General features: G+C 42.1%; 2 protein-coding genes across 2 annotated transcripts; one reads left to right on the top strand and one right to left on the bottom strand.

Annotated features, from left to right (window-relative positions):
- Window positions 1–11,574: 11,574 nt before the first annotated feature.
- On the top strand, window positions 11,575–49,160 carry LOC126413079 (myrosinase 1-like). Its single transcript, XM_050082976.1, has 11 exons — window positions 11,575–11,758; window positions 17,797–17,930; window positions 21,885–22,019; window positions 22,246–22,368; window positions 26,183–26,366; window positions 28,574–28,668; window positions 32,048–32,195; window positions 34,551–34,699; window positions 36,576–36,713; window positions 45,474–45,580; window positions 49,016–49,160. The coding sequence occupies exons 1-11, from the start codon at window positions 11,575–11,577 to the stop codon at window positions 49,158–49,160; spliced, it is 1,542 nt and encodes a 513-aa protein (XP_049938933.1).
- A 22,248-nt stretch (window positions 49,161–71,408) lies between these two features.
- On the bottom strand, window positions 71,409–140,043 carry LOC126413078 (TNF receptor-associated factor 3). The gene is made up of 11 exons (XM_050082975.1): window positions 139,960–140,043; window positions 139,353–139,445; window positions 120,750–120,806; window positions 120,510–120,641; window positions 120,167–120,176; window positions 116,527–116,671; window positions 110,147–110,309; window positions 99,173–99,356; window positions 93,122–93,237; window positions 82,600–82,755; window positions 71,409–71,636 (listed from the first exon to the last, which is right to left on the bottom strand). Exons 1-11 carry the CDS (start codon window positions 140,041–140,043, stop codon window positions 71,493–71,495), a joined length of 1,284 nt encoding a protein of 427 aa, XP_049938932.1. The 3' UTR covers window positions 71,409–71,492.
- Between the last annotated feature and the right edge of the window lie 4,136 nt (window positions 140,044–144,179).

Here is a 144,179-nt window from a genome sequence, read left to right as displayed (position 1 = left end):
TCTGATCGAATTTATCTCCTCTCCCACTCAGTCCATCTCCTTCTTTCCCCTCTCTGTCCAATACCTCTTCCCCTCTCTCACACTGCCCATTTCCTCCTGCCACCCTCTTCCCATGTCGATTTTTCCCTGCTTTCTGCACCCATCTCTCTGTCCTTTTCTTCCACACAACTTATTCTTTGTACGTCTTCTCCTTGCTCATTATGAATAGATTGTCATCGAAGGAAAGTCGAGAAAGTAGGCTGATATTCCCACACAAGACACCCATAGTTCAGGGCAGCCTATATGGGAGGGGCTGGAATAGAGGTTTTTTCCCATATCTTCTCTCCTGCTAGAGGTAGAAAATTATAAACCCAACAGTTTCGATATTTTTGCCGTTTGATGTTTGTATGCCAAATGTCATAGTAATCAGTTCAGGGGCTTAACTGCAGATTCTGGACATACATACACACACACATACATACATGCTGCTTTATTAATTTATTAAATGTTGACTAATTGTAAACTTCCTAGATGGTTTCTCTGCAAGGAGTTCTCTTGTTTTCTCAGTGCATGTAGTACTGGTGCCATTAACAAAAATAAGTTTTTCCCCACGACTAACACTTCTGGCAATGTCAGGAACAGTATTGATCGTTATGCACTAACCTGTGGAGATGTTAAATTAATGTAGTTGTTTCTGAAATGTGTTTCTCTAATAATTTAACTTTATTTATGATTTGTGTTATCTTTACCCTTCGTATCTTCGCTGTAGCTATGATCAGAACCAGTTATTACCTATGTCTCTTACTTGTAATTATTCTAGCTTAGGTAGCAAAATCTTACCATGAACAGTATCAAAAGCCTTAGAGAGATTCCAGAATACACCTGTGATGCATGCATCTGTCGAGAGCATCAATTACCACGTTTTTGAATTCCGTTATGGCCGATTATGAATTCTTACCACTTCAGGATCCAAACTGTGATTCACCCAGAAAGTAGTGTTTATTAACGTGATTCATTTAACTGTTCTTCCTAACTGATTCAGCTATTTTTGAAAAAGATGAAAGTGAGGATTATGGGCCAGTAGTTTTCTATGTCTTCAGCATCTCTGTTCTTTAGCAGAAGCATAGCACTTGCAGGTTTCGCAGACTTTAAAAATATGCCCAAAGCTGATTACTCATTTATTATGTTTTTAAGGGGCTTGTACACTATGTAGGCATTGGTTTAAGACACGTATTATTACTTCTTGCAAGCCTAACGAACTTTAATTTTTACGTTTGGAACAGTTTTATGCACTTATTACTCTGTGGTTGTTAATTAGGTCATTGTATTCAATACGTAATAATTTACTGGTTTTATATTGATTTTCAGGAATTTTTGTTGTAAAAACACTGGTTCACAAAGTTCACTACGTGGTGTGGATCAGTTATTACACTATCCACCTCCTTTATCAGTAAGATGTTATGCTTTCCTTTGTCCTTCCTTGTTTCATGTTTGCTTTCATTTTCTGTGTTGTATATTTTTTGTTATTAAGTGACGCTTTTGTTGCAACTAGCTTCCTCCTATTAATCGTTTAGTACCTATTGGTACAGCCGGGAAGCGCTTGTACGCTAACTAATAGGTCATAGAGGAAGGACTGGGGAAAAATACTCAACATCCTTTGCTACCAAGTACTCTAAAACTATGTGCTCTAAAACTATTTCTTGTAGCTGTAGTAAAAGTATAGAATGACAAAGTACCTCTACATCATCTGTATCAGTATTCTTTTGTGTGGCATCTATTTCCAAGGCATATATGTCCAAATGTATCACGAAAATACCTTGTCTATCCTCATATATTTCTGACAAAGTGAAATTGACCATGTAGTATTCTTATTTAACTTTGTACCTAAACGCTTCACGAAATGTCGTTTCTATTGTATCTGAGAAAAGGAGAACTTGAGCTCGAAATGACACGAAAACGCCTATACATATGACCTCTATGTTTCAAAATCAGTTAAAATAAATAAATAATTTCTATTAGTATGCTATTCGGAAGATACACTCTTTCAAAATATAAACTGATTAAAAAAACATTCTCACTACCTAATGAGTGTGAGCTTCGAATCACGTTGAGTAGAGAATCAAAGATTAAATGTTATGAAACTGTAAATATATTATTAGTTTCATATCGTATTAAGGTCTCCTTAATTTTCGTGTGTGTGTGTGTGTGTGTGTGTGTGTGTGTGTGTGTATACTGTAATGTTAACGTTCTTTCATATGGATAGTGCAAGTGATATACTTACGTAACCACAGGCTCATTAAAGAGTCGCCAAATTCACCTGAAATCTCATAACTGTATTCTAGTTAACGTTTACCAAAAATAGTTAAAAACCTTAAGCTGTATCCTAAAGAAACTTTCATGTGAAACTCTGTATTACTCAGTGCAGTGAACAGAGCTACAGTGCGTGACGTTGCAGTACATATCTTGCAATTCTGACACACAAAACTAATAGAGTACAAATCCTGCACAAAATTACAAACTAAACTGTCAAAGAATAAATTACCAAAACGCTTCTGTTAAAATTCCCGGAAAATCTGCATACACAAACGGGCTACGTAAAATTCCGAACAGCGAATAACGCACACGCATGCATCTAACACAGCGCTCTCAGAGTCTGACAAGTGAAATGAGGTCTGAACTAAACTCTAACTGAACTCACCATGATGATAATATGTAATGCAGTGCTTGGCTGTAAATAATCTTTTTGTGTCCTGGTAGTGATATTAAACTAGCCCTAACAAATTTCGTGGCTTACTTTGTGGCAATTGGAACTCGGCACTGCTCGAAAGTGGTGAATGTTGGACTGGAGTACAGCAGAAAACCAGCTAAAGGAAACCTCGTCCAAATGCAGTGCAAGGAAAAGCAACTACGCTAAGCCCATTGTAATGTCTCTTGCAGCGGTCTCTCCGCGATATTTTCAGAAATTTTATAAATTATATAACTCAGTACATATCTCGAAATATCACTTCTTATCTTACCGATTATCAATGCAAAGTAGTTTCAAGCCCAATTATTCCTTGGAGCGTCCATTTACTCCATGGAAAAGCTTCTCTGCTATCTATGTTTTCTCTTATGGAAAGAGGGATTCGGATCTTGCCGATTAGTCGTGAAAGAAGGAGGATGTATATGTATGTATTGTTGAGCTAGTCGCCATCTTGATGAGATTCTGTATGAGAAGGAATTTAATACATGAACTAAACTAAAGTAAGTTGGTTCGCGTATTATTTAACCGATTATTATTGATAGTGTCTGCTTGCTACGCTGTGTTGCACGGGATCAGGGGGAACGTCTGATTTACACTGGACGAATCTGCCGTTTTGTATGCTCAAGATATCCAGTTACTTCAAATAAACAGGCTAACACGGTCTTACCAGCAGATCTCCGGTCTTCACCATGTGATCACCGAAAGTTAATAATTATTACAAATGTTTCCAGGAGATCGACTGACAATTTTCGTCGCACCGAGACTTCGAAATTGCTTCACTGCCATATGGAATTTAAGTTAAGCTCAATTTAATCAGGATAGAACAGTATTGAACTGTGTGAATGTGATAAGCCTGCTTAACATACGCATGTTTTTACTATCCTGATCAGTGAAGCTAAATCAGGCCGGTGTGAGAGAGGTTTTTAAATTTTAGATTCCACAAAAAATATTAAACCATCATTCTTTAATCTTTAAGTAGCTTTGTTCCATTTAATGTGGTGAAGTGACATTTGACTACAAAATAAAACTCTATTAACTGGGCGGTGCAAGAAACTAAACCTACTTAATCATGTGTTAGACATTAGAATCAAAAACTGTATTATGAAATAGATGAAACTGGTTTTTAACGATTACAACAATTTATCTTGAAATTCACTCCCTATTAAAAAAAATGTAATGGCGAATCTATGACTCTTGGTAAGACGTGTGAGCAGATAATTTTATTTATTCTCGTCTCAACAGTCAAATGAACGGATCTGAATCAATAAAGGGGAATAGTGCTGAGAATTGGCCTTCCTCAAGCTCTCGTAAATTAAGCGCAAACAAGCAATCCAGCGGCAACATTATCTGGATATCTTCACGCTTCTAAAATCTGTCTTTACAAAACCATATTTCCAAAAACCTACATTCTCTGCTCTGCATGTCTGTGTTCTGCTGGTAATTTTCCCAAACCGCTGAACAGCGTGAGCGACACGGGACTGTGTCACTTAATACACGCGACTATTACACTGAGCAGACCACGTGCCTGCACTCAGAACCTCTGGGGTGTAACGATATCGACTATGAAAGAGATCTGTCTGAATAAAATCCAGTGCAGAAGCATGATGTATGACTCATCCTAAGTCAAATCACTGTCATCGACTACCAAAAATAACCTAGAGGTTTTACTTCATCTTGTGTGTGTATTGTGTATTGAACTGTGGACCTAGAAACGAAGAAGAGGCTTCTTCCCTGCCGAAGCCCGCAATGGTACACAACCCCACAACAGGCCACAGCAGTCCACCTACCCCACCACCGTCCCACACCGAACCCAGGGTTATTGTGCGGTTCTGCACGTAGTGGAACCCCCGGGAACGTCAGATACCAGACGAGTGTAACACAAATGTTTGCTTGGTAGAGAAATTATGGTGTACACGTACGTGCAGATAGTGTTTCTGCAGCAATTGCTGACAAAGTCTAACTGAGGTGCAATAAGAAGAACCAGCCCGCATTCGCCGAGGCAGATGGAAAACCGCCTTAAAAACCATCCACAGGCTGGCCGGCACACCGGACCTCGACACGAATCCGCCGGGCGGATTCATGCCGGGGACCGGCACGTCTTCCCGCTCAGGAAGCAGCGCCGCTTACATTAGCTTACTAAAACAGTTTTACTGTCATTTAAGACCAAAATAAAAGCTAAACGAAAGGAAGAATGGTGAAAAATGCCCATATGTGGACATTTGCTAACTATAATTCTCCTGCTGGATAATATACCTCAGGACATGTCTCCGTTTTGCACTTTGCAGTTTTCTTCAGTTTTGTCGAAGCACTGTGCAGAAGGTGGTCGTTACTTTGTTCCTGAAACCTGTCCCTTTCCTAGAAGGCAGGACTCAGCGGCAGCGCGGTGCGTTGCTGCTGAGTATAAAATTATACTCACCTGTGGTAAACCTCATCTCACACGCATGCCTCCTTGAAGTTACTGAAATGCGTTTCTCAGCCGGAAAAAGCTAAAGAAAAAATCCTGTATCCTCGTAACCCGAAGTGGCACTAAAAATTGTGTTTTCGGTGGAAGGAATAGGTAAATGACAGTATTTATGAGCGTAAAATTTCATTCTATTATGGTAAGCTTGACTACACCAGTCACTGCCATCATTAGTCTAAGCTGTACAAAGTCTGAAAACTCCACACACACATCATTCATAACTGCAGCCAGTTTACAGTATTTATTACTTACCATTCACCGAAAGTTTAAAACAGACTGTTTCTTTCAGAACAGCTCGCTCAAAAGTTACTACAATCGGTCTCACCAACAAATGTTAACGTTCGCTAGCAATCAACACGCTACGATGAAGTTAGTCATTTAAAATGTCATCAGAAGTTCTGAGTTTCACACCGTGCGTTCAGTTGAACTCTTTTCCACATTTTACGGCATTTATCAAACGTTTTGATGCCGAAATAACACAATATTAACAATTTTTATTGGAGCACATTCCTCACGAGACCAGGTACTTCAATGTACAGTATAAAGGCTTAACATACAACATTATTTCACGTTCACACCTTCATTCACGCTCACAACTAAGCACAATTATAATAGCAATTAATAAACAGTTAGAGAATTAAACAAACAGAACTGCAAATAAAAATGACAGTATTTTGACTGCAGCTCAAACAGTGTCCGTCAGATAGTGAGCTCTACGAGAAAGCATAGAAACTGCGTACACTTGGTGATCTGATGCCACCTGTCCTGTGCGTAGCTCATACTGCACTTCTGTTCACGATCTCCATGTTCTCTATGTAAGACGTTACTCCTCAAGTCCAAAGGTAATTCAGAATCTGAGGGCGAACTACCAAGTTTCTGCTGTTCTCAGGCTATCTCAGTCAGTTTCATAACAGCAGCTAACGCGTGCAATTCCGGTTTTCGACATACACTCCTGGAAATTGAAATAAGAACACCGTGAATTCATTGTCCCAGGAAGGGGAAACTTTATTGACACATTACTGGGGTCAGATACATCACATGATCACACTGACAGAACCACAGGCACATAGACACAGGCAACAGAGCATGCACAATGTCGGCACTAGTGCAGTGTATATCCACCTTTCGCAGCAATGCAGGCTGCTATTCTCCCATGGAGACGATCGTAGAGATGCTGGATGTAGTCCTGTGGAACGGCTTGCCATGCCATTTCCACCTGGCGCCTCAGTTGGATCAGCGTTCGTGCTGGACGTGCAGACCGCGTGAGACGACGCTTCATCCAGTCCCAAACATGTTCAATGGGGGACAGATCCGGAGATCTTGCTGGCCAGGGTAGTTGACTTACACCTTCTAGAGCACGTTGGGTGGCACGGGATACATGCGGACGTGCATTGTCCTGTTGGAACAGCACATTCCCTTGCCGGTCTAGGAATGGTAGAACGATGGGTTCGATGACGGTTTGGATGTACCGTGCACTATTCAGTGTCCCCTCGACGATCACCAGTGGTGTACGGCCAGTGTAGGAGATCGCTCCCCACACCATGATGCCGGGTGTTGGCCCTGTGTGCTTTGGTCGTATGCAGTCCTGATTGTGGCGCTCACCTGCACGGCGCCAAACACGCGTACGACCATCATTGGCACCAAGGCAGAAGCGACTCTCATCGCTGAAGACGACACGTCTCCATTCGTCCCTCCATTCACGCCTGTCGCGACACCACTGGAGGCGGGCTGCACGATGTTGGGGCGTGAGCGGAAGACGGCCTAACGGTGTGCGGGACCGTAGCCCAGCTTCATGGAGACGGTTGCGAATGGTCCTCGCCGATACCCCAGGAGCAACAGTGTCCCTAATTTGCTGGGAAGTGGCGGTGCGGTCCCCTACGGCACTGCGTAGGATCCTACGGTCTTGGCGTGCATCCGTGCGTCGCTGCGGTCCGGTCCCAGGTCGACGGGCACGTGCACCTTCCGCCGACCACTAGCGACAACATCGATGTACTGTGGAGACCTCACGCCCCACGTGTTGAGCAATTCGGCGGTACGTCCACCCGGCCTCCCGCATGCCCACTATACGCCCTCGCTCAAAGTCCGTCAAATGCACATACGGTTCACGTCCACGCTGTCGCGGCATGCTACCAGTGTTAAAGACTGCAATGGAGCTCCGTATGCCACGGCAAACTGGCTGACACTGACGGCGGCGGTGCACAAATGCTGCGCAGCTAGCGCCATTCGACGGCCAACACCGCGGTTCCTGGTGTGTCCGCTGTGCCGTGCGTGTGATCATTGCTTGTACAGCCCTCTCGCAGTGTCCGGAGCAAGTATGGTGGGTCTGACACACCGGTGTCAATGTGTTCTTTTTTCCATTTCCAGGAGTGTATATTGTCTAATTAAAAACGTCCAGATGCCTGTTAGTTGACAGTAATGTGGGGTGTGTCCATCTTTCACCCATAAGACAGCTTCAACTCTGCTGGGGACACTTACAATGAGGAGTGTGACTGTCTGTGGAAGTCCATACTTCCACAAGAGCCGATGGTCCGCAGCTCGTGGTCTCGAGGTCGCGTTGTCGCTTCCCGAGCACGGTGTCCCGGATTCCATTCCCGGCGGAGTCACGAATTTTCCCTGTCTCGAGTTGACTGGGTGTTTGTGTTGTTCTCGTCATTTCTCATTCATGAAAGTGGCGAGACTGGGCTGAGCAAAGGTTGGGAATTTGTACGGGAGCTTATAACCACGCAGTTGAGCGCTCCACAAACCAAAAATCGTCATCATCATCATCATCATCAAGAGCCGAGACGAGGCAATGTAGTGATCTTGAAGGCTGGGTTCTGGAGGGAAGTCGACGTTCTAACTCATATCATTCTGTTGAGTTCTGGACAGGCTAGTTCATTTCAAAATGATTCTATTCACAAGTGATGACCTCAAAAATGCCGCTTTATGTGTGAGTGCATGGTCATGCCGATACAAACCGTCACTGGCTTGTAGCTCTTGCTGCGCTGTACGCAATACACAATGGTATAAAATGTGTTCATACCAGCACACATACAGCGTTTCCGTAAAGGCAGTAAAGGGACCGTACCACACCTACCAAAAATACTCCCGTACCGTAACACCATGTCTTCCGTAGTCCTGTTCCATCGGATTGCCACAGACATCACTCTCAATCATTTGTTTCCAGTCATCTACTGACCAGTGACGTCGCTCTTGACACCATCTCAAGTGTCACTTAGCAATGACTGAAGAATTGTGTTACTTACGAGGGGCTGCTTGACCACTGGGCCCCTTTTCTATACCTCCAAACACAAAGTCATTATGTTAGCTGGGATACTGGTAGTCGTATGGAATTCACGAGTGATTCCTTCTTCTGACTGCATACGATTTTTTACGTACACCCTTTGCAGTGCTGAACTTTCCCTGACGGTCAGTACATAAAATCAGCCTGATCTGGGTTTCGTTGTGGTTGATCCTTCTCGTTTCCATTTAGCAATCAGATCACCAACTATTGTGCAGCTTTAGAAGGTGGAAGTATCCCTGATGGATTTCTTACTCAGGTGACATCCAACGACTAGTCCACGTGAAACGTCCCCTTAGAAAAATTATAAATCTCTTACATTATTTGATTTTCAAACAGCTGAGCAAAACTGAACGTACTCAGACATTACTCTCTTTACTTATTCTGATCAACACTAAACTGGTACACAATATTTTTAGCGCAACGCAATCTGACTTCCAAAAATCTCTACAAAAGAATGGCCCTGACTAACATTAACCTATACGTTTCACAAATCACTTACCTCACAAAAATCTTCGTTACTCGAACTACTGCAATTCAGCGAGCGCCACTACTGCCAGCTAAATAAAAGATTCAAACTACTGAAGGCACTAACTACTGATAGGCATAGTTAGCAAATGAAAGATTTTGATAGAGAACAAACAATGTATTTACCTTAATAGTGTTCAAAAGTGATAATATATGTATATATCAGTCTATGATATCCAATATTACAAATTTACTCTTTCTGATGGACACACGTCCAGATCGTCCGCTCTCAAAATTCCGCCATCTCTCTCCCCACATCCACCACTGCTGGCGGCTCACCTCCAACTGCGCAACACTACGCGCTGTTAACAGCCAGCTGCCCAAAACTACAATAGCAAACAACAATGCCACCCAGCCACAGACTGCACACAGCATAGCCAGTGATTTTCATATAGAGCGCTACATGGTGTTACCAACATAAAAACCTAAAGAGCCTACTTACATAGCCCCCATGCTCCCCACAAAAAATTTTACAAAATGTTTTGGGCAGTGGCCAATACAGATTTGAAAAAATTTCATAATTACAGTAACAAAGAAATCAAATGCACACACTTATTCATACAATGTTGGTCAAAAGCTAAAATTTTCTCACAGTCCATAAAGACAGTCCTGATCTTTCATCACAGTAAATTGCAGTGTTTTTTTTTTTTTTTTCCCTCAGAGTCTGATCAGTAGAAGAAAATGCACAAATGCACACGGAAGTAGTCGAGTTCCATGCTGTCTTGAAGAAGTAGTGTTGTCCTTCCAACGGAAAGATAATGCTGACTCTTGACATGCAGACAGGTAATGGGCCACAACAGAGCAAACCAACCGCAGAGTCAGTCGAAGTTTTGACGAATATTTGTAGGTAGGTCATCATAGAGCAGACCCACTGTAGTCCTGGTAGAGATTATGGTATTGGTGGGCCACCAGAGGTGCAGACCCACTGCAGTCCTTGTAGAGACGGCCAGCAGCCATCTGTTGCGACTGTGCAGGTGCGCAATCACCATCGAAGAGTCTTGCGGACAATATCGCAAGTCTATAAACCAGCACTTGTGCACTCACAAAGTTTTTGGAATTGTCCTTAGAACTAGCAATTTTGTTAGTCAGTCCCTTGCTGAATTATCAACACACGTCCAAACACTAACAGTCCTCTTTTTTTTCAGATATTGTGCATATACTATGACCAACAGAAATATGTGCAGTGAAATGAATGCTTACAAGTTACTTAATTTGATGAAGTGGTGTCAATTACAACTATCCAGAGCGACCTTAGGTGGAATGACCTTATAAAAAAATAATAGGAAAAGCAGACGCCTGTCTGACGTTCATAGGAAGATTCTTAAGGAAGATTCTCATCCACGAACGGAGTGGTTGATAAGGCTCTTATTCGAGCGATTTTGAGTACTGTTCATCGGTATGGGATCCTTACCGGGTAGGATTAATAGAAGAGATAGAGAAGATACAACGAAGAGTGGTGCTTTCCGTTCGTCACAGGATCGTTTAGTCGACGCGAGAGCGATGCGGGGATTCTCAACAAACTCCACTGCTGACGTTACAAGGGAAGCTTAGTGCATCACGGAGAGGTTTGCTGTTGACATTTCTAGACCGTATTTTTCAGGAAGAGTCGGACAACGCATTACTCCTCCCATATATATCTCGCGTAATGACCAAGACGAGAAAATTTGAGAAATTGGAGGCAATATAGAAGCTTACCGACAATAATTCATCCCATGCCCCATTCTCGAGTGGAGCAGGGTGTGTGTGTGTGTGTGTGTGTGTGTGTGTGTGTGTGTGTGTGTGTGTGTGCGTGTGTGTGTGTGTGTGGGAGCCGGCCAGAGTGGCCGAGCGGTTCTAGGCGCTACAGTCTGGAACCACACGACCGCTGCGATCACAGGTTCGAATCCTGCCTCGGGCGTGGATGTGTGTGATGTCATTTGGTTAGTTAGGTTTAAGTAGTTCTAAGTTCTAGGGGACTGATGACCTCAGAAATTGAGTCCCATAGTGCTCAGAGCTAATTTTTGTGTGTGTGTGTGTGAGTGGCAGGGGGGGAAATCAGTTTTTTGTGCCAGAAGTACCGTTCGCCATGCACTTAGGTTTGATTGCGGAGTATTGATGTACGTGAACGGTGACTGTCATCTTATAGCAGTGATTTAATGTAGATAGCTTTTGAAGATTGTAGCCATCGTCACTTTGCACCAGGAAGAAACCTGCGCGTTACGAAAGCATCATGTGAGGACGGAGCCTCGATGAGGTAAGCTGCAGATGAGGACGAGACCTTTACAACAGCCATTCTCGTTGTGCCAAACCGAGTAAATCCCTCGTCACGCGATGTGGCCCTGTAGTATTTTCACCTTCGGTGAGCACACACGATTATCCGAGATTGTACGGATGTTAATCGCGGATCATCTCGTAACTGGTCCGGAACGACGAGGTCGGCTTAAAGTGTAGTGTGTAACTTACGGAGGATCTGGGTTAGCCGTTCGTGGCGGCGGCAAGCTTTGTCGGGCTTTCGGGGGGATCACGAGGGTCGATGTTGGGCTGTGCGCAGAAGATAAGCATCGCTATATAGCGGACGGTGCGCAGACGACGGCATGTCCCGCCATGTCCCGCCGCCAAGAGGTGCTACTGGCTGTCGTGGCCGCTCTGTCCGTGCTCCTGGGAGCGCCGGCGGGGGCTGCGCCGACGACCGCCGGCTCCGGGAACGCCGTGAACCAGTTCCCGGAGGGCTTCCTCTTTGGCGCCTCCTCCGCAGCTTATCAGATTGAGGGCGGTTGGAACGCTGACGGTAGGTCTGCCTTCATCATCCTATATATCATCATCGTTTTATACTGATTATGCCTTTCAGCGTTCAGTCTGGAGCATAGTCCCCATTATAAAATTCCTCCATGATCCCCTATTCAGTGCTAACATTGGTGCCTCTTCTGATGGTAAGCCTATTACTTCAAAATCATTCTTAACCGAATCCAGGTACCTTTTCGTTGGTCTACCCCGACTCCTCCTACCCTCTACTGCTGAACCTACGAGTCTCTTGGGTAACTTTGCTTTTCCCATGCGTGTAACATGACCCCACCATCTAAGCCTGTTCGCCCTGACTGCTACATCTATAGAGTTCATTCCCAGTTTTTCTTTGATTTCCTCATTGTGGACACCCTCCTGCCATAGTTCCCATCTACTAGTACCTGCAATCATCCTAGCTACTTTCATATCCGTAACCTCAACCTTATTGAAAGGGTAACCTGAATCCACCCAGCTTTCGCTCCCATACAACAAAGTTGGTCGAAAGATTGAACGGTGCAGGGATAACTTAGTCTTGGTACTGACTTCCTTCTTGCAGAGGAGAGTAGATCGTAGCTGAGCGCTCACTGCATTAGCTTTACTACATCTCGCTTCCAGTTCTTGCACTATGTTGCCATCCTGTGAGAATATGCATCCTAAGTACTTGAAACGGTCCACCTGTTCTGTGTTCCTCCTATCTGGCACTCAATCGTTTATATTTCTTTCCCACTGACATTACTTTCGTTTTGGAGATGCTAATCGTCATACCATAGTCCTTACATTTCTGATCTAGCTCTGAAATATTACTTTGCAAACTTTCAATCGAATCTGCCGTCACAACTAAGTCATCCGCATATGCGAGACTGCTATTATGTGTTCACATATCTTAATCTCACCCAGCCAGTCTATTGTTTTCAACATATGATCCATAAATAATATGAACAACAGTGGAGACAGGTTGCAGCCTCGTCTTACCCCTGAAACTACTCTGAACCATGAACTCAATTTACCGTCAACTCTACCTACTGCCTGACTATCTATGTAAAGACCTTTAATTGCTTGCAAAAGTTTGCCTCCTATTCCATAGTCTCGTAGAACAGACAATAACGTCCTCCTAGGAAACCGGTCATATGCCTTTTCTAGATCTATACAGCATAGATACAATTCCCTGTTCCACTCGTAACACTTCTCCATTATTTGCCGTAAGCTAAAGATCTGCTCCTGACAACCTCTAAGAGGCCTAAACCCACACTGATTTTCATCCAATTTGTCCTCAACTACTACTCGCACTTTTCTTTCAACAATACCTGAGAAGATTTTACCTACAACGCCGATTAAAGAGATACCTCTGTAGTTGTTACAATCTTTTCTGTTTCCATGTTTAAAGATTGGTGTGATTACTGCCCTCGTCCAGTCTGATGGAACCTGTCACGACTCCCACGCCATTTCAATTCTCCTGTGTAGCCGTTTAAGACCCGACATTCCACTGTATTTGAGGAGTTCCGACTTAATTTCATCCACCCCAGCCGCTTTATTGCACTGCAATCTATTGACCATTTTCTCCACTTCCTCAAATGTGATCCTATTTCCATCATCATTCCTATACCATTGTACATCGAAATCTGAAACATTACTGATCGTATTTTCACCTTCATTGAGCAACTCTTCAAAATATTCCCTCCACCTGCTCAAGGCATTAACAGTATTCACCAGCAGTTTTCCTGAGCTGTCCAAAATACTTGTCATTTCCTTCCTACCTTCCTTTCGAATACTGCTAATTACACTCCACAATGGTTTTCCAGCAGCTTGACCCAAAGTCTCCGACCTGTTTCCAAAGTCTTCCCAAGATTTCTTCTTGGATGCTGCAATTATCTGTTTGGCTTTGTTTCTTTCTTCAACATAACTTTCTCTGTCTACCTGAGTTCTAGTATGTAGACATTTTTGATACGCCTTCTTTTTCCTTTTACAGGCTGCCTTTGTGTCATTCCACCAAGCTGTTTGCTTCATCCTACCTTTACACACTACTGTTCCAAGATATTCTTTAGCCACTTCTTGTACTGTGTCCCTATACCTTGTCCATTCCTTCTCCGATGACTGTAATTGACTACATTCAACTAACTGGTACCTTTCTGAGATCACTGTTACGTACTTGTGCCTGATTTCCTTATCCTGAAGTTTCTCGACTCTTACTCTCCTACATATGGACCTGACCTCCTGCACTTTCGGCCTCACAGTACCAATTTCACTGCAGATTAAATAGTGATCAGTGTCATCAAAGAATCCCCTGAATACACATGTGTCCCTCACAGCCTTCCTGAATTCTTGATCTGTTATTATATAGTCAATGACAAATCGGGTTCCCCTGCCTTCCCAAGTATACCGGTGAATGTTCTTATGTTTAAAAAAATGAGTTTGTGATTACTAAGCCCATAATGGCACAGAAATCAAAGAGTTGTTTCCCATTTCTGTTGGCCTCCATATCCTCTCCAAATTTGCCCATAACCTTTTCATACCCTTCTGTTCGATTTCCAATCCTGGAATTAAAATCACCCATATATCGCCAATTTTCGCCATACAGAATCACTAATTCTGTCTTTAGTGACCTTAATCTATCTTCAATCTTCATACTAATTATGATAGCGAGTGACTTGGATACTGAGAGAAAGTGATAGTGGGTGATTACAATTAAAGGGCAGTCACTCACCGAGGTCCATTGTGGGCTGTAATTACAATATGGCAATGAAACTTGTAGATATCCTATTGCTTTAATGCAGAACAGATTTACTCTGGAAACAAAAACTAGTTCCAGATTTTCTCAACAGTTGCAAATCTGGGGCTGTACACTGTTTGTATGACGGCATGACGACGACCCTGTCATTTGACAATCCATAACGTTAGTTAACATTATGGCTATCAAGAAGAGAGAATGTGCACTGTTCGTGAAACTGTTTTATGTGAACGACAGTGAATATAGTGCTGCATTGGCAGAGTATCACCGATGAGAGATATGGGGAGAGGCACAAGTCATTAAATGGTTGACAATGACATTCGAAAACATGGTGAGCTTGGTGGGTTACCTGGAAGTGAAAGGCGTCCTATCGCGGTTGAAGTTATTGACGTGGTAACTGTTGGTATAACTGACCATGCAGCACTTGCTCCGAGCAGTGCTATTGCTCGTGTAGTGTCAAGAGGATTGCTCGGGAAGTTTGGTGGTCCATTTTACACCAGTACCCGTACAAGTTCCAGACACTGCTGCAACAGAAACCTCATCATCTTCCGCAACGTTTATTCTTTCGCATGGAAATACTGACGTGATGTGGCCTGGCGATATTATACGGAGTGACGAAGGCCCATTTTAACTAAAGAGTGCAGTGAACACACGGAACTGCCGAACGTGGGTTACTTTCAAGCCGCCCACGTATTGTGCACGAAGAGCTATTGAACTCGCTTTATGCACTCGCTGCATGTGACTGTGTGGTGCGGTGTGGATTCACAAGTACGTTTTCTTGGTTCATTTTTCTTCCAAGAAAATACACCCAGAGGACCTGTCAGGTGTACTGTGACGTGGGCACAGTTCTGACACGTCCTTACTGCATGACTTCTGCTTTGAAAGAATGCAACTATATTCCAGTCACCAGTTTTCTCCTCCGAATGCGAAAATATTTTGTTGACCCCGACCGACCTAGGGAGGAACGATCATCAAGATAAAATAAGGGAAATCGGAGCTCGTAGGGGAAGATATAGGTGTTCATTCTTTCCGCGCGCTGTACGAGTTTGGAATAATAGAAAATTGTGAAGGTGGTTCGATCAACCCTCTTCCAGGCACTTAAATGTGATTTGCCGAGTATCCATGCAGATGTACATGTAGGTATATAGATTTAAATGTAGAAGCAGTTGCTGGAATTCCCTATTAAATGTAGTTAATGAAAGTACCCATTTCCACTATCAATGTTTGCTGATGAAAACACTACATACAAGGAAAGATATGTAATCATCATGGGCAACAAAATGAATTTATGAATGCATTAATTTTGGCACAGAACGTATTAAAAATTAGTTCTTGTCGTCTGATGCAAACAAACTTCCTGAAAAGATTGATGCGTTTATCACTTTTTTCGAGTTTTATTACACCTGACGCTAGAAATTTATTCATACGTTGTGTATTACTTATAGTAAAAGTCCGCGAATCCTTTTATGTATTGGGTGTAACACAATAATGTGTCTAAAAGTTGTCTGTAGCAGTATTTCACAATAGTAATGCGTCATATAAACGTATATAACTCGAATAAGACGAATATGTCAAAGGCTGTACATAAAGCGCTTCCAAATTGCTCTCTCCTTCGCAGTATGTTTTGCAGAAGTAAATCAAATACTTTTTAACTTAACAACAGCCATTAGAGTCCATGTTCAGCAACAGAGCACAATAGAGAAGGACACCTTGCAATCCAGAATCGTTGCAGTATTTCTCGTGTAAACCATCTTGTTTCGTCTGTCTCTTATTCAGCTTCTGCTCATAATGGAAGACATGAAACGTGTCAGTCACTGACCAGTGCATTGTGCAATGGAAGATGTCTACGCGACGTAATCAAGCCCATTCAAATTCCTTTCTCACCTTCCAGAATCATTCTCGTAACATACGCGTTCTATTTACAATAATACGAAAGACCCCCAATTACACCGTATCAGTTATCCCCGACAGCCACGTCGTTCGGAGCCTTTCACTATTGTGCAGACCCTCTGTTTCAATCGTCGTGTTCTAATGTTTAGCCCTTCTTGAGATAGCTTTTGTCTTGTATATAAGTTATGTCCTGAGAAAAGCAGTGACCATCTTTTATCGCCTAGTGTTAGCATATCGTTCGCTGATTTTCAGATTCACGGTTTCACCGAGATATTTAAAGCTGTTAGCTGTATCTGTATTAATACGCACTATCTTCAGGTGATGATCAGTTGATTAAATGTTTCTAATTTTTTTTAAAGGTCCCTTCTTTTCTACTTGCTCTCTTAGAATATCTACCTGCTCTGTAGGCCTGATAGTGTTATCAGAAGCACTCTTGATATTGCTTCTGAATCAGACAGTGCATACGTGATTGTGTAGCCGTTACCTGTCCAGCACTTTTTCCCTTTTGCGGCTGACCTTTTCCAAAATACAAGCGGAAGGGAACCGGTCAGCCCGTCTGATCTATGTTTTAAGATCAAACTCTGTGGAGAGCTAGTACTTAATTTTACGTTACACAAGTCTCATTATCTCCTACCCGATAACTTCTGTTGCTTTGACGTCCTTTGTGAATTCTATAAGTCTGTAGACTAGCCTTGAATTGTACGCTGTTATGATGACTACAAAGCCTACTACATCTTAGCAAAGGTAGTTTTCCAATGCACCAAATATCTAATTACATTTTACTGGAAACTGTACTTTTTACACTTACTGAATGAGGTAAATGGATGTAGCATACTGTAACGAAACGTAGACATTTCTCATAGGTGCTTGAAATTACTTACTGCTAACAGTTACTTGTTAAATTGTTATTACGACCATAGAGCTTTTAAGCATTTAAAACTATTTCAATTCCAGCAAAATGAAACTGATTGATTACCACCAGGTAGTACCGATGGCGAAATCACTATTGATGATCTTGCTAACATGTATGTGATATATTTTTTGATAACAGTGTAGTCCAATAATAGTTCTAAACTGTGCTTTTTTTGTTTTTCGATTTTTCTGATAGGTGTTGTATTGTCTCTGACTATGCAGGTAGGTTTTAATATACTCTTCGAAATGTTAGCAAGGGAGTAAAGTGAAATGTAAAAAAAATCCGTGATCTCTACTGGTCACATCGTGTATCGTCGAATATCATGTCCTTCATGGAACCTTGTTTGGTGTTAGGTGTAATAAATACTTTCGCTGCCTGAAGCCTTTGGATATGTTAATATTAAATTAAGAAAGGTATTTCAATTCGTCATTCACTATTGCAACTGGTGTCTTATGTAGTTGATACTGTCCAAAGTTTCAGGGGCATTTGAACTGAAGTGCTTTTGCATTGTTTACAGGGAAGGGCGAAAGCATATGGGACAGGCTGCTTCACACTTTCCCAAATCTAACAACTGACGGCAGAAATGGAGACGTTGCTGCCGACTCCTATCACAAGTACAAGGAAGATGTGGAGGCCTTAGCCAGCATAGGGGTGAGTATCATACTCTAATCAATTTTCATTGCTGCCGTGAGACTGTAACTTGCGAAGCAGCCCGCGGAAGTTTCAACAACCAATATCGACGGAGCATGGTGGAGTGGAGGACGCGGACCGTACATTTGTCACTTTACGAGTTTTATAACACTTTAAAATAGGAATTTATTCATACATATTGCATTCCTTATAGTGAAAATCCGCCAATCCGTTTCTTTATTGAGTTTAACACAATCAGCTTGTGGAAGTTCCATTTTAGTTCGTGTACAATTGCCACGGAAAATGTCTCTTGTGAAGGACAAAACTAACACACGAACATGAAGCGAGCTCCCACGTTTATAATACAAAACCTGCGATTTTTGTGGAAATGCACATATGCACCAATTGTACACTCAGTGTCTATGAGCTTTGCCAACAAATGTCGTGTCTTCGCACCTGTTTACTGTGAAATGGTAAGGGTGGCATCAAACACCCCGCGCAATGTGCTCTTCAAGCCCCTCTCCTTTGTACTGCGTCCTTTTCTGCGAACGAAGGAAACTCTAGCCTCCTGCTGTGAAGGCACCGCCGCTACCTTGCCAATATACCGATACGACTGTATAGCACTGAGAGGTTTGGTAGGGGGAATTCATTCTATCCTATACTACGTTAGTGGGAAGTGTGATGTTGCCAGAGAAATAACATAATGGTTCAAGGCCATGACAGAAGAATTTTAATTCTACAAAAACATCTGTCAACTACTTACTACTGTCTGACTACTGTAGTGTTGTAGAGGAACAGCTAAGGTAATGCAGATCCCTATTGAGCCATTTACTCTGCGACACTGATCCATGTTGGGTGAGGATCTGGACCCCTAGAACCGCTCTGTCCGAATTGCACATCAAGTTGACCCTTGGAAACGAGTGCAAAGTAAAACGGCATTCGTCAGTTAAAATGAAGCTGCTGGATTCGTAATTGCATGCTTGAGGAATAGCTCTCGAAACGGATTCCAATCTTGGAGAGGGGAGAAAAGAAAATGTCGTTGGCAGCATTTGGCAGAGAAGAGGTGATGAGGTTCTGGCACCATTTAGTTATACTCTTTTAGCTAATGACACGGATTCAAATCCAGGCATCCTTGCAGTGCCTAATGGAGAATGTCATCTGGGACTGTTGAACGTGATTCGTCTACTGCCCTCTTTGAGCTTTTAGATCAGAACAGTTCATGTACCGACACCGTATTTCACCGTCTTCCTTCTCACATAGTCATCTAAAATACAACAAGAAATTTAAATATATGCACAGTTACAAAATTCACTCTTAGTTATAGCTGAATCGCGAAACGATCCACAAGAGCTGCCAACTAGAACCGCGTCCAGTAGTAAACTTTAGTACTACACAAACCACAGGTATTTTCTAAACATGAGACGACGTGTTAAGTAAACTTTCCGTGGACGTGTCCATTCAGTCTCTCTAGAAATATGAGCTGCTGGAGGCTTACTCACAACAAATAGCTCAGAAAATGTCTTTAACGGTGCATCAAAGGGTAGAGGAGCAGGTCCTTTCCACCCTGTGTGATTCACAACACCTATATTAAAAACGGATGAGTTAAAATTGGAAAATTTGAGCAACAACGACAGTGCCGTCACAGCACTGGTTGGCCTGATGGGGAAAGTTGCTGTTTGGTTCTTCAGAACTGTTATTCATTCCTAATGTGCCCACCAGCTGACAGCAGGGCTATCCGAAACAGAAACTGGGGATGTACCTTAGCTGTAAAATCAGTACCGCATGCCTTGCACAGAAAACGACTGTAGTCTTCGTGGATAAGATACTAACATTGTATCAGACGAAACGTGAAAGTTTTTGTGGGCGTTCCTCAACAAATTATTTTCAATGAAGTTTCACGTTCTAATATGATTTAACAGGTCGAACGCCGGAGGCATCCTTGTCAACTGCTACACTAAATACGTATCCTGACCAAATGAGCATCTAGTAAACTCATCTGACCAAATACTTGTCACTTTTGTACGTCCGTCTTTATAGAAGATAGTGGCTGGGACATCGACTAGACAGTTTGACGCAAATAGCAGTATATTTTTAGCCGTAAATTTTGAAATCTTTCTTAAGCTACCAGATTCGATGTTACATTACAATGTCATCAAGCCCGCTAACAAATCCAATTGCGTGTACTCATTGTAGAAGCCACAATAAGATAAACAGTGTCCGCAAATCTCTGACATGAACCGCATGACCATGTCGTTTATATCAGTTTTCTGCGAGGATCGGTTATCTTATTACGATTCCTACAACAACCACACGCAATTAGATTTTCCGATTTATTGTAATCAAGGGGACTGCTGACGACGTTATGTAACTTCGAAACGGATTGCTTAATGAAGAGGTGAAAATTTACGTATGAAAGCGTACTGCTGTTTACTTCAGATATTTGCCATTCACTTATTAGAGCCCATTGGGCCTTGGGAGGTCATGTGTAGTTTCACCGTTAAGTCAAGTTAGTGAAGAGATCGGTATATGCTAGTCGGTTACACGGAATCAGTGCACTAAGATTAGTAGACGCGTAAACATCACACAACAGCTGTCATGTTAGGACGTGGTTATGACCACAGTGTGAATAAAGTAGTGATGGTGTTTGGTTTGTGGGAAGTTCTACTGCATGGTCATCAGTGCCCGTAGACATTCCCAATCTGAACACACTCCAATCTAGCCACTTCCATGAAAGATGACGACAATACACGCACCCAGTCCCCGGGCAGTGAAAATCCCCAACCCGGCCGAGAATAGAACCCAAGACCCCATAAACCACAGGTGGCAACGCTGACCATTAGACCACGAGCTGCGTAAGAATAAAGTGGTCTTACTTGTTGATGTATCAGTGCTGACTCCTTAATGTGTCCACCAGGAATGTGTGCCACTGTCTTGCATATAACAGGGCGTATTAACAGTGACGTAAGAAGATCCTAACCACCAGATACCGGTGATGAACATCGCCCAATATCAATGAGAGTCGTTTTCTCACCCGACAACAGTTTCTGCCATCAGTGATTGTACATCCTCCTCTACCAGTTTCCCAGCGTGCAATGCGGAGGGAACTGCATGACGTGAAATTAATAGTAGATTACCTCGCGAATGGCGAATGCTCACAGTGTCCTTACAATAATACATCTCAACACGCAGACATTGGGCAGTAGTTGATCGGTGGCGTGTAGTAAGACCCGACGAGTCATAATCTTGCGTCTGTGTGAGTAGTGCAGGGCGTCGTTTGCACCGACGGCCCAGTAAGGCGTTTAACTCGCAATGTGTGGAGGGTGCGGTTCGTGCTGGAGGTGGTTCAGTGATGTTTTCAGGGTGTCTTTCGTACCATATCTTGGATCCCCTCATTCAGGTTAGCGTGCAAGCCAACAAAGGTGCTTATTTGAACGTTCTCAGAGACGAATTGTTGCCCTGTCTTGTACAACTTCATGCTGGGTATTCTGTCGAGCTTGCATCTCCCAAGATGACAGCAGTCCTGTTCATAGGGCTGCACACGTGCGTTTCTGGTTTACAAAGCCCTCAGGCTTCATGTAGCACGTCGACTGGTCCGCCGAATCACACTTAGTCCACTAGAAAATGTCTGGTACTGTTCGTAACAGCGAGTGAAACTTAGAAATTATATCCCAGCAATTTTGTTGCTGTACGGTGTCTAATCACCACAGACTGACTTCAGCTGCATGTGGATACTTCATGAAATTAGATGAACTAAATGTATTAGTTGGGCTATAGGCACTGTTACGCGGTATTATCTGCTGAGAATGACAGTAACTTGTTCGGTATGCTTATTTCTACGTTTCAGTTCAATACTCAAGAGGCCATAAACCAGAAAAAAGTACACAATTTATAGGATGTTTCCGACGTAAGTGTGTTTGTCTTCAACCTCGTAAAGATAAAGGCGGTAGCTTAAGAAGTATTTTGTTGTTGTCTTAGGCGAACTTCTACCGATTCTCCATCTCCTGGCCGAGGATCCTGCCAACAGGTGACACCAACGTTATCAACCAGGCTGGAATTGACTACTACAACAACTTGATCAACGCCCTCTTAGAGAAGGGCATACAACCGCTGGTAAGGCGAAAGCTATAAAAATAACCTCCTGTTGATATAGAATAGATAGTAGCATACTTGTTGGAGTATGTTTCGAAGCCCAAAATTTACGCTATCTTGAAAAATTTTACAATTTTTCTCTTGTATATTTTTTTATTCCCGTTGCCCATATGTATTATACGTAACTGAATACGCAGTTGTGCGCATTGAGACGTTCAAAACAGTATTAAATTACATTTACTTCCAGGTCACCATATACCACTGGGATCTACCATTTGAGCTACAGAAACTGGGTGGATGGACGAATCCAAGAATCGCAGAATACTACGTCCAGTACGCGAAAGTTCTCTTCGAAAACTTCGGTGACAGGGTACGTTGACAATCGAAATCGTAGATACTATGTATTTTTAATACTCTCACTACTTTTTGTTGGCTTATCCATTAAGAGCGCTCTAATCTTCAGCATTCTTCTGTAACGCCGTATTCCAAAATCTTTTGTCATCTTCTTTTTTGTAATGATTATCGTGGAAATTTCACTTCCGTATGGCGCTACGCTCCAGTGCAACACTTTCGTAAGGTTGTTCGCTACATTTAAATTTAGATTCTACACTTCTGTTTTTCTGAACAACATTTCTAAAATTCGCCAGTGTATGCTCCGTACTTCAAGATTTTTAAATTGTTTGTCAGTTAATTTTCGGCGCAGGATTTTGTGCACGATTTGGTACCTGGATTATCTCTCAGAAATGATCAATGGGATTTATGTCAGACGATTTGGGTGGCCAAAGCATTCACTCGAATTGTTCAGAACGTTCTTCAAACCAATCACGAACATTGTACCCTAGTGACATGGCGCACTGTCGTCCATAGAAAATCCATCGTTATTTAGGAACAAGACATACATGAATGGCTGCAAATGGTCTCCAGATAGCCGAAAATAACCATTTACTGCCAATGATTGGTTACTTTTCACCAGCCTGTTCACACCATTATGGAGCCACTACCAGCGTACACAGTGTCTTGTTGACAATTTGATTCCATGGCTTCATGGGGTCCGTGCCACACTCGAATCCTACCATCAGCTCTTAACAACTAAAATTGGAGCTCATCTGACTAGGCCACGGTTTTTCAATTGTCTACCGTCCAACCGAGATGGTCAAGAGCTCAGGAGAGGCGCTGCAGGCGATGTTGCGCTATTAGTAACGGCACTCGCGTCGGTCGTCTGCTGCCATAGCCCGTTAATGCCAAATGCCGCTGCGCTGTCCTAACGGATACGTTCGCCCTACGTCCCACGTCGATATCTGCTGTTATTTCAGGCAGTGCCGCTAGTCTGTTAGCACTGACAACTGTACGCAATCGTCGCTGCTCTAGGTCTTTAAGTAATGTCGTCAGTCTCTGCATTGTAGGTTTTGAGAGGTATTGCCCGAAATTTGGTATTCTCGTTGCGATATTGACACTAGAGATCACGGGGTATTGAATTCCCTCACGATTTCAGAAATGGAATGTCCTAAGCGTACAACTCCAACTACCACTCCTCGTTTGAAGCCTGTTAATTCCCGGCGTGAGGCCGTAATCACGTCGGGCACCTTTTCGCATGAATCACCTGAGTACAAATGACGGCTCCACGAATGCACTTTTCTTTTATCCTCACGTACGCGTTACTATCGCCATCCACATATGTGGATACCACTATCGCATGGCTTTTGGCTACTCATTGCAATATTATAATATTTTTATGTTTTCCTGGCTGTCTGATTTTTAAAGTCCAACATTGCGACGCTGTATAGGCAGCTCGGGAAGACCGGAGCAAATTCCTTTTCGAAATTTTTTAAATTATTTTGGTTAGATTTATTCCGTTTAAAACTGTTTAGTCTTATAACAAGATATCAAAGTACAACTTGGTATATATACTTCTAACTCAACGTTTCACTTAAGTCCGCAAAATAATTTTGTATACGCTCAAGCCGAATGTCTAAACGTGTTCAGGACACGAGAAACAGAAATTTATTCGGCCGTTTTGCTGTCATCAGGGATTTCATAGCTCCTTCAGCATTTATTAAATGAACGCAACAGTCTTAGTTTGCACAGCACCCCTCCACCATACTTAGTAAGTTTATCGTTTATTCCATTTGGGGCACAGCTCTTGCGATTTTTTAAAGTTTGCAGAAGCTGGTCAACCTCGTCTGTGGTTGAAATCTGGTTTCGGAGGACGGAGCGGATCAGGTTATATTTGTGGAAAGGGGCCAAAATCAGTTCCTGTCAGTTGCACAAAACACACAAACTTTATTTTCCTAAAAAATTTAATCACACATGCCCTTAAAAGGATTTAAAAACAATACGGCTGATGGCCCGAACACAAGTTATTAAAGTTGCCTTAAGGAATACACGCGGCTGAAGGCCTTAGTTACAAAAATTTTACATAAACACTCGGCCGAAGGCCACACACTATACATAGAGGAACTGGGGCTTAAGGCCTGCATAACAAGGATTAGCAAGCAAAATTCCCCTTTTTTCCTTTAAAAAAATTAGTTCAAACAAGAATATTAAAAGTTTTACCTTAAGCCCGCTGAAGGCCTTATTTTAAATTTAAAACAAACTAAATTAATAGGCGGCTGAAGGCCTCGCACAGTACTTGAGACAAAAATCACAATCTAAAAATAACAAAACAATGGTGCTCAGAAGTGTTCCAAGGGTCAGTCTGAGGAGGTAACTCTCGCGTAAGGTTAAGTGAGATAGGTAGCCAAGAATAAGATTATGTAATCAGATGGCAACCCGACCCAGGGACGGCTGAAGGACCGACCAACAACATAATCAATTCACTTCCGCCGACCAACGGCACGGCAATGGAAAATAACAGCCGAGGGCGAAGATACCAGCAGCACTACGTCTTCAAAATTGGCGTCTAAAAACAGCCAAGGCACAATAACCACTCAAAAATATATAAACAAACACCAAAGGCTGTCGAACTACACGCCGTGCCGGACAGCATCAACACGGCGAAGAAACACACACTCGCTACTCTGTCCCAACCGACCGACTGCCTACTCCAGAACGCAGACAGCATTAACATAACTGCTCAGTCGAAGTCACACAAGCTAGACACAGTTCCATGAAAACACTTTCACAAGAACTCGAACAATCCCAAAAGCAATCACTGTGGAACAACAAGGACGAGTCACAAGTCGACACATACAGAGAACCCATAAGCAGTTGGCTACCAAATACACGCCGTCCGATGAGACGACGGACCGAACGACCAACCAACGGTCGTTCCCGCTCCAGTCTCCTTCCGTCGGTCAGTACATGTGTGTTGCCAGCGGTCGTCGAATACTGACTGTCCGCACCTCACTGGCGCTGCGTCCCAACTGAACTCCGACAGACCACGACCCGGAAATACTAGCGGTCGCTCCAGAGATAGTACGACAGTGCAAAATGGTTCTGAGCACTATGGGACTTAACATATGAGGTCATCAGTCCCCTAGAACTTAGAACTACTTAAACCTAACTAAGGACATCACACACATCCATGCGCGAGGTAGGATTCGAACCTGCGACCGTAGCGCTTGCGCGGTTCCAGACAAACGCGCCTAGAACCGCTCGGCCACTCCGGCCGGATCGACAGTGCACTTATCGATAAGCGCTGCTGCTACCACTCACGGGCAAGCAGACGAGCAACTTAGTGACGCCAGTAAATCGAATAAGAAACGAGACGGCAGTACTGGAAGGACAAAATGTTAAACAATAACGGTACTAACAGGAGCCGTGCACTGTTCAGTGGTTACTGAATCACCTAAAATGTTCTTAACTGAATTTTTCCCGGAAAAAAGTGTGTTGCATTATATTTTCAACAGCAGTTCTACGTAAAAGTATAAACGATTTTAGAGGAATTTTCTTTGTGGAGATTGCAGCCTCAATGACCACAGTCTGCTGGATCCACACCTAGTCGACAGTGCCAGCCTGCCATTGATATATTGGTGGCGAGACAGTTGTGCACATAGTTTTTAATTTTCGAATGTGGTTGCATATTTGAACTACTTCAAATTGATATTTATTATTTCGTTTACAAATATATAGGGACCGACGACCTCAGTGTTTGGTCCCCTCTCCCAAATCAACCGACCACCCAACGAATGTACAGTTAGGAGATTCGATGGAACTGTGGGAGACACGAACGCTTTTGTCACCAGGTGAAGCTGTGGATCACGATAAACGAACCGGACATGTTCACCAAGGGCTACGCGACATGGGGCCAGCAGGCGCCCAGCGTGAACGCGTCGGGCATCGGCGACTACCAGGCCGGCCACACCGTGCTGCTGGCGCACGCCGGCGCCTGGCACCTCTACGACGAGCACTTCCGGCCCACACAGAAAGGTGAGCGGCCTGTCCCGTGTGACTACTGATAATGGCGCGCTCCTAAAGGGGCGCTTACATGGGCTTCATCTTATAGCCACGTTTGACCTCAGTAGTGTTGCTGTCAACATTTATCCAACATTGCTGCCTGCGTTGATGATGGAGCAGGCGGCCGAGGTGTTGTCCACAGTGGTTGGGAAATATTTCTTCTGATGAAAAGAAGATTGTTTTTAAGCCAAAATCGCTGAATAAAACTTTTATTTCATGATGACCGATTTCAACAGAAGCTTGCTGTCATCATCTGACATTTGAAAATTTAAAGTCCATAGATATCCATCCACTCACGATGTGTACTCCCAATATGTGGTTTACATGGATGCACTTTAAATTTCGGAATACCAGATAGTGACAGCAACTATCTATGGACATAGGTAATTGTGAAATAAAAGTACTGGGTGTCGCAGAACTCTTTTCCTGGTTGTAAACATTCATAAGATATAAAATATGACACACAGACAAATACTTTTTGTCTCGAATTGCATGTGACATACTCAAGTCTTTGTGTAGATGCATACCTGATGTTACTTTGTTTGTTCCAGGGCCCAGCGGAATCGGTCGCCATTTACAAACAACATCTACTCAAACCAGGAGGTATCTCAGTATGTCCTCTGGTATCACGAGGCACAGTTACCAAAACCACTCCAGAGAAAATTCCTGGCGTCGTACCATAGATAGCCACCAGGTGTTAATAGCATCAAGGTGTCGTCTGCGAAGTTTAAGGAAACTGGGGGTGTCTGCGATCTCCCTAGAACATGCAGGCCTGGACCTAGGACGCAGCAAAATTCAGTGAGAGACACATTCGTGAGAAATCGCAAGAAGTTAGGCTGGAATTTTCTCCGGACTGTTTCTGGTGATTTTGTCTCCTGATACCAGCGCACACATTGGAATTTCTCCTGGTGTGTGTCCATGTTGTTTTCAAATGGTGTCTGAATCGGCTGTTGTTACACCACTGGGCACTGTAACAATCTAAATAACAATAATTATGTATGTAGAAAAAACGGGAATATCTTACATGCAATTCAAGATAAAAAGTATTCAGCTGTTTGCCATATTTTATGCCTTATGATTGTTTGTCACTAGGAAAAGACTTCAGGGCCAGCCGTATTTTCCAGCGACATTGGCTTCAAAACAATTTCTTTTTCATCAGTTCAACACATCGCTCCCTGCACGTAACACGTGTAACCTACACATTTCGTGTGGACACGCCATATCTACCTCCATCCTTTTATTGTCTTGCAGTCATCAGCCTTGCGACTGGTTTGATGCGGACCACTGCAAATCTAGCACTAACATCCAACGTCCTCAATTATTTATCAGATATATTCGAGTATTTGTCTTTCCCTGTAGCTTTTACCCTCTACAGCAGGCATTGGCAATCTTTGGTAACCTGTGAGCGAGATTCACATGCTCAAGCTTGTGGACCGCCACGTTATGTGACGCAACAGCAACGCTCCTAGCGCAAAAAGCGGGAACTACAGTCCCCGTGACGACGTTAACGTTTGTGGGGTAACGCAGCCATATGAATGGTGCCTCTTTCCCGAAATGCCACGGCAATAGGTTATGCCTCAAAAGACACTTTCATTTTATGTTCACCCCGTCGTTAGATGTTTATACTTGTGTACGCGTCGTGAAATTGTTTATTTATTTAATATGTATTACAATAACTGCTTTAAACACGTATATCATCTTCACCGAATTCAGTAATTCAGTCAAGATCGCATACTCAGTGATAAAACAAAGCAGTAGGCTTTACCAGAAATATCGACCCTCAGACAATGTATCTAATAGTGCATTTTAAATACGACAGTATGCCATCTTAGGCACTGAATAACACATAAAACACTTGATAATGGCACTTCACTGAATTCAGTAATTCAGTCAAGATCGCATACTCAGTGATAAAACAAAGCAGTAGGCTTTACCAGAAATATCGACCCTCAGACAATGTATCTAATAGTGCATTTTAAATACGACAGTATGCCATCTTAGGCACTGAATAACGCATAAAACACTTGATAATGGCACTTTGAAGCCGGAATCATGATCGTGTACATGCAACACTGCAAATAAACAACAGTCTAATGGCGGCACTGACTTTAAAGAAATATATTATGACTGTGGCACATCATTATGAAGAAAAGAAAAAATATTTAATGGGGCTGTTTCAGGCAAAATCGGCATCACGCTGAACATTGATTGGTCGGAGCCCGCCACGGATTCTGCTGACGACGCAGAGGCGGCCGAAAGGTCACTACAATTTACGGTAAGCCCCCGTCTGTGGCATCGGAAACCGCTTCTTCTTATTTCTCCTTCATTATTCTTACGTTTGTTTATGCTGAATGTTAATATAGTGTCGGATTCCGTCGAGTTCAGCTACGACGTATCATCGCCTCTCTCAGTACCATATAGCAATAGGGATAGAAATGTTAAGTATAAGGTCTATGTAAAACAGTGTCACTCAACATGAAAAAAGAGGATTGTAATATATGTAAAAGTTGGACAACAAATCGGATATGTAGATACACTTAGGTTTCCTGTACATATCAGAACCTAGAAGCATATGCTTGTGAGTTGTTTCTGCTGACTACTTCTCTTGTGCCTGTAACCGCCCACAGATTCCCTATAGGAAACTTTCACCTACTTATAAGAAAACAAGATGCATAATTGGGCTACCTGTTGAACAAGTACAAAAATTAATAGTTTGTGAAGATTACAATGAATTTTTTTGAAAGATACAGACAGGAAAATTAACTGAAATCATTATTTTTGTGGTTCACTCCAATTTATGTAGTTAATATTCCAAACTGTACGCAGCAAGATAGCTGGACCCTGACTGAAACATATTTTTATATGTAGCACCCTGGTGACACAGTTAATGTCTATCCAGAAGTTAACAGACTATCTGATAATGACATACAAGTAATGGAAATTAATGATACAGGTTACACCCATGAGAACAGGCTACAAATTTTGAAGAGATATTTAAAAGAGGTGGTATGGAAAGAGCTACAGGTATAAATAGATATTAAGGTCAAATTCAATCCATTGTAAATTTGTGCCAAAATTTGAAAGCAGCTTTGCTAGACAGTTAACCAGAAAAACAAATAAGCTGTGGGTAACTAAGGGAATTAAAATGTCATGTAAGAGGAAGAGGGAAATTTACATGAAGGCTAGAATAAGGCAAGATGTGACATTACTGGCATGTTACAAAAAATTCTGTTAGATAATTGGGAAAGCCTTAAAATGTGCAGAAGTTTGCACATCCTACCAGAGATTAATACTGCAGGTAACAAGATTAGAACTGTGTGGGATATTGTCAAGTGGGAGACAGTCAATCGATGAAAAATGTACCACATCAATTTAATTAAATGACAATCTTGTGACTGACATTTCACGTGTTGCAAGTACTTTTAACAGCCGTTTTAGAAATGAGCAGGTTAAAAGTTTCACTTCAAATTGCAAGAAAATATACTACAGATGTCAATCCAAAAAACGTAAAGTAACTACAAGAAGCACCACCATCCTTCACTGAAACCAGTAGTATTATAAAATTTCTATAGAAATAGAGGCTCATATGGTGTTGATGGAATTTCAAGCAAAATTCTGAAAAGTTCTCCTGACTTAACAAGTAATGTCCTCAGTAAAATAAGTAAGATATCACATGGGTAGGGAATTTCACCCTCCAAATATTAAAAGCCTTAAATAATAAAATATCACCGGTTGGTATTTTTTAGTATCTTTCCAAAGCATTTGGTAGCGTAGACCATGCCCCACTCATAGAAAACTTAACATTTTGAGTCTTTGCACTCAACTGGTTTGAATCACACTTAACAAACCGAATGCAAAAATTGTGCTATGTAATTCAGAGAATGCTCGAGAAGGACAAGTAACTCGGGAGAAATCACAGAAGGAGTCTCACAGGATTAAATTTTAGGCCCACTCCAGTACCCTATATATGTGAATGACTTTCCCCTTGACGTTCAAGAAACGGAAACGGTACTGTTTGCAGGCAATACTAGTGTGATAATAAACCGCATTAGAGAGGAGGTAACAGAAGAGTTTGTTAACGAGGTGTCACAAAGAATTATTAACAAGTGGTTCTCTGAAAATGGACTACCCCTAAATTTTGAAGAAAGGCACTATATTCAGATCTGTTCAACAAACAGTATCAAACCGGCAATTGATATAGCACATGAACAGGGTCAGTAAATAGTGTAAAACGCTCCAAATTTTTAGGTGCACATATTGATGTGAACTGTAACTGGAAAAAGCGTATTACCAGGTTACTCACCCAATAAGTTCATCTACTTCTGCTCTTCATAGATTGCTTATCTTGTAAATGAACGAACCAACCTCCTGACGTATTTTCCTTATTTATGATCAATAATATCTTATGGCATAATTGTCTGGGACAACTCATAAATCAGAAAGAAGCTATTGACTGCACCAAAGGAGAAGAAAAAAGTTATGTTTATCTACAGTCGTTATGTAGTATCACTTAAAGGAGTCAGGCTTTTTAACTGCATCGTTACCATACATATATATTCATTAATGTAATTCGTTGAAAATAATCTATCTCAAGACGAGAAGAATAGTGAAAACAATACCTATGACACTAGGCGACAAACGACCTTATTACCGATTGTTAAATTTGTCAATGGTCCAGAAAAGAGTTCAATATCATGCAAAATTTATTTTGATCGTTTGCCTAATAGCATATAAAATCTAACATATAGGAAAGCGAGTTATGATCTAAGCTAAAACCATTTATCGTGGACTACTTCTTTTATTCCACGCACGAATATCTATTTAAAAAGTAGTATCCAGAAAAGAACTAATGTATGGGTATGAGTAGGACTAGAAAGTAATGTCTTCATTAATCCTAAAACTAATCATGTACCATGTACATCTGTAATCTATCTTAGTTCATATCATTTCGATAGAGAATCATTCAGATGATCTGTGGGACATCAAACTATATAATAACCTCTCTTTTTTGAGAGATCTTTAGGTACATCATTGAATGCATGCTATGTTTCACATTTCTTCTACACCCACCTGCTGCTCATTTAGAACTGTTCTATCACTAGCAGAGACAGAAATAATAACTATTATTCAATTTTTACCTCTTTTTATCACGATTATCTCTATTAGCCAAATATTATTTTCATTTGTTCGTATGTTTATTTATTTCTGTATATATGCCTGTATGTCTTTGAATATTCTTATAGTACCTTAAAATGAAACAGTATATCAGAACAGGACTATTTTTCTGCGCATCTGACCCCTCTGTCTATCTGTTAAAACTCTTTTGTTCTCAAGAACAGATTGCGGTACCACTGTGAAATTTTTGTCAGATACTAAGGGCCCTTGAAGATGTGGCAGCGTTAAGCTTCTGAATCAATATTATCAAAAGAAATGACTATTTATATTACATATTTTGATACACATTAACTCATCAAAGCCTGTAAGGTACTTCCTGATGACCCTACAGTCATGGAATCGAGTCGTTCGAGCACCAAATACAGGCTCATTATCAGAGATAGCACATAGCGTTAAACCAGGAACCTCAACGCTTCATTGATAGCTGAATATGTGCTAGAGGCACGTCGTGTACTAAGATACTATTCTGTACATTTCAGGGCGGCCTGTTTGCACACCCTATTTTCTCGTCGGAAGGAGACTACCCTTCAGTGGTGCGGCTGCGAGTGGATGCCAACAGCAAGGCCGAGGGCAGAGGGGTGTCCAGGCTGCCTTCCTTCACCGCTAGCGAAGTCGAGTACATCAGAGGTGGGCTTACCTGATAACTACTTCATCAACTGTTGCACTCGCTTCCTTAGTAATAAATATTGAACTGAGGTAAAAAGCGCAGGGAGACACTTCTACACAAGGAGTCTGTACTCCATGGATCTCCTAGAAATCTCAGGCGCATTTTTTCTGTCATTTCGGTAGATATACTTTATTTGATTTATGTAATATGGAGATGGATTTATTCGCTCTGTTTCATAAGACGTTCACTAACAACAGCAAACGTAGATTTGTCTCTCGCAGCAAACAAAAATTTATGTGGGGGTGGTATTTTATATGTCCATTCACTTGAACAATCACATAGCAGCGTAGTGCTTTATGTGGTTTACTGTATGTGTTCACTGCGACAGCAACGACTGGGAAGCAAGCGTTGCTTCAAAGCGATAAAGAGACCGTATGGCGAATGCCGGCACGCGAGCCAGGGCAGACTGCATTCAGTAACAGTTTATCGACATATTTTGTCTTTAGGATATGCATTTAAGTTTTCATGGTTCTTATTTTCGTTTTCATCAAATATTAACAAGGAAAGTTTCAAAATCCTGTCAGCCATAAACAGTACTGATACTGCCTACAACATATTTCCATAGAGACAACAAACACTTCTTCGCGGATCTGCCTTCACTTCTGGAAAATCGCTGAAGCAATGTCGACACCACTGTAGAATGTGCGACCACGTAGTGTGTCTTCCGTCATTGGGAACAGCTGGTGGGAGATTTCATTCGAAAAGCTGTGGCGGCGACCTAAAGTGGAGTAGTGGGGTGGAAATGACACAGTAAATGACAATGGGATAATGTTAGTGGATATGTGTGAGACATTGTCCTTGAAGATGTTAAATGGTTTCTTTGCCCGCAAGCAGAAGTATCAATAATAGACTATTACTCAATATAAAAATTCCAGAGATGCAGAATGTGGCCCGACCACTTCCTTTTACGTACATCATGGTAGTAACATCCAAGGGCCAAAGTAAATTAAAGAGCGAAATATTCCCACCAGGGCTGTGGACACAATGACATACAACTTAGACAGCTTGAAACAAGAGTCTGTACAATTTATTTACAAATTATGGTTGTCAAAAAACTCAGGCACTTAGAAGAAGGAACGGCGGAGCATAAGTATCAAGGAATTAAAAAATGCATATGTGAAGCGGCATTTAATTTCTGGGGAGGCAAGAAGTAGAAAGAAAGTGGCGACCATAATAGTGGACTCACAGCGTTGAAGCAAACCTAAAAAAGATGTTCTACAACAAATGGTTGAGATCATGGGACAAACACGATAGTTAGAATGAACAGAGAAGTAAAAAACGACCTCTGCAAAAGGAAAAATGAAATATGTGAGGGAAAATGGGAAATACGAGGTAGCTGGTCAATGAATGGCGGACGGGACACAAAAGTGTCAACGTGGCGGCAGCATGGAATATGGTTCCAGGGCTAAGGAAAAAAGTGAAACAAAGAACAAAACTGCCGGTTATGTCTGGTAAAGTGGAAGAAGCATTTTATAGGCTTTCTAGCCTAAGAAAGGACGGTGAAGAGGCAGAGAAAATAAGTACGAAAAATGTACAGAAGGCGGCTACACAAATTAAAATTAGGATATCACCATGGCCTCGAAATTTACCAGTAGAATTAGTGAGGAATGCCCCACGTATTCTGTGTGAACATATAAGCAAGATGAATGTATATGGCATAGGGAGGAAATTTAAGCAAGCATATCTAAGCCCCATATATAAACATGAAAGCAAGAAAGCATATTTACCACACTGCGAGATTAAAGTGACACCATTTGCAGTCATATCGGTAAACAACAGTTGTGCACCACATCTTCAAGTCCGAACTACATCACCTCGTCTGGTATCTACTATCTCTCACAACATATCTAAAAATTAACTGTCAAAAAATGTGATAAACCGCACACTGGAGCTCATGATTTCAGTATAGCTTGTCTTTAGCTATACATCATTGAAATGCCTTTAGAATTTTGCCAGCAGAATTCATATCAACTTTACACAACAATAATTGATATAATAGTATCTCTCTACTGACAATACAGTCATTAGACACGTTTCAGTTCATCGAATACACAAGCATTAACAGAGGTCAGCATTATGTCTACTGAAATTGGCTATTTGGATTGCATAATGTGGAGATACAGTCAGTCAAAACAAATGCTTCTTATCACACGTCTCGTGCAACGCCCATAGTCAGAAGAAAACACCAGTTGGTTTCCAGTTACAAACAAAATGAGTATTAAACTGAAAATATGTTTCAGATATCTTCACAACGGTGCATAGTGAATGCAGGTGAAGAAACTAAACTTGTGGTATGAACTGTTGTTATTTTACAGGAACATCTGACTTTTTCGGGCTGAATCACTACACAAGCTGGTACGTGGCTGACGGAGTCGAGGGCACAGTTCCCTCCAAGACGTATGACTCAGGAACCATCACCACCCCCATGACAGAGTATCCACTAACGTATTCTGCTTGGCTCAGGGTAAGTAGGTGACACCATAACTCCTGTAGAGATTCGGTTTAAACATGGTCAACATACACTCTCTCATGATATATCTTTCGATTATTTTTATAACTAGGTCGTGTTTTTCCATGTAAAATATAGTTGAAGTACTTAGATAATCGCTTGGGGAAGTATAAATCTGAAACTGTCAGGTCCCCGATATCCCGTTTATATGAGGTGTTTAAAAATGTTTCGCATATTGTCACTAGACGCGGTACTGGTCAAAACTAGAAGATAAGTTCCTATTGAGGTATGGAGCGTTTTATTTGTGATGAGTGTTGTGCAGTATTCAGGGGTGTAGACCGTCTGTTTGCAGTTCATTGGACATATCTCAAAGGTTGTAATTTTCAGGACACTGATGTTGTTGTTGATTGAAGTCACGGCAGTACAACGATTTGCTACATCACTCAGCTGAGATTGTGCTGCCGTGCTCTGCATTAGGAGAACAAGATTAGTGATCCCGTGCAGTGTGAACAAACTGCACTGTTATCATTTCTATTGATACTTTCTATCCCACGAGGGCAATAGCAGACATCGTAATCTGTTATGAGTGATCCTCATTTTCTACGGATCGCGCGACAGTACCTCGTCGTAACGTTACGTGGATGTATCCCCTCCCTGTTCAATGGACCTGAAGCCGTTGAATTTCTTGCTAGGGAGATACTTAAAGATATTGATGTGCTCTCAACCCATAGACGATGTGTAAAAGTTACAAGAGCAAGTGATCAATGCATGTGACGCAATCCGAATGGAACGAGGTGTTTAAGAGTGGGTGATTTACTGCGAAAAATTGCTGAACGATGTGCCAAGATGCAGCACTGCGTATCTAATTCTACGAACAGACAGATGGGAAAGAGAGGACAAATTAGTCCACGCCAGACATCCCACGGGAGGAACTTGTCCTCTAGTTTTGGACAACATACTACCTTGTTTAGGAATATGGGACACTTTTTAAAATTACCTTACATGTAACATGAGCAGTTCTGATGTTATCACAGTTACCTGATACACCCCCCAAAGTGAAAGTTTGTCTGCGGATGCTTCTCCGTCCAGTATAGCTTGTTGTGCTTTGCGAGTCAAGACTTGTTTACCTGACTTAATATACTTTTCGTTCACAAATAATCGAATGTCTTCCTACGGAGAGTTTCTGAAGCATCTTCTGAACATCTTCCGAACTAAATATGCATAATGCTTACTTTTTACATTATGCGCCCAATTTATCACCAGTAGATCATTTAGCATCTCCATTTCATAACAAATTAGTGTATTTGTGCTATTAACTTCGAGCTTTCCCTCCAAGTAGCAAAATGAAATGTCTTTTTACCAGTTAGCATACAAAACGAAAACCCTGGACGTATTTTAAATTAAACAAACGTTACTAACGTTCTAGATCTTTATTCTTTATATTTACATATCTTAATACAGTCCCAGCTTGGCCCCAACCGATTTCCATCTGTTTCCTAAACTTAAAGAACCTTCGCGTACTTCACTTTAATAGTGACCAAGAGCTACAAGAAGAGGTAAGATTGTGGTTCTGCCAAAAAAGTCAAACATTCTACAATGACGGTATCAATAATCTGATCTGTCTTTGGGAAAAATGTCGTCGTTGTGATGGTGACTATGTTGAGAAATAAATAAGTAGCCGTGAAGAATAAAGATGTAGAATGTTAATAATGTTTGTTTTATTTTAAAAGCTCTTGATGTGTAACTAGCTACTATGTGTTCAGTATCTCCTTACAAAATTCGTTTAACTCATGAGATATACAAACTGTGTGCCATGGTGATATGTCATACATGGCTTGTACATCAAATGGCAGTCATAAAACAAAAATCTAACTAATCTCAATTTTTGCAGGTGATTCCGTCTGGTATCCGTAAGATAGTCAACTGGGTGTCGAAGACATACCCGGGTCACCCAATCCTCATCACAGAGAACGGCTGCAGTGACGATGGATCTACTCTAGATGACCAGCAGCGCATCGAATACTACACGGTAGGTTCTAGCCAGCGCCATCTTATTGTTTGTCGCCAATTCTAAAGGACGAACCCGTACTCAGTCGGCTAGTTTCGAAGCTTGATAGAGGCGTGTATGTGAGAAGAGGGAACGATGTTACACGAACATAGCCGCGAGTAGCGGAAGGGTTCACTCACATGTCTGCTTTCAGGAGCGAAAGACCTTTTTTACTGCGTGCTCTTCACTGCACCAACTGTTCGGTGATAAAGTGATTTCGAGAAGAAAGAAAGCAGATACTACCAACTTGATGCACAGGAGACGTGAATGTATGAACGGAATCAACCTCTTTTTGACATCATAAGTATCGATTATCACAACAGGAGGAAATTTCTTTCAGCATGAAACAAAATCTGCTGTACTTTAAAACAGTCGAATTTGCAACAGTAGTGGAGCAATTTAGGGAAAACTATGTGCGCATATTTCAAGTCAGCGCCTTATTTTTCATGAAAACGTCCGGAGAAAATCGCAACACTTCTTTCCTATTAATATGTATTTTAATTACCAGTTTCATTAACACGACTGTTGCACAGAATACTACAATGGTTGCAAAATAGACAAATCACAAGTTTGGACTGACGCTGGGCGGGACGCTGTATGCTTCTATGGCTCAGAAATAAAATCACTTGTGCTTTATTTTTTCTTTCTCTTTATTTTCCAATGCTGCCTAGCTCTCGAATTCACTCGGCACTGTAATTTTTTGTATTCATTTCGACGCGAGCTTTCCTATGACTTGCGTTTTCTGTAATTCTGAGACGACATCATTACTTTGTAATTTTCAATTTAATACCGATTTTCTCTTACATACTGAAAAAAAAGAAACGTTACATTAATAGTATGCCGAGAAAGGCATGACTTTGAGACCTCAGAGAGATGTGGTGCTGTTAGTGAGGATGTTTACGTACTTAAAGTGAGGTTTTTTGTGATACTTCATTTTCTGATTATTTACTGCACCAGCTTAATTCACGTACCACTAAAACGATGTGTGCAATAAGTGTTAGTGTCTGTGGTGTTGAGAATAAACTGAAATTATAGAAAGTGAACTAAGCTCCAGGACCCTATGGCTTCCTTGTCAGATTCTGTACTAAACTTGCGGCTGAGTCAGCCTCTCTTCTAACTACAATACGTCGTAGATTCCTAAAAGAAAAAACCGTGCCCAGTTCTCGGGAAGAAACACAGATCATAGTCATATACAAGAAAGGTAGTGTCTGCAGCTCGTGGTCTAGTGGCTAGCGCTGCTGCCTCTGGATCACGAGGTCCCGAACTTGATTCCCGGCCGGGTTGGGGATTTTCTCTGCCCGGGGACTGGGTGTTTATGTTGCCCTCATCATTTCATCATCATCATTCGTGACTGTGGCTAGACTGGATCGTGTAAAAACTGCACTGAGAAAAATTGGGACTTTGTACGGGCGCTGATGGCTGCGCAGTTGAGCGCCCCACAAATCAGTCATCATCAAGAAGGGTAGTAAAAGTGATCCACCAAACTACTGTGCAATATTCTTGGTATCGCTTTGTTGTAGAATCTTAGAACGTATTCTGAGCTCGAACATAATGAAGTATCTTGAACAGAATGATGTCCTCACTATCAATCAGCATCGATCATGTGAAACCTAACTCGCAGTTTTCTCACATAACATACTGATAGCTTTGGATCAAGGCAACCACGTAGATGCAGTGTTTCTTTATTTTCGAAAAGACTTTGATTCAAGCTTATTGTCAAAAGCACGATCATGTGGGGTATCAAGTGAAATTTGCGACTAGATTGAGAACTTTTTATAGGGAGGACACATGGATCGAGTGTATTGTATTGTGTTAAACCGGGGACCTAGAAACGACGGAGAGACTTCGTCCCGCAGTAGCCCTCAGTGGTTCAGAACACCACCACACGTCACAGCAGACCACACACCCCACCGCCACCCCACACCGAACCCAGGATTATTGTTCGGATCAGCCCCCAGTGTACCCCCTCAGGAATGTATCCGTATCACACAAGTGTAACTCCAAATGTTGGCGTGGTAGGGTAATGGCGGTCTGTGTACGTGGGTGCCTGAGCAGCGATCGCCGACACAGTGTAATTGAGGCGGAATAAAGGGAACCAGCCCGCATTCGCCGAGGCAAATGGAAAACTGCCTTAAAAGCCATCCACAGGCCGGCCAGCACACCGGACCTCGACACTAATCCGTCGGGCGGATTCGTGCCGGGCACCGGCACGCCTTCCCACCCGGAAAGCAGCACAATAGACCGTGCGGCTAGCTGGGCGCGTGAAGATCGAGAGCATTATCAGATGCAGAAATGACTTCAGGCATGCCCCAGTTAGTTTGTTGGAACCCTTGCCGTTCATGCTGCATATTAATGACATTGCAGACATATTGATGGTAGCCTCGGGCTTCTTGCAGATGATGCAGTTACCTGTATGAGGTACAGTCTGAAAAGACACTGCGCGAGTATTCGGTCAGATCTCGATAAAATTTAAAAGTTGTGCAAAGATTGGCAACTTGCCTTAAACGTTCAGAAATGTAAAGTTGAGCACTCCACAAAACGAAACAACTAAGTATCCCATGATAATAATATCAGTGAGTCACTGCTGGAATCGGCCAACTCATACAATTATCTGGATGTAACACTTCGTAGGGATATGGTATGGAATGATCACATACGCTCATTCGTGGGTAAAGCAAGTGGTAGACTTAGGTGTATTGGTAGTATACTGGGAAGTGCAATCAGTGCATAAAGGAGATTGCTTACTAGTCAGTCGTGCTACCGGTCCTATAACATTGGTCAAGCTTTGGGACCCACACCAGATAGAAGTAATAGGGGATACTGAACGTATACAGAGAAGGCCAGCACGAATGGTCACAGGTATTTTTCATACGTGGGAGACTGTCACAGAGATAACGAAGAAACTGAGCTGGAAGACTCTTCAAGATAAACCTATCACGAGGAAGTATACTAACGAAGTTTCTAAAATTGCTTTTGAATGATGAGTCTAGGAATATACTGCAATCCCATACGTATGACTCACATAGGGATCATGAGACAAGATCCGAATAATTACTGCACTCACAGAGGTATTCTTGCAATCATTCTTCAGGGGCGTCATGCGTGAATAGGACGGGAAGAAACCCTAATAACTGGTAATAACTGGTACAGTGGGACGTGCACTCTGACTTGCTCATCACGGTGGTTTGCAGAGAACAGATCTAGATGTAGATGTAGACTTGCTTGACAAATAGGGGCAATGTGTCTGCTGTACAGCGAAGATGACATTTTCGAAGAAACACAACCAATTTTGTGTAGGGTCAAATAGCTATTTATTTATGTCTAATGAAATCTGATGTCCTTATTACGTTCAGTGATACGGCCTCCAAGAGCAATACTTTCTGAAGCAGTGTCACTATTTTTCCCACCTACGTACTCATTAAAAAAATTCTAAAATAACTATTTTCCTTTTGTATCAGTCATTGTCTTGGCGTAACATGCAGCTGCCGTGGAGAAGCCAATTAGTGCTGACTTTCCTTCATCACTCTTTGAGCGCAAAACTGATGTACGTTTTGTGGCGCGTCTAACCGCCTTAAAATTTTCCTGTAGGTTTTAGCGCGCGCTTTGTTGCGCTATTCAAAGAACTTGTAAACGGGCATTTCAAATTCACATTTGCTGCAGAAAGTATGGCCTAGCGACAGATCTTTTCCGCAAAACTGTAACGTAGTTGGGTGACTTTTCCAAATATGAATTTAGATCACCGGTTTATTCCTCGAGATAGCCTCTACATTCCCTCGACGTTTGTTAGTGGAGTTTGGGTTCACACGTTATACAGACGCTCGTCATATTCCTTTTACAATATTCTCAGTCACGTTAACAGCTATCCAGTATCCATGAATCAGTGGCTATGTTACTGGTAATGAACGTAATCTGAGAAATAGAGACCTTTGATGTATATATGTATGTCTAATGAAATTATTATCTAGCTGAATTAAATTCATTGAAATGAAATCAGTGGAATCGATGGCGGTGAATTCAACAAAATGCGTTGACACAAAGCACCATTAGTTAAATATATCCTGAAATGCTGATTCTGTAATTGAATGAAAACGCAGTTAGAAACAAAAAGACACGTCAAACAGAGATTCGAACGTTTATCTCGTGCTTGCTGCTAACACTCGTCTTAACCACCAGGTCTTCAAATTATCAGTGTCTCTGCTGTTTCCTCCTAATAATTTCTAATTTTAAGAGACACTGGGTGTGTGGCAATAATCTGTCTGGGGTCTAAACATGGTGAACGCCTGCGGCTTATCCCATCAGATCGATATACATACCAGCTGGATTACAATTTATGAGATGATATGAACGGAATCAGTGAGATCCAAACCAATGAAATGTTATGACTTGAAATTGTATCAACGCTGTGGGCAGTCGCGTTATCGTTTAGGAGATTAACAGTAGATCAGTGTTCGATTCGTAGTCTGTGATATACTGCGACTTTTCTTTCATGATGAAATATTCTTTACATTGGAAGTTCAGCATTCCCCAACATTTTTTATGGTGAGAATTGGCAGTAGATTCTACCAGGTAAACTACGCAAAACACAGCAAAGCAAAGCCATCGTTGCATAATATTTGTATAACGAATAGGTGATTAGGTGATAAAAAAATTGTAATCATGACTGGAAATCAAAATTGTTCCCGCAGGGCCATTGTTTAGTTCTGCTCGAAATTGAATTGTATTAAATTTGCTATCACACGATTTATTGCTGTCCGGGAAAATAGTAGCGTTATTTCTGTGCCACTAGGTGTTCCAACTTGCATATTAAAATTTAATCATACTCCGTACTTTGATCTCCTGTTACCCTCACGAAATTAATTCAGGTTTCATTTTGTTTTATACTGTCAACTACATTACAATAAACGTGGTAATATGTCATAACAGCAGCTTATTCACATATGCGTGTTCTACTTCAAGAATTAAGAGTAATGAAAATGACATACAGTGAGCATATTTCATAACATATTGAATAAAAACCGTAACTGAAAGTTATTTTACATCAGATAATTTCATAACTTAATGCACAATCTGTAATCCCTACAAATGAAAAACTGTACTGAACTTCCATAAAAAATTAGACGTTTTGTACTATGCCCCACGTTTTCTTCTTTTTGACACATTTTTTGACTGTAAATTTCTCTGTGATCGCATTCAACGTGAAACGTGATAGTTGCACGGTAACAACATCTCTGACGAACAGCGCCGTTTCACTGTTATTCTCCCGTAGCTTGGAAAGCTCCGCGGTACGTAATGAGATATGTACACAACGGAAAAATGACATAGCTTTCCAATAAAATTCAACTGACTGACAATATTGAATGCGTTCGTCCCTTATCCGCAAATGATATTTGAGGAAAAAAAAAAAAAAAAAGACACAGAGAGAGAAAGTTCATCATGTGTACATATCTAGCTGTAAACACAACAAGCAGCTATCTGAATCTACGTTATGAAAGCGTAATATGCACCGCTACTTGAACATGGATTTTACACGATGTATTAAACATTAAAGAATAGAGCGTAATTTGCGATCATCATAGATCCATGTAGCTGTCCCCGTTTCAATTTGTAATTTCAGTAATAGAGTTCATTTTAGCACACATATGCTGCAGAACGAATGTTTCATCCCCGAACAGAAAATCTTAAACAGAAGCAAAGTTTTCTCGATGTCATAAAAGAAAACACCATGGGGTACTAGAGAACATTAGCAGAATTCTGGAAGAAGATGAAATTTCTGCCACAGATGGGTCAATAGGCCCCAACCGACCGCTGTGTCAGACTCAGCCAATGGCTTCATCGAGATGCGGTATGAAGGCCCACCCTTTCTGCCGTTCTCCGGATTGCAGACCTAGTGACGCAACTTTTCATGCAAGTAGCTGATCGGTTGGTGACACAATGCACGTTATCTCATTCCTACCACCAAGAAAAGGATCTGGGCTAGTAGCGGGCAACGAACTTGGGCCCCCCAAACGACAGTCAGCCACTCGGGTCACTCAGCGACACCGGCTGACATTCAGAGTAAAGGGAGAGACACTCTGACCGAGATAACTATTTTTCTTGAAGTATAATACCATGCCGCCGAATTTTAACACGGAAACCAACACTTTTCGGTACCATTTTTGACATTCTTCGGTTTACACTTTCGTCGGGCCGAGAACAGTCTGTTATGTTGCTTGAAATAGAGACCCAGTCACTTACGACGGTTGGTAAGAAACGCTGTTCGCAAGCGCAACTTTGTAAATAGTTTTGTATTGTCAACTATAAACTGTTGACGATGATTAAAAATGTATGGTATTTTCGAGCTTATGAGCGGCTAAACATAAACATGGAAAGTCTGCTTTGCAAGATTGGTTGATAATGTTCCCATAACAAGACCAACCAAAATAACTAAGTTTCACCGACAATATCAGCCAATTACTTGCTACCTACGTTACCTTCAACGCTCAGAACAACATGCTGCGAAATATAGGCCTACGAAACTAGCTAATTTTGGGAATTGTTACCCAGTCAGACTTTACTATTTACGGCAAAATATTATTCAGGTATGAAATTAGGAAAGAATTGGTGGGATCTGTAGGATGCAATTCAGATAGATCTAAAAAAGTACACTTATTCGCAATTGGAAAAACTTTAACAGCAAGGTGTTTAAAATACATAAGAAGTTTACCAGCCGAATACAAGATCAACAAAGAAGCATGAATGGTGGCCGCTATTTTCATCGACAGGATTGTCAGTTTGTGTACGCAAGAAAACATCTGCCCCCCCCCCCCCCAAACTGATCTAGAGGTAGCGTATTGACTACTAATCAAGAGACCACTGTCTTTGATTCCGATTCGGCAACTGCTTAAATTTTGAGTAAGAATCATCAGTAATGATGGCCGAAGATTCCCTGCATAAGCAGTCACTCTCTTTCTGCCAACAGCCTTGTCAAAGAGGGTGGAGGAACGGAGTGGGTCAGGGTACTCTCCTCTCCTAGATTTGGGAGACTGTCCCTGAAAGGCCGAAGAATCTGCAGTTATCAACGGCATGAGGATGCAGAAAGCATTGGAAACCACTACATAAAAGACACAGGAGAATGGACCTGTAACTGAAACAGTGTGAAGATGATCTCTCCATTGGAAATAGATTCCGGATTAGTCCCCCCATACGGATATCAGAGAGGGGTCTGTCAAGGGGAAGGTGACCATGAGAAAAAGATGAAATGTCAGAAGTTTGAACGTGATAGAAAAGCTGTAAAATTTGAAAAGGCAAATACAAAGGCTCAATCTTGATATAATGGGGATCAATGAAGTTAAATGGAACAAAAGATAAGGCCTCCTGGTCACATGAATGTAGGATAACAGCAACAGTAACGGACAATAGTATAGAGGGAGTGTGACTGGTTATGAAGAGGAAATTAGGGCAGAGAGTGAGCTGCTGTTAACAGTCCAGTGATAGGGTATTCCTCGTCAAATATGACAGCAAATTAACTCCACCAACGGTAGCTGAGGTATACTCGTGTATCCCGATATCAAAAGCAGAAGATGGAGAGATAGAGAAAGTATATGACGGTACTGAAGGGGTAATTCAGAGCATAAAAGGATATGAAAATCTAATAGTCGTCGGAGGGGAAGGAGTAGAATAAAATTAGGGGAAAATGTGGGAACTGTGGTAAAGAATACCAGAGTAGGCAATTCAGTTTAAGAGGAGTCAGCACCCATAAAAAGGGTAATCATAAATGTGGGAGAGATAAACATAGGTAATAGGGAAGTAACTGCGAAGAATCCTTTGGTAAGGAAAGAAATATTTCATTTGACGTACTGCAGAAGGAAGCATAAAAACGCTCAGGAAAAGACAGCAATACAGCAATAGAAATCCCTTATAAACAAAATCGTATGGTAATGAATCATGGTCAATGGGAAAACCGCAGCAGAGGAGAAACGAAGCATCTGAGATGTGGTGCTTCAGATGAAGTTGAAAATTTCGTGAACTGATAAGGAATGAGGAGCCCCAACCGCAGAATCGGCGAGGGAATATGGATAATACGGAGAAGGAGGAGGGTCAGGATTATGGGACATGTATTAAGGCATCAGGGAATAACTCATCGTACTTCAGGGAAATGTAGAGGGAAAAATTTTATAGGAAGATAGAGATTTGAATAAATCAAGCAAATAACTAACGACGTAGGTTGCAAGTGCCTACTCCCGGAGGAAGATGGTTGCGCAGGAGACTGACGACAAAATCCTTTACAGGTACACTGCTCTTTACTAGAACGGTTCCAACAAATCTTATATTCACTTCCCATAATATACTAGGGAACGGGTGTAATGATGTCGGGTTTGGGAATAAAAGACAGTGCAGCTTGATCAGAGGCATTCCCGTGTCTCTAAAGGTCTCGTCGATTCTAATGGAAGCCACTATATGTGTCGCCTAACAGCTTAAACAACTGGCCCATTGCGTACTCCAAGTACAACGATTTCGTATTTCTATCACATGTACACGTACTGAGCCAGCACATAGTGTCAAGTTTACATCATCACAGGACTAATGTAACCAGAGTTCTTGTTATCCGTAAAAAAAGCTCTAAAATACTTTTAAATCGACTTAACAAGTGGCAACGTATCTACTGGAAAAACACTGTGGTGATAGTTGTGAGGAAAGAGTAAATCTATGACTGGTACATGAGGTTCACTTACGTGTTTCTCATTAAACTGTTGTGTTCTACAGGGCTACCTCAGCGAAGTGGTAAAGGCCATTAACGTGGACGGAGTGGACGTGATCGGCTACAGCGCTTGGTCCATCATCGATAACCTCGAGTGGATGGCCGGATACACGTAAGTATACGTCGTTGTTCGGGCAAGGGCGGCTGAGCTCACGTTGTATTAGCGCACGCTTGAGTCTGCGCAGCTAAGTGGCGAGGGACGCTCTGCGGAAGCACTCATAGGCCGCACTTTGTCTAATGGACATCATAAATACGTACGTTTTAAATAAGTGAAATGGCCTCACCGCCACTGCCGTCAATTGCTTGAGAGGCACGGTGCAGACTGGCCTCTCAACACAAGGTCACATCAGCGGACTCCAGTGGTTGGTGCTTGGTTGCCCTGCTAAAAGTTCATTTTTTAATACGGTTGCATCTCTAAACCAGCGCAGTACTTACAACAATAAACCTGTACGTACATTGTCCTTAAGAGGAAACAGAGTGCCCTATATCGGCTACATTAAATTTTGTTGCTTGGATCCCCTGTACTTCAGAAATCGGTGTAGCAATGCCATGAAACGTTTATAGGACATTACACATTATGTTGTTAGTCTACTGAACAAAACTCGCTGTATTTAAGCCTCTGGTTTGGGAAATACTATTTTCAAGTACACGATTAAAATTATGTATCATTTTCCGTCCTTTCTTCAAATTAATTGTAGTTATACTTAACATTTTTTTTTCAGCAGACTCATATGCATAAACACTGTTCTTCTTATTACAGCAATTTATTCGCCCAGATCGCACAAAGATACACGATGATTACTAGTTTCAAGTAAATTAAATCGGCATCATCAGATCATTTGTATATAAAATATTTTTACAGGATCAATCAGTTTCGTCGGCTGTTTACATTAAATTGATACAACTAACAAGAGGACATTCCACGGTAACATCGCTCGTGTACTGTCAGAGAATAGCTGTGGTGACATGTGCACAGTCATTACAAAAAAGATGCATGAGACGTGTATTGATTGATTTCATGTTGTGTCCTTGTTGACATGCGATACGAAAGAAGGTAGCAACATGAAAACACTTTACACACGCCTCATGTTTCTTATTTCTAATGACTGTGCACATGACAGCACAGCGATTCTCTTATTGTATGACGAGAGACGGTACTATGGAATGTGGTCTCTATAACTTGTGTCTAGTTAATGTGAACAATCGAAAAATGGATTGGCCCTGTAATTATTTTTTCTGTCTGAAGATGGCCATTTAATTTCGCTGAAACCAATAATCACTGTTTGTATTATGCAATCTGGGAGAATAAACTTCTATAGTAAGGAAAACAACCATTTTTAGATTCTGAGACAGCCTCCGAAAGAGCTGATAATGTCAGTTACTCATCATTATATGTATGTTAAAGTTCCTGAAATACTCTGCTCCAACTGGTTTCTAAGATGTAGGGAACAATACCACTGAAAAAGTAAATTTTCAGAAACAGCTTTTAATGTCTGAAGTGCCTAAAACTTACTTAATATGTATTTTATTTTCTAATTTTTGCTGACACAGGAGTACCCGCAACCACATTGTGTCCAATCCTTTTCACCATTTTCCACCGTTGTCATTATTTTCCCTGCTGTGGCCTCCTTAATAGCCATTGTGTTGCTTACTGTCCTTTATCGATGTGAACATTGCCCATATCTTTATTTCCTCTGATGCATTTTACTCCAGTATTAATTACCATATGATGTTGTCAGCTGATCCTGTCAATGCTGCCATAATTAAAAGCAACTGCAGCATCATAGATCCGCCCCCCCCCCCCCCAAACTATTTGGGTGTCTTCCTTCCAACAAAAATATTATTTGGTTTGCCGGTCAATATATGAGATTCTTGGAAGATTCATTTGGATTCTGGGGCTTTATGGCTTCCAAGTTCGTGGAGGAAGGTAGTCCATAGTGCCTGCTTCGTTTTGAAGAAATTATCTGTGCTATTTCTACGGAGTATGCCTTAGTATTTTTGTAGTTCATCAATAATTCTGTCTGTCAGCCTACGCCTTAAGGTTTCAGCATCAGACAGTTTCTTATTTCTAAAGCTTATACTACGAAAAGCTATGGTACTACTACCAACAGGAAGAACGTACTTTTGTCTTTGTAATATTGCAATCCACAGCTTCCTACAAAATATAAAAAATAAAAAATGATCCACTATATTGGATTTCTAAGAAAAATACGTAAAATTTAATAACATATTAAATAGATGAAGACTATGTTCTAAAGGACAAATAAAATACTTACATTGGAAGTTAATAATTGATTTATATATCATTTGGATAAGAAAATTGACAATTTTTTTCGGGATTAAAATCAAAAAATGTAAAAATACGTTTCCGTTCTAACTTCTCTTTAACAAATGTCTGCAATTAGCCAGAGTCATACGGTAGAGATCGCTCACTTTTCGTAAACTGTTTAAAAAGGAAACTGCACTTCTCACGACTCTAACAGTTTGTGTTCCCTTTATCGGAAACTTCTTCATCAAAATTCTTTTGACCACAGGAAATCACTATGTACGGCGTATGTGTAATGGAAATAAAACAAAACCTGCACTTTTACTGCAGTTCAAAAGCGCGCACTGTCTCTCCTATTGCCAATGGGACAATACAGCTTATTACACAGTCTGTCTAGATGACTCGATGGGTTATTGCAAGCTTAGACTGTGCACGTATTGTCACTGTAGAACAAAAAGCGTTGTCAGCAGACCGACGTCATTCGAACATTCGATGGCTATCGGTAAAACGTACTTCCATAAAATTTCCTCTTCACCCTTATCAGTGTGCTATTGTTGTTCGGGTGCAGTCCGTACCAGCGCTCGGTTCAAAATCTGTCATTTAGTATGCAAACAGATCCACAAGTAATGATAAACATGGCAGACATAATTACCTAAAAATCGTGTAATATGTTGCTTCATTTATAGTAAGAACAACTTACATACGGTCCACTGTGTAGTTCAATCCGTGTTAGCTGCTTGTCAATAAATCGTTTTTTCCGAGGTCATTCATAATGTTCGAACACAGCAAATGTTGGCCCTATCTCCCTCTTCTGACATCAGTTAATAGTTAAGAAGAGGAAAATAAAATGTTCATTCGAGTGAGCTGTGACTGAATGAAGCTTTCTGTGATGATTATTCTCCCAATGAGTTGCAGAATATTTCATCCGCCACGATTATTTGTAATGACTGGCAATATTTTGTGTTGTTCCTTATATCTAGGTAGCTCTCGTAACACAAGACACAAGTGTTTCAATCTTCCCTAACTGATGACTGTAGCCTTACGGACTTTTTCCGTGCTGGATTTTATGTTATCTTCTTACAGAAGGTACCGAACATGAATTTCTGAACAACCGCGATAGAGGCTTACTGTACTGTTACTAGCGTTGCTCACAAAGATGTGGATTACACCGTGTGAAAAGGCAACAGATCGTATAAATCCCGTATCAGAATATGATGGCGATGTCCATAGTGACTTTTACATTATGTTTCCAGTTTGTAAAATACCATATCTATTTTTCAGGAATCACTTTGGTGTCTTCCGCGTGGATTATGACGACCCAGACCGTCCCAGGACCGCTAAAGCATCAGCAAGTGTCCTGAAGAAGATCTACGAATCTAACTCGGTGCCGCTGGAATATTTCACCCCTGATTCCTCTAGCACTTAACTTCCTCGTTCCATATATTGTACATAGATAAATAAATTCCAATGCAGCAGTAAAATGTGTATAACTTATGTCGAAAGTAACCACACACCAGTCCTAAAAGTGTGATTCCTACAACATATCCTTCTTCTGAAACGAAAAGATTCTGTTATGTATCTCTCTCGGCACTGCCTATCCCATTACGCATGCAGAAACACCCTTGTGTGTGTGGGCGCGCGCGCGTGTGTGTGTGTGTGTGTGTGTGTGTGTGTGTGTGTGTGTGTGTACACGTGTCTGTTTATCAGTCAAGCGCTATACCCTGTGACCGGTTCCGAGATTAGTTTACATACTCGTATTTGTTTCCATGGTTGAACACTTTCACTTGAAAAAATACATTCCCCTGACCAGTGAATGAATGAAGTAATGACAACCCACATGGAAAGATATGGATAAGAAAAAGAACATTAAAAGGACCAATTACTATGCCCGTCTGCATTGAAAGTATAAAAAAAATGAAAATATGTTTGACGAAAAAAAACAAGTGACAAATTCAATCTTTCTGTGAGCTATGCGTCTTTCAAAGTTGGAATTCAAGGCTCCACCTTGTTTGTTCACATCTTCTGTAACATATAAATTCCAATCAAAATTGAGAACATTTTTGAAACTCTCTTGAACAAGTTGTGAGGTGTAGGTTGACCTGTTTAGCATAGCCCTAAGACACTACAGATCAATGATTCCCAGCTTGGGGGTAATTACCTCCTGAGGGGCAAAATGAAATTTTCAGAGGGGTAAACACTAAACAGTTCGATTCTGTTTCAGTCACAAAACTAAACTGTTTTCAAAAGATCGTTACCATTATCACAGTTTTGTAAAATTCTAATACTAACTACATAAGGTATCAATAATTACTTTTTCTCAGTTAGTAGCATTAATGCGGTGGAAGTTACAGGTTCCTGACATAGCCTACCCACGACACACGTGTTGTACTTGGCCCCGTGCATCGCTCATGGTAAAATGAGACATATACGTAACGAATGCTAAATATCTCAAGAAAATGTCTTCTCCAAGTTGTAGATAGTACCTGCAGTAGTCCAGAAAATTGCTTCAATACTCGTTTCAAAACAGATAAGTGAAATAATTGACAGGGCGACACAACAGTAATTACGTAGGACTATTATAATGCAGTACACAGTTTTAGTATTACCATTATTATTATAATTATTATTATCAGAGTGTTTAGACACCAAGCATTCACAACCTTAAGTCGTCCAATTTCTACCAGTTCAGATGTAAGGAGTGCAGCAATGAAGTGATTTACAAACAGTAAGCGTAGTGCACACGTCTCAACTTGTTTGGTTTTAAATGGGGTTGCAGTCTGCAGGTCAAGCAGGTGCTGGAGAGGGGTAATGCAGTTGTTTTGTAACAAATGTGTACCGTCACTGTGGGTAGTAAGATTTCTTTTCTGAGAAGGAGTTGTGGATAGCACTTGCAATGCACCACGAATTACTTACACACACACACGCACACAAACTAAATATCTCATTCATCTTTCATCATTTTAAAAATAATGGCGGGGTAGGGAGGGCGGAAGTGGTAGGTAATGTCTGATTTTACTCAGGGGTAATGTCTGAGAAAGGTTGGGAACCACTTTAGATCCTATCCCCGGTGGCTTACAGAGACGTAAAGCTCCCCATAACATCACGTGAATTTAAAATAAAAGTTGTTATTTGACGGATAGCTGCTTAACAGGGGTCGCGCGATTAAGCATGTAAATATGGGTACCGAATCTCACAGGAACATATTGATAAATGGACCCATCAGACTACAAAAGGAAACTAATGATTATTATAACAATCTGGTTTCTTGTCAAAAGACATCAAAAATGGTTTACCCACTGAATCCGAAATACAAGCATTTAACAAGTAGAAAAGGGATTGCAAATACATACTGTAGGCTTGGCACAACAGGGCGAATGCATAAAAGAATCCTGTAGAACCATGCCACGAAAATGATTAAATGCTACAGAAAGGGAATGTTATTTAAAGAAAAGTCCTAGAAAAACATGAATGAACATAAATGCATTTGCCTAAGTGCATGACGGATGCAGTTAGCTGGCTGCGAAAATTAGATTAGTGAAGCGAAACTCCGATGCTAATTAACTGACTTCGCGGTCGCCTCTTCTCGGTGGCTGCAACGGTGACCCGTGTTTACCACTCTTAAGGATTAAGACCACTATAGAAGCTAAAAAAAACATTTTATTGATTTAAAATTTTTTTGAACCAGTTAAAATATGAAACGAAAAATGTAGTCCATGAAAAAAAAAATATTCTATGGAATTCTGATCTCAAACTCCAGCTCCTCTGATGACTGGAAGTGGCCTACCTGCATCAAATGGATTCCCCTGTAGTGTCTGAGTATCGCTAGAAGCATTTCAAAACAGCAGTCCGTTAGCGTGGCGTCACTACTTGTGCGAAAAAACAGGTCTTTCGTTTCGAATCTTTATTTTCGTGTGAAATATGGCTTTTGATTGTTTGTTTGTGATCTTACAGCATACATTTTTGTCTTCCGAGTAAGAAAGAGTAGTAAGAAAGTGTACTCGGGCGGAAAAGGTTTAAAAATATCGTATCCAATGCGGCGTCGAAGTAGTAGGTCATCTAAACGTCCAAAGAATGAACTGAAGCTGAGAGCAGTTCACAAGGAGTCAGTGCTTCTGCTAAGAAATTGAAAGACAGTGGCCAGGATTTTGATGTGAATTGTGGATTGCCCGCATCTCGTGGTCGTGCGGTAGCGTTCTCGCTTCCCACGCCCGGGTTCCCGGGTTCGATTCCCGGCGGGGTCAGGGATTTTCTCTGCCTCGTGATGGCTGGGTGTTGTGTGCTGTCCTTAGGTTAGTTAGGTTTAAGTAGTTCTAAGTTCTAGGGGACTGATGACCATAGATGTTAAGTCCCATAGTGCTCAGAGCCATTTGAACCATTTTGAATTGTGGATTGAGTTATAGGCTTACAGTTTCTTGCCGTTTTCTCAATTTTTTTTTTCAACATGTTAAATGTAAAAGGGGCAATACAGACGTCACGTTACAAGAACAAATTCCTCGAAGCTTAGGCCTTACTATAATTATTGTTGATGAATTCTTCTCGGGTTATCAGCGGAGTGGTGGCGTCGTCTTGTTGCAATGTTTCGATAAGTTGGGTACCCATCATCTTCGGGCGACGTCATCATCGCTAGATGATGATGGGTACGAAACTCATCGAAACTTTTCAACAAGACGACGCCACCACTATGCTGATAACCCGAGAAGAATTCATCAGTGGAATACGCTGAGAAAGACTGAAATCGCACATGATTATTGTAGGTCCTAACTGCCCAGCTGTTCTTATACCAGATAGTAAGTTTATAGCTGATAGATACGAAATCAGTCGTTGAATCGTCCTGCAATGCGCTTCCTTGGATTGAGGATAAACGGAATGGTATAGTTTCGTGAGTTCATGGAATTGCCACGACTAGTATTTCATCCGTTCTATGAATAAATATTGGATACGATTTTGATCACGACGGCAACAGTACTACGAGCTATTCCTGGGATAACAGATTAATGGCAAGAGTTTTGTAAAAGTAGAACATTTTCATTTATTCGTGCCTATAAGACACTTCAAAAGTTCAAACGCGTTTTTCTCGGAGTATGGTTTTTCAAAACGGTCCACAGGATAATTCAAGCAATCATTAATCATTTTATTAGAAAATTGTACCATAACTTTGAAATAACGTTTCAAAATGGACCACGTGGAGAATTGTCGGTTATTTAATTTAAACAATATTTATTAACAAATGGCCATTCTTCTCTTAGAAAAATTTGAACGACTTCATCCAGACACTCACCAATTACACCGACATCAATATTTCTAAAATCCCCTACACTGTTCCTAGCTACTGTCAAGCAGATTTATCCAGATTCAAACTGGCAATAGTTATGACACGTGCCACATAGTGCTTCAACTTCATCATGCCTCCGGCATGCACCAAGTGTCGCCATTTTGTAATATTTTCCGACAATAATTTTCTGTAAAATATTTGAGTATATGTTCAATCACTATCCCAATTATTATCTCTCTATCACTTTTCTTTATACAAAAAAAGTCAGGAAAACCCTTTTTTAGGCCGTCACAGTGGTGTTATTCGTAAAGCTGTGCATGGGCGGAAGACGACTGCAGTAGACACTGGAAATGCTACGTTCAACACTTCCTTTTATGCTCTGCTCTAACCTCTTCTCGTCATCACCCGATTTTGTTCGCATTTATGGTGTGTGCCGAGCCCTTGGCCAGAATTGAAAGTGACAGAAGTGAGAGCTCCAGATCTTCAAGCGTTTGGAAAAAAAAAAAAAAAATGCATTCCAGTTGCGGATCAGGCATGTCATCAGCCATTTATGTTAGAGTAGCTTCGAGGCAGTGGTTGATACAAGCGACAGACTGTAGAACGGTCATCAGAGGGTCGTGGGATCGAGTCCTTATACGGGAACACTTCTTTTTTAAGTCTCAGGTTTTATGTTACTTATACTACAAATAAACCAAAATAATGCAAAACAAATATTTTTTATTAATATTCCAGAGAAAGGCATGAAATGGAAAGGCAAATGAAGATCTGAGATCGCAAATAAATTTCTAAGAAAGAACTGTGCATACAGCATCCATGAGGACTCAGCAAATAATTTTCCAAGAAGGTGTTGTAATTAAGATGTAGAGGTAAAAATATGGCGTTCATAATATGTGAAACGTGACAAGAACGTTACTACTTTCTCTGTTCTTACAGTGAATATCAGCACACCCTTTGGAAATCGGCAACTATAAAATAATTAAATATCTGATTTAATATACGAAGTTCTTGTGTACGTATTTAAAACGCTTCCTGGAAATTTATTTGTAATCCAAAATTTTCTTTACCTTCCCTTTTCATGTCTTTTACGAAAATACCAATAAATACAATAAATGCATAATTATTTCAATTTATTTGCAGTGCGAGTAACGTAAAAATAGGAAATGAAAAAAGTTCTTCAGAGGGACAGTTGCCCATGACCGTTCGATTGTCCTTCCGTACTCATATCCAATGCACCAACCGCTACCTGGAACCTACGATCACGTAAATGGCCCAGTCCCACCCGACCTGCATCACAGTACTGCTTTTTCTTTACACTTCGGCGTCTGGAGCACCCACTTCAGGCACTTTCATGTCTGGCCAAGCCCTGCATATAACGTAATTTTGGACGAAATCAGTGATGACGAGTAGGCGCGATTCTCCTTGTAAGTCAGAGACATCTCGCTCTGCAACTCAAGTCTCCGATTAATGCCTCAAGTCCTGAAAAAAGTGTCGTCTGTGGTGGCCCCAGAGCAAGTATGTTCTAACTTTTTTCTGCGAAAATTAGCTGCTTCTGCCAGCATCACAATTTCACCGACCAGCTGCAAGATATCCTACATGTCCCAACTAATGATAATTTAGTAAACAATTTCCTACTCTTACATATTTTGTCCTGGTCAACCAATAAGGTATTGTACTCCTGTGGTGTGGGAAAAAGCACAAAATAAAGACGTTCATGAACACATTTGAGGGATTTACCCCTGCAGTCCCCTCTAGGACAGTAGAAGCGACACATTACGAAGGAATTATCCGGAAGGGAGGGAGACTGGTTGATGTAAGCTACTTGTAAAGACAAATAAATAATAACAGTTTCAGAAAAAAATGTGGTTTTTTGAAGATAAACAGCTTCACAAATTGAGCAAGTCAGTAACTCGTTGGTTCACCTCAGGCCCTTATGTATTGATAAAGTTGTAGGACGCCCTTCTGAGGAGTATTGTGCAAAATTCTGTCCTGGAGCGTGAGTTCGTCAAAATCCCGAGCTGATTGAAGGGCCAAGCCCATAATAGTCCAAACGTTCTAAATTGGGGAGATATCTGGTGTCCTTGCTGGCCGAGGTATGGTTTGGCAAGCACGAAGACAAGGAGCAGAAGCACTCGCCATGTGCGGACGGACATTATTGTGCTGAAATGCAAGCCAAAGATGGCTTTGGTGAAGGTAAACGAAACGGGGCGTACAGTATCGTCGACCTACCGCTGTGCTGTAAGGGTGCTGCAGATGAAAACCAAAGGGGTCGTTCTACGAAAAGAAATGGGCCCACTGATCATCATTCGTGGTTGTCAGGTCATAAGGTGGGCCACAGTCACGTTGGTATCCTGTCACTGTCCTGGTCTTTCAGCACGTCTTCGGCCTGGTAGCTCACTGAGTGATGGAGAATTGTCTTCGCTGATGAATTCCGCGTGGAACTGAGCCCCAATGACCAGCGGAGACGTTCTGGAGACACACCCAGACAGCAGTGGGATACCAACCTGACTGTCGCTTGCCACACTGCTTGGAAGCGAGGAGTGATGATCTGTGGTGCCTATCCTTTTCGTAGGAGGACTTCTTTAGTTGTCATCCGAGGCAACCTTTCAGCACAGCGCTACATTGACGAAGTTCTATACCCATTTTTATTGCATGTATGGCCACACTGGGCTTCTGTTTCAACAAGGTAATGCCCACCCTCATCCTTCGAGAGTTTCTAACTGCTTGTCTTCCTGCTTGCCAAACCCTACCTTGGCCGCCGAGTCCTGTATCTTTCCCCATTTGAGGAATTTTGGAGCATTTTAGGCAGGACCCTACAACAAATTGGAACTTTGACAATCTAATGCACCAATTGGACAGAATTTCCCATAAAATACCTCACAAGGACATTAAAGAATGTCAGTCAATGCCAAGATTAACAACACCTTAATAATGACCAGAGGTGGACCAACATAGATTCACTCAATTTGTGAAGCTCTTCCTCTTGAATAAATCATCCATATTTTTCTGAAATTGTCAGCATTTGTTTGTTTTTACATGTACGTTACAGTACCGATTTCTGTTCCATGCGGATAATTCCTTCCTGGTGCATCGTTTTTTTTTCCTTATATTGTAATTACTATGTGCCACACAGAGATTCCCATAATAAAACTAGAATAAACATTCCAAATTCGCCGGCCGTTGTGGCCGAACGGTTCTAGGCGCTTGAGTCCAGAACCGCGCTGCTGCTACGGTCGCAGGTGCGAATCCTGCCTCGGGCATGGATGTGTGTGATGTCCTTAGGTTAGCTAGGTTTAAATAGTTCTAAGTGTCGGGGACTGATGACGCCAGACGTTTTGTCCGATAGTGCTTAGAGTTATTCCAACTTCCTCCTCTGGTATAAACAACTGCTCCCAAACTTCGTGCTGCACGCTGTCTCCTGTCTTACAGAGTCTCATCGTAGGTAAAAAGGATTCTTTTCGCTTCTCACACAATGCTGTGTTATGGGGCACTGCCTATTCTCTTTCCATGCTCCTGCTGGTGTGCTCTACACCAGCTCTGATAATGGCTTTCAGCGGGAAACATCTTTACAACTATTTTATTCCACTAAGTGTAATTTCCCTTTTATGAGCCAACTAAATGCCTCAAGGTTGCTGTATTTTACAACACACCCTCACTGTATCAAGAGAAAAGGGTATATAGAAAGAACTATAATCGCAGTCATTGGCAGTACTGAACACTGTTTGTAGTTTTCATGCACTGTTAATAACGTCAACTAAATGCCTCAAGGCTGCTGTATTTTACAACACACCCTCTCTGTATCAAGAGAAAAGGGTATATAGAAACAACTATAATCGCAATCATTGGCAGTACTGAACACTGTAGTTTTCATGCACTGTTAATAACTTGACTTGGCCGACTGTTTGGGAATAAACTGCCACAAAACAAAATTAAGTAGTTCTGAATCGATAGATCCTTGCGCCTCAATTTCGCACTTTCTAGAAGAGTTAATTCAATTACTTGACCAATGCCCAATTTCTGTTATTCATTCTGCTTGTTATGCATGCCAGTGTAATTGACAGCGGCTGATCCAGAACGACACCACCGCAGGTTAACGTGAACTTCTTATGTTTCTCGTTATATTAATTCTAACTGTCCACCAACACTAATTAAGTAGTTCTGAATCGATAGATCCTTGCGCCTCAATTTCGCAGTTTCTAGAAGAGTTAATTCAATTACTTGACCAGTGCCCAATTTCTGTTATTCATTCTGCCTGTTATGCATGCCAGTGTAATTGACAGCGGCTGATACAGAGCGACACCACCGCAGGTTAACGTGAACTTCTTATGTTTCTCGTTATATTAATTCTAACTGTCCACCAACACTATATGACTCTTATCGGCTTCTGTCCACTTTCCGTCTTGTTTGGCTGATTTAAAATGTACAGTTTTATTTCTTGCTGCGAGTAACTGCCTTTCTCGACGTAACGGCTCCACGTGTCCATTACATGGTGGTCATTTCCCAATGGTCGCTTTGATAGTGGTTTATGTTGTGTCCTGCCTACTCGTCGAATATGGGCTGCCTAGGAAACCTGCTTTCTCGGACCACTAGACAACAATTCAACCAAATAGTATTAATGAATTTTAATTACAGCAAGGCAAATCACAATACATTGAGAATTTGCAAAGGAGAGTTGCAAGCTGTGGGTGACAGACAAAATATGAAAATCTCTTCAGTATACACAACTCCTAACACAAGTGAAGCAATACAATGCCTAAGTCGCTGCTGTAGAGCTCGTAGAACAGCTAGTGTTCAACTGGGCCGCGGCACTTGTGTTCTCTTCACCTAGAGGCCGCTGATTTCTCGGTGTTATCCTAGAGAAGGGTCGGTCAGCTTACTGTTGGCTAACGTCTTCACAGCCCTCTCTGCTCTACAGTTCCTGGCTGTCGTGCCGGCGCTTCACTTTTACGCCGAAACAGTTGAGATGAATACGCTTTCACTGAAAGCAGCAAATTTAGCGGTTGAGATGGGTCTGCTTTCGCAGAAAACGGCAAATCCGGTCTGGTTTCAAACCGATTGTCATTCACAGGGCGACACACTCACCCACGGTCGCTGTTGGTTAGGCTCTTCTTACAGTCGCTCTTTTTACTCTGTGTTACGAGGCTACTGGTGGTACACGATTTCCTGTAGACACGTCTGACAGGTCGCGGGGATACACCAACAAATTGGGCAACTACATTCATTGGTAAGTCCAAAGACAATAGCTCGTTTCTGTCAATTCGCTGCTTAATTACATCGAACCACCTTACTGTACTGGTTCCTTACTGCCGACCGTCACTTAGGCAACACCTTTCATGGCTTACGTTACCAACGTCCAGTGTGAAGATGTGAAGACAGCTTTCACATGTGGAGGCTTCGTATCAAGAAACAAACTAAACTGAGATTGTGGTATGATTAGCCAGGCACCAACAATGGGTTAACTAATGCTATTATAAGATAATCAACTGTGTTCGTTACAGAATACTGTGAAGACGAAACTGCTTCATTAACGCGTACTACTGTTCTCCAGAGAAGCAGTTCTCTTATAGAAGTGTTGCACCTAGGTGGCCAGTGTAATATAACAAAGTCTGAATAGTAGCAGAAAACTGGTGAGTTTGAGCCGTGCACGGCTCGTGTTCATGCCATTTATTGTTTGTCATCCTCTATTACGGTATTGCCCCCTCGTTTTCTTACTCGTCTGGAACCGCGCGACCGCTACGGTCGCAGGTTCGAATCCTGCCTCGGGCATGGATGTGTATGATGTCCTTAGGTTAGTTAGGTTTAAGTAGTTCTAAGTTCTAGGGGACTGATGACCTCAGATGTTAAGTCCCATAGTGTTCAGAGACATTTGAACCATTTTTTTCCTTACTCCATTTACTGGCGTTAATAACTTCCTGCCTTACTTGTCCGTGAGCGACAGCAGCAGCGCGTGTCGATAAGTGCACTGTCGTACCATCTCTGGAGCGATCGATAGTAATTCCGGGTCGTCGTGTGTCTGGCAGTCAGTTGCAGACGGACCAGCAGTGCAGTCTGGACGCAGCAGCAGTGAAGTCGGGGACGGAGCGCTGGTGAGGCGCGGACAGCCAGTGCTCGCCGACCGCTGGCGACACACATGAACTGTCCGACGGATGGAGATGGGAGCGGGACGACCGTTGATTGGTCGTTCGGTTGATCGTCTCGTCGGCCGACGTATATTTGGTCCTTTCACTGTTTCCGGACCTGGGCAGTTGGTCGGTTGGTGTGGAGCAGCGAGGAAGTCCCAGTCGCGCAGAGTCGGGCCGGAGCCGCTGGTGGCGTGAACGCTGCTTGCGAGTGCCACGAAGTCGCCCACCGATCTTGCGCATCAGAGTTGAGTCCTCACTTAACCTTCTATCGAGCCTCAGCTGTTTACATTTCTTCGTTTGATCCTGGTAGTCGCTTTTGGGACATTCCTGCTAGCAACAACGTGGGTGTTTTCAAGTCGGCTAAGATTCCAGCCATCTTCCTGTGGAGTTTAACTTAATTCATTCCCTGTTATTGAAGTTGACCAGCGGTATCTCCTGCCTTGTGGCTGTTGACGTTCCGGTTGCCTGCCCTGGTCGTTGACGTAATTTTAGGCGGTGTGTTTCCCTCATCGTGTTGTTGCTGTCCTGCGCGGCGTGTTGTTCGACAGCTGACTTTTTGTTGGTCGTTGTATGGGCGCCAATCTTCTGTGTGTCGTTGTATTGAAATCTTGTGGTCGTTTTGCTGGTTGGTTCAAATGGCTCTGAGCACTATGGGACTAAACTTCTGATGTCATCAGTCACCGAGAACTTAGAACTACTTAAACCTATCTAACTGAAGGACGTCACACACACCCATGCCCGAGGCAGGATTCGAACCTGCGACCCTAGCGGTCGCGCAGTTCCAGACTGTAGCGCCTAGAACCGCTCGGCCACTCCGGCCGGCTTTGCTGGTTGCATGGAGTGGAACTGATCTTGTTCATTAGTCAGTTGGCTGTCTGTCGGTTGGGTTGCCTTCAGATTAAGAAGTCACTGGACAGTCTGCCTGCCTCACCTAAACGGGCGTTAGTGTCACAATCCCAGGCCGACCCTTGGAAACTTCTGAGCGCCGTTCATTGTGAGTTACATAGTAATTTCCCTGTTTGAGTTTTAGTTATTTGCTTGATGTGTGGCCTTCAGCCGAGTATCAATATGTCTTAAATTAATGTTCTTGTCTTGCCCTTAAGGCATGATAATGTTATTCTTTATAGAGGACTTCAACCGAATTTCATATGAAATGTTTTTAGATACGGCCTTCTGCCTTTTAAAACTGAATCTCTTCTTTCTAGGGCTTAAGCCGTTACATTATTTGTTGATGTGCGGCCTTCAGCTGAGTTTTAATGTCTCTTAAATTAAGGCATAAGATTGTTATGCTTTGGTTTTAAGATAAGACCTTCTGCTTTTTGATTGAAACTCTTCTCATTGCTTAATATGCGACCTCCAGCCAAGTTTCATTAAAATTAAATTGGGAAGGCCTTCAGCCTGTTTAGATTGCAGATTTAGAAAGTATTCTTGGGTGAAACCTACAGAAGAACCTTGTATTTCAATTTCTTGCTGAGGCCTTGTGTCCTGAATTTTGAGTGTGGTCTTCAGCCGATATAAAGTTAATCAAATGAGGTCGATTAAAGTTTTGGATGTTTTCCATCCTTGTGGTAATACTGTGTGTTGGTGAATAAAGTTTGTATGTTGAGTGCAACTGACAGCAACTTATTTTGGCCCCCTTCCACAACCTAACGCGCTCTGTCCTGCTAGCCCAGGAGTATCAGAGTCCTTCGTCAAGCACATAGCTACTCCGAATCTCATCCATTCATTCGTTCATCGTATATCTCATGAAGAAAGAGAACCTTCAGTGGTAGGGAACGAGTTAAAGTATACATTAATGAATGACAACGAAATCATAAAAGCTTAATAACTACAAGGTTTGTTACGAAAATGAAAACTTTTGTTTATTGAAATGATTTTAGTTTTTCGTCTACAACGATGCTACCTCCTGCAAAGTAGTTCTCATTACGTATTGCAAACATATTGTGAGAGACAGTTCCAGTCCCCTTGAACCTTCTGGAACTCGTTCTTTGGGATAGATTTTACCTCGCTCATGCATACGTTTTTAAATCATATCCGTACATGTAAAATCCGGAAAGGAAAATGCTAAGCCTCAATCTAGACATAGTGCGGGCAAGTGAAATGAAACTGAATGTTGACAGAGATTTCTGGTAAGATGAGTATAAAATAATGTTAGCAACAGGAAAAAATTGTATAACGGGAATAAGATTCGTTATGAATCTGAAAGTAGTACAGAGAGTGAGTTTCTGTGAACAGTTCAGTGTTCTCATCAGATTCGACGGCAAACCATCACCGATAACGACAAATCAGGTACACATGCCGACGCCGCAAGCAGAAGATGGAGAGACAGACAAAGTACATGCGGATATTGCACGGGAGTTGAAATATGGTAGGCATTGGGGATTCCAATCCGGTTTTAGGAGAAAGAGTAGAAGCAAGGCTTACGGGAGAATGTGGGCTAGGTACAAGGAATGAGAGAGAAGAAAGAATAATATAGTTCTGCAACAACTTTCAGCTAGTAATAGTGAATACTCTGTTCAAGAATTACAGGACAGAGAAGGCCGGATGATATGGGAAGATTTCAATTAGATTACACCATGGTCAGGCAGATATTTAGAAATCAAATGCTGGATTGTAAGGCGTACCCAGGAGCAGATAGAGACTAAGTTCACAATTTATTACTTGTGAAGAGTAAGCTAGTGTTTAAAAGGATACTTGGAGGGAACCAAAGTCCAAAGAAGTGCTATGCGAAAGTACTAAGAAATGAACAGCTACGTTTGAAGTTATGGATACTGCGATAGGTAGTGCAGTTGAAGAGGAGTGGACATGTGGAAAAAGATTACTCACAAAACTTGGAAAGAAAAACGTACGTACAAGAAAGGTTAAGTGCAAAGGAACCAAGGGTAACTGAAGAAATACACTCCTGGAAATGGAAAAAAGAACACATTGACACCGGTGTGTCAGACCCACCATACTTGCTCCGGACACTGCGAGAGGGCTGTACAAGCAATGATCACACGCACGGCACAGCGGACACACCAGGAACCGCGGTGTTGGCCGTCGAATGGCGCTAGCTGCGCAGCATTTGTGCACCGCCGCCGTCAGTGTCAGCCAGTTTGCCGTGGCATACGGAGCTCCATCGCAGTCTTTAACACTGGTAGCATGCCGCGACCGCGTGGACGTGAACCGTATGTGCAGTTGACGGACTTTGAGCGAGGGCGTATAGTGGGCATGCGGGAGGCCGGGTGGACGTACCGCCGAATTGCTCAACACGTGGGGCGTGAGGTCTCCACAGTACATCGATGTTGTCGCCAGTGGTCGGCGGAAGGTGCACGTGCCCGTCGACCTGGGACCGGACCGCAGCGACGCACGGATGCACGCCAAGACCGTAGGATCCTACGCAGTGCCGTACGGGACCGCACCGCCACTTCCCAGCAAATTAGGGACACTGTTGCTCCTGGGGTATCGGCGAGGACCATTCGCAACCGTCTCCATGAAGCTGGGCTACGGTCCCGCACACCGTTAGGCCGTCTTCCGCTCACGCCCCAACATCGTGCAGCCCGCCTCCAGTGGTGTCGCGACAGGCGTGAATGGAGGGACGAATGGAGACGTGTCGTCTTCAGCGATGAGAGTCGCTTCTGCCTTGGTGCCAATGATGGTCGTATGCGTGTTTGGCGCCGTGCAGGTGAGCGCCACAATCAGGACTGCATACGACCGAGGCACACAGGGCCAACACCCGGCATCATGGTGTGGGGAGCGATCTCCTACACTGGCCGTACACCACTGGTGATCGTCGAGGGGACACTGAATAGTGCACGGTACATCCAAACCGTCATCGAACCCATCGTTCTACCATTTCTAGACCGGCAAGGGAACTTGCTGTTCCAACAGGACAATGCACGTCCGCATGTATCCCGTGCCACCCAATGTGCTCTAGAAGGTGTAGGTCAACTACCCTGGCCAGCAAGATCTCCGGATCTGTCCCCCATTGAGCACGTTTGGGACTGGATGAAGCGTCGTCTCACGCGGTCTGCACGTCCAGCACGAACGCTGGTCCAACTGAGGCGCCAGGTGGAAATGGCATGGCAAGCCGTTCCACAGGACTACATCCAGCATCTCTACGATCGTCTCCATGGGAGAATAGCAGCCTGCATTGCTGCGAAAGGTGGATATACACTGTACTAGTGCCGACATTGTGCATGCTCTGTTGCCTGTGTCTATGTGCCTGTGGTTCTGTCAGTGTGATCGTGTGATGTATCTGACCCCAGGAATGTGTCAATAAAGTTTCCCCTTCCTGGGACAATGAATTCACGGTGTTCTTATTTCAATTTCCAGAGTGTATTTCAGATGACCGACGGGTGAAGGAAGTACAAACAAGTTGAGGAAAATTTATAAACACAGAAATAAAAGTCACTTAGGATAAAGTAAACAGGAAATTCACGGAAGCTAAGGCAAAATGGCTGTATGGAAAATGCAAAAAAATTAAGAAGAAGAGATTTTCAGAAGAACTAACTCAAAACACAGAAATGTGTAAACAACCTTCGGTGATATTAAAAGGAAGGGTGGTAACGTTAAGTGGTAACGTTAAGAGTGCAAGGGAACTCCGCTGTTAAAGGAAGAGGTGAAAAGAGTACACTGAAAGCATCTGCGAGCGGGAGAACTTGTCTGATATGACCGAAGAAGAAACAGGAGTCCATATAGAGGAAACAAGGGATCCAGTAACAGAATCAAAATTTAAAAGGGCTTTGAAGGACTTATGATCAGATAAGTCAGAAGGGATCGATAATATTCTATCAGAATTTCTAAAAACATTTGAGGAAGTGAACACAAAATTGTTCACGTTGTTGTGTAGAATACATGAGACCAGAGATATACCATCGGACTTTCGGAGAAAAACATCATCCAAACAATTCCGAAAATTTCAAGAGCCGACGCGTGTGAGAATTATCGCACTATCGGATTAACAGCTCATCTATTCAGGTCGCTGACAAGAATAGTATTCAGAAGAATGGAATAGAAATTTAGGATCTGTTAAATGGCGATCAGTTAGGCTTTAGGAAAGGTAAAGGATCCAGAGAGGCTGTTCTGACGTTGCGTTTCGTCCTGGAAGCAAGACTAAAGAAAACTCAAGACACGTCAATAGGACTTGTTGATCTCGAGAAAGTGTTCCACAATGTCAGATGGAGCAAATGTTCGAAATTATGAGAAAAATAAGGTTAAGCTTTAGGGTTCAAAAATGGTTCAAATGGCTCTGAGCACTATGGGACTTAAAATCTGTGGTCATCAGTCCCCTAGAACTTAGAACTACTTAAACCTAACTAACCTAAGGACATCACACACATCCATGCCCGAGGCAGGATTCGAACCTGCGACCGTAGGAATCACGCGGTTCCAGACTGAAGCGCCTAGAACCGCAAGGCCACACCGGCCGGCTAAGCTTTAGGGAAATAGGCAGCATGTATAAGAACCAAGAGGGAACAATAAGACTGGAAGAGCAAGACCGAAGAGCTCGGAGTAAAAAGCGTGTAAGGCAGCGGTGTTCAATCTACGCATGGAAGAAGCAATGTCGGAAATAAAAGAAAGGTTCAAGAGAGGAATTAAGATTCAAAGTGAAAGGATATCAATTATAAGATTCACTGATGACATTACTAACCTCAGTAAAAGTGAAGAAGAATTACTAGATGTTTTGAATGGAATGAACAATTTAATGGGTGCAGAATACGGATTGTTAGTAGATGGAAGACAGAAGGAAATAGGAAGAAGTAGCAGAAATGAGAACAACGAGAAACTTAACCTCAGGTTTGATGATCACGAAGTAGATGTAGTCAAGGAATTTTGGTACCTAGGCAGCAAAATATGTCATGACGGACGGAGCAAGGAGGACACAAAAAGTAGAATATCACTGGGAAAATGGCATTCCTGGCGAAGAGAAGTGATCTAGTACAAAACATAGGCCTTAATTTGAGGAAGAATTTTCTGAGAGTACAACGTCGGAGCACAGCAATGTATGGCAGTGAAGAAAAAGCAGAACAGAGGAGGATCGAAGCATTTGAGATGTTGTGCTACAGAAGAATGTTGAAAATTGTGTGGACTGATAAGGTAAGGAGTGAGGAGGTTTTCCACAGAATCAGAGAGGAACGGAGTATGTGGAAAATACTGGCAAGAAGAAGGGACAGGATCATAGGACATATGTTAAGACATCAGGGAGTGACTTCCATGCTACTAGAGGAAGCTGTAGAGGATAAAAACTGTAAAGGAAGTCAGGGATTGGAATACTTCCAGGAAATAATAGAGGACATAGGTAGGAAGTGCTGCTCTGAGATGAAGAGTTGGGAGAAGAAGAAAAATCACTTGTCTCTATGTCTGCCGAATGTGGAACCTGGCGCATTGTAAACTATTGTTTCTGGTCAAATAATCACTAAAAACAAAAGCAGTCGTGTTAGTGTGATGCAAAAGTGCCGAACTGTTCAAAATAGGTAATCGTTATGGTCGTCTGATGCAGAGGCCCATTTTGAACTATGTACCTGAACGGTGTGCTCCAAAACAATTGTAGCAGCACCACTTTCCACAGATGTTCACGATAGTAACTCGTAAAAAGCCGAACACCTTCACCCATTGCAAGATGTTAACAATCTTCCCTTTGTCAAAGTTCTTTGAAGAACCTCCTCATTACTTACGTTATCAGTCCATCTAATTTTCAACATTCTTTGCTAGCACCACATCTCAAATGCTTTGATTCTCTTCTTTTCCGATTTTCCATACGTCCATGTTTCACTACCATTCAATGTTGTGCTCCATACGTGCATATCAGAAATTTCTTCCTGAAATTAAGACCTACTTTTGATACTAAACGACTTTTCTTGGCCAGGAATGCCCTCTTTGACAGCGCTAGTTTGCTTTTTACGTCTTTAGGATCCTAAAACTGTTATAAATGATTCTTCGTTCGTCTATGCTCCAGGTGGTCTTCAGTCTTGCGTTGGCTGTGATCATAATGCTTCGGCTCGTCAGTATATAATCAAAGTGAAGAAAGTTTTGAGTTTCACTGTCAAAGGCATAACGCATTCCTTTTGTAGTAAAGACTGCACCAGCGAGTGCGATGCTTTCAACAAATATTTTCATCTGTATTCGTTCAGGAGAATTTTTAATAGTCAGCGTCAGCAATTATTCGATCACCCGATGATAAAATAATTGCTTTGACGAGAGTTTTGTTCTTGGAAATGTACTGTAATTTGATGTAGGTACCTGTTGTAAGTCACGAGCCCCTAAAGTATATTACTTCACTGGTTAAATCATTTATATATCATGTCTTTCAAAATGACAACTTCATCTCCGAAAACAAAATTTTCGAGTTATCGTTAATGCCTAGTTGTAGATCATAGTTACACAACTACAAATGCTGATAGGAGAAAACTTACCCTTACAATTTTCAGCACCTTCACATGCAGCTTTATGTAGTAGGTCATTGAGACTCTTTTAGAATAAATAAAAGAACCCTACAGAACTTGGTGCACTATTCGTTGTTTGTTAACAGTGGAGGACAATGTTGTGCCATTGTTGGTGTCACAAAGAAATCATTGATGATACTTTCCGGTTTATTGTCATCAACTGTTAGTTAATGAAATTTTCTATTTAGTTTCAAGTTTTCATTATTGTTTTTCGAACTATCTGACTGAATTGTATGTCTTGTATTACAGTAAACAGGATCCTACAGGTAGGTACAATTTTGTGTCGTCGATTAATGTTATTTCATATTTGTTTACGCAGGCTTTAAATTTTAAGAGCCGTTCACTAATAGAAGGTATGTAATTACTGCTATTTTTTAAATCTGTTCACTGCACTGAAGTTTCGTCATTTAGAAGGTTTAATAATTCATATCATAGTGGCAAGTTCATATTATCTTGATAAAGTGGAAATATTTTAATTGGATTGCCTCAAAATTTCATACGCATACTTGCTCAAAACAGGGTCAGTAATTGTAATACGAAGGACAGGGCATGTGTTATTCATTCTGTGAAGGTTAGAACAAGTTATTTGGGTATCAATATTGAGGTTTTGATTTCTGTATGTTAAGTTATTCTATGCAAAATATGTAATGTAAATTCGTCCTAGCACCTCATCATTTCCTCCTCGCTCGTGCCACTTCAGAAATTCTACCTTAAAAGCGAAGCACCTAGAAGAGTAGTTGGGAACGAAATGAAACGTCACATGGTGAGAGGGTACGTGCTGTAATTTCAGAGATTAAACGAAATGCTGTCAAATTAACGAAGAACTGGGGAGTATGATCCTACTTATTACTGTAATGTTGCACGCTCCTTTCCCTGGATGCATACAATGAATCACTTGGAAAGGGAGTCAGGAAGCCGTCCTCTGCTAAGGCAAACTTGCACACAACCGATACTGGCACAGAAACAGACGTGACGTCCGAGATGGTCTCACACACGTTCCATTGGGGACGGATGTGGGATCTTATAGCCACGGGAATGCACAGACAGTTCATTGAGGCCCGTGCCACATATTGACGAACTTTTTCTTGTTGAAATACGATACAACGATACCGTCGTATCGGAGGTAGCTCATGAGGATAACACATATCGGTGACGTATCGTTGTGTCGCCAGGATTCCATCAGCCACTGCCAATTGTGACCTGATGGCTCCCCATCCCATGAGACCAGGAGTAACACCACCCTGTCTCACCAGAACACTGGAAGAATGGGATCTCCTCCCAGATCGCCGCCATACTCGCTGACGAAGGTCATCCGGGATAGTGAAGAAACGAGGTCCATCGCTGAACACAATGCGACGCCGTTCACCTGTAGTCCATGTCCGAAAGAACAGATACCATCGGTGACCATGCAGCGTTTTAGAATGAGATAATGGTTAAATCAAGACCCTACGCTGCCGACATCAACGGGAACAGTTGAAAATGAGTGCTCCGCCCGGGATTCGAACCCGGGATCTCCTGCTTACATGGCAGACGCTCTATCCATCTGAGTCACCGAGGGCACAGAGGATAGTGCGACTGCAGGGACTTACCCGTTGCACGCTTCCCGCGAGACCCATGTTCCCAACTTAATGTCCACACACTACATTCGTAGTGCTCCTGCCCATTACACTCATTACTCGCAGCAGATAATTTTACCGTGTCCCACAAGAGTTCGGGCAGTGCGTGTGCATTGGCCGTTTAGCCTTAACCATATGAAGATGGTATCTGTTCTTTCGGACCTTCTTCTTCTGTGCTGATGCGCACGCATTGCCAGAACTCTTACGGGACTCTGTAAGATTCTCTGCTGCGAGTAATGTGTATAATGGGCAGGGGCACTACGAATGTAGTGTGTGGACATTAAGTTGGGAATGTGGGTCTTACGGGGTGCGTGCAACGGTTAAGTCCCTGCAGTCGCACTATTCTCTGTGCCCTCGGTGGCTCAGATGAATAGAGAGCCTGCCATGCAAGCAGGAAATGCCGGGTACGAATCCCAGTCGGGGCACACATTTTCAAGTCTCCTCGTGGGTGTATATCAACGCCTGTCGGCAGCGTAGGGTCTTGTTTTAATTATCATTTCAGTACCCCATGCTTCCCGGCCACGGCACCTCTCCAAACTGAGCCGTTTATCTTGTGATATTAACTGCAGTCTACGCATGGGACGGTAATTTTCTAGCCCGGATGCACAGTCTCTGACCAGTGGTGCAGAATGGCAGACAATGTAGCAGGTAATTCATTGATTGTTCTCAGAAAACGAACGCAGATATGAAGTGTTGACGTAAAGTTTTTAACATGGCTGCGTGATCAGCGACCATTTACAAATTAAAGTTAAAGCCATTTCACCCTTAGAGGGATGTAATTGCTTCAACTTGGATTGTGACGTGTTTGGCGCGTCGTTAAACGATCGTCCTGTGAAGTGTTCAGACGTGGTCGACCGGAATCTTGACGATGAGTATTTCTGCCCTCACCTTCCCATTAAGTCCAGCACAGGTCCACTGTCAGATCTGAGTACTCAAAAAATATGGATACTGGATGATACAAGTGGATGGCCAAACGAAGACCCACAATGAGGCCTCATCGGATCTGTCACGTGCTGATAACTCTTTCTTACAGGAATGAATGATTTCTCTGTTCCCTTCACAGTGATCAGTTAGTATCTGACACTGTTTACGCCCCTTATGTACCCTACCATGACCGGTAACAGTACTAAACACGAACCAGACACTAACGCACTGAGGTGGCCGTTTTACGTATCACAGAGAATTTTGATTCTGATTATTTCCATACCCGTCGATGGTGTCTTCGCATACGAATTTATGTTCACAGCTGGCCATATCTACAGCGTGCTCCACAGTTTCTACCAGGCATTGTATTTACGGGTACTTCAATGTGTATGACAAAAAATCAGTGGATTATTTCAAGGCAACCAGTTTGACACGAAAGAATAGTAACTGTCTCACTCATGGATAACTTTCTCAAATACAGGTCATTATACCTTTCAATTTCGATTCCATGTAAATTCGTCTATCATCAAACGTTGCCAAACATGAAGGACAGACACAAATGTAAATACTGACACTGTACAATAATGGATTTTATTATAAAGTACATCAGTTCTTAGGTGTCAAATAAAACAATGTCAATACTTCCTTACAATTGCTAGTGCTGTAAAGCTATTTCAAAATATCTTTCAGGTAAGTACAAATTCAGTGCACAGTCATGGATAGGAAACACTTACGTTAGTTAAAATTGGTAACCGCAGAAGAAAGCAATACGGGCTAACAACAAAATATTGCTCTAGATAATAATATACACAATACTAACGTTTCTATGCTCAAAAATATTATGACATTTTATTATTGAGAACAATTCCTTTTTTTCTCTTGGACTCTTCTGACAACACAATTACCAGTAAGTCCTCTACAATCGTCCCCCAAGTAGTGGATCGAATCTCAGCTGACATTGAACTTCAATATAAAAGTAAATATAAGTGAAAACACACGGAGAACGAAATCTAAAGTAGTTTAGTCAAGATTGTAAGATGCGTTCCGTGATTAATATTCTTCTAGCATAATAATCCTTTTCGTTGCATAGAAGGAAATTACATCATCATTTGAGGAACAATGTTGAACTGTTCAGTATCTTTATGTTGATGCGGTCTAATACGTGTCCGTTGCCTTACTCGGTAGTCACATGGGTGCCTTTACGCAGAAGCCACTAAACAACGTGGATGTTGTGGGTGGGTACTCAAGGGCCCGCAGTGAAGTTACGGAGACAAATCCATATGAGAGACCACTTGTTTAGGATGAACACGAAGAGCATTGGTTTCCTAGAGAGCAGCGAAAGTTTGATCCTAGGATATGAGAAAGTTCCTTGTTGGAACAAACATATGGCTACATGCACCTGTAAAGAAAATTTTCGGCAGAATAAAACACATACCTGAATGCGTGCTGAAGACAGACTAAAGAGATGGAAATCATACGTGGTTCGTGATCGGCTACTACTAATAAAGAGATAAGTGCAATCTGTCGATTTCATAAAGTGAAACTACTTGATTCCCCGGCTGGAGAATTTCTCTTGGATACTAATTAATATTGTATCCCTTTCTTGATGTTAGCGATGGACGTGATTCGAAAAGCGAGCAGTGATGTCACTGAAAATACAGCATCGCACACAGAAGGAGGAAGCGTTAGCCTCAGGTGCAAAAGCAAAAGTCTTGAGTTGAGAATTCCTGTAGTGTAATCAACTATCTTGTTGTGTCACGTACTCCAACTTCGACAACATTAAAAAAGTAGACAGAATGGAGGAATGGGATGCAAGAAAGTCAGTGTTCCTAGCTGTCTGCTGTGCATATATTAAAAAGATGGCGGGATTAACGTTGTTCCACAAAATTAATCCTGGGCGAGGAATCACTACAACTGGTCTATTGTTAAGAGGAAGTGAAATAAAAACGGCTTCCGTTAGATGACTTTTTCAACACATGGATATTCTGAACCATACGAATCTTCAGTCATGTTTCGGCATCATCATTCCGTAATTAATCTAGTCTACTGCAGGACACCACCTGTAAATGAAGGTATCCGGTGGTTTCATTTTGTAGTAACTGATCTTTCAATACAATTAAATAAAATTCAGATCATTCATGATTCTTTTTCATTATAAACATTAGAATCATAAAGAACTACCAGTGCTTGCTATATAAAATGTGTCTCACATGACCTTAGACTTCTCCGCTGCTGCTGACGCATCAATTGAAAACAACCAGAACGATTGTTTTATATACGTTACAATAACAAAACATTCACATTACGTGGTCAAACAGAGAAATCTGTAAAGTTAAATTATCCATTTAAAAACAAGCGTATCCACCAATGCACTCGGTTCACATGGAAGTGCACTTGGATATGTTACTCTACAGTGACTTCAAGGTATATAGCGTTGTCTTTGATGTAACTGAACTGCTGCATCGTCTTGTGAGGGAAGAACTGGTGGTAGCCAGCAGGATCTTCTTTGGTTGTTCCAGCCTTCAAAATTTTCATCAGGTTGTTTGCCTGAAAAGAAAACAACTTTACTTCCTTCTTTCCCTTATTTTACTGAACATACGAGGGCAGTTCAATAAGTAATGCAACACACTTTTTTTCTCGGCCAATTTTGGTTGAAAAAACCGGAAATTTCTTGTGGAATATTTTCAAATATTCCCGCTTCGTCTCGTATAGTTTCATTGACTTCCGACAGGTGGCAGCGCTGTACGGAGCTGTTAAAATGGCGTCTGTAACGGATGTGCGTTGCAAACAACGGGCAGTGATCGAGTTTCTTTTGGCGGAAAACCAGGGCATCTCAGATATTCATAGGCGCTTGCAGAATGTCTACGGTGATCTCCAGTGGACAAAAGCATAGTGAGTCGTTGGGCAAAGCGTGTGTCATCATCGCCGCAAGGTCAAGCAAGACTGTCTGATCTCCCGCGTGCGGGCCGGCCGTGCACAGCTGTGACTCCTGCAATGGCGGAGCGTGCGAACACACTCGTTCGAGATGATCGACGGATCACCAGCAAACAACTCAGTGCTCAACTTGACATCTCTGTTGGTAGTGCTGTCACAATTGTTCACCAGTTGGGATATTCAAAGGTTTGTTCCCGCTGGGTCCCTCGTTGTCTAACTGAACACCATAAAGAGCAAAGGAGAACCATCTGTGCGGAATTGCTTGCTCGTCATGTGGCTGAGGGTGACAATTTCTTGTCAAAGATTGTTACAGGCGATGAAACATGGGTTCATCACTTCGAACCTCAAACAAAACGGCAATCAATGGAGTGGTGCTACACCCACTCCCCTACCAAGAAAAAGTTTAAAGCCATATCCTCAGCCGGTAAAGTCATGGTTACAGTCTTCTGGGACGCTGAAGGGGTTATTCTGTTCGATGTCCTTCCCCATGGTCAAACGATCAACTCTGAAGTGTATTGTGCTACTCTTCAGAAATTGAAGAAACGACTTCAGCGTGTTCGTAGGCACAAAAATCTGAACGAACTTCTCCTTCTTCATGACAACGCAAGACCTTACACAAGTCTTCGCACCCGAGAGGAGCTCACAAAACTTCAGTGGACTGTTCTTCCTCATGCACCCTACAGCCCCGATCTCGCACCGTCGGATTTCCATATGTTTGGCCCAATGAAGGACGCAATCCGTGGGAGGTACTACGTGGATGATGAAGAAGTTATTGATGGAGTACGACGTTGGCTCCGACATCGACCAGTGGAATGGTACCGTGCTGGCATACAAGCCCTCATTTCAAGGTGACGTAAGGCCGTAGCATTGAATGGAGATTACGTTGAAAAATAGTGTTGTGTAGCTAAAAGATTGGGGAATAAGCTGGTGTATTCCAATGCTGAATAAAACAACCCCTGTTTCAGAAAAAAAATGTGTTGCATTACTTATTGAACTGCCCTCGTATCATATTTCATCTATTACAGTTAAGGGGCTCCTTCTTTTGAGGTGCGTACTGTGCCTGAAACAACTATTGGCAATCACAGAGAGGTATCATGAAGCGTAAGTAACACTAAGCGTGTATGAAGCTTATGCAATCATTCTGAATGAAGCAGATATGCTGTTAAACAGACAGAAAATTTGGAATTACATTCCACCAGAAGTCTTCGGTAAGAAAATCTCTAGCTTCTTATATCGTTCTCTTTTTCTGCCTCAGGAGAGAAATAGTATACAAATAAGTGTAACTGTCTACAGAAGACTGTAACTAACACAGTCGAGCGGTGCGGTGGAGGCATTTAAAAATTTCCTGTTTTAAAAATTCCTTTAATTGACTTTCAGGTTGTGAACCACGTACCCATCGACAACTACATAAACTCTGATGAAATAGTTAATCTGTGAATGGTTGGACGTCAGTGTCAAAGAGGCACAATATTTCGAAAAGTGACCACATTGCCATGGTCGTCATGAAGTACGCTGGAACAATCTGAAGAAACATATTACGTATTTTCTCTCCAGACAGAACAATTTCTGATTCTGTAGGTTGCTTGAATAGTCAAGGAAGCCTAATCTAAAGTTGTCTAATGTTCAACCTAATACATGTACACAGAATGACTTTCACTCTGGCAGACTGAAACGGTGTGATAGACCGGTGCACCAACATGGCACCTTTGCAGTCCACGCAACAGAGCTGTCCACGAATGTCTCACAACCCACCATCACAGTTTTATTCCCGCACAGTACTTCTTCTACCTTCCAAACATCACAATTATCCTGCATACGGCTTGAGAAAAGCACTCCTGGATAGAAGGGTACTGGAGAGAAATAGCTTAGCCTAAGGCTAGGGCATTGTTTCTACGATGAATATTAACCTTGCAGTGGAGTTAACGCTTGCTTCCAGAAGTGACAGCGATGCTAGTTGGGCAGGAGAGCTTTTTGCCATGTCAAGACCATGTCAAGAATAATATTTTATGTTTGATAAATCATTTGTAAAATTAAGCCGACACCTTAACAGTCCTAACACAATCTACACTCCACCCAACTTCTACGCTATAATTAGTAGCAGAGCATGGTTGTGCATTGTGCTGGTGCAGGGATCACATTCAAGTAGTTTTCCTTCTTTTGACAAAGCGGAGCAACAGGATAAGATTGAGCTGCCAGAAAGGGAGGGTAAATAGTGAAAGATGCAGTCCGCTAGGATTCTTGCCCCCTTTAGCAGCTATGTCTAATAACAAGGAATTTTTAATTGATTCTATACAATATACTGCCATGTGTTTGTACAATACAGTGTTATTGAAAGAACAGAAGGTAATATGTGCACTAAGGGACATGTTACTTCTTCAGCTAATGTGTCCTCATATTAGGCGTTGTTTGGCAAGCAGGATAGCGAATAGCGTAGCTGAAGGATATACTATACTGGTTATGTAAGAGAGCAGTTTCTGTGCAGGCAATGTGAAAGTTGATTGACTTACATTATGGACACGAACAGGGAATAAATGAGCTATTTGGAGACTTTTTTAACAGGACTCAAACCAGTTTGCCTTGTGCCCATTAAGGTCGCGGTAGTGGCTAACATCATACAACACATCAAGTCTGCAGATCTTTCACTCATTGCCTTTCTACCTTCAAGGGCTTAGGAAAACTAGCACATCAGATCAAAGGATTAGGTAAGTACGATTTTTGGAATGGTGTCAGAAGAAGAGTTTTCAAAGCGTAAGAGCAGTTTCCTCTGCCTTGCAGAGGAAAATTTATGAGAGATGGCCCAAAGCAGTAGATCAGTTTGGGTGCAGCGATAAGTGTCAGTTCTGTAACTGCCCCTGTAGGAATTAAGGTAAAGTTTGCGCATCAGCGACAAAAGACACCATTTACTTGCTGTGAAGCTAATAATGAACTTACATGAGGCCTACTCGACACTATCACATCAGTCACAGCAGCAAGTGACAAGTAGCTTAGCACACGCCAGACACTACTGGGGATCATCGACTCTGAATCTGGTTAACACCCCGTATGTGTCGGCCAGTTTTAGTGCGTTACAGATGTTGTGGAGTGTTTTAGGTAAGATGAAAATCTGGGAGTTCACCTGAAAAATGAAGTTTAGGAATTACACAGTGAACTGGGCTACGTGATGATGGACAGATTAGGGGTGGCTAAATTTATTACGTACTGTATCGAATTAATGTCTACATTTCCGGTGAGGAGGCCACCATATTACCTGTCGCCATCATGCATGACGGAATTGAAAGGTCTACTGGTAGATATGTTGCAGTTATATCAAATATTATGTTGCAGCAAGGAGTTATTTGCCTTTCCAAATCACAGTGTTCTGCATCGACATTATTGTGTCTAAAACATACGGCAAATAAAGGTCAACAGTAAACTACGGAGAACTTAATAAGAAGATGGTCCGCCAGACAGATAAGTATTCGTCTTTTGACCTGCTTGTAGGCAACTTTTTTTATTACCTCGGATTTGAACCAGGCACGGTGTTAGCCGTCAATTGAAATATGTTTGATTGTAATGTGGTGTCTTTTGGGCTCGCCACTGGTGCAGAGACTTTATGCCAGCTTTTAGGCGTGTTTTCAGATATCAAATTCCAGTGCTAGGACCGGCGGTTTTTAGCAAAAATTGGCATGGGCATGTCCAGCACACATGCAATATGAGGGAGGTATTTATACACCATAGTAAGGTGGTTCTGGTGACAAGACGTGGAAAGGTGAACGTTGGGTTCCACGTCATGTAGTGTACAGAAGATATCGTTTAGAATGGAACATCAAAATGGATCATGAAAAGGTCAAAACCATAGAGAATGCCCTCCATAGAGTAATGTTAAGACAACAGCAGGAGTTGTGGGAATCGTTATTTTTTTTTAGGAAGTTTGTACCGATGTTTACGTAACTGTCCCAGCCTCCGAATGAGTTACGATTAAGTTTTACATGTGCGAGTGGGGTGATTCCCAAGAAGCAATGTTTAAGAGCTTGAAGGAGACCTTGGTAAGCGCCCGTCTGGTGGCAATATTAGACTACGGTAAAGAGTGTATCTGAACAGATATCCTTATTTGCTTCTTATTTCCCTTCAGTGACCTAAAAAATATCTAGATTAAATCATGCATTTCCCTTTCCAGATTATCTAGCTTCCCTATTACGATCAGACTTCTGATATTCCATGCCACGACTCGCAAAAATGTTACTCTTTCGTTGGCTGGTCAGCCCTTTCTCATCGTTATCTCCCTCTTGGCACTCCTCACCCGAAGATCAGAACGGGTTACTAATCCGAAATTTTCGGCAGTGGGAAGATAATTTTGCAGTTATAGGATACATATCCTGTAGACACACGCTATATCTTCAATGCAGTTGTTTCCATTGCTTTCGGCATCTTCGTACCACTGATCGTGGCTGTTTCTTACGCCTTTTAGAGGCAGTTTGGAATGCGAAATGCATTATGTAGCCCTGAAGCGCTGTCTGCTCCTCTGCCGTCTTTGACAAGGCAGTTGGCGGAACGAGGGGACTCCTTACGCTGGTAAGTTACACTGAAAGTTAAAGCAGCTGGCGAAATAGAATCTGGATGCAACATGTTTTACTAGCCAAAGACGCTACACGTAGATCACTGGTTTCCCTGAAACAGTATAAGTAGTTGCAAAACTAATTCAACCATGGGTTGACGATTTCGAAAGGTTCGCGAATCTGTACTTGACTGGATCATTAATTAATTAGTGTCTCTTACTTTCTTGCAAACCATCCGAGGATGCAAAACTAAGTATCGCTATACGTGGCTAGTCTTTGGAGTGTAGTTAGGTTACAAACATCATAGCCTGTCAGTAGTCTACAACTGGACATATTATCTGTCTGCAGTTATAGTTTTTACTTTCTGTTTGAGATACATATATATGACATACGATAAAAAAATGAAACTTATTTTACTTAGGGACTTAAGAAAATAAGTCACACATGTCGTCCCATGATAAGCCCATTGCTAAAAAAGTGACGCAGTGTCAGAAGAGAGTACATGGTACGGGTTTCGTGTAGACACACTTCTGCTGCGGTACCGATTACGGACGCAACACAGTGTGGGAGTGAAATGGCGCGGTTATTGGAAGAGTATCCCAAAGTTGAAGTACGTGCGATAGTGCAATTTTTGAGGGAAAAAACATCTAAATTGCACACAGATTCACCATGAAATCCTGGTGGTATGTGGATCAAATGCAATGTCCCGCCCAACCAGCATGGCCGAACGCTGAAATTTTTCCACGGTGTTGGGGCAGCACCCTAAAATAATTTATCCAGGAGGGTGGTAATGATTCTACAATTGTCATTTTTATAAATGTATGTTGGTCGTTTGGAGATTATCATACCACAAGCACTATAGGCGACACTAAAAAATATATCTGAACCCAATATGTGAATAAGAACTGTGTATTGTAGATTCCACAGGAGGGTGCATGTTGCCCTTATTGCCCCTACCCCCCTTGCGGGCGCCTATTCTTGCCACCAATTTGAACAATGCCACATTGACGTGGGTGGTGTGGATTAAGAAGGAAGGGCTTCTACATCGACCACAAAGGACAGTGTCCAGGCAATTGAGGAGAAACATCTGAGGAAAAGAGATGTTACTATGATGAGTGATCAAGGAGCTATTTTCTATCATCTTGGAACGGATCGACCGGTAGATAGCTCACACAGGTGCCTACAGAGAATTGGTCTTGTGTTGAAAAATAGTATCTGGTTCTGTGTAACCTTGTAGTGTAGTACAGCCTTAAATCAAAGCTACGTGTCGAAACATAATAATGGTTAACTTATCTTTGAAGGCTCGTCGTGCGTCAATATTGGTCCTGTTAATGGTGATATCATCAACGATATTACCTGACACGTGCGCACCTGTGTACCTCAACTTATTTCCACTGTCCTTATGATTTATACCCGTACAAAAGTGTCTTTCTAAATTTATTTGTTTTCAGGGAATCTTCAGTGGCTCTGTGGTACTCTGGTCATTAGTTGCACTTCTGGCTAGTGGCCACTTCGGAGGACGTTGTGATGGAATCTATATTGTTCACTCATTTAAGTATAGAAAGCAGTTCCCTGTGCGTGGTTGCAGGTGACAGTTCTCTGTCCTAGAGTGCGTTGAGACATTTGATGTCGACAGTTGTCCCATGGTGACTCATATCTCTCAGACTCATAAGTTGTGCAAACCTGTACTTCAGCTACTCTGTTGTGCCAGAAAGGCAGAGGGAACGTTTCGGTCCAAATGACGTTGCGTGTGTCATGTCTTCTGGGCACAGTAGTAGCAGCTTCGGGTATTAGCCAGGCTTAATCTATAATCTCCTTAACGTTTCTATTCTATGCTGTGTCAGTTGTAGTCGCCGAGCACTATCAGGATCCACATACAAAAGGGCATAACCAGCTACGGTACTCGTAGGGTGGCTCCCTCCACGTAGCTACGTTTCCTTCTGATTCGTTGATGGTACATGTGATACTGTCTGTGTCCTGTCAGCTCATGCTCTTATGTCTAGCGTTGTTCATTCTCGACCGTGTGGGTCCGAGTTCTGTTCCATGCAGAGTCGGGAATTTTCTCCGCTCGGGAGAGGGTGTAGGTGTGTGTTGTCCTCATTATCATTTGATCATCATCGAAGCACGAATCAGTGAAGTGGCGTCATATAAAAAGACCTCCACCAGCCAGCCGAACTTCCCCGATGGCGACTCCCAGCCAAATATCCATATCGAAATTTTAATTCTTATGTTTAGTCAGAAAATGGCTCACGGCATGTTAGGGGTTTATGTGTGGCGTAATCCAGGCATTTGAAATTAAGGATGCAGTTTTCTGTGTTGTTGGCCATTAAAAGTGAAACGCCATGAAGGCAGGAGTAACGCCGTCTGTCTACAGTATGGGGAAAGATTACACAAAGGATTTGTCATTCAGAGATTCCACTTCAATGTTGTTTCGCCGTGGATAACAATGACGTATTCTTTCTGCAAGAGGAGGAATCGTTTACCATCCAGTGTCGAGATTCGACTGCGGCAGGATCGACGTCTGTCGATACTGCCATTTACCTTTCAGTGATATGGCCGCTCTTTTTGGTCAAAAACGCACTATCCGACGGTTCTACTGAGGACCATACTCACTGACGTTGAATCTCAATGTCCGTGCGCAACTAACGGAGGAAAGGACGGGACAGACACATTATTGACTTGGCCGTGCAGGATTGTAACCCGCGTAATGTACCTTGCGGCGGCAAAAAGGCTTGTTTGCGGTAAGGCAAGTATTAATGAGGGCATTGCGATGACGACTGGAGCGCCACGAACTGTCATTACGGCGACAATTGTTGTAGCTGCCCTCGATGAGGCAACAGAGAGAAGGACACCGACAGTGGTACATTCAATAACAGCACAGGACTTATGAGTGGTCACGATGTACTTTAATACGAGTTCTAAGTCTGCGTATAACATCACAATGGACGTATCTCCATGCAGAGGCTCTGAAGAGAACGAACATTAGCTGATTGCCTTCACTGTAGTTGTCCAGCATCTGACGTCTCATTGGGTGCAGAAAACGGCCACCTCACCACACAAATCCGTAAACTGGACAACAAGCGTTACATTTCTATAGGGCCGGCCGCGGTGGCCGAGCGGTTCTAGGCGCTTCAGTCCGGAACCGCGTGACTGCTACGGTCGCAGGTTCGAATCCAGCCTCGGGCATGGATGTGTGTGATGTCCTTAGGTTCGTTAGGTTTAAGTAGCTGTAAGTTCTAGGGGACTGATGACCTCACGTGTTAAGTCCCATAGTGCTCAGAGCCATTTCAACCAACCCCATTTCTGTAGGCTGGCGGCTGTACCACGTCTTCGAGACTTCCGTGACATGTTTCAGGGCGACAGTGCAAGACCGTACTGTTCTGAGCTACCTCGAAACGACAGTATTCGATCCACAGAAAACTTCTGGCCATGGGTTGCCGAAAGACTGGCTAGCCACACTCGTCAGCCATTATCAAGAATAAACACTGGAATAAAGTCAAAGCAGCGTGCAAGGACGCACTTGTCTCTGTCTGTTATCCAAACTGTTCGGACACGGTGCCAAGCGGAGCGAGAACCGTTTCTGCTGCCAGAGATGGCAGCTTGTGTTCGGTCTGTTGCCTCCAGTCTTGCGAGAAGCTGAACTTCGAGGTAATCACTGTTCTTCAAGCAGTACATTTCTGTATTCTAAACATTAATTGATCCGCCTGCACGCATAGAGTACTGAAGGTTCCTGACAACCTGAAGAGTGCTCCTCGTTGCAAGCTGATTACACTACTCAACACTCATTTTGCATTTGTCGTGTGATATATCAGTTACCATGTACTTTGGTGTGTAGAATCCGAATATACCTTTCAAAATCTTCTACCACGTAACATTTTAGAACTTCGAAGCATTTATTACCGCCAGGCCTCCAATCATTTGAAACACAAGTTTCCTAAATTTCGTAACGCAAAGCTGAGTGTAAAAAGAAAATGGATGAAAATTGCAATCTTTAGTACCCAACTCAAAAAAATATCGAATTAGCTGCTGGTCCTCTTTAAAAGTGATTGTGAATGGCTGTTTAGGTAACAGGAAAGATGACAGCTATGTTTGCAAGATAAATGATCTGTTAGACAGCTACAGGAACATGGTGTGTAGAATGTCGTCTAAAACGCACTTTCTACATCACTACCTTGATTTCATTCCTGAAAATTAGGAAGCCGTAAACAATGAGCATGGTGTACTCTTTCACCCGGACACCTATACGATGGAACGCCGTTATTAGGTCACAAGAATACTTTAGTGATGGTGTATTGTTACAGAGAATAATGAAACGGCAAACAAACGAAGAGCATCGTTGTCGCATTTTTAGAATTCCAATGAAGATTAAATTTGAAAATGTTTCGCGAAATAGTTTAGTCTGTCTACTAGCATCATTTGTATACACATATTAAATAGTATTGAGTTCTAAAATTCTGAACATCTGAACATGCGTTTCTTGTTTGTTTTAATCCCTGTTCCACAGTACTGATTTTGAGTCTGCCTTATGGCTAGGAAAGATGATAGAGAAAAACTGATTTAACCACTGAAATGAAAACCCCTAATTGTGGTAGATCTAGCTACTTGCAAACCAGATGCACAAAGTAGTTTAAATTTGTTGAATAGTGCTGCTGTTTGTGCTAGCGTCACCTGTAGCAATCTGTGAGCCCCGACTCTTTGCACAGTAATCCACGACAGCAATCATAACAGGTATCCCGCATTGCTTTTCTGTCTGTCTTACCCCCTTATTCTATATGAGTTCCGTAATAGAATCGCTCATCCACGAAGACACTGAAATATGTGAATGCAGTTTTTGTTTTTATAGGCATATTATTAATCGGAATAGAGGATATGTTGGCAGAAGGCCTTCTAACGTTTTATAACACTCATTTTTTTCTCTGGAGGTACGAAATGCTGGAAATTATGGCCTTCTGACAATATGTATTTTTGCGGAGTTACTGGTAACATTATTCCTTGGCTGCAATCGTCTTAAAAGGATCACGACCACAAATCGACTCTCGTCGGCTGCCTTTGGAAATAGTTTTGCTTAAATGTTGACCGGCATACGCGAGTCTTCTCTCTTGTCCAGATAACAGTTTTTCAAACAGCTGTAGGGTAACCCAGCTCTCTCAAATGGTCAGAAAGCGCTGTCCATCAAAAGTAAACTGCATTCCAGACTGTATCACTGTAGAAGCACTGAATCCGCGTGGAGCCCTTCTCGCTAAAATTCTTGCATCGTTTATAGACTCCTCCGTTGACTACATTAATCTAAAGCCAAACTGAAAGGAGCTGATGCTATGCAGCACTTTTTGCTCCTGCAGTCTGCTACACTGGAATTTCACCAAAGCTCTCCCGTATCTGGTCGCCAGACTGTAATACAGAGCATAAGAACTAGATAATCTTTGTCCTCAACCCTTCTTCAAAACAATCGTGTTTGCACGCTTTCACAATGCTATAACCACGTATGAAAACTTCAAGAAAGCGACAGTATGACACTGAACGATCGACTATTTACGTTTTGTGCAAAGGCTGACAGTAATTTTCAGTAATTTAAATAGTACGTAAGTTAATTTTATAACCAGCCGTCGTGTGGCTACGATGGGCCATTTACATGTAGGGAGCTTTCATTTTATTGGTTAAAATTCTTCATTAGTGCTATAGTTAATGATGTATAAAACATCGTAAGAGCGACTGTAATTTCTTCTGTTGACTTTGTGATCTTTGAAAATGGCTGTGGCTCATGATTCCCCCGGTTTCACTCTCGTTGTTATCTGTATGAATAATACCACACACAAGAATGTTCTGCATTGTGCAGCTACAGGAGAAATACAAAGCACGGCTCAGCCTTGCCTTAATAAAAAGTTTCATAGCTGCATGTTTGGTATTGTAAATGACTGTATTCGCAAATGGCGAGACACTTAGGAAAGACGTACAGATCCAAAATGCAGGTGGGAACTGACAGTATCGTAGAGTAAATAAAAGGAAAAGAAAACAGTTCTTCAGTGGTCTAAACTAGATCTCACCTGCTCCGAGCTGGGGGCTTGGTCCCTCAGGGTGACGGACACTTTGCGATTGAATGGCTGCGGCAGCAGGGCGTCCCAGTCTCCCGGCAGCACTTGCAAGCCCACGATCATGTTGCGGCCCTTCCAGTGGCCCACTCCATTTAGGTGAACTTCCAACTAGAATGAAACAAAATTCAGTCAGTATTTGCTGCGTGGAAAACGTCACAGTCTGTACCCGATTCACATGATGACTTCTTTCGAACTACCAGTTCATTGCTCGTTGTGCAACGTCGTACTTTCGAGTAGCTTCTAATGCCAATTTTCAATCGCGCCAGATATTGGTATTTGAAAGACATTATTATCCCGCAATTTACACATTGTAAGGTTTCTAGCTTATTTTTTGGTTTTCAAGAAAAGTGATGTAAGCTCAATTTTCTTACGATGTGCCATACTTCATATGTGTATACTGGATATTATTCAAACGTTTCACGGTTACTTTTCGTATTCAAGGAAACTCATGTGAGCTCTGTATTTTCGTTCGATGTGTCAGTTTATATCTGTATACTGAATATTTTTCAAACAGAGGTTTTCAACAGTCGTTATGTTACTTCACAGAAATTCTTAGTACAACCAGTGTAGTATGCAGTGTGGTATTTGGTTGTTAGTAGCATTGTCGTTGTTGCAGTGTTCTCAGGGAAGCTGTTGAGTGAGTCGGGTGTCGGTCATGCTACTGATAAGTCTGGAAATACATAACTGGCCATTACAATTGCTACACCAAGAAGAAATGCAGATGATAAACGGGTATTCATTGGACAAATACATTATACTCGTACTAGAACAGACAAGTGATTACATTTTTATGTAATTTGGGGTGCGTGGATCCTGAGAAATCAGTACCCAGAACAACCACCTCTGGCCGTAATAACGGCCTTGATACGCCTGGGAATTGAGTCAAACAGAGCTTGGATGGCGTCTACAGGTACAGCTGCCATTGCAGCTTCGACACGATACCACAGTCCATCGAGAGTAGAGACTGGCGTATTGTGACGAGCCAGTTGCTCGGCCACTATTAACCAGAAGTTTTCAATTGGTGAGAGATCTGGTGAATGTGCTGGCCAGGGCACCAGACGAACATTTTCTGTATCCAGAAAGGCCCGTACAGCACCTGCAACATTCGGTCATGCATTATCCTGCTAAAATGTAGGGTTTTGCAGGGATCGAATGAAGGGTAGAACCACGGGTCGCAACACATCTGAAATGTAACGTCCACTGTTCAAAGTGCTGTCAATGCGAACAAGAGGTGACCGAGACGTGTAACCAGTGGCACCCCATAACATCACGCCGGGTGATGCTCCAGTGTGGCGATGACGAATACACGCTTCCAATGTGCGTTCACCGCGATGTCGCCAAACACTTCTGCGACCATCATGATGCTGTAAACAGAAGCTGGATTCATCCGAAAAAATGACGTTTTGCCATTCGTGCACCCAGCTTCGCCGTTGAGTACACCATCGCAGGCGCTCCTGTCTGTGATGCAGCGTCAAGGGTAACCGCAGCCATGGTTTCCGAGCCGATAGTCCATGCTGTTGCAAACGTCGCCGAACTGTTCGTGCAGATGGTTGTTGTCTTGCAAACGTCCCCATCTGTTGTCTCAGGGATCGAGACGTGGCTGCACGATCTGTTACAGCCATGCTGATAAGATGCCTGTCATCTCGACTGCTAGTGATACGAGGCCGTTGGGATCCAGCACGGCGTTCCGTATTACCCTCCTGAACCCACCGATTCCATATTCTGCTAACAGCCATTGGACCTCGACCAACGCGATGCGATAAACCGCAATCGCGATAGGCTACAATCCGACTTTTATCAAAGTCGGAGACGTGATGGTACGCATTTCTCCTCCTTACACGAGGCATCACAACAACGTTTCACCAGGCAACGCCGGTCAACTGCTGTTTGTGTATGAGAAATCGGTTGGAAACTTTTCTCATGGCAGCACGTTGTAGGTGTCACCACTGGCGCCAACCTTGCGTGAATGCTCTGGAAAGCTAATCATTTGCATATCACACATCTCCTTCCTGTCGGTTAAATTTCGCGTCCGTAGCACGTCACCTTCGTGGTGTAGCGATTTTAATGGCCAGTAGTGTAGCTTGCAGAACAGAGGGATAAAGATTCAGAGGGAGTTGAATTTTGGAAATGTGATTTGGTAAAGATTAATTTGAGAAACGAACATTTTCAGGTAACGGTTTTGCTACATTGTTTGTCTGCGCGTAACTACATTTGTCGGTTCGGATTAGTTTCACTGCTCAGCCGTGAACAAATAAAGTTATCATTTCACATAGCCTGTACGCAGAAGTTACAGATTTCCACTCCTTTGCCAGTTCAATAATTAATCTCAACGCAGGCTCATATTCTTTCATAAGTAGCAATTTTTGTAAGAGTTACTGTAATTGTCAAAGAATAAGTTTCATTATTTGCAACATAGTTTTTCAAAAAAAGGTTAATTTCTTTTCAGTCATGTAACATGTTTAAATTGAACCACCATCTCCTCACGAAAGCTTCTTTCTGGTTAAGTGTATTGTAGCTTTGCACTACGCAGAACACAGTGGCTAAAGTCAAAGCTTAATCTGCTTAGAATAGCTGCACGTCATTGCCTGCACTGCACGAGCCTTCTTTTCTTTCAGGAAGTATGCTGCTAAGCTGTAATTTTATATTCATCTCTTCGAGCAATACTAAGTTTCGGTTGCCACAGGTAAGTTGCAAAAGTTCGTTAGCGCCAATTTTACATTACTGTCTGGATAATAAGATCACTCACTGTTAAGATCTGTATTTCAAAACTGTTGTCAGGCTCAGATTTAAAGGGTGTTCAGATTCCATTTCATACGCAGACAGTTATATTGTTAGTGCAGTGTTAAATATGAGTGTGTATGTTTTAATGTTGGAAATTTAGTAAGTTTGTGTACGTTTATTCAAGGGTATTTTCACACGAACATTTTTTGATTATTTATTCTTTGAAAATTCATTTTGTAATTTTATGTTGCATTTACATGAACCATGGACCTTGCCGTTGGTGGGGAGGCTTGCGTGCCTCAGCGATACAGATAGCCGTACCGTAGGTGCAACCACAACGGAGGGGTATCTGTTGAGAGGCCAGACAAACGTGTGGTTCCTGAAGAGGGGCAGCAGCCTTTTCAGTAGTTGCAAGGGCAACAGTCTCGATGATTGACTGATCTGGCCTTGTAACAATAACCAAAACGGCCTTGCTGTGCTGGTACTGCGAACGGCTGAAAGCAAGGGGAAACTACAGCCGTAATTTTTCCCGAGGGCATGCAGCTTTACTGTATGATTACATGATGATGGCGTCCTCTTGGGTAAAATATTCCGGAGGTAAAATAGTCCCCCATTCGTATCTCCGGGCGGGGACTACTCAAGAGGATGTCGTTATCAGGAGAAAGAAAACTGGCGTTCTACGGATCGGAGCGTGGAATGTCAGATCCCTTAATCGGGCAGGTAGGTTAGAAAATTTAAAAAGGGAAATGGATAGATTGAAGTTAGATATAGTGGGAATTAGTGAAGTTCGGTGGCATGAGGAACAAGACTTCTGGTCAGGTGACTACAGGGTTATAAACACAAAATCAAATAGGGGTAATGCAGGAGTAGGTTTAATAATGAATAGGAAAATAGGAATGCGGGTAAGCTACTACAAACAGCATAGTGAACGCATTATTGTGGCCAAGATAGACACGAAGCCCACACCTACTACAGTAGTACAAGTTTATATGCCAACTAGCTCTGCAGATGACGAAGAAATTGAAGAAATGTATGATGAAATAAAAGAAATTATTCAGATTGTGAAGGGAGACGAAAATTTAATAGTCATGGGTGACTGGAATTCGAGTGTAGGAAAAGGGAGAGAAGGAAACATAGTAGGTGAATATGGATTGGGGGACAGAAATGAAAGAGGAAGCCGCCTGGTAGAATTTTGCACAGAGCACAACATAATCATAACTAACACTTGGTTTAAGAATCATGAAAGAAGGTTGTATACATGGAAGAACCCTGGAGATACTAAAAGGTATCAGATAGATTATATAATGGTAAGACAGAGATTTAGGAACCAGGTTTTAAATTGTAAGACATTTCCAGGGGCAGATGTGGACTCTGACCACAATCTATTGGTTATGACCTGTAGATTAAAACTGAAGAAGCTGCAAAAAGGTGGGAATTTAAGGAGATGGGACCTGGATAAACTAAAAGAACCAGAGGTTGTACAGAGATTCAGGGAGAGCATAAGGGAGCAATTGACAGGAATGGGGGAAATAAATACAGTAGAAGAAGAATGGGTAGCTTTGAGGGATGAAGTAGTGAAGGCAGCAGAGGATCAAGTAGGTAAAAAGACGAGGGCTAGTAGAAATCCTTGGGTAACAGAAGAGATATTGAATTTATTTGATGAAAGGAGAAAATATAAAAATGCAGTAAGTGAAACAGGCAAAAAGGAATACAAACGTCTCAAAAATGAGATCGACAGGAAGTGCAAAATGGCTAAGCAGGGATGGCTAGAGGACAAATGTAAGGATGTAGAGGCCTATCTCACTAGGGGTAAGATAGATACCGCCTACAGGAAAATTAAAGAGACCTTTGGAGATAAGAGAACGACTTGTATGAATATCAAGAGCTCAGATGGAAACCCAGTTCTAAGCAAAGAAGGGAAAGCAGAAAGGTGGAAGGAGTATATAGAGGGTCTATACAAGGGCGATGTACTTGAGGACAATATTATGGAAATGGAAGAGGATGTAGATGAAGATGAAATGGGAGATACGATACTGCGTGAAGAGTTTGACAGAGCACTGAAAGACCTGAGTCGAAACAAGGCCCCCGGAGTAGACAATATTCCATTGGAACTACTGACGGCCGTGGGAGAGCCAGTCCTGACAAAACTCTACCATCTGGTGAGCAAGATGTATGAAACAGGTGAAATACCCTCAGACTTCAAGAAGAATATAATAATTCCAATCCCAAAGAAAGCAGGTGTTGACAGATGTGAAAATTACCGAACTATCAGCTTAATAAGTCACAGCTGCAAAATACTAACACGAATTCTTTACAGACGAATGGAAAAACTAGTAGAAGCCAACCTCGGGGAAGATCAGTTTGGATTCCGTAGAAACACTGGAACACGTGAGGCAATACTGACCTTACGACTTATCTTAGAAGAAAGATTAAGGAAAGGCAAACCTACGTTTCTAGCATTTGTATACTTAGAGAAAGCTTTTGACAATGTTGACTGGAATACTCTCTTTCAAATTCTAAAGGTGGCAGGGGTAAAATACAGGGAGCGAAAGGCTATTTACAATTTGTACAGAAAGCAGATGGCAGTTATAAGAGTCGAGGGACATGAAAGGGAAGCAGTGGTTGGGAAGGGAGTAAGACAGGGTTGTAGCCTCTCCCCGATGTTGTTCAATCTGTATATTGAGCAAGCAGTAAAGGAAACAAAAGAAAAATTCGGGGTAGGTATTAAAATTCATGGAGAAGAAATAAAAACTTTGAGGTTCGCCGATGACATTGTAATTCTGTCAGAGACAGCAAAGGACTTGGAAGAGCAGTTGAATGGAATGGACAGTGTCTTTAAAGGAGGATATAAGATGAACATCAACAAAAGCAAAACAAGGATAATGGAATGTAGTCTAATTAAGTCGGGTGATGCTGAGGGAATTAGATTAGGAAATGAGGCACTTAAAGTAGTAAAGGAGTTTTGCTATTTGGGGAGCAAAATAACTGATGATGGTCGAAGTAGAGAGGATTTAAAATGTAGGCTGGCAATGGCAAGGAAAGCGTTTCTGAAGAAGAGAAATCTGTTAACATCCAGTATTGATTTAAGTGTCAGGAAGTCATTTCTGAAAGTATTCGTATGGAGTGTAGCCATGTATGGAAGTGAAACATGGACGATAAATAGTCTGGACAAGAAGAGAATAGAAGCTTTCGAAATGTGGTGCTACAGAAGAATGCTGAAGATTAGATGGGTAGATCACATAACTAATGAGGAGGTATTGAATAGGATTGGGGAGGAGAGAAGTTTGTGGCACAACTTGACCAGAAGAAGGGATCGGTTGGTAGGACATGTTCTGAGGCATCAAGGGATCACCAATTTAGTATTGGAGGGCAGCGTGGAGGGTAAAAATCGTAGAGGGAGACCAAGAGATGAATACACTAAGCAGATTCAGAAGGATGTAGGTTGCAGTAGGTACTGGGAGATGAAAAAGCTTGCACAGGATAGAGTAGCATGGAGAGCTGCATCAAACCAGTCTCAGGACTGAAGACCACAACAACAACATGTTGCATTTACATTGTTAGTTTTGTGTGTTGGAACTGTAAGTCACATAATGTGACGTCACGCTTTGTTGCATTGTTCACTGCAATACGCAATGCACAATTTCACAGGACGGCTTATTTAATATAAAGTTTTACGTTTTCTTATTATTTTGGTGACTTAATTCAAATATACTTATTCAGTTTGAGATGGTTAGGCTCCTCACTTTACCAGATAAAGCTTCACAATTACAGCACTTGCATTGTTCAGATCACCACATATACGAGAAGTTTAAGATAGAAAACCAGTCCAGTCCAGGTTCAGCTCACGACAAATAAACATTATATTCAGAAAAGTGACATAGTAAGTATGAGACTTACCTGTAAATATTTTTAGTACAGACATTAGAGCACTGTATGGTGAACAGAGTGTCCTAGGAGGAACGGTCAATATTCAGGGTGGTGAAGGGAATGACCATTCGAAGGAAAAAGGTACAGTAAACATGAATCCAAAAAATTGTAATCTTAAGACGTATGAGCACATCTTCATCTTCAGTACTGTGAAACAAAACTCTTCTACTTCAAGCTTTTATCTTTCCTTATTTTGGGAGGCATAGTACGGTCAAAAACATGAGAAAATTGTCCGGGTAACAAAGGCTCAAAATGCATACTGTACCTTAAGAACTTTGAAAACTTGTTTATCTTGGATAATGTGAAACAAATCTCTTCTTCTGCGAGCTCTTTGCTTTCCATGTTTTTGGAGGTGACAGAATGGAGAATCACAAGAAAAATTTGGGATCTAAAACGAATATCTTAAGAGTTATGAGCACTTGCTCAGCAGGAGAGATGTACTTTACAGATTCGAAAATGAACAAGTGCTCATAGTTCTTAAAGTGTGCAATTTAGAGCTCATGTGTGCGGGACTTTTGTCCTTAACTTGGTCCGTACTACCATCTCTCAAAATACACAAAGCAAAGAATTTGCCTCAGATGAGATCTGTTTCACAGTATCGAAGATTAAGTGTTCATCTCTCACGAGATACGTATTTTAGAGCCCTTGTTTACTAGACTTTTTTCTTCAGATGATCGCTCCTGTCATATTCCTCAATATTAACCTCTCTTGGATCACTCTGTATACAGAGAGCCCCAGTTACATATACAACCATGAATGTTTTTTTCTCTGACTCACGATATCGCATGGCTTATAGTGTATCGGAAATGCTGGAACCGTTAATTTCCACCCACAAGCCCCAATCGCTCGCACGTCATGTCCTACTCGCTGTGGATTAGATATTTCTCGAAAAATCCGACCTCTACAATGTTCCGAGATCCTAAACAGCCCGCTTTCCTCACTTTGTCAGCGTATCAAAATTTTAGAAACGCATGAATTATGAGCAAAAGTAGTAACGCCCGGGCATTATAAAGGAAACTGTGGTATTAGTAGTTCTCATCTGGCAACTACGTTCCACAGAAAGCAATACCGTTGTTACTTTCTTCTCTACATATTGAACGACTTTCGAAAAAGCATGCAGTCAGCATACCAGGTCATCAGGGCATGAATATAAGAAATAACTTTTTACAGTTTTGCATTTCAAGTGTTGTCCATCATCAGAATAACAGAGATGAAATTGACATTGGGTATCGTGTAATGTGGCATTTATCGTAGTAAGTTGTACGATACATGTCACTTGACACGATAGTCTGTATCAGGTTTTTCTCTCTTGTATTCTGATGATGGGCTAAGCCCGAAAAGGGAAAAAGTAAAAAGTTTTAATAAGTTGACCCAAGTTATTAGCGGCCGTCAAACACTGACAAGAACTCGTTTAGTTTTTCATATAATGGTTCCAGGTACCCTGCGCGGCCGCAAGTTAAGTATAGGAAATCTCCGCCATTGCTCTCCAACCATATGAGGATGACGCGGTCATGGTCCGTATCGGTTATGAGTCACCTCTCATCCCTATGATTTTTCAATAGTCCAAAGGAATGAAAACTATTGCCTCCATGTGCAGCACATTGTTGCATTTCATTGGGTGGGAGGACTGAAGAATACTTGCAGTTGCTCCGAATAGATAGGCAAAGATTTCTATCTTTACGGCACATTAAAGAAGCAAATCAGTGGTGAGTAGTTCACAATGAATGGTGACTTTGAATATCTAATGACATAGCTCCCAGAACGGAAGCAGAAACGTAAGTAAACGTCTGTGTCTTGGGAAGCATAAGGTATTAATACGAGAATGCAGCCCTTCTCGGTGAATTTAATGGATGATATGTTCTCGAGTTAACAGCCAAGTCATGACGTCTTATTGTCGCAATATTTCGATGAGGTTTTTATTCGTCATCTTCAGGCGATGTGTTGGGTTCCCGTTCAGTTCGTTCCTTCGTAGCGGCTGGACCGCGGACTCCTTTGCCGAGGGCCCAACAGATGTGCCAGTCTTGTCCCTTTGGAAGAGATAAAGAAGAGCTCCCACTCCACTCTGCGACACTCCTGGAACACACTCGGACCTCTAGCTAAACGCCAACAGGTACCACCATCCAGCACAACACACATCTGTGCTCACAAAGTCTTCGCATAGCGCGAGGCATACGCTGCAAGGAAAGTCTGACTATCGAGTTACAGCATATGAGCGAAAGCTTCTGCAGAATTGCTACTCGGAGACACAAATAATATGGGCTTTCCAGTCAAGCAAAGAAAAGATCAATCGAGAAATGGAAAACAAGCGCTTGGTCTCCTGCTGTATACACGGCCGGCCGCAGCCAAGACTGCCACAGTAACGGATAATCACGATTAAAATCAAGAAAATGCTTCGATCAGTCAAAGACCAATTACGACTAAGGGCATTTGACATCTACAGAATTAGTTGCGAGTGTGGCGCGTAGCACATCGGTCAGACGGAGCTTTGCATCTCGCAGCGCTGTTCGGAACAGGTCCGTTCATCTCGGCCAAATCAGAAACGTTTGCAGTGGCAGAGCATCAACGAGGCACACATTTTGGCTCTTGAACAGACGAAGACGCTGTGCCGCACCAATGGATTGTGGGATTGGGTCATCAAAGAGGCAGAGGAAATACGAGTACATGACAATTTTGTCAACCGGAACAACGATTTCCACTTGTTTTCCGCGTGGGCAGTGGCGTTAGCGATGTCAGGAAGATCCTGGTGTGATAGTGGTGGAGCAAGCGGTCGTAATAAACAGTCAGCACCAGGACTCGACGGCCGGACCTCGGTCCATCCTCCACAGCAGCAGTCGCGACATCACCCGTTGGGTCCTCGGCAGAGCAGTCACCGTTCCAGCGGCTATATAGGAACGAACTGTACACGAATGCGACACTTCACCTGAAGAAGACGAGTAGGAAACTCGTCGAAACGTTGCGACAACACGACGCAGCTGATAAACCGAGACCGAAGAAATTTTCTTCAGTTAAGGAACTGATCTTGGGACAGGAATGGTTAGTATACGACACTGCGTCAACACAAATACTTTGGGATGAAGTATGACTTCAAGAGCTGTCGTTGCGTTATCCTCATACGACTGGAACATTCCTGAACGTCTAAAATATTTATTTTATTTAGAAAACAACTAGACATCAGAGCGACTGATTAAGATATTCTGAATGATATCTGAGAACATTTCTAACGCAGTTACTAGAACAGAAAAACTGTTTCGTCAGTTTCTGGTGAGTGACCCTTTGAGCAGATCGCATGACCTAGAAAATACTAAAGCTGATATATTTCAGCGCGTATAATATCGTAATTTTCAGACACGTAACGGCTACACTACACGTATTAAATGCCTTCCGTGCGAACTTTAACCACCATATCTATTATCATTCCCTGATATGTGACTGTATCTTCATGTTGACAAACATTCCGACCATTGCTTCTAGTAAGCTTCGTCAGGGTCGTAAAATTAAGGTACTCCACCCTCCTGATAGCCATTTATAACAAAATCCAAAACATTGACCAGAGTAACATCATGGCGTACATCAACTCCCAGAAACATTTTATTGTGAAATTATTATTGGGATTTAAAACGCCATTCACAAAGAGTTCAGATTTGTAGCACTGGTCTGCATGAACATAGATTGAGTTGAGGCATTGTTCCCAGGTTTGCTAAAGGAGCGTTGACAAATTTCCCGTTAACTGAAGAAGGCACCTGAATAAAAATGACCGAATAAGAATTTTTGCTATTCTATTGTCTAGAACGGTTTGCTTAATGGCTCCATATAAAGTACTTCTTACCCTTAACTTGTGTCCGAACTGTTGGCTGAAAAATATAGGGCTATGAAGAACGGTATCATGCTCCTTGGCGTCTGCCATTTTCTGGTCGAAGTCCGTTATTTTCCATAGGAGGCGACCTGAAAAAATTATAAAAGTTCACAGTTAAATATTGACATCGTTCGTTATATTTACAACTGCACATGCACAGTATGGTGTAGCGTTTTGTAACTTACTCTCAGTTTTTGCGTACATTTTAGAGCATTATCCTTGTGCGAGGTGACTTTCTCGTGTAATATAGACTAGTGGTAGCGCAACAGCAAAACTCAGATTGCACCCAGTGACTTTTCCAGTTAGTGTCAATGTTGCTTGCGATAGAAACGATAAAATGTTGATTAAACAGACAGGGACTGCCTTTGTTGGGTACGGATAGAGGGGGAATTGGCCACTTTGTGTAATCAGTTGGTAGTTGGAATTGGCTGCTTTCTGTAAACAGCTGGTTGTTGGAATTTGCCACTTTCTGTAAACCGTTGGTAGCTGCGTTGGCCACGATCGACAGGCTTCAGGTTTCTGTTCTTGGCTGTAGTGGTGTTGCGAAACATAAGACGGAAGCTTCGGCACCTCTGGAGCCTACTACGCCACCTGCGATCCCTGATTACGCAGCGCAATCCGATTCGCACGTCTCTGATGATCGACACTTGCTCAACAATCATTAGCAAACCGTAGCAGAATCGCGAGTCTCTTGGTGAGGGGGCGAAAGTAGGTACGGCCAACACAGCTGTCCTCTTACGCCTCGAGAACATAACTGAATTATTGTCATTGCTGAACACACTTCTATGCCGTACTGGATGCCTCACCTGTTGGGACCGTGGCCTATCCTCCAGAGGGGTTCGAACAAGGGAAGAGGTTAGGGGCTGCTTGTACTAGGGAGCCCCATTGTTGGTCGGGTGATGGATTCGCTTCAGGAAATAGAGGCTAGGTTGAGAAAGAGGGCCAGAATTCACTCTGCTTGTGGGCAGGGGGGATGGGGGTGGGGTTGAGGGGTGGTAGTGAGGGGGCGTGGTAGAGAAGGGGGGTGGGTGCGAGGGGGATCGTCCGAGATGTGGAAGAGGTTCCGCCGGCAGTGATCTGGATGCACTCGGTTGAAAATCGTGACTCATGTTGGCAAGAATGACGTCTGTAGCGTACATTCAGAATCCATCCTTGGTTTCTAAAGGAAGATGGTAGATTTAGTGAAGACAGCTAATCTCACCCACAGGCTGAAAGCAGAGATATCGTTTTGTAGCATTTTTCTCAGAATCGATCGTGCTCTGGTTCGGAGCAAAGCAGAAGGACTAAATCAGAGGCTCAGACGATTCAGCGACAGTATCGCATACAAATTTCCCGGATGAAAACGTAGGACGTAACGTATCAAGGCAGGAGTGCACTACACGCAGGAAATGGGTAGCGGATTAAGTATGGCGTCCACATGTGAGGTTTTTAGGATAGAGAACCCCCTTCACAGGTCCAATAAGGCTCGTCCGAGTTCAGACTGAGTAGCAGTCACCGTACTGGATCGAAGAAGAAGACATTAATCTAGTATTAGTTAACTTGAGGGGCGTCTGTGAAAAGGTCCCGGAACTAATGTCTCTTATTAATGTTATCGGTGCTGACATAGTAATAGGGAGAGAAATCTCGGTGACACCATACGTCGGTAGGAATGAAATTATAATCAGCACTGGAATGTATATCACAAAGGTATGGTGGTAGAGGTGTGTTTATAGAAATAAAAAATACTACAGTACGTAGTGAGATTAGAACAAATTCCGAATCGCAAGTAATTTGGGTAATGATAAGTGTTAAAGGTGGTCATCGGATGCTTTTACAGACCCGCTACCTCTGCAGCAATAGTGGCGGAACATCTGAGGGGAAAACTGGAGAATATTTTACGCAAATGTCTTGATTATGTTACAGTTTTAGGTGGAGATTTTAACTTACCAACTATAGATTGCGACAGACAGTACGAACAGGAAGTCGCATGAAACTGTTCGATATGTCTTTTCCGAAAATTATCTTGAGCAGTTAATCAGGGAACCGACATCTTTGGCCTTCTGATCACAGACAGACCCGAATTTTTCTACTCACCGTAGATAAGGGAATCGGTGATCATAAGGCCGATACTACATCATTAAATACGGTTGTAGTTATGAATACAAACAAAGGCAGAAAGACCTTTCTGTTTAGCAACAGCGACGAGCGACAGATTTCATGTCCGGCACTGACAATGTTGAGCGTCAATGTACAAAGTCAAGAGCAAAATGCAATACACCTTAAACACGTATGTCCAGAGAAAATTTCTGAGGGACGGAAATGGCCCGCCGTGGTTCGGCAGCCACGTTAGAAAACTGCTACGAAAACAAAGACAGTTTCACGTCTCCGCAAACAAGCACAGATTCCTTTCTCTGCTGACGGAGAAATGAGTAATTCCTTTCCTAACAGCAAAATCAGCACTTTATCAAATCTAATAGTGAGATTATTAACTGGCGCCTCGCCAACAATGTCTTACAACGCTATCCAACGATGTGGGCCCTCACAACACTCACCAGAGGGTCCTCCCGCCACGCAGTTCTCAGTTGAGAGCAAACCTCACCTCGTTAGCGATCGCTCTCCATACAGCCAATCACTGCGCCTATTACAAACATAATACCTCACACTCTTCGGGTCAAGAAGCTGTCAGCCACCTGCCTTCAGGCCATACTCAGTTCAGTGAAAACTTCTAAAACACGGTCTGACACTAGACAATCAATTTAAAAAGCCGTTGGCGTCTTCACATTCAACACGCCTGCGAATTGGGGCCAGTTCTATTTATTTTCGCCGCCTGGGATTGCAAGAGCGGTGAAAGACAATGGGATAAGATAGCTGATGCATTAGAGGACGAAGGAAATCACTTAAGCTGGCAATGGTGAGAGTGCTCTATCAGTATGAGATATACAGAATGCTCCAGGATGTATGGTCAGTATCCGGCAATATAAAAGAAACGATCATTCGAAGCAAGAAGTTCTACTAAAATAGGCTGCAAATGTATACCACTAAAGCTAATAACTGCGATACTGTCAAATAAACTTTTGTTACAAGGTCTTTGCTTCTCGTATTTTGGGAGGTAAATGCTTTTCAGAAGGTCGTACCTATAGCATTATTTGCTAGTGTCAACAATAAGATGTAAACAGCAAAATGCCATGGTCATGTGGTTCATAGTGCACATATAAAAATAGTGTGGAGCTACAGTAGTTGTGATTCAGTCTTGTATGACTGACATTTCACCAGACTTAATTGATCTCAGTCACTTCAAGGCAGAGACTTTATTTAGAAATGTTTCTTAAGTTTGTGACAGTTAAGCTCCCGAGAAAGAAAATGGAAGGTTCATTTTCTTTTCAGTAAATCTATTATTCACGTTAACCCTGAGCGTCAATTTTCCAACGTCTGAAGTAGGCTGACAGTTGTGACAAGGACAAACATAATTCACCAGCTCAATGCCACCACTGGCTCCAGCATCACCACTCACAGTTTCGTCCCATAGATTGGCGCAATGGATACACATTTTTCGTCGGTCCGTTTCCACCATCGGCTCCAACGTCTCCTCTCAACAAATTGTCCATCAATTGCAATGGCAATAAAAATTTGTTGTAGTTAAGAGAAGTCACAGGTGACCACTTAAAGTGTATAATCATAATATTTTGCAACGAGGATCACCGTATGCTCACTTTTTCTCCAGTCCTTGGCGATGGCTTCCAATGACTTATTCCATCATTCGGTATCGAAGATCAGCAATTATTGTTTCGTCCGAACATTGGCGAGGGCTTACTTCTCCCCATCTGTGACGGCTTCCACGTTTTTCTATCACCATTGGTGACAACTTCAAGGATTTCGTTCCATCACTGGCGACAGCTTCAAACTACCCCGAGGAACCTTATTAGCATGTTTCGGAAAGCAATATTAAGTAATGTAACTATGAATATACTGCAACCATTACGTTTCGTTGGCGTGGAGATGTGACGACAAGGATTAGATAATTACAGCGAAATTGGGCAACCATTCTTCTCACTCTCCATGGAACGGGAAAAAGCGCTAATAACAGCTATAATCCAAAGTACCCTCTGCTGTATGAATATCAAGAGCTCAGATGGAAACCCAGTTCTAAGCAAAGAAGGGAAGGCAGAAAGGTGGAAGGAGTATATAGAGGGTTTATACAAGGGCGATGTACTTGAGGACAATATTATGGAAATGGAAGAGGACGTAGATGAAGACGAAATGGGAGATAAGATACTGCGTGAAGAGTTTGACATAGCACTGAAAGACCTCAGTCGTAACAAGGCCCCGGGAGTAGACAGCATTCCATTAGAATTACTGATGGCCTTGGGAGAGCCAGTCATGACAAAACTCTACCATCTGGTGAGCAAGATGTATGAGACAGGCGAAATACCCCCAGACTTCAAGAAGAATATAATAATTCCAATTCCAAAGAAAGCAGGTGTTGACAAATGTGAAAATTACCGAACTATCAGTTTAATAAGTCACAGCTGCAAAATACTAACGCGAATTCTTTACAGACGAATGGAAAAACTGGTAGAAGCGGACCTCGGGGTCGATCAGTTTGGATTCCGTAGAAATGTTGGAACACGTGAGGCAATACTAACTTTACGACTTATCTTAGAAGAAAGATTAAGAAAAGGCAAACCTACGTTTCTAGCATTTGTAGACTTAGAGAAAGCTTTTGACAATGTTAACTGGAATACTCTCTTTCAAATTCTGAAGGTGGCAGGGGTAAAATACAGGGAGCGAAAGGCTATTTACAATTTGTACAGAAACCAGATGGCAGTTATAAGAGTCGAGGGGCATGAAAGGAAAGCAGTGGTTGGGAAAGGAGTAAGACAGGGTTGTAGCCTCTCCCCGATGTTATTCAATCTGTATATTGAGCAAGCAGTAAAGGAAACAAAAGCAAAATTCGGAGTAGGTATTAAAATCCATGGAGAAGAAGTAAAAACTTTGAGGTTCACCGATGACATTGTAATTCTGTCAGAGACAGCAAAGGACTTGGAAGAGTAGTTGAACGGAATGGACAGTGTCTTGAAAGGAGGGTATAAGATGAACATCAACAAAAGCAAAACGAGGATAATGGAATGTAGTCAAATTAAATCGGGTGATGCTGAGCGAATTAGATTAGGAAATGAGACACTTAAAGTAGTAAAGGAGTTTTGCTATTTGGGGAGCAAAATAACTGATGATGGCCGAAGTAGAGAGGATATAAAATGTAGACTGGCAATGGGAAGGAAAGCGTTTCTGAAGAAGAGAAATTTGTTAACATCGAGTATAGATTTAAGTGTCAGGAAGTCGTTTCTGAAAGTATTTGTATGGAGTGTAGCCATGTATGGAAGTGAAACATGGACGATAACTAGTTTGGACAAGAAGAGAATAGAAGCTTTCGAAATGTGGTGCTGCAGAAGAATGCTGAAGATAAGGTGGGTAGACCACGTAACTAATGAGGAGGTATTGAATAGGATTGGGGAGAAGAGATGTTTGTGGCACAACTTGACTAGAAGAAGGGATCGGTTGGTAGGACATGTTTTGAGGCATCAAGGAATCACAAATTTAGCATTGGAGGGCAGCGTGGAGGGTAAGAATCGTAGAGGGAGACCAAGAGATGAATACACTAAGCAGATTCAGACGGATGTAGGTTGCAGTAAGTACTGGGAGATGAAGAAGCTTGCACAGGATAGAGTAGCATGGAGAGCTGCATCAAACCAGTCTCAGGACTGAAGGCCACAACAACAACAACAACCCTCTGCTGTGCACTACCCAGTGATTTACTGAGTATTGATGTAGATACGGCTGTAGCTATAGAAGGAGCAGTAGGGCTGTCAGCTGCTGACAGAGACTTGATATACAAACCATATATGATGCAGTACCTGCGTAGATATTGGAATTGTTGGCACAAGGATGGTAACAGCTTCAATCCAGTCGAAAGACTGATAACTGAAAAGACCTAATAACTGAAAAGAACAAAAAAAATGTCGTTAGGGGTAGACGGGCATTGAGTACCTGGCACCTGGACTGCGTGCCTGAGGTCCTGCTGCTGGACCAGCTGCTGGTCCATGTCGGCCACCCTGGAGGCCAGTGAGGCCACCCTGTTCTCCAGCCGCTCCAGCCGCGCCTCTTGGTCGCCCCAGACGCCGCTCAACGCCACGTTCTCCTCTTCCATACGTTTTTTCAGCGCCTGTAGTTCCTGTAAATCCAAATGACACGACGCTGTGAGGGATATTAATGAAACAATTACTGGTTTAATAATAACCTGACTACATTAGCTTGTAGTAGTTGAAAAGAGATAAATTGTGGCTATATTTGAAGACGAAGTAGTGAAACTGGTTTGGTTATATTACATGTTTATTATGAATGATTAGGTTCATTCTGCTCCATTTTCAATATTTTATAAGAAATTTCGGTATAAACTGATGTTATGCAGATTTTGGTAGAATTGGCGTTACTAACAACAGCGTTGTTAGGACTCTTATGATATTAGAATACGTCGCGGATTCAGAATTTTAATGATGGAATGCATCTTATGAATATTTTATTATACTTGCCGACCGCTGTGGCCGAGCGGTTGTAGGCGCTTCAGTCCGGAACAACGTGGATGCTCCTGTCGCAGGTTCGAATCCTGCCTCAGGCATGGTTGTGTGTGATGTCCTTAGGTTAGTTAGGTTTAAGTAGTTCTAAGTTCTAGAGGACTGATGACCTCTGGTGTTAAGTCCCATAGTGCTTAGAGCCATTTGAACCATTTTTGAACCATAATTCAAGCTACTTGTATTTTCATCTATACAAATTATGAAAATCTATGTATATATGTATGTATGTTACACATCTCCTCCTCAACCACTGGAGCGTTACTAACCAAACCTGGTACACTGATCATTTACTATCTGGTAAGAATGTTTTGGAGGGCGGGAGGGGGGGAGGGAATATGAACCAACCACCTGTCAAAGCGGTGGGGCTAGGGTTGGAAAATCAGTGTAGCCCACGACACGAAAATACACTTAGTTTAGCCATCCAGTATTTGAGAGAGAGAGTATTTAGTGACTTTCCACAAACTTCGTACATAATTTCGTACCTTTACCAAATTTTTCTCGCTGACAAACCCCACAACAAGGGAAGGAAGTTTATCGCGTACTACATTTTCGCTGTTCACGCAGTGAAACTGCCGCGTGAGGCGTGACGTTTTAATTTATTCCTCCTTTTCTACTTACTCTATTCGTGACACATTTTGTAGGCAGTATTACATATACCACTGCATTTACCAAAAAATTAAATCATTGTACGACACTTAGATTAGGAGATATGACGTCGTAAACACTGAAATGCGTGAAAAATTACCGCATCATGGAAGACGTTTAAAATTATTGCACCGTTGCTAATCACTCTGTTCCCAAAGCTTTTCGCAGATAGTATTCATATCTGCCGCTGAATGAACCTACAAAAGTATACCACTGTACGACGCATGGCTCAGTAATTATGACGTCAAATATTGAACTGCGAAAGAAATTGCCACATCATGAATGACATTTTAATTTATTTCTTCTTTATTGCTTACTCTATTAGCAACACATTTTGCACATAGATTGCACTTATACCGCTGTATATACCTGTATATCATTGTGAGACACATAGTTCAGAAGATGTGACGTTAAATACTGAGATGCATGAAACACTGCCGCATCATCCATGACAATTCAGTCTATTACTTCTTCGCTACAGAGGAAAAATATATCATTGTACATGACATAGTTTAGGAGATGCGACATCATAAACACTGAGCTGCATGAAAATGAAACTACGGGGCGAAATTCGCAAGATGTAGATGTGAAATATGCGAACAAATACGACTGCAATATGTTAAATACGAGTATGTGTGACATATATTTGACATGTGCGTACGCGGGCAAAGTCATGGGTGAAAGGCTCATCCTAAACCCCTGGAACGATTTAGATCAAATTTGGTACTTGTAACAGATAGCTACGGGAAGCAGGAGGAGGGGGAGTAGGAGGAGGAGGAGGAGCAGGAGGTGGACAGAGGTAGGGGGGATGGTGGACAGAGAAAGGGGGAAGGAGGAGATATACTAACAGGTAACGGGAATAAATACATACCTGGGCAACGCCGGGTACTCAGGTAGTAGTAAATATATTGTCTGGATCACAACTTCTTTTATTAGTGACTATCGGTTACAATTGCGCTGCAAATCACCTTCAGTCTGGTGCCACAAAGTGCAGTTTGTTAATAATAAAGTAATTGAAAGCAGTGGCCAATAGTTAAAGAACTTGTGATCTAGAAGGTGTTCGTCTATTGATTTTATTTCAACACGTGTTTGTGTCCTGTCTTAAAAAAATTCTATTAGTTTCTTGCAAATAAGAGCTTTTTCTTTTTCTCTGGGAGTCTTCAGTTTTCTGACCATTTTCATGTGACGAATTGCGCTTTCGTCTCTTGTGTCAATCTCTTCACATTTGCGTACCAGGTATAAGAAACGTTCGAATTGTGTGAATGCCTAAGGGACTAAACTGTTTAGGTCGTCGGCCCCTAGGCTTACACACCACTTAAATGAACTTATGCTAAGAACAACACACACACCCATACCCGAGGAAGGACTCGAACCTCCGGCGGGAGCGGCCGCGCAATCCAAGACAAGGCGCCTCAAACCTCGCGGTCACTTAGCGCGGCTACCACATACATCAACGTCGTCAATTATTCGTTGAATTTTCTCCAAACACTGCCTTTCTCTATAGTTTCACCCTCTATCGCTCCCTCAAGTACCATCAGAGCTATTCCTTCATGTTCTATCATACTGTCCCCTCTTATTGTCGATGTCTTCCACAGTGCTCCGCACAGAGTCTGGAGGTAGCTTCCTCATTTATTATCAATCCACCCAATATCCTTATTTAGTACATCTTTTCCCGTTTTCCCACAGCCCATGACTCCCTTCTACACATCGCTGTGCTTCAAATTTCCGCCCATAGTAAGGGCAGTGTTTGTGCTTCAAACGTATACTCTCAGAAATTTCTGAGGCCAATAAAAAAAAGACTGTTTTGCCAAGGATGCCCTCTTGGCCCGTGCTAGCACGCTGTTGCACAGCAAATTCAGTTACCTGGTTCACATACAAATTTTTAAACTTATTTCTTGGCGCGGACGCGAAGGAACCATTTCCGGCTCATAGCGTGTTTCACAACCGATATCTGGGACGTGCAACGAGTGCTTTGTTGCACAAGACAGACTGATGCTAGTAACACATCACTACATCAAGCCGAGCCGTAATTGAGAAGCGCAAAGTATGAGAACACTATGGAGCCGCAACCTGTAACTTCCGTTATCAGTCACTCAGCGGTGCCCTGTTATGGACGGAAAGCGTGAAGTCAAAGGGAACGTACAATAGCTGAGATACCACAATGGAGACAAGTCCACTGACTCCTCGAGAGAATGACAGCAAATGACCGCATCACTTGGTATGATGAAGTGATGTCCGGTTTTAAATATGAGCTTCCCTGAAGTTTCACTCTCAGTGCCTCCATCTCTTATTGCGACAGAATGACAGTCTCGGTAGTTATAGCCTGACTGGCGAATTGTGATGTGCTGTCTGCTGCCGAATGAAGACTTCGCCTCCGAGACCACAGACAGCCGGCTGTAGAGGGACTTAGTCACAGCAAACTGCGACTGTTGGAAGTTGTCGCCTTGACTGAACAGGACGTGGGCGTAAAAGAGCCATACCGACTGACTGCAGACTACCGCCTACAACCTATTGGGCATGACACCGGAGTACCGCCTCGCTGGCTGTGCATAGTACCGCTTCCCTGGCTGTGGGTTGTGTCGTCGATCTGGATCCGTGGCTTCCGCCTCTATGGCACCCACCGTCTGTAACATTCTGTTGGCATCTGCGTAAGCACAGATTCCTTTTCGAGAGCGCTTAATAAAAACCAGTCTAGGTCAACACGGAACATCTCGGTGGGCAGTGCCTTCCTCGACGCAGCCGCCATGGGCACAGCACTCGGTCGTGGCACTAACCCTGGGCAGTGTTTATGTCTTATCAGCAAGTCACACTTGCTGATAAGACATACGCTGTGTGTGCGCTTCTGCGCCAGGTCGCTGACTGTAGCTCTGAAGATATGACTCTGCACATTTTACACATTAAACATATGTTATTTCAGATATTGCTCTTTCACTGACCCTGTAGGGCATATGACAGCCATCTACACCATCTCAAAAGTTTGGTCTCCTACACCAGTAACGTCACCGTTTCGCCTGTTGAACCTCCACCTCTTCTAAAAATCCTGACGCGAGGTGTGATCTTGCCTCATCCATTATGTCCTGTTTTATTTCCAAGGTAACTCAATTCTGAAACCTTTCTGAAGCAAAGATCGCATAAATATTTCTTTACTTAAAACAACCGGTTTCAGCAAACTTTGCCGTCATCTTCAGGTCTTATAAAAACCTTTTTGTTGTGAAATGTGTCATTTTAAGTTGGTCTTCACGCCAAGTAGTCAAGTGGATAAAAAACAGTACGTTATAAAAGGTTTATCATAGCAGAACTCCTAAGATTTGCGTACCACGTGGTTTCCAATGTTGATATTCCGTTTATCGCTAATCTTACTTCTGCTTTGCTCATTATTTCCTTTTGTCTTTGGTTTACTGTCACGCCATGGCGAATACTCATTAGGCTGTTTATTCCGTTCGACACCTCCTGTAATTCTTCTTCAAATTCACTGAATATTGTGGAGTCATCAGAGAATCTTATCACTGATATCCTTTCATTGTTAATTTTAGTCCCACTCATGCACCGTTCTTTTATTACTCTTCACTCCTATCTTATAGCCTTTGTAATCGGATTCATCCTCGGCCTCCAATTCTTACTGTTAAGTCTTGGTTCTTTTACTTATTGTATATTACCTGTCTTCCCTATAGATTACATCTATTTTCCTGAAAAAAATTGTATCTGTTGCACCATTATTCATCATTCATTGTCGAACTCTTATTTTGGGTCTACAAATCCGATGATGGTGATTCTTCTTAAGTCTTGCTTCCATATCATGGTCCGAAGTACCCCTCTGATGCCTGTACCTTTCCTAAAGCTAAAATGATCGTCCGCTCATGACACTTTTAACTATTTTTTGCCCAACTATCCAGCAGATACTTGTTAGGTCGTTGCATTGTCCGAAATTGGAGACTATTAAAGCAGCTGATATAAAGTGACCACTACGGGCGCTGGACGACCGTTTTCCAAGTAATTCTCTGGTTCACATGATTCCTAATCCTCACTTGTTGACTCACAGGATACGAGACCGGCAAAACCTGCAAATATTTCAGAATTCGAGGCGACAACAGTCGCCAACATTTACGGGTACACCAGTAAAAAGAATACAACCCAACTTCTGATTACTTTACAAATTGGTTAATATGTTAAATACCTTACGTTTAGCGTATAAACGAGAACAAGTTTAGAAAAGGCTTGTATCTTGTATCTGTGGTTAAAGTTTGTTAGAAGTGTCCAAGTGCATTCATTATTAACCACCGCATGAGTGGAGTCTGGGTCATTTGCGCTCCGTTTTAAGTAAAAGCCGGTTTCTCACGAATCTCAATGTTTATTATGTCATACACCCTGCAATATGTGTCGTAAAATGATATAATTTCGCAGATGTATTCTTTGGCATATGTGGGTACTGTCTGCGAAATGTAATGCAAACAGAGTTTATTGCAAGGAAATAATAAACGTCTTGCCTGAAGCTCAAGATTTACTACATGAACAGCGAAATTATAGTAAGCCATAAACATTCTTGATTTCTTCGTTTTGTGCCAGGTGGCAGCGAGAAAATGTTTCTTAAAGGTTTTAAATTAGGTTCAAAGTTTGTTGGAAGTCACTTAGTGCTCTCATTATCTGTTATTGTACGAATGTAATATGGCTGACTTGGGTGCTGTGAGTTACGCGTACACTGACGGAAAAAAATCGGAGCACCAAGAAGGAGATGTGCGACATAAACGAAAGTTGACAGGGATGTTTCTGCACCTGACAGATGATGATTATAGAAATTTCACACCAGTCGCATAAGAGTGGCGCTAGTAGCGATGCTACGAGGACATACATCTGTTTTGCTGTAAATACACGCTGTAGCGGGTGCGAGCATTAGTTACCTTTGAGATTGGACGTGGTGAGGTGATGATAGTAAAGAAAGCTTTTAAAGCGCAAAGAAGCCATTATTAACACATAACTGAGCCTGTACGAGGCCGTGTCACAGGGCTACGAGGAGGTGGATGTTTCTCCTGCGATAACGCCTTCTACAATGTTGGCAGGGATGAAGTCACTCTACATGAATGCTGTCAGCTGTGGTCAAAAGAATGTACCGTTGCAAGAAAACCGATCTTCGGATGGCCACGTGATGCTACCGAGAGGGAAGAACATCGTGTTCGGCGTATACCTCTGGCGCATCGTATATATATATATATATATATATATATATATATATATATATATATATATATATATATATAACTGTGACGTGAAAGTGGCCAATGGTTAGAAGAGGTTAATTACTAGCTGGCTGCGAAAATTAGATCTGTGAAATAAGACCCTGAATCACATTAACTGACTTACTTGCCGCTTTTAAGCTATGAGAGGGTGCAAGATGGTTGGAGAAGTTACTGCAGATTCTAAGAGCGCAGGTCGTGCTTCGTGCTGTGCTCAATGTCTGCGACATCTCGTGTTGCTTCAACCTCTGGAACAAGTGTCGCCCACCGAGCCCCCACATTAAGTGACCTCAACGGAGCCCCTGAAGCAAGTGTCCGCTAACTTCATTCTTCGAAACCTGGTTATCCCTGCATGGAATTTCGCCGGGTAATTGCAGCAGACCTGGCGAGATAATTTAATAATCAAGTTTAATACTTTTATACTTTTTCGCATTTTTTCGTCGTTAGTCAGTACGGTCTATACTCCAAGGCACGCGGTAGATAGCAGAAATTCCCTCCTACTAAATGACAGACCTACAGTCATGGCTAACGAAGAGAAATACAAATACAAAAACATGAGACCTCGCCCCCGCTACCGAAAAAATAACAATAAGCCAACCAGAACCCATTACTACGGGACCTCGCCCCCGTTACCGAAAAAATAACAATAAACCAACCAGAACCCATTACTAGGACATTTCAGCTGCACTCAGGCTTTGTGAGCTAGTTTTTCTTACTGCCTTTCAGATTCCTATCTTGGCTAAAACGGATTCTGTGTGCTTGTCGCACAATGCAGTTTTACGGCACGCCGCGCAGCCTCATCGACAGTCCTGCTGAACTGGGATGGCAGACAGCGTCCCAATGCCCTACGTGTGTGGAAGAATGACTTTATTACTGTTGACATAAAATTTTCTGAGTGGCGTACCACATCACAAAGTTAAAAAAAAAAAAAAGCCTATACTGGATAAACCAACATTTTGGCGACTTTATAGTGGCTTTCTTCTGGCGTGCTTCGACTGCGTGAAATCACTAAATACTTTGTCATCACTGCTCACTGAGCATGAAGTCACAGTTTTTAGGAGGTCGTTGTTACGCTTCGTGTCTTTAGAACTCTGCGGGCTGGTAGTCGGGATGGGGCGAGCCTGCATCCATCTTCTCTCTTCATGTTTGTATGGTGTATTATTACTTCTATGGCTTGTCTGATCTTGCGTTTCGACAAGGCCGGCCAATTGGCCAGTACACAGCAAGAATGTGGCAAGGAAATCAAATTTAACGAAACTTGTGAACTGGCCAAGCAGCCAGGGTTGGCGAAACACCTAACACCTGACAAGATTAATGGAAAGGATGGATTCAAACTTGCCCCATCCTCACTACCATCCCGCAGAGTCCAACTGGCTGCACCAAGAATGGTAACTGGGCCGCGCGGTCTGCATCCAGCAGGAGAAAAAATGGTTCAAATGGCTCTGAGCACTATGGGACTCAACTGCTGTGGTCATAAGTCCCCTAGAACTTAGAACTACTTAAACCCAACTAACCTAAGGACATCACACACATCCATGCCCGAGGCAGGATTCGAACCTGCGACCGTCGCGGTCGTGCGGTTCCAGACTGTAGCGCCTTTAACCGCTCGGCCACTTCGGCCGGCCCAGCAGGGGAAAACCTGGAGACAACACCTCATGCACAGATGACCATCATCATAGGAAACAATACAAGAGGTAATAGACCACAGGTTATCTCCACTTCCTCCTATCAATTATAATGAAGGTCCTTCTCCTTCGGCCACGCGGGGTGGCCGCGCGGTCTAGGGCGTCTTGTCACGGTCCGTGCGGCCTCCCCCGTCGGAGGTTCGACTCCTCCCTCGGGCAAGGGTGTGTATGTTGTCCATAGTTTGAGTCAGATTAAGTAGTGCGTAGGCTTAGGGACCTGATAACATATGTAGTTTGGTACCATGAGACTTTACCACAAATTTCCAAATTTTCCTTCTCCCAGCATATCAAGAGGCCTATCGTAAGAACGAACTTCAATATTGTGGCGTAACGTAATGCTCAGTGAACAGCAATGACACTAACTGAGCAGTGATAACAAAATATAAGTAACTCCACACAGCCAAAGCACACGAGAAGATGCAGAAAAAGACTGCTGCGACTGTGGTCAAAATGTTCGTTTCTTCAGTATAGTTGTTTACATTGCAACGCGTTGTGATTCTCACTAAATTTTATGTCAACTCTGGCTGTGGAGGCCTAGAAAACTATATAAACTTTATGACTATTCCATTCCCAGCGTGAAAACTTGCCTTTCGTGAGCCAGCTAAAAATCCCAAGGGTGCGGAATACCACCGGTTACCGAGAGGATTGAACATGTTGAAATAATTAGAATTGCAGTCATTGACAGTGATGAACACTGCTTTCAGTTGTCATTCAGCGTTAGCGACGTGACTGATTTCTGCGATCTGCGCATCTCTATACATACACGTCAATGTCCTGACTCACTGACTCATCATCGGCCTCCCAAAACCGCTAAGGATAGAAATTTCAAAGTTGGCAAAAGTATGAACTTTATACTTTTAACCTGTTTAAGAAGGGATTTTTCGATATTCCAACCCTGATGGGGTGAAATGGGGGATGAATGGTTTTTTGAAAAATGTCGCTATTAAGAAATTTTGAAGGTAGACCTACGAAAATTGGTATTTGGTTTCTTGGGCACAAATAAAGAAATCCATTTTCAACATTTTTGGAAATTTAACCCTATGGGGGTGAAATAATGGGTGAAGACCTCTTTTGAAAATATGTCACTATTAAAGAACTACTAAAGTATTTTTAAAGCCACATCTATGAACATCCGTGTTTTTCTCGGTTACAAGTTACAAAAAAGAAAAGTGTTTACTGTTTCTGGAAATTCAACCCCTATAGGGGTGAAACAGGGGTTGAAAGTTCAATGGAAAAATTTCATTGTGCTAGCATTTTTGTATCTAAATGTATGAAAATTTATATTTGGCTTCTCTGTTAAAAATAAAACATACGCATGACACTATTTTTGGAATTTCCTCCCCTAAGAAAGAATAATAGAAGGTGAAACGTTTTATGAAAATATTTAGTTGCCAAAGTATTTTTATAGCCAAATCTTTGAAAATTGGCGTTTGGCGTTTTTGTATCTAAATGTATGAAAATTTATATTTGGCTTCTCTGTTAAAAATAAAACATACGCATGACACTATTTTTGGAATTTCCTCCCCTAAGGAAGAATAATAGAAGGTGAAACGTTTTATGAAAATATTTAGTTGCCAAAGTATTTTTATAGCCAAATCTTTGAAAATTGGCGTTTGGCTTCTCGGTTAGAGACGAAAGAATACGTGTTTCTCTGTCCTTGGAGAATCTTGATTTCAAACCTTAAAGGGGTGAAATAGGGTCAGACAGATGCACTGAATCATCATCACCCAGCCAACATCGATAAGGATAGATTGTTGAAGCTTGGAAACGGTGTGGCTCTTATAGTGTAGGTGTCGTTTAAGAAGGAATTGTCCGAAATTCCACTTCGAAGCGGGTGACATAAATAATGAAACGCATTTTAGAAGTATTAAGGGAATTTTGAAGTTAGAACTACGAAAACTGGTATTTGGTTTCTCAGTCACAAAATAATAAATATCTGTTTCAACATTTTTGGAAATTCAACCACTAAAAGGGTGAAATAAAGCGTGAAAGTTTGTTATGAAAATAAATAATTACTAAAGAACTACTAAAAGATTTTTCTGGTTCCATCTGTGACAAGTGGTATTTGACTTCTCGGTTAGAAATAAAAGAATGCATAATTCAGTGTTTCTGGAAATTCAGCTACTAAGAGAGTGCAGCTGGGAATGAAAATTTTTAAGAAAATATTTCGTTACATTTAAAAATTTTAGAGCTAAATTTATGAATGTCGGTATTTTACTTTTTGTTAGGATATAAATAAATATTTTTAGGGGATTACAGTTGCTATGGAAATATCTACACAAGAATGCAAAAGTTATGGTTAAAAAAACTTTATAAACTCCAGCTGGTTTTTGGTCAGAAGTGCATTCAGAAAAGACGATGCTTTTATGACCTTAATTAGCTTGAAAAGCTCAGAGGATGTTGCAATATGTGAACAACATATAATTTTGGTTAAAATAAAAACAAAAACATCTCTGCAGGCCATAGAGTTACGTGAGTGAAGGAGCTTGCGCTAAGATCCTTAAAATATAAAAAAAGTTACGAGACAATTTAGGAATAAACTGGCACACAAGAAATTTTTCTGCACTACGCCTGGGGAGAGTTTATTAATAATAGTAATAGTGTGAAGATGGTTCGATCAGACCTTTGCAAGGTGGACTGCAGTGTAGTCATGTAAATGTAGATGTAGAATGAGAACGTAAAGAGATGTACGCGATGAAATAAAACGTAGGATGAGGTGAGGACTGATGACTACAATCGGAACAATTATGAAGTGTAATTCATGCTATCTTTCAGTCATGAAAAGAGAGTTTTGAGCATGTGAGCAGTCGCCAGCAGACAGTGGACACGCACCTGTCGCAGGGCGTCTGCCCTCTCTGCGCCGAGGCGGCGCTCTCCCCGCACCTCGGCCCTCCAGGCGTCGCCCTCCAGCAGCTGGGAGCGGGCCAGCTCCTCCACTTCCAGCGTCAGGCGCTCGCACGACGACACCAGCTCCGTGTAGCGCTCCTCCAGCGCGCTGCAGCATTACCACCCGCTCCACTTACCAAGGTGCCATAACGCTCTACGTTGTCTGCTTCTGTTCGAATATATCTGAGGGTTCACACTCATCATACTGGTCCTCGTTGTAAGAATTTACAACTATACTAATTCTAGACAGGTAGAACCTAGACACGATTTTTTTCCAGAAGATCGAAAACACTGGTAGAAGCTTGTAAGATGGCTGTGTATGTGTGATAATGCAAGTAGACTGTTTAGGTTTTTATGTTGGTAACGCCACATAGCGCTCTGTATGAAAATCACTGACAGTGCTGTGTGCAATCTGTGGCTGGTTTGCATTGTTGGAATATTTGCTATTGTAGTGTTGGGCAGTTGGATGTGAACAGCGCATAGCGTTGCACAGTTGTAGGTGAGCCGCCAGCAGTGGTGCATGTGGGGACAGAGATGGCAGAATTTTGAGAGCGGATGATCTGGACGTGTGTCCATCAGAAAGAGTAAATTTGTAATACTGGATATCATGAACTGATATATATATATATATATATATATATATATATATATATATATATATGATGATTTTTGAACATTATTAAGGTAAATACATTGTTTGTTCTCTATCAAAATCTTTCATTTGCTAACTATGCCTATCAGTAGTTAGTGCCTTCAGTAGTTAGAATCCTTTATGTAGCTGGCAGTATTGGCACTCGCTGTATTGCATTAGTTCGAGTAATGAAGATTTTTGTGAGGTAAGTGATTCATGAAAGGTATAGATTATTGTTAGTTAGGGCCATTCTTTTGTAGGGATTATTGAAAGTCAGATTGCGTTGCGCTAAAAAATATTGTTTGTCAGTTTAGTGTTGATCAGAATAAGCAAAGAGAGAAATGTCTGAGTACGTTCAGTTCTGCTCAGCTATTTGAAAATCAAATAGCGTAAGAGGTTTTCCAGCTCTGTCATTTTTAAATTTTTCGAAGGGGACGTTTCATATGGCGACCCTGCCAGGATTCGGTCTTGAAATCATCTGATTTTTTCTTGTAGTTTGTGTGATTAGTGTAGCTATTGTTTATTGCTAGAGCGAAATTTTAGAGAGAATTTCTTTTGTAGTTGTACTTTTTCATTGCTGTAGTGTAAAAAAGTTGTGGCACGCATGTAGATTTGCACCAAGTATTTCGCAGATGCACTTCCAATTAAATATTTTCAGTGCTATTTTAATATGTTTTCTCTTTTTACTTTTCAAATTGTGCTTTTCTGTGTTATCGTGTGAAATATTGTGACAATAATGGCGTGTAAAAAAGTAATACTACGCTCCAAAGTAAACTGAGAAAGGACAGTGAAGACGAGAGTAACGTGCTAGCGCACTGTGTAATGAATTACCTAATGTTCAACATAGTAACTTGGTAAATGTCCACAGGGAAATGGACCAAGCAATAAATAATCGTGTAGACAGTGAAAAAGGTAGTGAACAGGGCAGTATTGTCGATCGATCGGTCGGCAACAGATCGCCCCAGGAACTCGAAATGACAGGACAGAATCTTGCGAATACCGTAGATTCAGGTTTTACATTATCAATTAAGTCAAGACACATTATCTGATTTTCAAAATGCGAATGTTGCCGGTGCAAATGCACTGGCGAAAAGCATAAAGGAACAGATTCCAGTCACTAATGCATTATTATTGAAATTAATGCAACAAATGGAACAAAATCAGAGACAAACACAGCAACAGTTAGACACAATGGAACAAAATCAATAACAGTCACAGCAAGAAATGGACCAAAATCAGAAACAAATTAAAGAAACACTTCAACAAACACGTGAAGATTTAACTAAGTTACATAACATCGATTCGTCTGTAATGATGTAAAAACAAAAATTTGTGAGCATTTTCAGCCTATTTTTCGCGGCATGAAAATGCATTACAGAATAACGAAGCAGCCATAAAAGAACTGCAAACTATCGTTCATGAAAATCACGAGACATTGCAGGCTAAAACTGTCTCAGTTGCAGCTACCAATTCGGTTATGCAACTTGCAAAAACTCAAGAAAACTTAAAGGACACAGTAGATACTCTTAAAATTGGTTCAGAAAGGCACATGGAGGAAATTAGTTCATTATCAGAGAAAGTAGTCGAATTTTCGGATCAGCTAAATAATTAATCTACGACACTGGACTGGTAGACTTGAATGACACAGAAGAGTACGAACAAATTAGGAAGCTCAAACAAAACCAGGATCAAATTAATACACAACACAAAAGAGAAATCCTGGAAGCACAAGATCAGTTGGCACAAGTAATACAAGAATTAAATATTTCAGAGGAGACTCGCGTTCCAACACGGGAAGAGGAACTTAGAAATATGGAAAAGCCACAAAATAATAACACAGGGCATTTCGGAAATTATGAAAGAAATTGGCCAGGCGCACCGAATTTTGAGTTGGAACCGCTGAGACGACGTAACAATGACCGATATGCGACTTGCCGACACGATGACTTTGACTATAAGCTCTTCATTACTACACGTAAATTCAAAACATTTAAGAACTTTGGCAACGACATTCATCCACAAGCGTGGCTTAATCAATTTTCTCATCGTTTTCCTGCCAACTCGTCATTGGAGCACAGATTAGAATTTATGTGTGGCTACTTAGAGAATGAACCAACTGTAAGAATGCGATTGGTCATTAACGATTGTCAAAGTGGAGGAGAATTTTATCATGCATTCCTCTCAGCATATTGGTCTCAAGCTACTCAAGATCGCGTAAAACATAGCATCATGAAGATGAAACACTTTGAACGATCTGAATTTTCCAGTCTTGTCAAATATCTTGAAGACATGTTGCACAAGAGTCAGTACCTGTCAAACCCATACAGCCCCTCAGAAGCCATCCGCATTTGCTTAATCGAATTGTCTGAACATTTACGACATGTTATTTTGGCAGGACGTTGCAAAGACGACATTGAAGCTTTTCAGGGACTGTTACAAGAATTGGAAATTGACACTGACAATTGCGGGACGCGAAAAGAGGAAAACAATCATTACAGGTCACATCCGTCACAATTCTGTGACGACAGAAACAATAACTGGACACGACAAGGCTATTCTTACAACGCAAATCGTGACCAAAACAGACACCACCCATATGACCACCACTGACAGGGTAATAATAATCACAGGAATAGATCAGCTCTCCGCGGTAATGACTATGACAGAGACAACCATATAAACAGACAATATGAGAACCAAAACAATTATTATCAAGGGAGACAGAACAACTTCAGACGCAACAGTCCACCGTGCAGTTGCGATTCAGGGAGAAATTCTCCACCACGTGACCAACAAGAAAGAAACTATGGAATCTACCGACATGACGACAGACGATATAATCGTAACGACGGACCTGAATTTCATCAGAACTGGCGGGATTCAAACAGGGCAGGGCCCTCTCGACAAGGTGAATTTATAGAAGTTAGGTCTCCTAATCCTAATAACGACGCTCGCCAACAAAGAGACAGACAATGACTCGCACCGCAGGCAGCCACGTGCGCCGGCTGGTTCAGAGAAAAATAACATAGACGCTAACCTTTATAATAATCTGAACATTCTTTACTGACGTATGCAACATGATATTTGCTTTGAAATGGTAGCTCTACGCACTAGAAAGGGTAAAAGATTGCACCACATTTCACATGTAAAACCCTTTATTGAGAGATAATCTACTTTTTAACTTAGTCTTTGCAATAAAACTTTTCATTTCATGTTACTAGTACGCTTTGTCATACTTAGAAACTGTTAACATGCAACAATGTTTGAAGTTAACTATCCAGTCAAGAACTAAGAGATCTTATTTAAACATTAATTACGAATGCATTGTTACAGTGAACAGACGACTCAGCGTTGTTATTTGTACATTCCTGCTTGTTAGTTGCACGATTATGTATCGAATATACGGCTTACATACTTAGAACATATACCTCTAATGAGATTTTAATGCAATATTTTGGTTTACTTCAAAAGACATTCTTTATTTGAAGTACTTTCTGTGAGATTAAAGATGACTTAGCATTCGGTTTCTTTGACAGCTACACGATTATATCACGACGCTACTAAATTAAGTTTCACTTCACTGCAGACGTTTCTGTTGGTCATAGTATGTGCACAATATGTGAGAAGTTGGGACTGTTAGTGTTTGCACGTGTGTTAATAATTCAGCAAGGAACTGGTTAACAGCACTGCTGGTTCTAAGGACAATTCCAAAAACTTTGTTAGTGCACAAGTGGTGGTTTATGGACTTGCTATATTGTCTGCAAGACTCTTCGATGGTGATTGTGCACTTGCAAAGTCGCAACAGATGGTTACTGACCGTCTCTACAGGGGCTGCAGTGGGTCTGCACCTTTGATGACCCACCGGTACCATACTCTCTACCAGGACTACAGTGGGTCTGCTCTGTGATGACCTACCTACCAATATTCTTCAACACTTTGAGTGACTCAGTTGTGGATTTGCTCTGTTGTGGCCCGCTACCTATCTGCATGTCAAGAGACAGCACTGTCTTTCCGTTGGAAGGACAACACTACTTCTTCAACACTGCATGGAAATCCACTACATCCATGTGCATTTTCTTTTACTCCTCAGACTTTCAGAAAAAAAAGAAAACTGTAATTACTATTGTGATGAATGATCGGGACTGTCTTCATGAGAACAATTTTTGCTTTTGACCAACATTGCATCAATAAGTGTGTGCATTTGATATCTTTGTTATTGTAATTATGAAAAATTTTATCAAGTCATTATTGGCCATTGCGCTAAACGATTTGTAAAAAATTTTGTGGGGAGCATGAGGGCTATGTAAGGAGGCTGTTTAGGTTTTTATGTTGGCAACGCCACGTAGCACTCTGTATGAAAATCACTGGCTGTGCTGTGAGCAGTCTGTGGCTGGCAGGCATTGTTGGAATATTCGCTATTGTAGTGTTGGGCAGTTGGATGTGAACAGCGCGTAACGTTGCGCAGTTGGAGGTGAGCCGCCAGCAGTGATGGATGTGGGAAGAGAGATGGCAGAATTTTGAGAGCGGACGATCTGGACGCGTGTCCACCAGAAAGAGCCGCCAGCAGTGATGGATGTGGGAAGAGAGATGGCAGAATTTTGAGAGCGGACGATCTGGACGCGTGTCCACCAGAAAGAGTAAATTTTTAATACTGGATATGATGAACGTATATATATATATATGATGACTTTTGAACATTATTAAGGTAAGTACATTGTTTGTTCTCTATCAAAATCTTTCATTTGCTAACTATGCCTATCAGTATTTAGTGCCTTCAGTAGTTAGAAACCTTTATTTAGCTGGCAGTATTGGCGCTCGCTGTATTGCAGTAGTTCGAGTAACGAAGATTTTTGTGAGGTATGTCAGGGCCATTCTTTTGTAGGGATCATTGAAAGTCAGATTGCGTTGCGCTAAAAATATTGTGTGTCAGTTTAGTGTTGATCAGAATAAGTAAGAGAAATGTCTGAGTACGTTCAGTCGTTCGAAAATTAAATAACGTAAGAGGTTTTCCAGCACTGTCATTTTCAAATTTTTCTAAGGGGACGTCTCAATCTAAGATGCCCCTTTCATCATACCAAGCTTCATACAAGCACGTTGATACCTCGGCTAATTCTGTCACGCCCAGTTTCCAAAAGTTTCATTGCACACCACAGATGGCTGCAAGATACGCAACACTGCCACAAGTCTAATAGTGCCTGCGTAATGAATGACATTTCTCTTTGTCAGAAACTTCCCCAGAACCTGTAGCCCATGCTTACAGTTAAGGCGCTTTTCAAATCGATACCAATTCTCGAATGCAGAATAAAATATCATCAACCTAGGCAGCCTATGAGTTCCGTTATATGGGCCTTACACAACGGCCTTGTCGAAAGAGAAAAGTGAGCTTTTAGAGATTCTGGGTACGCTCTTACCATATGCATGTGAAACTTTTCCAAGAGGAAAAAATTACAAACGATCGAGGGCCAGGGAATCCCACCTTCTGGAATGATAATATGATGGTATTAAGCACGCAAATTAGGCGGAACGCAGGTCAGGTCTTTCGGATACATCTGAGCATGATAATGCGTGACTTGTCCTCTAGTTGTCTTATTTACGTCACTTTCCTTGCATTTGTGTATGCCGCCTAGTCTGTGGAACAGCGTTAGTTCCAGCCGCGTGCGTTACCTCGTCAGAGCCGGCCACGGCCGCCCCTCACCTGTGCAGGTCCCTGGCGGTCGCGACGGCGCCGCTGAGCCTGGCCAGCTGCTCGTCGTACTCGCCCTCCGAGCGCAGCCGCTGCGCGCGCTCCGCCTCCAGCTGCTCGCCCAGGGCGCCCAGCGCCGCCTTCGCCGCCTCCACGTCTGCGGGGGCGGCAAGCGGCGGGGCGGCGCTGGCGGTGGCCGCGGCCGACGTCGCGGCGGCCAGCACCGCGTCACGGCGCCACTGCTCCGCCTCCCGTCGCAGCGAGTCCTACGTATAGAGGCGAAGTACATTCGTTTCAGAATGGATTAGAAACGGTTTGTAAACGAATCAGACACTAGCGCTAAGGTACGCTGTCCTTAACCAGAAGTTGGTTTGACATTTCTGACAATTAGATATGAGAAAGGCCAACAGCCTTGCGATTGTGGTAACACAGGTTCCCGTCAAGTCACCGAAGTTAAGAGAAGTCGGGCTTGGCTGGCACGTGGGGAGGTCCGAGTCTGCCGGGTTCTGTTGTCAAGCTGGGTGCACTCAGCCCTTGTGTGCCCAACTGAGGATCTCCTTGACTGAAAGTAGCGGCTCTGGTATCGTGAACTGAGAATGGCTGAGGGTGGTGTGCTCCTTATTCAGTGACGGCTCGCAGCTGAGGATGACACGGCGGTGCGTCAGGTATCATGGAGCCTTCCGAGGCCTTTTCGGACGGACTTTAGTTTAGGAATGGCAAGGAGCAATTTGTAATTGCTCTTAAGAAACTTTTAATGGCCAAGTTTACAGTCAGTGCTACTCATTCCGGATAGCCGGTTTCAGCGAATAGGAATGTGCTCTTTTGATCTTACAAAGAAAAAATCTTGTAATGCGTTTAGTTCCGCTGTGAAAAACCTGTTTACATGTTTAGCAAACCGGTGTGAAATGTGCTGCTTACCATCCACTATTATGCCAACATGGCACGAGTGTTACAGTCATAATGGAACTCGATGGATAACAACTAGCTATTAAAAAGTCAAAACGTGACAGTCTTAGCTATTGAAACGGGTCATCAAGAATAAATAGCATTGAATGAGATCTCGTAGCGAAATTCGTTTCTACGTCTAGGTCTACACGACTCTTCTGCAGTTCACACTTAAGAGCCTGGCAGAGTGTTCATCGAACCACATTCACAATATATCTCTACTTTTCCACTCTCTAACAGCGTACGATACATTTATGTTCTAAAGACAAAACCACTGGATTCAAGGGAAACCTTAGATGATGCAGAATACATACGGTAAAGAAAACCCCTGCATTATCGTACAAATTTGAAAGTGAGCACTAAACTTATCACTCATCTTTATAACGTACTTCTACTGTACCTTACCTTAAAAATAAATTTTGTATTCCTGTCTGTGTATTTTCATAGAGTATATGCGACATACAGCATGCTGTCATGAAAACTGAAATCTATTAGCTTAGCACAATGTAAAACATAACGAATACAAAACTGTGTACTGGTGACACATGGTTGGAATTGATAAAATCTTTATTCTCATTAAGCTGAGAACATCGGCTTCTTGTTGTTATTGTTTTTGTCACGGAGTCATTCGTAACACTAGACATACGGGGTGTCAATGAGAGAGAGACCTTTAAGTGTAATATGTATGAATCACTTCTGGTACGTGCCACGGTTACAAGCTAGAGAGTATTTAATGGGACGTGACAATCACAGTTAAGGAGGTATCTACTTCTACATTCATACTCCGCAAGCCACCTGACGGTGTGTGGCGGGGGGTATTTTGAGTACCTCTATCGGTTCTCCCTTCTATTCCAGTCTCGTATTGTTCGCACAGAATGGTCCAGAGTTCAAATTTCATTGAATTTGGACGTAAAATATTTTTCTTTTATTTTATAATGAATCCATATAATTATCAGATGTGTCAGTCATCCTAAACTTTAAATTTGCGTTCGAATGTCAGACTAAACTCTTATCTATATGGCGGTCATTGTATACAATCACATCTCAATCGTGCTCGGTTGCATATAGGCCGCAGCAACGCGCACAAACGGAAACTTTCTGATCACCCTTATAGTAAATGAAACTTAAATAACCCTCTAGGCCAGAAAGTCACCAATAAAGTAGGGTCACCATCTACATAGATGTCATGTTTCACACATTTTCATGGTGCCTATCATGGCTAAAACATATATACGTTTTATGTACTGGTTTATTAATACAGTATATCTGATGATGATCATTTAGGTAAAAACTGACTGTGTATAGAAAGATATAGATCTTTGTGACCAAAGACTATTTTGAATTCTACAAATTTCGATAAAAGAAGGCATGTTCAGAAGGTAAGTGTACCAGTTTTTTTCTATCATTTAAAAAGAGATACAGAGTATTGTTGGTACATTTGTTGACTGTTTTTCCACGTAATCTATATTTCATTCATTGCATGTGGTGGGCCGTGACACCAGTTCTTTCCCCTACTTCAGAATTACTTTCTGCACATGCTCGACGGAAAGAAACTCAGTTCCACTGGCGTGTGCTCTAACGGAGGTGAGAAGATGATAATCTGAAGGCGCCATGTCAGGGGAATAGGAGGGGTGGTTGGAAACATCCCAACCAAATGAGTTCTAGAGCACCGTGTTGGCTATGGTTATGTGAGGACGAACGTCGTCTTACTACAAGTGCACTCCTCTTCCCAACATTCTTCTCTTTCGTTTTTGAAAGTTCCATTTGAGGATTTTTTGGGTTCTCGCAGAATCGTTGTGCATTGATTGTCCCCCCACCCTCCCCCTTGGTAGTAATCGCACCAAAACAGTTCCTTTTCGTTCCCGAAGCACTGAGGCTATGATTATTTTTTGTAGAAACTGTAACTTTTGAACTTTTTGCCAGATGCGGAATTGGTGTAACACCACTGTGATGACTGTCTTTTTTGTCTCAGAGGTGTAATGAGCCAAACAGGATTCATCTACAGTCACAACAGAGCTCAGAAAATCCACCCTTCCAATTGAAGTCGCTTATGAAAAGCACGGGTGTTATTGACTCGATTTTTCTAGTGCTGCTGAGGCAGCAGTTTAGGACCACTCACGCGAACAGTTTACGGTATCCCAACGTTTCTGTAAGTGTCTCGTATAAGAGAGATCCCGAGAGCTGTGGAAACATCGCTGAAATTTCATCCAGTTGCATTGAATATCCTCCATTTTTTGCACCAACTAATCAGTGAAAATGGGAGGTCTTCCACTCCGGTATTCCTCACAACACTTGTCCTGCCTTCAAAAAGTTCCCTACACCACGTAAACAAACTAGATCTGTTTCTAACACCTTCGCCGTAAACCGCTTGGATTCACGAAAAAATTTCGACAGGCGTTATTCTTCTGCAAGCAGGAAGCCGATCACAGCAAATGGCTCGCACTTAGCGGGATTATTTACCTGCATCTTTCACGCCACTGGACACTACAACGTGAGTTTACGTACTACCGTGTTCCTCCGATGCTCGCTCTGGTCAGGGGATTCCCCTGTAGAATCCAGTGTAGCCAATTCCCAAAAAGCCACAGCTCATCATGGTCACAGTACACTCACGCACTTTTTGAACATGCCCTATATTTTATAAATTAATATTTTGTGAGGCGTTTGCATTCGCACCGTCGAACGCATTCAGTCGCCTTCACCAATGTACATTTAAACAACTAAAACAAAAAATCAACACATAGTAGTAAACTGATAGCTGAGAACACAATTAATGCAGAAAATTTCTTCAAGTAAGTTATTGTCCATATCGATGTTAAGTATAATGATATTTCAATTTTTATTGAACTTATTTTCGCAAATGTTTCGTTAATTCATTGCGCCTCGCATTCTGAAGATGGTGAAGGTAATGAAAAAACGTAAAGTGGCGTCAAATACACTGATTACGCGATTAGCGTATACTGTAACTGCGTAGGTGCTGTGCAGAACAATCGCTGCCCTCCACCGAGACTTGGTATCGCATGGTAGGGGCTGCGTGGCGCTGCGTGGCTCACCTTGAAGGCGGCGAGCACCTGCACTAGCTTCTTGTTCCACTGGTCGAGCGCGTCGCAGCGCTGGCGGAACTCGGCGACGGCGACGCCGCGCAGGCGGCGCTCCTCGTCGAGCGCGCTGCGCAGCTTGGCCAGCTCCGCCGCCAGCACGTCGGGCGCCGCAGACGCCGCCGGCGCGTCCGTCCCGCGGCCCCCCGCAGTCCCGGCGCCGCCACCGACGCCGCCGCCCGCACCGGAGCTCACCAGCAGCGTCGCCGTAGCCGGGCGCTGCAGCGACGGCGGTCGCAGCAGGCACTCGTTCTGCACATTATTTAATACACTCAAAAAAGTGTTACCAGTAACATGTGGTCGAATAGAGATAATCGTATGACCTCAAATACTCTGTCCTCGTCGCGGAAATAGCTCGTCTGCATCGTTCACATAGTCTCGTTAGTGATGTAAGCCCAGTACGAGAGGTAAAATTCTGTTTAACAATATCTGAGTACCCTGTAACGCCCGGATACGTATTTACTCCAATTCAACTACCTCATATCTTCGTTCCCCCTCCCTCTATCCTTCACCTTCGCCCTACTCCTTATCCATCTTTATCTCCCCTCTCTATGTCCATCTCTACCACCCCATACTATCTCCCCTATTCCCTCTGTCGATCTGCTACTCCTCCCTCCCACTGTCCATCTCCTTCCACGCCCCCTCTCTGTCCATTTCCTATTCCAACTTATTTCCTGAACCACATCTTCTCCACTAGCCTCTCCCAGTTCATATTCTCCGCCCCCCCTCCTTCCCTCTCTCGCTCTGCCTCTTCCTCTTTCCTTTGTCTGTCCATCTGCTCCTCTCCCCCTCTCTCAGTCCATCTTTTCCTCTTTGTCCATTTCCCTCTCCCCCTCACTGCGCTCATCTCCTTCTACCTCACATCCGTGCCGATATCCTACTTCCTCTCTCTTTCAATCTCTTCCTCCGCCTTCTCTCTCTGCGTTACCATCCCTACCAAAATAGGAGGATGCTGTTTTTAACCCCCACAGATTTTCTTTCCTGATAGTCATATGTCTACCACATTTGGTAGAAATCTAACTGCGGTGGCACTGGTTCAAAAATGGCTCTGAGCACTATGGGACTTAACTTCTGACGTCATCAGTCCCCTAGAACTTAAAACTACTTCAACCTAGCTAACCTAAGGACAACACACACATCCATGCCCGAGGCAGGATTCGAACCCGCGACCGTAGCGGTCGCGCGGTTCCATACTGTAGCGCCTAAAACCGCTCGGCCACTCCGGCCGGCGTGGCACTGGTACATACGTTTACTATATCTTACTCGTATCTGTACACATACTTCAACTGTATCTGTAGCGAATTTCATCCTGTAGTTTCGATGTAACGCAGCTAAATAGCTATGACGTCACATCACCTGAACAATTAGTCTTACAATGATATAATGTTGTAGGTACATTCAATGACATCCTTTTTATATTGTTTGAGAAATAGACTGAATATAGTAGCAAAGACGAAATAAATTAAAACATCATGTATAACGCGGGAATTTTTCATACATGACGTAATATCTTCTGAACTATATGTCGTACAGCGATATACTTTCGTAGACATTTGAGCCACATCTGGATACTGTATTTGAAATGCATTGCGAATACAGCTAGTAGCAGAGTAATAGTAAATTTAAATTTCATGCATGATGCGCTTATTTTTTAGGCATTTCATTGCTTATGACGTCATATCTCCTGAACTGTGTGTCGTACAATAATATAATTTTGCAGGTGTATTCAGTGGAATATGTGAATACTGTCTGCAAAATGTGTCGTCAACACAGGTTGTACCAAGAAGTAATACATCAAAACGTCATCCTTGATGTGGCAGATGTGATGTACGAACAGCGATAATTTAGCAGGCTATAAATATTTTTTCTTCCATGATTCCGTGTGGGCTTGTCAGCGAGAAAAATCTTCGTGAATGTTCGAAATTATGTGTAAAGTTTTTTGCAAATCACTAAGAGCTCTCACTCTCAAATTCTGGATGAGTGAAGTCTGCAGATTCGCTCGTCGGGAGCTATACTACCGTTCCATCCCCACACTCGCTCCCTTCATTGGTAGGTGGTTCTTGCCTCCACTGCAATTCTTTGTAACCGGTGAGTGATGTGTGTATTATGTTTGGTTAAAATCTGTGGAACATACGTACCTACAAGTGTATAAGCAGACATACATACACTTTTATAATATGTATTTATTTAGAAAATGTCGTTTTCTAGCCTGGCCTCATTTTCCCGTTATCTTACCAACGAAACCATCGCACAGAGACAGTAGCGTATGTTTTGAGCTTAGGAGACAATTTCGCCTGCGACACGTGAAGACTTTGACTAAGACGTACTTTCAGCCGTTTTTGCATTCAAAGCTGTGTTCAACCAGTACTATACAGATCATTACAACCGTTTCGTAATCCTTCTAGGTGTAACAACGTTTGCAATGTACTTAATCTGCTATTCCTTACTTCCTTGCCACGTAATGGAAGATACTCGTAATTCAGTTACTGATGCAGGATATGACTTAGTTTGAAATCTGTCAGTTTCTAGTAAAGCTCTCGTTTCGTGTTCAGGAAATTTACACTTCCATTGGATTTGGTGGGGCCGTTGAGTGAAATTAAGAATATAAAAACGTCTGCTAGAGCATGCAATGAGACACAGCAGCTCTGTCAAGTTGATCTCCTATCAACTGTTTCAACCTTAAGTTATTTTCACGCTTATATGTGTTTACCTACGACCGTTGTACCTCGCGATATGTTGATAAGAAGAATTTTGGTAAGGTTAATAGTTAATAGTCTGAAATCCCTAATTCATGTTACCAACGACAATTTATTTAATATAGTTGAGACTCTTGTAGGAAGCAGGCCATCATTTTTATTATATAATATACTGTATTGGAGACGGACAGGTCACTTCACAAAAGTCGTATAGCCGGTAAAAACGACTTAGTTATTCAAATTGCACATTTGGAGGTTTTCGGATTGGTTTCCAGTTTCAAATGTCTAAAAAGTAAGATAAGAACAAGATTTACACAGAATGTGAAAAAATATAACAAGCTCGAACAAAGTCCAAAATGTATCAGCTGAGAACCTAGGAAGTGCCTAGATGGTCATAGAATATGAGCATTATTAGATGTATATGTAACATAAGCTGACAGATCGCTAGCTGTTGTAGGAAGAAGGAGGGGAAGGAAGACAACATTGGCCACCAAAGGGCAAAGATTACATGGTGGCGCCAGGGGCGTTATGCCTGGCATTTACAAAGGTGACAGACTATGTAGTAACAATAAAAATGAAATGTAGAAATATCAACTGAAAATTTATTGACCGATAAGGTGTTTATGATCAAACATAGAAATCATGGACAAATGCTAGGCTCCATGGAGACACGATGCAGGCGGTGTACACACATATCGTACACAGCGAAATGAGTGGCGTCAAAATTGAGAAACCGACTGAGATTCGTTACTAACTGATAACTATAATCATTTCGAGATAGGTGTTTTACAAAGTAAGAAAAAAACGACTTTATATGCGTGCAGGTGAAGGTACTATACGAACAGCCCATATATCTTTAGCAACAATAATTAAATTACGTTTACGTGGAGAGCACGTCTAGTGTAGAACAACAAACACAAACTGTAATCCACTGAAATGGACCGGTTTCACTAAAAATTACTTGCGAGAGTTGAAGGTAAATGGTGTCATGGAGTGCAAGTATAAAATAGATATGAGAGTGCTGAAGGGGCATATTGTTGAGGGGGGGAGGGTGGATGAGCGGGGAGAGGAAAGGTAAGATGAGGTTCAATGACTGTTGAAGAAAAACAGGGTGTAAAGGAAAGAAAGCGTAGCAGCAAGATATACAAAAATTAAACGTATTACTATGTCCTACAAAAAGAATCAAGTACACAATTAGTGCGCAGACCAAATAAACATTTCTTTTTTCATTCAGAATTATCTTACAGTCTAGAAAGCTGACACTTAATCTGAGTGAAACAGGCATCCGGAAAGGGTATAGGATTATACAATCAATTTATAGTAAAGAAAGTTTACAGTACCTATTAAATCCAATCCAAAAGTACATTCTAATGGTGTTGACCCAAAATGACGGAGAAAAGGGGGAGTGCGTGGAGAGGAAGAACCAGTTTGGCATGAGGGAAGGGATGCCAAGTGGTGGGGCATAGACAAGGGGAGCACACTGGAGGGGTGGTGTGTAAAAGCACATGGAAAACGGAATAGCATGTAGAAGAACTACATGGTAATAAGCTACACTATATGCATAAAACCACCTGCCACAGCACGTTAGTGAAAACAATTGGTGTGGCAGCTGAACGGTCAACAGAATAAAACATAAACTTCATCAGAGGGAACTGAAGTATGGTGAAATAATTAATTACAAAGTGCCTACGTGATCTCTCCAAAGCAGATACAGATCTACAGCAATCCAAACATTTAAACTAATTGCATAAAAAAGTGACCTATCTTAAAACGGACATGGCCCAAAAGTAAGGGAGATACAGCGACAGAACAGCAGAGTAAAATACAATCTTCACCAGGAAGAATAAAGCATATGAGTAACGTGAATTAATTAACTGCGAAGTGCATATGTTAACTGTTCAGAGCCGATACGAAATTAGATCATCTTTCTTTCTATCCTTTACACCATGTTTTTCTTCGGTTCTCACTGAGTCCCATTTTCTCTTTCCCCCTACCCCTCCCCTTTACCACACTCCCACTGCATTCCACCCCTCTGCAGTCTCATACTTCCTCAATTTTTCTTCCACGTCATGACCACTTGTTACATGCACCTATCACAACCAATTTTTAGATGTACCGGTCCATTACAGGAGATTACAGTTTGTCTTTGTTATTCTACACCACCGTGTTGACCAACTAAGCATAATTTAATTATTGTTACTAAAATTATTTGCCCTGTTTGCATCTGAGCTGGGTGCATATAGTCTATTTTTGCTTACTTTTGTAAACCAGCTACCATTTAATGATTATAGTTTTCATTAATAATGAATCATAGTCATCTTTGCAATATTGGAAGCCATTAGTTTTTCTGAATACAATTTTTTTGTATGCTGGCTGCATCCTTGCTACATGATGCCTCGCATTTTTCCATGATAGTTATGTATAGTCATATACACCTTATCAGTCAAGAAATTTTCAACTAAAATTTGTACATTGGGTACTTACGGTTACTATATAGCCTGTAACCTTAGAAAAATGGTTTGAACTTTTTTTTTATTCGATAGTAAAACATTACGACCATTTCGCCACCACGTAGCCTTTTCCCTTTGGTGGCCAACCATGTCTTCCTTTCGGCTCCGTCTTCCTACCACAGCTAGTAGTCTGTCAGCTTATATTACTTTTACAGCTAGTAAGGCTCGTATCCAACTACCCTCTATGCACGAGGGTAGGTTTTCGGTATAGCATTTTGAACTTTGTTAACATTTGTTACATTTTTTCATATGCTTTGTTTCGTCTTACTTTTTAGATATCTGAAAATGGAAATACACCCTAAACGTGTCGAGTGCGCAATTTGACTAATGAAGTCATTTTTCACCGGCTGTATGACTTTTCTGAAGCGACATATTCAACTCCAGTACAGTACTACATTATAAAAGATTATTTGGTTGTGAACATCTCTGCTAGTGATACACACATTTTATGTTAGTAACTTGGCTTATGAATATTCTTCTTTCAACTTTACAATAATCACCTAAAGATGGTTTGTTCCGATCTCACCGTTAATTTGAAGAACTTTCCCTTTGATGGTGCGTTCTAGTCTCTTGGTAACGTATAAATTTCGATAGAAATACTGTATTTTATGAGAAAATTGACTAAGCCGAATGGAGCATACAAACTTGTCAAGGATTTCACAGTGGCAAGTTCAGAATATACCTAAGCCAGCGTATTTCTCTTAAGCAAATTGTAAGAGGTCCATGACTAAGGAATTTATTGCTAGCGCGCTCGAGCAGATGTAATTTCGATGGATTGCTCACGCTCTGCCTGCGATATGTAAGCTATAAGAGAACCTCAGCCCAGAGAGCAGTGTTGGCTGCAGTAGGAACTGTGTGACAGTAGGAGTAAGGAGTAGCTAGCAACCTGGTGTATCGAGCTGGCTGGACCGGTAGTGCGGAGCGATGGCGGTGCCTGAGCGATGTAGTGCAAGGTGAAAGCAGCCTCGCGCAAATGTACTATTGTTATATCAAGTCCCAGGTAACTGTATTTAAAAAAAATCTCTTTACAATAATATTTCTTATAAAAATTAACTTTTGACAATCATTCATCTAAATTTAAAGAATTTACTGATTTCTCCAGTCCATGGTCATCTTTATTATTGTAAGTAAAAATCAGTTGTTTCTATATATACGAGATGACAAATCTATCGGCCAGCATTGCACTGGGCTGTTCCAGTTAAATTTCTTATAGGAGCAGATATATACGCGTTATCCGGCGACTTCATTGAGGTAAGAATTTTCAATTTATTCAGTATGATCTTTCAGGGCTATGACGCAGCACTGCTGACGTCCGAATTTACCAATTTAGATTCACAGTCAGATAATAGTTGAAAGGTTATATATGAGTCACATTTTTATTAGGAGGTTAGTCACATTTTTATTGTTGGTAGGTTAGGCTAAATGTGAATGCAATATACATATTTTTACCATTGGGAGGTATTTTTAACTGTGTTACGCTGAATGTGATGCTATACATAACTATTTTTTATCTGTTGGGCGGTTACAAACTATTAACCATATCGGACGTTAGCCAATAAGCGATGCAGAGAGTATTCGCTGTTGCGCTCAGAAATTTTTGATGAAACACGGAGTTTAGTTTTAATAGAACATTTCAAACTAGCAGCGAGTGGATATGTACATGTGGAAGTTATCCTTCGTGTATATATAGTATACTCAAAATAAACTGTAAAATTTAATAATTTCAGTAGCCTATAGACATTTTTGACCCTTATCCTTGCAAAGGTGCACAGTCGTCAAAACTTGATTTCCGAATAAGGCAATACCGCTATGGCAACGAATAATTCACAAAAGATTACGAATAACGCTGAAGGAAATATTGCAGGGTTCATGACGGTTATTTGGTGCCACAGCTGAACACAATTGGTGCGCTACCGCATGTTGTCATTTGCAAGAGAAGTGTAGCAGAGAATGAAATAAAACTCTACGGAAAAGAAGAATGTTGCGTTGCCTAATATTTGTTTCCTTCAGAGTGTCTTAGCTACGGCTCCGATAATTATACCGCACTATTGAAGCCAAGAAACGTTTCCCCCGTCAGAAGCGTAAAGCTTTCATTGTTCCGTCCACTAATATTTTTCCTGGTAAAAGCCTTGCTGGTTCTCTCGACAGCTGTCCGTTTCTTTCACTGACGGAAACTCCTCCTTCTATGTGAAGAGCTCTTTTATGAGAGAAAGTTCTCAAGTGTAAATTCAATTTTCCTTGCACGTAATAGTGGGTAGCATCTTTTAGAGACGGACAATAACAGATGATAAACAATACGTAAAAGTTAATATTACGGAGGTGAAATGTTTTTCCTCGATTGAATGTAAGACCACCTGTTAGAGCAATACTGCATTAGACAAGTAACATACAGAAAGTAGTCTCTAAATAGTGTACACATAAGGTAGCTCTAGTCGGACGGCTGTGCTGTTTCTCGTTCGATTGTAGTGGTCATTCACAATGAACGGTGTTATTAAAAACCGCAACTAAGGATTATTCCATGAGGTAACATAGTTTTCGTTGAACAAAAGAACCACACCATCCAACGCTCAACGTAAATTTTATAAGATTTGTGGACAGATAGGATGAGTGAAGAGGATGCCCACCAGTATTTTCAAATCTTTAATGGGCTCGCATTTCAATTCTTTAAAAATGTAAGCACGAACATTCGCGATGTAAAGGGAGGTGTCGTGCCATATCTAGCAAGCACGAAGTCCTGCAGGACTTTAGAAAATTATAATACCGGGTGTTTCATAGTATTTTTCTCTGTCTCGTGATGACTGGGTGTTTGTGATGCCCTTACGTTAGTTAGGTTTAAGTAGTTCTAAGTTCTAGGGGACCGATGACCATAGATATTAAGTCCCATAGTGCTCAGAGCATTTTTTGTTTCATAGTATTTAACACTGTTTTTAGAACGAAAGTTATGCTGAGCCGCCAGTTTCCACATTTTTCCATCAGCTTTCGGGACACTTATTTGCCGACCGTGGATATTGGTCGCTTTCGTCTTGATGACGGCTGTTTTTACATACAACGATGGGTATCATCCTCACTCACAACACATCGTCCACAATGAACGTAAGATCAGGACAAATGTCGGCTGCTGTGACATGTTCTACATACGAAAACGAGAGAGAGAATTTTTGACTCACGACGACGTTACACAATACTGCACAAACCACCATCGTTCAGTAACACAAAGGCCACAGTCAAGGAAAGGCACTAACTAGTGTCCGAGGTAATATATTTGAACATAAGCTGTAAAGTGAACGTGACAACAAAGCACAACATAAATCTGTCGTTAAACTTGCAGTTAACTGCGCTGTACTAATTCCCGTAAATTTCACTTAGTTGTGAATTAAAAACCATAGAAAAAGGAGCACACGTTTCGATGACATTTGTCTTTTGAAGGGTCTATAGCCTGACAAAGAACTGAAGCACCTAGAAAGAGAAGGAGGGAACGAAATAAATGTTCAGGGGTTGTCAGGGAATCTGTGTTGCTTCGGTTTTTACAATATCGAGTCAAACTTGACATCGATTTCTGTGTAGTGATGAATTGTGTGGGGTCCTGCTCACTTGTCGCTTGTAGGGTTCCTAAAGGATGCTGCTTTCTTGGATAGCTATACAACGCTTCAAGCGAATCAGGTTAACAGTTTTTATTATAATAAAGAGGATTGAAAATACTTAACTTCGAATTTACAACTGTGTCGCCAGCGATGGGAGACATGCAAATAACATGCAGTCCTTTGCTGTATACAAGATACATGTAAGGAATTGATATGGATCACACTTCACTGTTATCATAGTGCTCTCCTAGTACTCTGTGCCCGAAGCTAGCAGGAGCGATACTTGTATTCTCTTCGGGTAGAGGCCGCTCCTGTCGTGGCGCGGTCCTTGTCAGCGGACAATGGGCCGACGTCGTGTCACCGCCTTCTCTGCTCTTGCTTTCTTCGTCTTCGTGCCGGCGCTTGTGGTTAGGCCGGAACAAATTGCAATTCTGCACAATGTAGATGACTATCGTAGCTGAGTATGGCGGCGACCTGCGGAGGAGTCTCATTTTTCCACTGCTTGGGATAGGTACAGGGATGTTACTCCTGTCGCCTTGGTGTAGGGTGCCTCCTTTTCAGTATGCCGTTGCACGCCCTCTGCCCCAGATGCATGCACTGATTCGTTTGGGAACGGTGTCATAGAGGTGTAGCATACCCTCCCGCTGCACACTGGCGCTTAAAAGTTGTAATTGGCCCTTCATACTGTCTATACTGGCTGGCATTAGGATGGAGCTGGTGTCAGAGCTAGCCCAAAAAATGTTCTATCGGGGACAGATCTTGGGTTATCACTGGCCACAGGAGTTCCTCATCATTACGCAGACAGTTCAGAGAGATATGTGCCATGTATCGACGAGGATTAACCGTTGAAAACTGGCAACACGATATTGTCACTTGAGAGGTAAACATGAGGACGCTGGATGTCCGTGAGGTACCATCGTGCCGTCAGAGTTGTCTGAACCACTACGAACCATGACCGGAAGTCATCTCCGACGGCTCCTACAGGAGCAACATCGCTGTACCTATCCCAAACAGTGGGAAAATGAGACTTCTCTGCAGGTCACCGACATACTCGCCTAGGATGGTTATCGACGTAATGCAGAATCGCGATCATCAGTTCACAGAATTCGATGTCATTTATTAGCAGTCCATGTTTTCCAGTGAAGGTACCACTCCAAGCGCAACCGTTTGTGTTGTTGTGCAGCCTATGCAAGATCGAATCTCTGCGGACATTACCCATCCGATCAGCAAGGAAAACTGGAATCGTACCAGGCGCAATATTCTCGAGGCCCACAACAAACAAGTTGACCGTTATCTACGAGTCTTCAAGGGTAAACCATGAGAGCAGCTGTATGTCCGTAATTTTCCCGGGAGGGAGGTGCGTGTTGGAAACCTTGGTAAGTTCACTTTCTGTTTCCTGGGTCCCTGTACTATTATGTGTATTTTATGCCCAGTTAAGGACAACCGCACTGGTAAGCAATACCGGGTCCATCTTAATCAAATTAAGTTTGGTTAGGCCACTTCTTGGATTCCCCCCTGGTTGGCATCGTGTAATAGGGATAGTGGCGTCTCGTTTTCTTCTTGTGTTTACTGGTGTCATTACGTTTCTAGAGTTGTCATTCCGCGAGTGGCAGCACCTGAGTTTATCGATACCTAGTACTGTGGTACTATCTTTGGAAGGACATCAAGTGTTTTCTTTATCGGGTGTGTTGGCAGTTGGTTGGGACGGAGCATCTACATCTACATCTACATACTCCGCAATCCACCTGACGGTGTGTGGCGGAGGGTACCCTGAGTACCTCTATCGGTTCTCCCTTCTATTCCAGTCTCGTATTGTTCGTGGAAAGAAGGATTGTCGGTATGCTTCTGTGTGGGCTCTAATCTCTCTGATTTTATTCTCATGGTCTCTTCGCGAGATATACGTAGGAGGGAGCAATATACTGCTTGACTCCTCGGTGAAGGTATGTTCTCGAAATTTCAACAAAAGCCTGCACCGAGCTACTGAGCGTCTCTCCTGCAGAGTCTTCCATTGGAGTTTATCTATCATCTCCGTAATGCTTTCGCGATTCCTAAATGATCCTGTAACGAAGCGCGCTGCTCTCCGTTGGATCTTCTCTATCTCTTCTATCAACCCTATCTGGTACGGATCCCACACTGCTGAACAGTATTCAAGCAGTGGGCGAACAAGCGTACTGTAACCTACTTCCTTTGTTTTCGGATTGCATTTCCTTAGGATTCTTCCAATGAATCGCAGTCTGGTATCTGCTTTACCAACGATCAACTTTATATGATCATTCCATTTTAAATCACTCCTAATGCGCACTCCCAGATAATTTATGGAATTAACTGCTTCCACTTGCTGACCTGCTATTTTGTAGCTTAATCATAAGGGATCTATCTTTCTATGTATTCGCAGCAAATTACACTTGTCTACATTGAGATTCAATTGCCATTCCCTGCACCATGAGTCAATTCGCTGCAGATCCTCCTGCATTTCAGTACAATTTAGCATTGTTACAACCTCTCGATACACCACAGTATCATCTGCAAAGAGCCTCAGTGAACTTCCGATCTTATCCACAAGGTCATTTATGTATATTGTGAATAGCAACGGTCCTATGACACACCCCTGCGGCACACCTGAAATCACTCTTACTTCGGAAGACTTCTCTCCATTGAGAATGACATGCTGCGTTCTGTTATCTAGGAGCTCTTCAGTCCAATCACACAATTAGTCTGATGGTCCATATGCTCTTACTTTGTTCATTAAACGACTGTGGGGAACTGTATCGAACGCCTTGCGGAAGTCAAGAAACACGGCATCTACCTGTGAACCCGTGGCTATGGCCCTCTGAGTCTCGTGGACGAATGGCGTGAGCTGGGTTTCACACGATCGTCTTTTTCGATACCCATGCTGATTCTTACAGAGTAGATTTCCAGTCTCCAGAAAAGTCATTATACTCGAACATAATACGTGTTCCAAAATTCTACAACTGATCGACGTTAGAGATATAGGTCTATAGTTCTGCACATCTGTTCGACGTCCCTTCTTAAAAACGGGGATGACCTGTGCCCTTTTCCAATCCTTTGGAACGCAACGCTCTTCTAGAGAGCTACGGTACACCGCTGGAAGATGGGGGGCAAGTTCTTTCGCGTACTCTGTGTAAAATCGAACTGGTGTCCCATCAGGTCCAGCGGCCTTTCCTCTTTTGAGCGATTTTAATTGTTTCTCTGTGCCTCTGTCGTCTATTTCGATATCTACCATTTTGTCATCTGTGCGACAATCTAGAGAAGGAACTACAGTGCAGTCTTCCTCTGTGAAACAGCTTTGGAAAAAGACATTTAGTATTTTGGCCTTTAGTCTGTCATCCTCTGTTTCAGTACCATTTTGGTCACAGAGTGTCTGGAGATTTTGTTTTGATCCACCTACCGCTTTGACATAAGACAGCAGTGAAGTGTGGCAGCGCGGGGTTATGCCGGGACGGCTGGCGGAATGCAGGCACTGGCTGGTCAAGGGGCTGCAGTTGGGCGAGGGCCACAACGTCGTTGTCCACCGGACCCAGGACGTTTGAGTTGAGTGAACATTAACCCCAGTAGTGAAACCTCCACTATTTTGAGATCACGCCATTTGTTTGCGAGTTGTTGCTCGCACTGTCCCTGAGTCGAAGAGCAACGAGTGGAGTGTTTGGACTTGGCGAGATTAGTTAGCCGTCCTCAGCTTCTTATTATTAATCATTGAATTCGTTGTGTTTATTGGTGAAGTTCAACCAGCGGCATTTTTCTGTCTAGTGGCCGCTAGCGCCTCAGTTTCCTGCCCTGGACGTTGGCGTATTTTCACAGCAGTGTACCTATCCGGTAGGGCGTGTAGTTCGACAGCATCCTTGTCTGTGGTCCGTATATGTTGTTTCTTTTGGACTAGTTTGGTCGTAATGGTTCCTTCTGCTTCTGGATGTTCTAAACCACCGGATTCTGAAGACGCAGTACTGTCCCCCGCTTCCGCCTTGCCTGGGTTATTCCATCTTTGTACTGGTTATCAGGCCTTAAGTAGATTTTGGAAGAGTGTTGGTCTGGATTAACTGTCACTAGTTTGAGTTGCCATCTGGTTAAGCGAATACAACTCTTGGGTGCCTGTCTCGTTGGTTACCAATTTGAGCGACCTTTCCCAGGCCGATCCTAGGAGCACTGTCTGAGGCCAACTTCTCTTTTGGTTTGATCAGATTCTGATGATAGTTTTTTTTCTTTTCTTTTAAAAAAAAGAATGATTGTGTTTTTCTGTATTGAAACAAAAAATTTTCAATCTCCAAGAGAAATTTAATTTCCTATCCAGGCCTTCAGCCATTAAATTGTTTTGAGTACTATTGGGGCCTTCAGCCGACAAATAAATTGAATTTCTGGTCCATTAGGCCTTCAGCCATGAGTGCAACTTGCTTAAGGATTTTTTAATTACACATTGTGTCTTAATACTTAAATCTGATAATGGTGTCTTGCTGTCAATTTCATCTGCAATTGCTCCCAAATAAAGTCTACTTGATTCAAAAGTAATAATAAAAAGGACTGAGCACCCAACAGCAACTGAGTAACGTCAATTTCCTATTACTGCTGCTACTAATCACCGAGACCAATTGCAAATGAAGAAATTTTTAATGCCGAGAGTAGTATAAAATGCCTGCGAGATTTGGACGTTCCGTGCTATGGAAGCATATCTCTGGAATAAGTGACGAAAGATGTATATTGAAGGACTCTGTGTGAAGCGATTACAGAGATCGGACGTGTTTTATGTTGGAGAGATTTTGCTAGTGTTCTGCTATTAAGAGCTCCACTGTGAATGTTTAGTTACTCGATGGCATAATAAACGAAGTCAAGAAAATAATACGCATTCAAGGTGTGTGTTTATCAATTTATGAAAGATTTGACAAACATTCTTCAGATATCACGTGACGTAGATCGAGCGGAGGTGCGGTGTGGAATGATAGTTCGAGCCTGCATCTTTTCACGGTCAATATTCTTCGAGAGAATATCTCAGAAGCAATAAACTTTCCGTTGATAGATAAGTTAGAAACATCAATCAGTAAGCATCATACAACATAGCATCTTGTTGTGCCGAACGATCTTCGTAGCGAAATAAACATTTTAGAGATTTCATGAGGAGCAGTTCCGACGAGGAGTATTAGCGAGACAGACGTTGCAGGACATATATCTAACTTTCCTGTGGCATTTAAAACCAAAGACTTATATTCTTTAGCTTTTAAAAGACTGAAGATAAAACCTAAACAAAACCTTTGGAAAATAACTAAAAATGCCAAAAATAAATAAGGAGCAGAGAATTTTCTTAAACAAAATTTCTTAAATAAATAAATTAATTAAATAAAATGTAGTAGCATCACGACGTGCTCGTTGGACAACACGGAAAACCTCCCTTGTAGCGGTCAGTCTTGGTCGACCGGATCCTTGACAACGAATATCCCTGCCCTCGCGTTGCCGTGTAGTCCAACATGGTGTCACTGTCTAGTCCGATTGTCCCACAAATCTGGATATTGTAGGATTCTACAACGCTGCCAAATGATGACCGAGAATCGGGCCACTTCTAAACTTTGTTGTAATGTGGACACCTGATTTTGATTTTTGTAAGTTGCCGGTGTGCACGTCAGAGAGAGATCAAGTTATGTTATTGTTAAACAATCTGTGGTCTTGTTGTGGTACAGTTCTTGTCTCTGCGCAGTCTTATATATTCTTAGTTGAAATGTGGTAGGTAATAGATGCATTCAGTAGTGCTATGTTGACTCGTGATGGTATCTGTCACATGAAGAAAGATTTATTGTAAAGGACGCGAAAGATTAATATGATGTATATATTTAAAGGTGAAAAGAATATAAATTTCGAATAATGTTACAAATTTGAAGAGAAGAAGTTCGAGGTAAGACTACAGCACTTCTCAGCTAGTTTGTCGGAATGATTATTGTTCATTTGTTCAGAGCTAAGAGAAAGACCACCACACTTCTCTGAGTCATGCATTAGCATTTTAACGGATTAAGCTGCTAGGGTTTTATGGAAATTTGTACGTTGGATACACTGTGTGTACATTGTTCACTGCGTTAAGCATAGTGTTGTTCGGACCAAAGTTACATGTGAAGATCATGCGTAGTTTTACTCTGTCTTCTTGAACATATACTTCATTCTAAAATCGTTGGCTTCGAATATCGTTTCATAGGAATAGTTAGTCTCGTCATCCGACACTTTAAAGAAAGTTTATCATTACGCACTACCACATTGCACCATATGATAAACTACAGTTTGAATATTGTTTGAAAATTTTATTTGAGAAGTAGAAATCTAGTTAGCCACTGTCTGCTTGCTGTTTGCTGTTGTGCTTTCGAGAAATCTGCAACACTGATATCAAGATGCAAGGTAAGTGGAAATTTTGATTACGCCAGATAATTGTATTACTTCAGTTGCGCATTTAACATAAAGACAAGCTGTATTCCAACCAGTTACAGCTCAGTTCAAATTAGGTTCTATTTAGTTAAAGGTTAGTATACGAGTTTAAGTTGAATAATAGGTTGAGGGTTCATAGTTTTGGTAATACGTGGACATTTTATAGAGTGGGAGGTAAATCTGGGCTGAATTTTATACAGAAACGCATTGTGGGGAACTTACACTGTCAGGTGTGGAAATCGTGGTCTCACAGGAGTGCGCAGCATCTACGTGTCATTCACACTGACCATTCAACATCTGACGCTGTTCACTACCTTTAAATCCCTTACCAGGCGTGGTGATAACGCTAAACACGTACAACACTTAAGCACTCCGCTGACCCTCTACCTGTCACAGATAATTGCAACTCTAATTATTTACATACCCGACGTCACTGTGTACATGTACGAAGTTATATCGTCACCCGGTCACGTCATACTTTTTGTTTGGTAGTGTATTTTCTGTAAGACGCTGTTATTGTGATAATGGCTCATATTACTATTTGATGCAAGCGATCCTGTGAGAAAGTGGATAACGAAGTAATGAGAACGTGTAAACCGGCTGCATTGTTTGTCTTCAAGTGATGCTTTTTCATTGTTTAAATTACCTTGGGTTACAGTTGAAACCTATTTGAAACAAAGAACATTAACCTAACTGCTGTTTGTCTTAGAAACTATCTGAATGATGAGATGTCGCAAGGAAGAGGCGGTTAGAGTTATGTAAGTATATTAACGTTTAGAATAAGTGGTAATTTATGTATCCAAAGAGAAAATGACAAATCTGAAAGCCTAATGAAATATTTGGATACCAACATTAATTCCGCAAAACTTCAATATATCCGAAGTAGCCTTCAGTTGAAAGTAACGATTGTTTCTCCTTTTCTTCAACGTCTAGACAGAAAAACATCATTTTTAAAAAAGAATTGATGTATGTAGACACTTGTAAGCACCGATCGATAAATCATGAGCGCTAGGAGGAAGCGTAACATTTTTGGGAAAAAAAGTTCTTTACTGCGTATCTTGAACTTGCACTCTCTTAGTGAAGAAAACGGCTAGCAAATTGTCATCAGTTTCAAATAACTATTGTTCCGTTACTGTACACCAACATGCACTGACGAGCAGTGAGGCTGAGTACCAACCTGAATGATCGTACGAAAGAAGAATACCTCCGTTTCATTATTGATCTACACGTCAACTTAAATTTTTTGATTGATAAATAACAAATGAAACCAAGAAAAATACAAATAATTCGCCCTTCTCACTGAAGACTACCAGCTTTATCTGCCGGTAGTTTTGCGACACAGTGGCATCCAACGTGGTTGTGAACCAAATGTACGAGATAATTTAGAGTCGATTTTTCTTACGTTACACCATGCTCATCATCATCATCATCATCATCATCAGTGTTCTGCTAATTGGGTGGTTTTAACGTCGTAGTTCTCCACGCTTTCTTGTCTTCTGCCATCCTCTTCAGGTCCCCATAATTTGCCTTTCCCTTGACGTCGTCTGTCGTGCTGTATCTCCTCCTTTCTGTTAATCTCCTGTCACAAACTAGACCTTCAAAAGCGTCCGTTAGCAAACATTCACGGCTCAACGAATGTCTCATCTACTTATTCTTCTTTTCTCCCATAACCTACAGCAGTCTTCTCTCACCAACCCTTTCCAACACTGTTTCGTTACTTAATATTACCGCCACAGCCACGTCTGAAATGCTTCTAGCTTTTTTTTTTCATCCTCTCATCTCAGTGTCCACGTTACTGCTACATGGAATGCCACACTCCAGACAGAACACTAGCCAGGTTTTTCCTCAGACCTGTCTCTATTTTGCAACATAATAATTTCCTCTTTTTGTAGAATGTCTCCTTCGCTACAGAAATGTGAGTTTCCACCTCTTGATGGAATCTCAAATCTTTAGTGATAGTACTTCCAAGAGATTTAAATGCTCTAACTTGGCTAATAATAAATTGTCTTTTCTTTAGATTTGTTAGTCTCCTCCCTTTGACGGTCGCCATACTCTTTATTTTTGCCGTGTTCGTTCTCATCACATATTCCATACAAGCTTCATCAGATCTTCTAGTATTTTATTTACGGTTTGTTCACTTTGTGCCGCTAATACCATATCATCAAGAAATCTAATAAATTTATTCTCTTTCCAGCAGTACACACATCTTTTGCCAGCTAATCCTTTCACAATACGAGGCAACAACCTTGTCTGACGCCCCTTCTATTGCTGCTTAATTCTGACATTTAATTTCCATTACCTATTCTCTTTCGTAAATATAAGTTCTGGACCAGTTTTCTCTCCTTCCAACCTACTCCTTTCTTCTTCAAAATTTCCATCAGCTTGTTCCATTGTATTCCGCTTAAAACTTCATCCAAACTGATAAAAAAGCATAAATTTCTCTATCTTATCAATATATCTTTCCCATACGATTCTTAACAGGGCCAATAGCATCCTTTGTTCCTTTTCCTCCTATAAATCCGAACTGTTCCACCTGAGTCAATCTGTCCAAATTGCTATACAGCCTTGTGTTCAGCACTCTCAGTAGTACATTAGCTGCTTGAGAAATTAGGCTGATAGACCTATGCTACTGACATTGTATCGTATTTCTCTTTAACTCAATTGGTATCATTACTGCTGCAAGGAACTAATCAGACCATTCCCCTTTCTCCTCAATCTCATTACAGAGGTAAGCTGTTTCGTTCCTTCCCGTGTTTCCCAAATTCTTCAACAACTCTGATAGCCAAATTATCGATTCAAAATGCCTACATGCCTTCCGATTCTTCATCTCTTTCATCGCCTTTTGTACTTCTACTCTCTTTTCATCTTCTGGCACATATTCCTTGTCTTCAGTCTTGATTTCACTTTGAGAATGAAATTTTCACTCTACAGCTGAGTGTGTGCTGTTATGAAACTTCCTGTCGGATTAAAACTGTGTGCCGGACCGAGACTCGAACTTGGGATCTTTGCCTTTCACGGGGAAGTGCTCTACCATCTGAGCTACCCAAGCACGACTCAGAACCCGTCCTCACACGAGAGTGTTAGTTCTGCAAGTTTCGCAGGAGGGCTTCTGTGAAGTTTGGAAGGTAGCAGACGAGGTACTGGCAGAAGTGAAGCTGTTAGGACGGGTCTAGACTCGTGCTTGGGTAGCTCAGGTGGTAGAGCACTTCCCTGCGAAAGGCAAATGTTCCGATTTCGAGTATAGGTCGGGCACATATTTTTGATTTCACTTGGTATTTGCTTCATCTTATACAGATGTTCTATACATTCTTGACACCTGCTCCAAACCTCATGTGGTTATTCAGCTAATTTTCCAGCCACTCTTCTATTTCCGTATTAGTCTTCCTCCTTTTACTTTCAGAAACTCCCGAGCGGATCTGTACATCGTGATGGTGAACAGTAAAACTTAAGTTCAGCTTCACTTACTATTAATAATTGTTCCGCCACAAATCAGAAGAGTGTTTTGTTAGTAAAGAGAAGAAGATATGTAGTCCCAGTCCAGACACCTGACCGGATACTGGAGGCAATCAGTACGCAAGGCAGCAGCGAGAAGCAACTTACCTTCAAGTGTAACGACTTGTAGCGTCGCTGAACTGATACTCCACACGAGTTGGGGCATTTCTCCAGCGCCAGGTCACACTCGTCCAGGTGGATCTAAAATAATAAAGAGGTCTGTAAGTAGGGTAAATGGCTCCGTTGCATAAAGATTATTCGGTGACAGTCTCCGAAAAATCAGTGGTCAGCTAATGAGCATTTATGACATGCTGGCAGAAAATGGTAATTAAGGTTGCCAAAAATGCTTTCTATTAGGTATGACGTATTAACACACGGAGTACATTTTAAAGAGAGACAGATGCACATAACTGCAGGCCTACGTCACTAAGCTCAATCTGTTGCAGAATTATGGAAATTGTTTTATCCTCATGCATTATGAGGTACTAGCGGAATGTTAGCCTCCTCTAAGAAACCAACAGGAATTTCGCAGGCAGAATTCTCTGTTTCTGCTATCTTAGATATTACCTGCAAGATATTCCTCCATAAGTCCTATAGTATACCGCGCTAGCCTCAGCAGCGTAACGCCACGACAAAACTAATTCTGAAAGACAAGACTACTAAATGAACCCACCTTCTCATGAAAGCGAATCAAGTGCCTTAACAACTGTATTACCTCGTTCAGCTTTTCGTATGAGGGCAGAGAAGAAAATACAGATCGCTTATGCTTCTCACTGAACTTATCTTCCTTCGTAAACATTTTGGTTGTGCAAAATGTGCATAGAAACTTGTGCGATAAGTACAGATACTGGCATTTAAGCATTTTTTCAACTTCTCACACTCTGTCAGTAACCCTGCACTGCTGTTCAAATAGTAAATACTTTCTTGAAGCCATACGAACAAACTGTCTTTATCTTCTCTCTTCTCCTCGGTGTCGCATTGTTAACAAATATTCTGCCGCCAGCTATGTTCTGATGAAGGAAGCGGAGAGTAGCACTCCTAATTTGAGTGTAAAACAGATTGCTCTACAGAGCTGTAATTACAAAACATTCATCTTGTTTCTCAGAGAAAAGCCAGTTCATGTACAGGAATCCTGAATGTGTGTTACCCAAAATGTGAATCATTTTGACGCCAGGAAAGAACGAAGTAAGTTTAGAAGGCAAACTGTTACAATTCCAACTAATATAACTATATTGTTATACCTTCCCGAACGACGACACCTAATAGAAAGCGAATAATTAATTTTGCCAATAAGATATCTCCATTCTGATTTCCATGAGACGTCACCTTTACAGTAAGTGCTTTCCAGGTGTATCCAAAGACACACACGAATGGCCAGAGCAGAAAGGGAATCAGTTGCCTTATAGACCGCTGTATGTTGAGGATCAAATAACAACAAAGAAGGAAAAATATCAGTTGCCTGACATTGGCACAATCCAGTGACGAAAGCTGCGTCATTTTTTAAATTTTTTATCAGATGACAGAGGTAAAAAATTGATTTCTTTGAGGTCAACATGAATCTGAAGAGGTTAATCATAACATATCAACCCTCATAGGCAGGCGTCATATCATACCTATGATGAGAAATTTTTGATATTGGACTTCATCTGACCCTGAGTACGAAGATTTATACATTGGCAACTTAGTTGGTCTGAAATAGCGCAATTAATTCTGGCCTTGATTTCATACTTTGCGGTCTCTCTGCAGACTGCGGTTTGATGAAGATGACTATTTTATAATAAGGCCTTTGCCTTGTAATGATTAGTTGTTCAAGTATGTATGCCTACCTTTTACCACATAGACAAGGAGATGAAAGCAGTCATAACGAAAGTACAGAAAGGGAACAGTTTTGGACTGCCAAAGGACTGGGATGTGGTGGTCGGAAAGGGCAAACGAGGAAATACAAGACAAATTTCGAAATAAAGGGTTGAGAAGTGAAACTTGGAATTTTGTATAACCTACAACAGCACAAGTGTCATAAATTTGCGAAGAGGTGAAAATGATAATAGTAAACGCTCAGAAGTGGGCTAGATATTTAGGATCTTTTAATGGGAAGAAAGATGAAACGGGATTGAAGTAACACACAACGTACTTCTTTAGAAATACGAAAGGAGTATGGGGGAACACTTTAAAATAATTTCACTTTGAGAAAGACTGTTTCTCTCGAGATATGTACTTCCTTTGTGTTCCCACAGATTATTTGTTGCTGTTCCCATTTGCACTGAGAATGCAGCACACGCGAGGTACCTAGTTGATTTCACTGCTCTGAGCGAATTGCATGGGATTTCTGATGAGGTTCACCAACCTCTACTCATTTATAGCCGTACCATGCACAGAAAACAGCACTTAAGTCGTAGATCCATTGTCTGGAGGCTGGAATGAACTGTTAGTAATTGGTTCTCTACCGTTTTGGAATTCCATATGCATTAATACTAGCGGAAGACGAAAGATTTGGAATTACAATCATTATCCACCGTCTATTTAACAGTTCACACGTCATTAATAATTTCACAAGTTCACCCATTAAACAACGGTAACTAATCACACTTTTACTTATTCTTTTGACGGTTCTGGACTTTACATTTCTTTATAGAAATGAAATACAACGCATCACACTAGAAAGCACGTCTGTGCATGGGGGCGCAGTTTAGATGGAACCCGAAGATACCTGAAGTGCTTCGTCTGCCTTTTCGTTTGACTTTTGTTCTTGCTTTTGCTTCTTATTACGACTTTTGAAATACGTTAGCTATAGTCTCCTATTTAGAGGCGATTGTATTTCAACATATGGATATTATGTCTATTCTTTCGGACATGTCCGAAAGAACAGACACCATTAATGACCTGCAGCCGTCTAGAATGAAATTAGAATTATATATTACATCTTCAGCTGCAGACGGTCGTTGATATACACTCCTGGAAATTGAAATAAGAACACCGTGAATTCATTGTCCCAGGAAGAGGAAACTTTATTGAAACATTCCTGGGGTCAGATACATCACATGATCACACTGACAGAACCACAGGCACATAGACACAGGCAACAGAGCATGCACAATGTCGGCACTAGTACAGTGTATATCCACCTTTCGCAGCAATGCAGGCTGCTATTCTCCCATGGAGACGATCGTAGAGATGCTGGATGTAGTCCTGTGGAACGGCTTGCCATGCCATTTCCACCTGGCGCCTCAGTTGGACCAGCGTTCGTGCTGGACGTGCAGACCGCGTGAGACGACGCTTCATCCAGTCCCAAACATGCTCAATGGGGGACAGATCCGGAGATCTTGCTGGCCAGGGTAGTTGACTTACACCTTCTAGAGCACGTTGGGTGGCACGGGATACATGCGGACGTGCATTGTCCTGTTGGAACAGCAAGTTCCCTTGCCGGTCTAGGAATGGTAGAACGATGGGTTCGATGACGGTTTGGATGTACCGTGCACTATTCAGTGTCCCCTCGACGATCACCAGTGGTGTACGGCCAGTGTAGGAGATCGCTCCCCACACCATGATGCCGGGTGTTGGCCCTGTGTGCCTCGGTCGTATGCAGTCCTGATTGTGGCGCTCACCTGCACGGCGCCAAACACGCATACGACCATCATTGGCACCAAGGCAGAAGCGACTCTCATCGCTGAAGACGACACGTCTCCATTCGTCCCTCCATTCAGGCCTGTCGCGACACCACTGGAGGCGGGCTGCACGATGTTGGGGCGTGGGCGGAAGACGGCCTAACGGTGTGCGGGACCGTAGCCCAGCTTCATGGAGACGGTTGCGAATGGTCCTCGCCGATACCCCAGGAGCAACAGTGTCCCTAATTTGCTGGGAAGTGGCGGTGCGGTCCCCTACGGCACTGCGTAGGATCCTACGGTCTTGGCGTGCATCCGTGCGTCGCTGCGGTCCGGTCCCAGATCGACGGGCACGTGCACCTTCCGCCGACCACTGGCGACAACATCGATGTACTGTGGAGACCTCACGCCCCACGTGTTGAGCAATTCGGCGGTACGTCCACCCGGCCTCCCGCATGCCCACTATACGCCCTCGCTCAAAGTCCGTCAACTGCACATACGGTTCACGTCCACGCTGTCGCGGCATGCTACCAGTGTTAAAGACTGCGATGGAGCTCCGTATGCCACGGCAAACTGGCTGACACTGACGGCGGCGGTGCACAAATGCTGCGCAGCTAGCGCCATTCGACGGCCAACACCGCGGTTCCTGGTGTGTCCGCTGTGCCGTGCGTGTGATCATTGCTTGTACAGCCCTCTCGCAGTGTCCGGAGCAAGTATGGTGGGTCTGACACACCGGTGTCAATGTGTTCTTTTTTCCATTTCCAGGAGTGTATATCAACGGGGACGGGTGAAAATGTGTGCCCCGAACGGGACACGAACCCGGCATCTTTTGCTTAGATGGTAGACGCTCTATCCATCTGCATGTAATTTTAATTAATGTATACACAGCTGGTGTTACTGATTCCAGTGCATGGTAGAAACAACTATTATGCCATTTGAAAAGTTGTATCTTTTTACTGCAACTCTTTGGATAATAACACAGTAAACTATGTTCATAGGTCCGCAGAAAGTGTAACGTTTCTTATGATGAACTACCGCAAAAATTATTTCCGTTGCCTATTACTTCGTAACTTACAGAGGCAAACACATTTAGTGAAATACCCTGTATATCAAATATATTATTATGTGAACCGTCCCATCCACTGCACTTTGAATGGTTCTAGCACAAGTAGATTACGTATCTGTACCAAAATTCTCTGTCTTTTTCGGATTTATCACACTTTAAACTAACTCCTGTTTCAAATCAGCATCCATACCGCAGTTAATTATCACACAGTTTGGTCAAATCTGCCACGATTCAGATTCACACATGGAACTTCAGGTTTTGTAACTCGTA

The sequence above is a fragment of the Schistocerca serialis genome, chromosome 7, assembly GCF_023864345.2.
Source record: "Schistocerca serialis cubense isolate TAMUIC-IGC-003099 chromosome 7, iqSchSeri2.2, whole genome shotgun sequence".
In the NCBI taxonomy this organism is placed as follows: domain Eukaryota; kingdom Metazoa; phylum Arthropoda; class Insecta; order Orthoptera; family Acrididae; genus Schistocerca; species Schistocerca serialis.
This window is presented reverse-complemented; position numbering and strand designations above follow the sequence as displayed.

Coding starts and splice junctions, on each gene's coding strand:
- LOC126413079 (XM_050082976.1), top strand. CDS start 11,575: ATGTCCCGCCGCCAAGAGGTGCTACTGGCTGTCGTGGCCGCTCTGTCC. Junction 22,369..26,182: donor TCGAAAACTTCGGTGACAGG/GTACGTTGACAA, acceptor TTTTGTCACCAG/GTGAAGCTGTGGATCACGAT. Junction 32,196..34,550: donor CGAAGTCGAGTACATCAGAG/GTGGGCTTACCT, acceptor GTTATTTTACAG/GAACATCTGACTTTTTCGGG.
- LOC126413078 (XM_050082975.1), bottom strand. CDS start 140,043: ATGTTTACGAAGGAAGATAAGTTCAGTGAGAAGCATAAGCGATCTGTA. Junction 139,446..139,959: donor CATACGAAAAGCTGAACGAG/GTAATACAGTTG, acceptor TTATTATTTTAG/ATCCACCTGGACGAGTGTGA. Junction 71,637..82,599: donor AAGCCCCCAGCTCGGAGCAG/GTGAGATCTAGT, acceptor TTTTCTTTTCAG/GCAAACAACCTGATGAAAAT.